The 144179-nt window shown below is 39.6% G+C and overlaps 1 protein-coding gene and 1 pseudogene across 2 annotated transcripts; both read right to left on the minus strand.

Annotated features, from left to right (window-relative positions):
• Positions 1–43782: 43782 nt before the first annotated feature.
• LOC121491785 lies at positions 43783–44349 on the minus strand (annotated as a pseudogene).
• A 14398-nt stretch (positions 44350–58747) lies between these two features.
• On the minus strand, positions 58748–100876 carry CAND1 (cullin associated and neddylation dissociated 1). Of its 2 annotated transcripts, none has more exons than XM_041755503.1 (15): positions 100568–100876; positions 89522–89665; positions 79880–80034; positions 78012–78135; positions 76178–76434; positions 75983–76088; positions 74898–75043; positions 71348–71640; positions 69904–70045; positions 68078–69571; positions 67225–67320; positions 64873–65042; positions 64627–64791; positions 63247–63354; positions 58748–62539 (listed from the first exon to the last, which is right to left on the minus strand). In XM_041755503.1, exons 1-15 carry the CDS (start codon positions 100633–100635, stop codon positions 62315–62317), a joined length of 3693 nt encoding a protein of 1230 aa, XP_041611437.1. In that variant the 5' UTR covers positions 100636–100876; the 3' UTR covers positions 58748–62314. The 2 variants fall into 2 exon arrangements, with proteins under 2 accessions (XP_041611437.1, XP_041611438.1); XM_041755504.1 differs by lacking the exon at positions 100568–100876 and adding an exon at positions 99936–100144.
• Between the last annotated feature and the right edge of the window lie 43303 nt (positions 100877–144179).

Consider the following 144179-nt stretch of genomic DNA (forward strand, 5'->3'; position numbering starts at 1 on the left):
TTGTAGTGGAAATTGAGGGAATGCAGTCAGAAAAGCCAACAGTTATGGTAGACGTAAGGAAGCCATGCCTTATGGTCTTCAACCATTTTCTTCTGAGCCTGGAAACCATCTATAGCAAGTGTGATGACAAATGACATATTGTTTGATGTCTCTCAACCAGAGTTCCTAAGCACAATTTGAAAGAGCTGGCCTGATAGTAGCACAATTTAACAGGATTTGGTTTATTGGAATTCAGGCTAATGTCTCTGCCTTCGCAAACAACAGCAAGCTGGAAAGTCTCCAGCCATGACAAGCAGGTAGCCTTACCCCACTCTGAGGGAAAGATGAGAGACATGGGTGTGCTCTGAAGCCTAATACGCCTGCTCTCCCACTGAGACTTCTCCTTGTGAGCAAATCGCAAACCTCGGGTGGGAGACTTTCTGGGCCCTGCACGGCCCTGTGTGTGGACCTGGCGTTGATATCAAGGCAAAGACAGTTCTCAAGTGGGCTTGGCCCTGAGGCCTGGACATTCTATATTTCTGTTCACCAGAGTGGACTATAAAGTCCCCAAATGCATAGTGTGCATTTTGTGTGCAGTCTAAAAGAAAAAAAAATTCTATTAGCATATGTTTTACTTCAAATCTTATTTTCTGAAACAGTGAGAAAAAAGATGTGTTCCAAAGAAGCCAACGCAGCCAATTAGCTGTCAATGGACCAAGACTCTAAAATCTGGATTCCATTTCTGGTTCTGCCAATGACCTAGAATGAGAAAACGACAACCTGCAGGCTTTAGGGCCTTTGGCTACACCCTCTTTCTACCATAAAATGGCAAATAATGTGGTGCCTACGGGAACAGACTTCCAAGTGAGACAGACCGGGCTCCCAGAGCCAGCTCTGCCACTTGGTGGCTGTGTGCCTCTACGTTCCCTAAGTTCTCCAAGTTTCAGGGCCTTGGCCTTCAAGGGAGTGTAACAAGATCGACCTACCTCATCAGGATGACCTAATCGCAAAACAACATAGTACGTCCCGTGAAATTTCTTGCCCATCATGAGCCCTCACAGATGCAACTGTTGGGAAGTTGCATCGCTCCTCGTTCTTCCGACGAGGAAACAGGATTACAGATCCCTTCAGGTGACGCAGGCCGCGGGTCTTCATCAGGCGTTCCTAATTTCACTTTATCTATAGCTTTATGTCATCAGAACCGAACTACGACCAAATTAATTGCTTATAAAGAATCTAGCCTTTTTACTTTCAAAAAAGTAAATCTTTTTACTTTCAAAAAATCTTTTTACTTTCAAAAAAGTAAATCTTTTGGGCTCATGTGTTCCACCTCCACAACTTTGTATTCCGGCCATAGCCTAACCTGTGAAACTGCCTCTCACTGCGTGAATTCAAATAACACTGCTTGGAAAAGAAAAGGGGAGAGAGAGAGAGAAGGAGAGAGAGAGAAGGAAGCTGTTAGGACAGGGCAAAGCGGACACACAGAGGGCAAACAAAGCACATTTGTCTCTGTCGTTGCCACCTGGCCCTGTTTCCAGAGCTCAGAGGCCATTTTTGTATGTTCAGTTTATTAATTGGGTTTCTGTCACCTACGAAGTCCACTGCTGTCAATCTCAAGGCAAGGTTGAGCCCCGGAGTCTCGCCGCCTACCTTAGGAGGAAGCTTCCTAAAAGCCACAACTGGGGAGGCTGTGAGGTGTCACAGCAAAGTGACAGTCCCTGCGAGGAGGGAGGAATGGCTCCTCTCAGAGGACAAACGCGTTCCCTCTGAATCAATCAAAAAATCTTTCAGATAAGTAAACTTGTCAAACAAATGGAAATATCAAAGAAGGGAGGTCACCGGACTCAGAAAGCCGGAGAGCATTTCAACGGCAAAATCATTTTTGCATTCATTAACCCTATTTCAGAATGGTCATTATTTTTTAAGAAATATTTTCAGAAAAGAAAAAGAAATATTTTCAGAAAGGCTTAACTTCTTATTTTACCTTCCTTGAAACAATCATAATAAAATTTCCTTTGCCATGGCCTCGGTGGCTACTCACATAATATTTGAGCTCATGGGAGAGAATCAAATGGCTTCTGTCCAAGTGAGATATTATTCTAGTTAATTATTAGCATTAAAATTCCAATTTAGTGCTCAACACACCAACAGACAGATGCTGCCACTGTCATGGGTCAACGCTTTTGTAAAAAACAATCTCATACTAGTCAGGTATGAAATTACATTGAAGGGTGAGTGAGCTAATGGCACCGTGTGCAGCGGGTGTGTGCTCAGGACTCTCAGCACAGAATAAAGCCCACAGAGGCTCCCCGGGGGAGTATGGACTTTGGGAAATGAAGTTCATTTACATTCTGCAAATTGTTTCTATAAATAGCATCTAAAGAACAAAATATAGTAGAGGGCACTTTGGGGGATTTCAAAGGAAACAGAGAGCCTCTGGCTTGGAGAGGGGCAGTGAGGACATAGGAATATGAATCACACGGAGAACAGCTGCACAGAGCATCTGATCCATGTGCCTATGTAAAAACACTTCCATCTCCCCTCACAAGGGTTTGGAGGGCTCCAGTCAAAAGATGGGAATTGAGATTAGAAGAATCAATCTAGAAAGTCTTTGAAGGGCAAGTAAAGCAAAGGGGAGCATTTCAGAGGCAGTGATGATGATACAAAGGCTTGAGTCAGAAACCAGCTACGAGTGTGAGGAAGGAAGGAAGGAAGGAGAGGACTACTGGTTGCAGGGGAAGCTCTGTATGGGGGTAATAACAAAAGGTGGCAACCTCTGAGAGTTGTTCTGTATTCTGACTGTGGGGATGGTTACCCAGGTGCATACACTTGTCAAAGCTCATTGAAATATAAATATGTCCAATGGGTGCAATTTTGGAAACACAAGTTATATTCCAATAAAGAATATTTTGAAAAGATAGATTATGTTTTTAATTACAGAAGTTAAATCAGCAGGGGATGAATTTCTTCAACATTAATCTCTTTGTCTTTCCTTTTTTAAAAAGTTGAATTTGACATCTGATAGAGAGTTAAACAGAGAGTATGCTTCCCCGACTTAAGGTTTGGAAAAAAAGACACTCGTCAAAATTACACTTTGGGAATTGGATGAAATTTGATTTAACTGTGTATACATTTTTATGATCAAGGGCAAACTGAATTTAGAATAGAATATTTTTCACTCTCTGCAGCTGATTAAACTATGTCTTCTTGTCCATTGTCTGGTAATATATTTAGACCTTCAATCCTCAGTTATAGATTAATATACAAATTTATATAGTCTAGGCAAGTATATTGCCTTTTCTGGTATAAACTATAGTAGGATTAAAGTTGTGGGCCTCCACTCACCAGCATCAGCACCATTAAAAGTGAGATAGGATGTCATTGCAGTAACCAAAAGAAAATCAAACTGCAAAAAAAAATTTTTTTAAGATATTAAGCTATTATTTCCTGGAGGCGATGAGGTTTAGATTAACTCTAAAATCTCATCCAGGGTAGGGAAAATGCTTTCTAGGTAAGCTGACCATACCCACTTGTTTCCTCCCTTTGAGGCGCTTGCCAAGAGGTGAGTGCCATTGGTAGGAGATCAGTGATTGAGCGTGGCCCAAATAGGCTGAAACCAACAGAGCTTTCTGTGCTCACACAAATCCTGCAGATTGAAAACTAGAGGAGACCCAAATGCAGGGCCAGGTTTACCATTGATTATTTGCTGTTCTCAGTCATTTATTGCAGAGAAGATAAAATCCGACTGGAAAGAAGGAGCCTGCAGCGATACAACTGGTCTCCTCCTGAAGATAGTGCTCGGGTTCTGAATTTGCATGGCTCAGAAAGTGGAAGAGTTAAACACCTCAGAATCTTCAAAGAGCAAGACTTTCAGGCTAAAGAAAGAGACTCCCATCAAAACTAGAGTAAGTACAGTCTATGAGCATGGATGTCTTCCATGGGAGGGTCTCCCTTTTCTTCCATTGGGCAGGTGGAGTGTGTTATCCTGTAGTAACTTTTCTGAACCCAGCCATTCCACTCCTAGGTATTAACCCAAGATAGAGGAAAGCATATGTCCATAAACTGCCCATAAGTGTTCATAGTGGTTTTATTTGTAACAGCTGAAAACTGAAGACAACCCACATGCCCATTAAGAGAAGATTGGATAAACAAATTGTGGTATATCAATACAGTGGAATATACACAGCACAATATGGATCAATCTCAACAGTACTAACAGAGGCCAAACCAGAAAAAATACGTATTATAGGATGCTATTTATATAAAATTTTAAGTGCAGACTTCTCTACAGTGACAGAAAGCAGGTCATTGGTTGCCCAGGGATAGGTATGAGAGAGGAGGAAGGGACAGGGAGGGACAGGGGGTAGGAACTACAAAAAAAAAAAAAAAAGACAACAGAAAATTTGTGGTAGTGAGGGAAATGAACTTTTAGTTCTGTATTCTCAAATGCTTTCACCGTATGTGGTGGATAGAAGGTACTCAGGGTTTGTGGCATAAAAAAGTTTATAAATAAGTGCAGGCTATCTTTTATGGACTGTGGTTGAGAAGGTTAAAGAAAATCATAGGATAGCAACTCCAAGTAAGTATGTGTGTCTGTGTGTGTGTGTGTTCAAAGACAGTAGATATTTCAGTAAGTTCCTAAATGATAGAGAAGGCAGCAGTAAAGAAGTTGAAAATAAGAAAGAAGGGATAATAGATGGAATAAAAGGATTTGGGGTTTCTGACTTAGATATACTTCCTATAAAATAATTTTAATGGGATAATTTGAATATGAATTGCCTACTAGATGATACCAAGGAATCATTATTAATTTTGATAGGTATGATAATGCATCGTGGCTCTACAAGAACATGTGTTTTAAGATATAACAACTGAAATATGTAAATGAGAAGACACAATGCCTGAGAAATACGTACAGCTGTGGCCAAATCGAGTAACTACTGAATCTGGATAACAGGTGAGAATTCACTTATTCCATTCTCTGTCATTTATACACAGTCTTATAATAATAAAAAAATACTATTAGTCATTCACATTTCAGTATGAATAGATTCCCACAGAAGGAGCAGAAAGAACAATGAAGATCAAGTTACAAGCACGGGGTTCAAGATCCCGATCTAACACCTTAGAAAAGTCACTCAACCCAAACCTCACCTTCCTCATCTGTGCCGTAGAGATAAATGGTCCCTGACCCACTTTAAGCCCCTGGGTTACTGTAATTTTCAAGTGAGATCATGTCTATAAGGACGATTTGAAATAAATGCTTTAAAGGTCTACGTCACTGCAAATAATTAATTTAGGCAGAGCCACTGCCAGCTATAGGGTGTTTTTGGAACAGAGCAGAAAGGGAAACTCCCTCCAGGTGGATAAATTGCACAAAGGCCCTCATGGGCTGCCACAGACCCATGGTGCTCACAGGGGGAGCCCTTGGCAAAGAAAAGGGCAGAGCACAGTGGGTGACAGACAGCTGGACCTCTGCCCAGGCTTGATGTTTGGGTGAAGGTACAAACCCCCACCCTTCCTCTGGGCTTCTAGGTGTAGTCTAATCCTTTCCTCCTCACTGGGTGGGAACAGCTGATGGAGAGCTGGAGTGGAGTGGAAGCAAGGAGGAGGAGGATGCCCCAAATGGAGGCGATGGGCATACTCAGGGGTTCCTGGAGGGCCTTGGCTCTTGAGAAGCAGCTGAGAGGGGACAACAAGAGGTGGAAACACAGCTCAGAGAAGGAAGAAGGACTCAGCAACATGACCCCTCCCTCTTTCCTGCCAGGTCTTGCCTTGGGCTGGCCCAGGCTCCACCTTCCCACAGGCAGAGCTTCCTGTGGAAGGTGAATAGACCATACGCACGAACAGACCTGAACCAGAAGCAAGCCAGGGTCGAGCTCCTGTCTCCCTTTCTGAATTAACTTGCTCCAAATTACCAAACCAAAGGCTATTATCTCAACATCATAAACCTTATTTCTAATTAAGATGATCGATGCCTCTTTCAGAATTACACATTCCAATTAGCCAGGGAATAAAGTTATTCCTATTGTGTACTGGCACACTGAAATTATCATGGAAAAAGTAAAAAATTACTTCAATTACATGAAAATATTACTCTCCTGTCAAGCTTTTTCTGAAATACGGGTCCTTCACATTCCGTTTAGTGGAATTACAACTTCATTAAATATATTTGCTTGTAAAAAAAATATATAGTCTTCAATATTTTAACACGTCCCTCAATGTTTTTAAGTAGCAGCATGTACGTCCATCAGCTGTGAGAGCTCATAGCGCTCATGTTATTTGCATCTAAATATTCTCCCGACATTATTACAGAAGATAATTTTACCCTAGGGAGACATGCAAGACCCAGTATCAGATGTCCTATCATATTTCCCCATCATGTAATTATTCAGTGTTTTTTTTTAAAAAGCCCTATGCATTCTATAAAAAGAAGATTCCAGAAAAAAAAAAAATGTAACTTTGCGAGATGACGGGCATTTACTAGACTTCTCGTGGTGATCATTTTGCAATATATCATGTTGTATACCTGAAACAAATATAACGTAACAAATAAATAAATTATATCTCGATTTAAGAAAAGACTGACAATGCCATATATTTGCAAGGAAGTGAAGCAACTGGAACTCTCACACACCGCTGGTGTGAAAATTGGTTTAAACACTGTGGAAAGCTTTTGATACTATATTTAATGAAAATAGATACATATCCTATGACCAAGCTAAATAAAGAAATAAATAAATAAATAAATAAATAAATAAATAAATAAAAGATGATTCCATTATGCCACAATATCGGCTGTCTTGTGGACCCACAGATGGAACAAATATTCAGAAATCTGATGTCAAAAAGCTCAGGGCTCATGGAAGACATGAGAAACTAGAGTTAAATTCCAGCTATGTCACACCCTACGTAGTGGCTTAAAATCCTCTGGGTTTAGGTTTTCACACCGGAGAACAGGCTGCCAAGGAGATCAAGCAAAATCATGTGCACAAAACTCATGTCACGTAATAGGGGCTCCCTAAATACCGAGATCGCCTTACTCGAGATCGAGCCTATGATGGTGGTTTAATACATATTCAATCTATTGAAAATGGGAGTTCCCAAGTGGTTTAACTGGTTCTACAAATCAGGGAGATTCTTTCTAGAAGTAAAGTTTGAATAGGCAACAGGCTAAGTTCTGGGCAAAATTTCCTTGCTGTTCATGCTGCCTAAGTGTAGCTTGGCAGGTCTTTCTCCAACTCCACAGAAGCTCCAGAAAGCCCGTCTTTCACTGGTGCCCATTCTAATCTCCAAGAAGCTTTAGATTGCTAGAAAGCAATGCGGGTAAATCAATTCTTATCTGGCCCTGACTGTCTAAGCCACCTAGAGACACTTGCAATTTAAAAGGATGCCCAGGACGTCCATTGAAAAGAACAAATGGGCAGAATTTTAGGCAGCACATCAAACAGAAGAAATCCTTTTGTATAGGAGAGGCATTTAAGGTGAGAACAGGCTTTGCACCCCGTACCCTTTAAATTATTAAATGAAGGGGAGCCCTTATTGGCACAAGGGGCAAGGCGGTCATTCCTAAGTATGGCTTCCTGTGTGGGGAGGTGATTCTTAACACTGGGGGGGCTTTTGCTTCTGGAAACCCTTTGGCTATCCTTTTTCCTCACCCAGCACCCAGCACTCTGACTCGAAGAAATGTCAGCCAGAAGTACCAAAATCAAAGTTTTATTCCACAGAAAAAAATTGTATTAACTTCAATAGTTCAAGACTTCAACTTTTTTTTTCTCCCCCTAAAGAAGGAATTGGTGATAAAAGAATATTTTTTTCTTGAGGTTAAAAATCATTGAGTTACAAACCACAAAAGTAGTTTGACTTCCAGAACCTGGGAATTGTTTGCATTATGATCCTAGATCATCTATCATGGAGACAAGGTGCCCAATGGTGAGATCCACAAATAATCCCAGATGTTACCAATGGCAAAATGTTGGGGTTCAGGAGCAAAAGGTCAAGCAAGGATTCTTGAGGTGTCTTCGGTGGTTTTAGGAGAGTGGTTTTATGGAAGCACGGGGGTGGGGGTGGACAGGACTTTGGGCACGAAGAGCTGCCCTGGGGTGATGAGGAGCGGCCCATTATATACTTTCATGTTGGGAGGGGGTTAGGGAGAGTGTAAGTCTCTAATGGATGTGGAAGCAAGGTTTCCAGGACCTTGAGGGGGGCTAGCTGTGGTTAGGATAAGGTCATTAACTACTGTCTAGTAAAACCTTAGTCCTGAGACCCTTCTGATGTGTATCAGGGGCCATATGCTTAGAGGATGATTGCTAACATATATCCTGGGGGGACAGAGATAAAGGAAGTTTCCAAAGGGATTTTTACAGGATCCTGGAGGTCGGGCTAATGACAAGCTAAGTTGCCTTTTGCCCCTTTTGTCCCTGGCCAAGTTTTAACATCAAGGCCACCGAGCTCCTTGAGGAGGTTCACCCCGCCTGTTTCAAGGACTCGCCAATGGGCTGTGAGTTGTAAGGACGTCACACTTTTTCTAAATTTCTTTTTCTTTTGCCTCTGTTCTCCGCATCATTACTTTCTGCTGTCTCTCTCAACGTGTCTGACCTCAAATATTTTATGAAAGATATAGATAAACAAGAAAGCCAACCAGTTTTACAGGTACTAGAACAGGATCATTGTGACTCCAACGCTGGTGGAGAGCTTCATGAGAAAAGGAAAAGCACAGATAGAGGAGGAAATGGAAAGACCTAGAGGACATCTATTAACTGATTTCAGAATGATTAACCATTTACAATTTTTCCTTGAAATAAAACCCTTGACCTGGGCTTGGACAGTGCCAGACAGTATTTTCATATCGGTGCGGTAGGAAACATCTATTACCACTTAGAAAACTATTGCTCCCTTTCATTGCTCTTGTCTCTAAGGGGTTTTTTCTTCTAATTCTTATAGCTCCGAGGAGAAACTAAAATGATCAAAAGTTTCCTCCAAAAGTACCAGATGACCTTTGCTCAGATTTGTCTTCCCTTTGATTGAAGTCGGGGGAGGATATCAGGGGAAACCAGGACCTTTTCTCAGACTCCAGCATTTCTTCACTCCCAGTGATCTCTCCCAGTGATAAGCACTCAGCCCCCTGGAGCACAGTGAGGATTTTTCCTCAAAGCTTCTTCACACCCTACCTCAATTAGGGCCTCACGGATACCCTCCGGGAGCAAGTGTTGTAGAGGAATGAGAATTGCCAACATGATCAGCATCTTCGGAAATGCTGGTGCCAGACCCCCTGGGTCCTTTGAATGGCAGCAGTGACCTCCAGATAGCTTGGTCCCCTAGAAACGTGAATAAACACAGCTGGTTCTCCTTCGCACTTGAGATAATCACACTTGAGATAAGCAGAGAGCACTGAGCCCCAGGCCTGGGCTCCCTGGGGTGGAGCAGCACCTGGGGGGGCAGGGCCACCCCAGCCTGAGTAAGTCCAGAGGCTGCTCCGAGGTCACGCCCCCTTGGCTGTCGTCCTGAAGTGTCTCCACTGGCTGCTACCACCCCCGCTGGTCTCACAGTTACGTCAGACCTGGCATTCACTCTCGTGTCTCCGCATCAACCTCTTCTAGTCTCCAAACACCTCCATTCTCCTTCCGTTGCTACATGCCAACCAGCCAGAGAAATAGTGAGTAGTAGGGTTTGCACATCTTCCCTAAAGGGAGCTGGGGAGACCCTGCTGCAAGAGGCGATGGCCTCCAGCCTTCGTGGATTGCAGGATTTGCCTCACCTTCCCCCCTTTTAAACTCTCCCAACACCTCCCCAACCAGCGTCCCTAATAAATCCCCCCCATTACCTGTTGTGGATTCTGTTTCCTGACTGGACTCTAACCAATGCAAACACACCTCAGCAGGGGCTGTTGGCATGTGCTCCAGGGTTTTGCTGGTATTTGGAGAATGCATGATCTTTTGTGGGCCTCTATGGTGTCCTCGGAGGAACTTTGTGTCCCCTCTGGCCTCATGGGGCATTGAGCTGAGGTCTGCTACTGGAGTCTGTGATCCCAACAGTTGGCCTCCAGCTGACAGGTCCTCAGTTCTGCACTTGTTTCTCTGGCCCCAAACTTCTGTGATTCTCTGGCTTCTGAGCACCTCCACGTCCCTTCATCAGGGTATACAGGGGCTCTGAGGTCCCCGGCAGGCTGTGCTTCCCCAGGGCCTCAGGCACGCTCTCTCTCTCTCTCTATCTATCTATCTTGATCTCTCTTTCTCTCTCTCCCATTTCACTTTACTGCCTTTTCTCCCTTTTTTTGGAGATGGTGTCAATTTAAATACAGAGTGTCTAGAAGCTTGCAGCCTTCCCCAGGCTGTTCCCATGGAAGTAGGTCACTACCTTAGATTTCCGTACATTCCCTCACACTTACCAGGGTACTGGGGCACCTCACCCTTCAAACCCTAAACAGTAGGAGGAGGCGAAAACACTGGTGTCTCACTCTCCTCCCTTCCTCTCAGCCTCCCTCCTGTCTGCATCTCCTCCTCAGATCAGAAACGTTCTCTTTTACTTCTTGGTCTTATTTGACAGAGACTTGCCCCAGATTACTGCCTTCTCCCCAAAGTGTTATGTACATCCACCACTTTCCAGTGAATCCTCCCAACAGGAAGGCTGAGGGGAAACGTGATTTCAAGTCGGAGAGAGAAACGAAAACTACGTTCGTTTAACATTATAACATTTTACTCCTACTACATGCTCCCTCTGGGATAATCTTTGGGCCCCTCGAGGGCACTTCCTCTTCTCTAGGTGTCTTCTCTCCGTGAGGCAGAGAGCTAGGCCCCTTCGTCGCCCTGTGCACCTGTGCTCTTCAGTAGGGCAGCCACCAGCCACACATGAGGGTAGAGAGCTTGAAATACGGGGGGATCCCTGGGTGGCTCAGCGGTTAGCACCTGCCTTCCACCCAGGGTGTGATCCCGGAGACCCGGGATCGAGTCCCATGTCGGGCTCCCTGCAGGGAGCCTGCTTATCCCTCTGCCTGTCTCTGCCTCTCTCTCTCTCTCTCTCTCTCTCTCTCTCTCTCTCTCTGTCTCTCATGAATAATTAATTAATTAATTAACTAATTAATTAAAAAAAAGAAATACAGCTTATCCAAATTAAGATGTGCCCTAAGTGTACTAAGTTGCGTAACGGATATTGAAGACTGAGTGGTAAAAGGAATGTAGTATGTTGCATTATTAATTGTTCTATTGATTACATGTTGTAATGACAGCTTGCATGTGCTGGGACTCATAGAATATATCACCGAGATGGACTTCATTGGTTTCTTTTTACCTTTTTAATGTAGCTGTTAGAAAACTTTAAATTGCTCATGTGCCCCGTCACACTCCTATTAGCCACCAGCTTCACCGAACTTAGGAGAGTTGCCACTTGTAGACTTTTGTACTCGTGGCTGGTACCCAGAGCATTTGCACCGGGGCGCCCGTACCAGCTGTTTACTGGTGTTGACAGTGTGGGTCATTGACTTGCCATCAAATGGGATCGAATATCTTCCCTAGCACTTGAGTGGATGGCCATTGGCTAGCACAGTGCAGGCATACAGCCCTGGTTGCGTGAATGAAAAGCTGAAAACTCAGATGAGACTTCCTTTTGTCTCTAAAATTGCCATGCCCCTCTGACACGCCAGCAAATCACAGAAATCTGTCACACTGGCCAAATTCCCATTCTCCGTCCTGTGATTGGGAAGCCTAAGCTACAGAGCGTTGTGTTCATGTCCAAACACAAGTGGTGAAAATGCCTCCTGCCCTATCTCTTGGGTGGGAGATTTAATTTCTGCTTTCACATGTGGCATCAGATGGGTGGCAAGACACACAAGCACCGTCCATGTGAGTTTACCTACGTCCAGATTAACTGGATGGTATCAGACAGGGACTGGGGGGTCTGAGATTAAGTTCTAGAAAGAGAACCCTCTGCGCCTGGAGACAGCAAGCCTAGAGGGAGAACTGCAGTCTGCATGCAATTTGTAAGAGGCAGGGGAGGATGTTTCCCTAGGATCACAGCAACAAATAAACAGAGGGCATCAAGCCCTTGCCAGCGGGAGGGGAGCCAACCAAACGCAGACCAGCACTTACTGAATCTGAACCAAGTACCATGCCAAATGCTTGGCTTACGGTATTTCATCCAATTCCCACAACGGACTCACCAGGGAGTATTATTATTCCCACTTTCCATGAGAAAATTGACATTTAGTGAGTTTAAATAATCTGCCCAAGGTCATACAGCCAGTGAGTGATAAGACGGGATTTAAACCCAGAGATTTGCTGTTAGGATGCTTCCCCAGCTTCCCCATCTGGCAAGCAGCTGCCCTAGATGACTTTCTTTCATGCTGTGACCACTAAAAGATGAAGAACCCACGTATTTTAGAGAGTCTTCTTTACCAATATTGGTTCACCTGTCTAGCAGCACTATGTGCATACCCAAATTTAATTAGCTTTGCATTCCCACTTCCTAACACAGGACTCAGCTCCCAGCTGGAGCTCAAAAATATTTCTAATAATATTTATTTTCTAATAAACTAAGTAAACACTTGTTGATCGCGTCTACATACTTTAAAAAAATCAATCTTTGGACCTTCTTGTCCATAAAACAGCACTTACAAAAGTATTGACCTGGAAGGAAGAATTTCTCTTTTCTCCTTTTCTTTTTTTTTTTTTTTCTTTTCTCCTTTTCAACTGTGAAGTACTGCAGTATGGTTGTATTTTTTTGTGAATTAAAAAAAGCATCCAGTGCCACCCCAGAGAATGTCCCCATCCTTAGTTGCCAAGCTGCCCGTGACAGCTGGCCTCTAGACACCCATCCTCTCTCTCCTTCTAGATTCTTATACCTAACTCTCCATCGGGTTCCCTTTAGCTCACTTATTCCAATTTTTCTTGGAGTTGTTTTTGCCAAATCAGGAGCTTTTCATTTTAATAAAATCTCCAAGGCAATCAAATAATTGGTATCTTCAAATGAGATCACTCTGAAAGGTAGCTAATTTTAGACAGCAGTGGATAATAGACCTGGGGATAATTTCTCTCTCCTAATAAGGAAATCAGAAGTCAACTGGTAGATGGACAAGCAGGATACAAAATTTCCATTCCTCAACCAAGGTCATGTGAAATTGTTTCTTGGCAAATATCGTTTCGTTTCTTGTGCTTGCCCTCACCCTAAGCGGAGAAGGGAGGACTGCCAAACACCAACTTGCAGAGCCTTTAGAGTTGCCAGTCCCCAGAGAAGGTCTGAGTTCTCATTAGTAAAGAGATATGAGATCCTATTTTGCAATGAGATAGCTCACACATGGCTCGGATCCTGAATAATTATCCACACAGAGTGTAGGCTCTAGAATGGGCGGCCTTGAGGGGCAAAAACCCTTGCATCGTGTAATTTGATATTTATGATGTTCTGTCGCCATCTCCTGGAAGGAAGGACCAAGAACACACACAAAAAAAGGACCCTAGGATCGCAGGCTTCAGTGAAGGTAATTTTCCTCCCTTCTCAACAAGACTCTGCAGCCACTCAAGGTACATACTTACATCACAGTCCCCACGAATTAACATAACGTTGGGCAACCACGAAAGCTAAAAGGCAAATGCTCAGAACTCCAGCGTCAGTTATTTGAGAACAAGAGATAACATCAAACTATGAGTGATGAGCCTTTCCAGCTGCCAGTCCCCAGAGAAGGTCTGAGTTCTCATTAGTAAAGAGATAGGAGATCCCATTTTGCAAGAGCCAGTTGCACTGCGGGAGCAGAGAGAGATACGAAAAGGATGACTTTCACACTTGGCTTTGAAAGCAGTCATCCTTATCTTCGCCTTTTAAGTCTCAGAATCTGGCAAAACTGTTTTAAGGACTTTAAAACATGATTGATGGGACCGCGCGTTTTTCCAGATTAACTCTTCCTCCCAGGCTCACTTGTATATTGGAGTTATTTACACATATGGCACGAATACAACCGAGTGGATTGAAATGTCTGACCCTCTCTATGCAAGATCCCACCAGTCTCCGTATCTCAAGGTTTCATTTACCTAACAACAAAGGCACATGGTGCAACACTTTAAAATATGGTTTTAAAAACAATTTTCTTGTGGTCGTTGTGTCTTTTCCACCAATATCCTCATGCAATGAGTGAAAAAAAAACAATCATAAAACTTTGGAATAAGAAGTCTTTTAGTCCAACCACGAGCTACATTCACACGACGAGGAGAACTCTGTGGTCGATTCCCATGAATCATCTGTTCTTTCTGAAATGGTGCCCCCATCCTGCCCCACTCGCCTGACTTTTGGGGAGTTTTACAGCTTACACAACTCACCAACATCCTGAAGTAGCTGATCTCCAGGGGCCGCTGATTTCTTTTCTGAATATAGGTTTATTCACAAAACATGGAATATAAAACACAGGTTTTGGATTTTAGAGCTGGAGGGGACCTCTCCTTTATAACTGGCAAAATTGATTTGCTGGTGATACCTGATGGCCTGTTTTGCACGATGGCAGATTTGACCAACAGCATTGAAATATGTGTTTTTTTTTTTTAATTCAACTTCCCTTGAGGGCTTACCCTGTAAAAAGCACTGTGAGGAACCTGTAAAAGATTTAATTTCTGTTCCCCAGAAATGCTGGACTGTGTTGTCTGAATTTGGCTTCCCCAAGCTACCCACAAACTGAAAGGGAGAGTGTGGCGGTCTAGTAGAAAAGTGGATCCAAGAAAGCCTCATCCTTCCCTGTGCTCTGCCTCTTTATAACATGTCTCATGCAACAGGATACTCAGTGGGTTCAGGGGTTACTTGAGAGAGCCCATCGCCGCATGGGAATTCTTTCTGAACCTGATGGCTGGGAAGAGAATTAACCTTTGCAAATGCCAAGCTTCTTGCGGCAGTAACTCTGCCCACACATCATCAATAACAACATTTCAGCGTCCCAACCTCCCACTGAATCCACATTTGGGGGTCAGAAGTTCAGTTTTCATAAATACCAAAAAAAAAAAAAAATTGAAATGCTTCATTGGCACACAACCAAAGCCTTGGAATCTTCTCAATCCATCCTGTCCTCCTTTTAATTCCTCTTCCCCTCTCAGAGTGGAACTGGGTTGCTGTGACACTCCAGCAGTTCTGGACAAACTTCCTGTCCATCTTTCAGCTAGCTTCCAGCTGAATATTGGCAGTTTGTTTTAGACGGTAAATCCATAGAGTTCAGACATGTGACCGAGATCTGCGAGGTATTGATACTACCAATTTGGCAATTATCTGTCCACGTCCTGCAGCAGCTCATCAAAATGAGCTCACCTCGCACTACCCAGTAAGCTGAGAGGCTGGCTACCTTCATAAAATTCATTTCAAGCATGTCACAGATATGTCGCAATTGCCGTTGACCCATTCCCAGATCTCACCAGTCTCACGGGTTGATTTTAAAGATTTTATTTATTTGAGAGCGAGAGCAGAGCAAGAGAAAGAGAGAGCACAAGCTGGGGGAGAGCAGATCGAGAGAGAGCGAGCGAGCATGAGCAGAGAGTGAGCACGAGTGAGCATGAGTGAGCACAGGGTGGGGGGCAGAGGGAGAAGCAGCAGAAAGATCACTGATGTTCCTCCTTCTCCCTCTTTCCGGCTAGGTGGTGTCCTAGACAGCCCCATTTTCCCATCACCACAAAGCTTTGGACCCACAGGAGTAAATCTTTCATTGCAGTGGTTATAAGTCCTCAGCTTTTCCAGGCCTCTCCGGAGAACTAGAGTCTCTCTGAAGGCCAGCAAGGAATGGGCCACCCAGACCCGTGTGACCAGTCCCTCTAATATGCAGGGACATAGCGCCATGCCGGGCAGACTGCTGACACTTGGTTGGGCCTTATACAAATCCAAATTTTTTAGTCCTAGACTCAGAACAGACATCAGAACTTCCCCTCTTCTCCCAACTCAACTCACTAAGAATCTAGGCTTCATTCTTTGTTCTTTTTTTAAAAAAGATTTTATTTATTTATGCATGAGAGACATGGGGGGTGGGGCAGAGACACAGGCAGAGGGAGAAGCAGGCTCCATGCAGGGAGCCCGATGTGGGACTGGATCCCAGGTCTCCAGGACCACACCCTGGGCTAAAGTTGGCGCTAAACCACTGAGCCACCAGGGCTGCCCATTCTTTGTTCTTCTAAAGCCAACTGTGTTATGAAGGGAGATCTGTTTCTAGGGTAGAAGTTAACTCATCAGTCCATACTTAAAATTTCCCACTGATTCTACAAAGGCACCATTTCTATATCCAGAGGAGAAGGCCATTCAGGAAGATCTCTTAACTTCTAGAGAACATGCGACCATGGGAAACCTCAGCTCCCCAAATTAACATGCGTTGGTGTCGATGTCAGAAAATGCCAGGTTTGTGAGAATAAAGACTTGATACGTAATTCCCAATATTATTTATGAGCTCCATATTCCAGATTATGAACTATCAGCTCACTCCTCCTATCAATTTTTATGATCTGCAGAGACTTGAGATATAAAAACGTGGGAATGCACATATTTCAAAAATGTCAGTTTTTCTCTCTATTCATCACTTACACTTTGTTCAAATATTCTGTTTCAGGAAAGCTTTCTTTTTAAAGTCTCCAAGTAATTATTTTACTTTCAATACTACATTTTTGCCATGTTATAATAATGAGTAATATTTTAATATTGAACCATGCATGTTTCCATTTCCTGTCATCCCCACCCAGTGGTTAGGTTAGGGTTAGGCTTCCAGCCCCACACCAGTAGCAGCTGGAATGGTCTCTGGGTGCTTCCCTTAATTGCAAAAGCCTCGGCTTTCAATGGCAAAAGCCAGCACTTTGAGAATGGCTTCTTGGTTTTGTTTTGTTTTGTTTCATTTTTGGAAAGAGAGGAGTTGATTTTCTGTCTTTTGATGATTTTGTTTTTAACTTTTAAAACACTAGGCCTTAAATATCATAAGCCAAATCTCCGTGGACCTAGAGCACAAACTTTACACAATAAATCCTACAGCATGATGGCGTGAGTTGCTACATTACTCCCGAAATCAAATAAGAGTTTGACTAGAGAGTAGAAAAGGGAGAAACAGAGGGGCCATGATAGCATAAATAAGCCAGGGCGTCCCTGAGAAAAAGCCCTGCCCTCCAGGCCATAGACTGCATCCTAGAAACAAAGGAGGCAGCAAGACTACAGAACTGCAATAGAAATCCCAAGAAAATATGAGGCGCTCCCAGAGCAGAAGCTTCCCAGACCATTGTCCAGGGGGTACAAGTGGTATGAAGAAGGGCACATTCCATCTGGCAGCAATAGACGGAGGAGATATGTAGGCTGTTGGGTTTGGGGGATGTCGCACCAAGTCCCCGTGCACCCCCCCAATACACACACTCCCAAGCTTCCACAGAAGTGTACAGAAGTGGCCAGCAGCAGTGAAGAACCTCCAGGGGATACAGAGTGAAGGGAGTGGTAGTGACAACCAGTTGCCTCAGTGGGATCCTAGTCAACTCAAGGGAAGTACTGATGGTAAGGACAGAAGCCCAAGGGACAGGCAGAGGGCCACATCTCCAGGGGGACTGGACTGACGTCCGATGCCAGGGGATGTATGAGGCCTGTCATAATCTGTTTGGGCTGTTAGAACAAAATGCCATAGCTGGGTGGCTTATAATCCACAGAAATTTATTGCTCACGGTTCTGGAAGCTATCGACACAGATTCAGTGTCTGGTGAGAGCACTCTTCCTGGTGGGTGGCTGTCTTCTCACTGCGTCCTCACATGGCAGGAGGAGTGAGAGAGCTTTCTGGGGCATCTTTTATAAGGTCACCAATTTCCCTCAGGAGGTCTCCACCCTCCTGACCTAATCACCTCCCAAAGGCCCCCAGCTCCTAATACCATCATATCGGAGCTTGATTAGGTGTCAACGTACGAATGTCGTGGAGATGCAAACATTCAAGTCTACGGCAAGCCACTTGGAATGCAGGCCACCTAAGTGAGCTTCCTCTAGGAAAAGAGTAGAGAATTCTGAAAGAGATGGAGCCTTAAAGCCGAACAGATGAAGAAAGACTGAGCTTTCCGTTACCCAGCAGAAATGGAGGCTTACAACTTACATTGATTTTAGTTTTAATAAAATAAATTTATACTTTTCCAAGTACGGTTTTTAAATATAAGTATAGTTATACTTAAGTCCTTACTCCACAAAAATGAAAACTTAATACATTAACATCATTTATTCATTCAACCAAAAATGGAATATTCTAAGCACTATGGTGAAAGCTAGAGATATAAAGATAAATAGGATGCCTTTAAAAAATGTATGATTTATCTAGTGCAGGAGACCTTATAATTACATGTGATAAGTACTATCATAAAGGCATGTGTGTTTGTTTTCTGAGGCTGCTGTAACAAATTACCACAAACTTGCTAAAGTTAAAGCAACATTCATTCGCTCACAGTTTAGGAGGCCAGAGTCTAGAACGAAAAGTGTGGTGAAAACAATATTTACTAAATGAAGAAATTCATGAAGCACTAACATGCAACTCACGAGTCTGATATAAATCTGTCCAAACCAAGCTTCTATAATCTGCCAATGAAATTAGAGTGATTTTTACATATTTTATATCACCATACATAATTAAAATAACTAAAGTACAAAACTGACGTGAGGAAGCTGATGTTGAAGAAAAGCGATATTTTAGCGTAGCTCTAGGCTTCCCCTGCTGCCTTCTATCAACTGGATTTTTGAAATGCTTGATTGTTTAAACAAATTACTTTTTAAATCAACCTAAGTACTCTACAATGGTGTGAGGCATTTTTGTAAACAAATTTTCTACGTTTTGGGTGCATTTTATGTGAAAGTATTGAAATCTTTAATCAAGGCATTCAACAAATGGAGAACCAAAAAAACTTCAGCTTGCCAAATGTTTTAGGAAATTAAGGCTATTGAAAACAAAGATAGCAAACAGAGAAGCAGTGAATTTAGTCCCTACAAAAGCAAGGAAGTGAACAAATGTAAAAATAAGCATTAAAGTGGTAGACAGGATTTAATTTTGAAATTCTATAATTGCACTTCAGAATTATAAGTCAAGTCAAGTCTTGACTTGAGGAAAAATCTTTTGATGGGGCACCTACTTTAATTGGAAAAATTGCAATCTGTTCCAGAATGGAATGGGATATAGTTGAGAAGCTTATACTGTTGCAACATTTAAATTTGATGAAGCATTGGGCTGCCTAGGTGGCTCAGTCGGTTAGGCGTCCAACTCTTGATTTTGACTCAGGTCATGATCAGAGTCATGAGATCAAGTCCAATGTCAGGCTCTGTGCTGAACTTGGGGCCTGCTTAAGATTCTCTCTCCCTCTGCCCCTCCTCTGCACACACTTGCTCTCTCTCTCTCTGACTCAAAAAAAATTTGGTGAAACACTTCAAATAATCATAAAGACAACCTCTTATAGCAATGTATGTCAAAGAACGGTGTTCTAGATTGAAAGGAAAATATCTGGGCTAAAATTTTTACTCACCTTAATACATTTAAAAAAATAGAATTGAGAAGATATTTAATTTAGCAGAACTTGCTCTGAGCTTAGTAAGTACCCCAGCGCCCAGAGAACATATTCTCATTAAAAATAGGGTCTTCAGAGAAAAGTCGATTAAAAGTGTCAAAAATTTCCAAGTTATATACCATATATCCAGTTTTGAACATCATAGCCAACTTTATGAAAATCTAGAACCATATCAAAAAAAAGAAAGAAAAGGGAGAAACACAGTATCATAGACATAGAGACTGATCAAACTAAGAAATTAAATAAAATGTAGTCATGTTTCAAAAATAATTATTATGCTTGTGTTATTTTTTAACATTTAGGTAATCTGTCTGCTTGAGTGCTTTTTAGAGAGACTTTGTAAAACCCCAATCTAATGGAATTATTTTAGATGTCCACCAATAAACCTAAAACCAATTTGTTGATCAAAAAACAAACATCTCCAAAGTCACATGATTTTAATTTTTTAAAATAATTACTTAGTCTCAAAATAGTTTGGCTAAGAACTTAGATTCTCAGCTCAGCCCAAGTGCAGATTGGATGGCAACACCCGAGGGTGGAAACAGGTCCTTTTGGGGCCTACTGGGAGGCTCTGCTTAGATCCTGACAGTTCAGAGGACCAGGTGGGATGCAAGAGGAAAGAGTAGGTGAAGCCAAGCAGGCAGACGAGGGAGGTCCCCGCACCCACTTCCCCTGGAGCAGCTCAGCCTATATCCATTTTACCTATTGGATTTCCATATAAATTCTGATTTGAAGAAATGGTTCTCTGGCTAAAAATAAGCCTGAGAACACTGCTGTGAACAACGGAGTATCAGGGATGAATTTTAAGCAAGGGAGTAACACTAGCAGGTTTGCATTTTTAAAAGTCACTCTGGCAACAAGGAGGATGGACACTTACAAAAAGTGAACAGCAGGATATGTGGGTTTAGCACATGCACAGAGGACTTTGCTGCACTAAGGTTTACGGTCATGCCCTTGGCTTTCACAACAACAACAAAAAAAATATGTTTCGAAAGCCACTAATGTGAGGATCTACCATTAAATTGTGATTGGAATTCCACAAGAAGAAATGTTCTGTTTTTTTTAGACAACCTAATTGGATTTCAATAAGAAATCAGCAAAAACTATATTACACAACGTGTTTCCTGTTTTTGATCTAGCTGCCGGGATGCTCAGAACTAAATTGAATGTTTGACTGTAGCAACTAATTTATTCTAGCCTTGCAATACAAATTTTTCCTCTACTCTCTTTGTTTTGTTTTACCTTTTTTTCTATATTACCATTTTCAATATCTTTGGGAAATATGGAATCGAAATGATAAATAACAATTGTGATTGCTATATATGTGATTGCTATGTTATACAGGGCTTACACGTGGCAATGCTCTAGACTCTTTATATATATTAATTCATTTATTCCCACCAAAACTAAATGTGAAATTCTCTCCGGCTTTGGGATTAGTAAACTATGTCTAAAACTTTGGTGATGTTAAGGGACATCTGTCTCTCTTTATCACTGGTATAAGCTTAACTAACCATTTCTGTGTTTAAAACCCATCAAAGCATTGAAATAGCCAATTTTAAAAAAAATTAACTGCTATCAAATGAAGAGAATCACTACAAGTCACCTCTCTGATCCTCAACTAACTCTCTCTTAAGTAAAAGAGGTATAAAAGGGATACATCACAGGATGAGAAAATTAATGCAAAGTCACATCGAATGTTCTAATGGGGTAAACAAATGCAGGTATTGTTCTTAAGAGGCAGATACAACGAAGAGTTCTTTGTCCCTGTCTTACACCTCTCATGGGCTCCATTGGCAAGTGGCTCCTCACAATGATTCCAGAATGCGATCACCTCCCAGGGCTTCTGCCCTGTCTCAGGGCCCCACCGTCTCTTACCAGCACCATCGCCACAGCCTGCTGATAGGTCTCCTGCATCACACTCCTTCCCCTTTCCACACAGCAGGTAGGGTGATGCTTTTCAAATACAATGCAGAGCACACCACTGCTCTGCTCAAACCTTCTGAGGGAGGCAGAAATGTCCGAGTCCAGTCCTAATCCAGAGTCCTAATCCCCAGCACCTATGACTGTGTCCCCTTTCATGGCAAAAAGGTCTTTGCAGGTGTGATTAAGTTAGGGATCCTGGGGTAGGGGTAGATGGTTCTGGATTTTCCAGATACAATCACAAGCATCCTTATAAAGAGGGAGGCCGGAGGTCAGAGTCAGAAAAGGAGATGTGACAACGGAAGGAGAGGTTGGAGTGGTGCCATTGCTGGAAGGGGCAAACAGCCAAGGAATGTGGGCGGCCTCTAGAAGGTAGAAAGGTCAAGAAAGAGATTCACCCCTTGAAGTTCCTGGAGGGAAAGCAGCCCTGCCACTGCTTTGACTTTAGCTCCATTTTACAGATTGGATTGGACCTCTGCACACAAACAGGTTGGGGTCCTGACCCATAGCACCTCACAATGTAATTTTGCTTGGAGATGGGGCCTTTACAGAGGTAATCGAATCAGAAAGAGGCCATCAGGTGGGTTCTACTCCAATATGACTGGAGGGTTTATAAAAAGGGGAAATTTGGAAGCAGACACGCATCTGAGGAGGACCCCGTATGGAGTTGAAGGCAGACATGAAGGTGACACTGCTACAAGGCGAAGAACGCCAAAGATTGCTAGCAAACGGCCAGAAGCTAGGGGAGAGGCATGGAACAGACTCTTCTTCACAGCCCCGGGTAGTCACCAACCCTACCCAGACATTGATCTCAGACTTGGAGCCTCCGGAAGTGTGAGAGATTACATTCTTCGGTGCAAGACACTCAGTTGTGGTACGTGGTCGCAGTGGCCTGAGCAAACTCACATCCTCCAGAGACCATGGGGGATGCCCAACCTCCAGAGATAACAATTCGGATCGCTCTATACCACAAGTTTATAGTATTTTGTTATAGCTGCAATAAGAAGCTAATCCATCCTCCAAAGTTTCCCCCTCAGAAATCCTAAAATCTGAAGCCATCAACATAGCTTAGCATCTTCCAACCTAACCCTTCCTCTCTGATTTAATCTCCTGCTTCTCTTCCCCTCACTCTTCTGTCCCAGACTCACTGGCTTCCTTGCCATTCTTGGAACACCCTTGCTCACTCGCCCCAGGGCCTTTGCATTTGCGGCTTCCTCTGGCTGATACACTCCTCCTTCCCTCATGCTCCCTATCACTCGAGGCCTCAGAGAGGCCTTCCTTCAACATTCTACGTAAAATAGCGTTCACTCTAGCTCCTTTCTCTGCTTTATTTTTCTTAGCTTGGGTCACCATTTGACATGTTACTCACTTGTTAGTTTGTGACCATCCCCTCCCTTTGCCTCGATTAGAACACAGGCGCCTTGAGAGCAGGAAGTGGTTAGGCTCCCTCCTGCATCCCCGCTGCCTGTAGCAGTGCCAGGCACCTAGGAGGCACTCAGTATTTTAGTGAATTCAAGTTGCTGCCATCTTCTGCCTCTAAAGCTCTCTCCACCTAAACTATTTTCAGTATTTTTGTCTTTGAGCGTACAAACAACGAAACCGTAGCTCCTGGGGTCATACAGCCAATATACTCACTCCGTGTGATCCTCATCCAAATAAGTTGGAAGATGAGCTCACCAGGGAGGCAGCAGTGCCGCTTTCCCGCAGAACTTCAAAACCTTTCAAACCAGATAGTCAAGAGCACCACGAGGCCGACTGCTCCCGACCAGAGAAACCAGTCAGATGTAATGACGGCCGTGGACTTCTAATTAATCTCAAAAGGCTGGCTAGGCAATTAAGCCTGGGTTTGGAACTAGATGTTAAAATATTAATGTACTAAAAGATTTTTAATGCAGTAATTAAAGGGGGTAGGTTTTAGTTGTTTATAAGGAATTCAAAATTAATCACAGTTTTCAAAAGCTCTCCCATTTATAACTTAAAATTTTTACCTAATAGGATGTGACTGTGGTGACAACACAGGCAGCCTCGCCATGAGAGTCATAATGTGGGAAGACAGGCTGGGGAGTGCAGCTCAAAAGCAAACTGCTGCTCAATCCCACGCTCTTGTGATTTTTTTTCCCCCATTTAACTTGGAAGTTAGATCAGACTCCAGATCTGAATACAGGGGGAAGATTTAAGCACTTTTGTTTTAGCCCTAAAAATCAGTGTTCTTTTTTTGTACCATCGTGCCCATCCGCTTAGGACTCACAAAGCCAAACATAAGCAACGGAAAGAGTGGATGTGTCCATTTCTAAACAAGCTTAAATAAAATGTCTTCCATTACTTATCAGTGCTGGACATCTATCAGTCCGATACATAGCATAGAATAGACTCATCTTATATCTTGGGAGATCCTTCTAGACTCAAGTCCCCAGATCTGTAATTGCCATCATAGGAAGGGGCATGCTCTGTCCTTCCTAAATATTCTCAAGGGAAGAGGAGGTGCTAATCTGGTCAGAATACAACGTGTTTCTTCATGTGTGAGTCTGTGGCTCCTGTTCATTCTCTAGAGCGGGGAGTCGCTGAGTCAGGCCCGGCCCTGGGACCCAGCAGTCTCGCTCTTTCCCATCCCATGCCAGCACCTGTAGGTCACTGATGAGAGTTCCTCTGAGGGGAGGCCAAGCAGAGGTGGTAAGATTCCAAACTTTGGATGTAGGCTTGAGGGAACTCAGAGGTCCCATATGAGCCTCAAACATAAGCCAAGGATGCCTCAGTGGTTGAGCGTCTGCCTTCCGCTCAGGTCGTGATCCTGGGGTCCTGGGATGGAGTCCCACATCTGGCTCCCTGCTCAGTGGGGAGTCTGCTTCTCCCTCTGTCCATGTCTCTGCCTCTCTCTCTCTGTGTGTGTGTCTCATGAATAAATAAATAAAATATTTTTTAAAAAGCCAAAAGCTTCCCCCATGCATCCTACTGGGGTCCATATTGGCCTAGTCTCCCCTCTCCCCAACAGCAAAATGACCCCTAATGTTGTTATTGGGAAACAACATTACATCTATCTCCCTCTTGCCAAATCCTATTAGAACTCTGACTTTTATTCCACTCTACATACACTTTCCCCTCTACAGTGTGAAGGGGAACACATCAACCCAGGCATGATCCCTTGGGCTCCTCCATCTGAGCATCAAAGCGTAGTAGCCATTGGCTGAGAACCACCTAGCCTTTGGCAGGGCTCCCTCCCCAGTTACTCCACTCTCCCTAATTTAAATGACAAAAATTACATTACAGCAAAACCACAAGAACCTGCAGGGCTGCTAGGGAGCAGTCAACACCGTCTATGTGAAATGCAAGAATGCTGTGTCCACTGTTTTATTTTCAGTAATGTCGACATTCTGTAGATTGCTGCAGGCAGTATCACATAGGCGTTAAATGCACAGGCTGAGGAGTTGGGCGGCCTCAATCTGCCATCACAAGGTATGTGATCTTGAGTATATTCCTTAGGACTTTGTTTCCTTAACTCTAAAAGGGGAATAGTAATACTTATTCGATGGGGTTTTTCTGAGGACTAAACAAAAAGCATTGTGTACAATACTTGCCACACAGCGAGCACTCAGTAAATGTTAGGAGAGATTGCCATTGTTACTTCATTACCAAATGAATTAGTCTCAGCAAATACAGAAATGATGAGGGCTTACTTAATAACCCTCTTTTTTTGTAATAATGCTCTTTAAATTATTACCACATTTGGAAAGGCATCTAAGAGTAAAGCGATCAAAATGTTTTACATGAAGAAATAGCATATATACTGAATAAAACAACCAACCAGCCATCACAGTGTGGCCCCATAACCCCAATGTCATGTTCTGAAGGCTCAGAGAGGAAAAAAAAATTTTTTTTTACCTCAATGTAAAAGAATATAAAGCCTGGCAAACCTGGGAGTTAATTCTATTGCTAAATAATGAATTACTAAAATTTAGTGCCTGAAACAATGCAAAGTATTACCTCATGGGGGTTCAGTGTCCAGGTTAGCTTGATACTCTCCTTGGGAGTCCATGTGCCCAACATGTCAGTCATGGCCACAATCTCATCTGACGCCTGGGTGCTCTTCCAAGTTCACTGGTTGTTGATAGAATCAACTCCTTGTGATTATAGGACTGAATCCTCATTTTTCTTACTGACTGCTGGCTGGGAGTTGCTCTCAGTTACCAGATGCTGCCTTCTTAGGGCCCTGCCACATGGCGCCCTCCAGGAACAGTTCATATGATTGTTTGCTTCTTCAAAACCAGTGGGAGAGCATCTCTGCTGTTTGGAATGTCCCTGCCCTATAAGTTCTCCCTCTATAAAGGGCTTACCTGATTAGGTCCGGTCCACCCAGCACAATCTCCCTTTCAGTTAACTCAGTCAACTGATTAGAGACCTTAATTATATCTGCAAAAATCCCTTCACATTTTTCATATAATATAGCCCCAACCATGGATAACTGTGATATCCATCACTTTTGTAGTTCCTACCCACACTCAAGGGGAAGGGATTTACATGGAGGGATGTACACCAGGGGACAGGAATCATGGGGGCTAGGTTAGAATTACATCAACCACAATCTGAAATCAAATATTAAAACCATAAAACACAACTTACAGATTTAACGATTCTCAGATTGAGTGAAAATTACATTATTTTAAAATAAAGATAGAAACTGAGAAATAATAGACTCTGGCATAAACATAGTGGGTTGAACACTTTCACTTAACTCATCTGTTTCCCAAAAATGCATTTGAATGACAGTAAAAAAAAAATAAAACAGTGTAATGCTTCCAGGACAAGGAGAATATGAGACATGAACAAAGATGTTGACACGCATACGAAAGGTATAAATGGATAGAGACATGGTAAATGGCCCTAGTCGAAGAGAAAAAGCTGAACCCAGGTGCTCACAGAGGCAGATGCCAACAAACAGAATCCAGGAAAGACCCAGGCATCAGAGGGCCCATGTGGCAGGGAGCAGGTTAAAGAATGAAGAAGTGGCTGCCAGTCTATGTGAAGAACAGTTATACCCCTACATCTCCCCCACTCACTCACCCCATAGAGCGAGACAACGTTTACAATGCCAGCAGGAGATTCTGGATTCAAGGACAGCAGAGAAGCTAAGTGAAATTTATACATTGTTTTAATTAAGATGTCTCGCCACAACCACTATTTCTTCCCCAATATTTTCAAAATTCTGAGAGAACAATATCTCATCCTAAAGTTCTTTACTCAGCCAAACCATCTACCAATTATAGGGTAGTGTATTAGGGGTCCAAGGTGTCCGTAACAAAATTCTACAGATTAGGTGGGTCAAACAAAACAAAATTATTTTCTTGCTGTTCTGGAGGCTGGAAGCCCATGACCAAGGTGTCTCCACGGCTTGTGGATGGCCCTCATATGGTTTTCCCTCCTTGTGCGTACAGGTGCCCTATCTCTCCCTGTGTGTCCAAATTTGCTCTTCTTATAGGGACGTCAGTCAAATTGAAGCCCATCCTACAAGCTTCATTTTAACTTCATTACATCTCCGCATCCCTCTTTGCGATATAGCTACATTCTGAGGTGCTTGGGGTGGGGACTTATGTATATGAATTTTGACTAACACAATTCTGCTCATGACAGATAAAATAAAGTCATTTTTATAGTAGACCAAATCTGTAAAAGGAGGAGGTGTTCAACCAAAATGAAGCCCGGGGAATAGGAGATCTAACATGGGAAAGAAACAGAAGTTTTCCTAGAATGACAGTGAGAAAAGTCCTAAGACCATGCGTGTGGAAGAGCAGCCCGGGCAGGATCCAGTGTGGGGCAAACGGATGACCTGACATGCTCGACTGTATTGAATGTACTTCTATGATTCCAACAATGAGAGCTACAAAGAGGTCTAAGCAAACAAAAGGAGCTAAGCCATTATTAAATCCAGGAAAATCCGAAGTTGTGAAGGAAACAAGTGTAATCACAGAGGAGTGGAGGGTTCAGGCATGAACGATAATTATAAATCCTAATCAAGTAAACACAGAATATTAACTCAACCCAAAGATGGGGTATAACTAACCGTTTGGGGGAAGATAATGAGAAAAAGAGCGGGGAAAGCAGGGAAAGGGGGTGGCCTACGTTTGTTACGTACACATATTCCTTAATAAGAAGTTGACAAGGAAAGGCCAAAGTTGGATAATAAGGAGATTGCAGGTTAAGCATGTTAATGAGAGATCTAGAAGTAAGTGGAAGAGAGACGGAAGCTACAACCTCTGGAAATTCAGGGATCAACACAGGTGCAGCCAAGGAGTGATATTTTTATCATCAGCTTTATGTTCTTGTTGCCTTTTTAAAACTACTTAGATGCATCACTTTGCGTGAGAATTAACCTCTGGAACAATTCTCACCCATTTCCCTGTAGGGGGAAGTCCACCTGCTAGGGAGGTCCTCCCATTTCTGTCCCTACTAACATAACTCTAGTTTAGGCCCTTATCATTCCTTTAAGACTTTATTTTGAGAGGGCAGTTTTAGGGTCACAGCAAAAGCGAGAGGAATGTACAGAGATTCCTCGTATTTCCCCTCCCCCCACACATGCGTAGCCTCCTCCATGGTCAACGTCTCCTGCCAGAGTGGTACATTTTTCACAATTGATGGACCTGCCCTGAGATGAGAAGAAGAGTAGGGATTATTATTTCCATCATAATCCCCTTAAATCTGTAGATTACGTTAGAATTCACTTCCGGTGTTGTATATTCTATGGATATGGGCAAATATACATTTGACATGACACGTATTCATCTTTATGGGATCATAAAGGGTATTTTCACTGCCCTGAAAATCCTCTGTGCTTTGCCTATTCATAACCCCTTTCCCCCTTCAAACCCTGGTGAACACTGATCTTTTTCCTGTCCAAATAATTTTGCCTCTTCCAGAATATCATATCGTTGGAATCGTACAATATTCAGAATTTTCAGATTGACTTCTTTCGCTTAGTAATATGCATTTAAGCTTTCTCTGTATCTTTCCGAGCCTTGATAACCCCCCCTTTTTATTTTTATTTTTTTATAAATTTATTTTTTATTGGTGTTCAATTTGCCAACATACAGAATAACACCCAGTAGCACTGAATAATATTCCGTTGTCTGAATGTACCACAGTTTATTTTCCCATTCACCTACTGATATTCATCTTGGTTGCTCCAAGGTTTTGGTAACAATAAATAAAGCTTCTATATATAAAGATCCAGGTGCAGGTTTTTATACATATATAAGTTTTTCAACTCCTTTAGGTACAAACCAAAGAGCACGACTGCTAGACCATATGGGAAGGTGTGCTTAGCTTTATAAGAAACCACCAAACTGCCTTCCCAAGTGGCAGTACCATGTTGCCTTCCACCAGCCATAAATGAGCGTTCCAGTTGCCCTGCATCCTCATGAGCATTTGCCAGCATGTGCTGGATTTTGGTCATTCTAACAGATGTCCAATGGTAGATCGCTGTTATTTCAATTAGCATTTTCTTAACGACATTTGAGGTGGGGCATCCACTCATATGCTTATTTGCCTTCTGTTTATCTTCTCTGGTGAGATGACTCTTAAGGTCTTTGGCCAACTTATAGAATCAAGTTGCTTAATTTCTCAGAGTACAGCGTTCTCGGTTGTTGGGTTTTTCTTTTTTCTCTCAAGTCACAAAATATTTCATTCCACTCTCTTCTTGTTTGCATGGTTTCTGAGCAGAAGTCAGATATCATTTTTATCTTTGCTCCTCTACAGTTAAGGTGCCTTTCTTTCTCCCTCTGGTTTTCTTCAGAATTTCTTTTCTTTATCCTCGATTTACTTTAACTCAAAAATGATATACCCAAGTGTCATTTGTTTTTGTTTCTGTCCCAGCATTTAGCCTCCTTGGTGTTCTCTGACCTTCCTGGAGCTACAGTTTCATGTCTGACATTAACTTGGGGGAAATTGCCAGTCTTCACCCTGCTGGAAGTTCAAATATTTCATCTGTTCCTTCCTCTCTCTCTTTCCCAGTGGTATTCCCATCCTGCGTATGTTACATAGTTTGTAGTTGTGCCACAGTCCTTGGATATTCTGTTCTATTCCTTTCCATCTTTGTTCTCTTTGCGTTTCAGTTATAAAGGTTTTTATTGAGATAGCTTCAAGCAGTTTCCTCCCTCAGCTGTGTCCAATCCAATCAGCCCATCAGAGGCGTTCTTCATTTCCTTTTATGTTTTTGATCTCTAGTATTTCTTTTTGGTTCTTTCTTGGGATTTCCATCTCTCTGCTTACGTTGCCCATCTGTTCTTGCATCCCATCTACTTTATCCATTAGAGCTCCTGGCATACTGATCATGCTTGTTTTAAATTCCCCGTCGGAGAAAGACAAATATCATACTTTGCTTATATATAGAATCTAAACAACAGCAAAAGCAAACAGAAAATAAATGAGCAAACAGAAAATAGAAACAGACTCACAAATGCGAGAACTTGTGGTTGCCAGAGGAGGGGGGTAGGAAATGGATGAAATAGGTGAAGGGCATTCAGAGGTACAAACTTTAAGTTATGAAATAGGTCGGGGAAATAAAAAGTTTAAGTAGGGAATATGGCCCATAATATTGTAATAATTTTATACAGAGACTGTACATATCATGGTGAACATTAAGTAATGTATGAAATTGTTCGACTGCTACGTTGTAATTAGTATCACATTATTATAACCTTAGTTAAATTTGTTTTTAATCCTCTGATAATTCCAACATCCTTGACATGTCTGGTTCTGATGCCTGTTCCATCTCTTCAAACCGTGTTTTCTGCCTTTTGATTTGCTTTGTAATTTTTCTTGATATCTGGACATGACAGACTGGGTAAATTGAACTGCTATATATAGGTTTTTAGTAATGTGGTTGTGGGGTGGGTTGGGATGGGGAGAAAAGCATCTTGTAGTTCCATGATTAGGTCTCAGTCTTTTAGGGAACCTTAGGGACTGTGAACTTCACAGGTATTTCTCCGTTCCACCCCCTTTCGGGTGGGACAGAACTGCTAGATTGGGCTGGCCATCTTCCTTCTCCCACGAGGAAGGCTGGAGCCAGCTGGAACTGGGTATTTCCATTCTCCCTGGTTAGGCAATGACAATAACCCCAGTAGGTTAGGGTCTGCTTAATTAGTTTCCCCTGATGGCAGGCCTTATTAAGAAGAGCAGAGTGCGCCTGAATATTTCAACGTGGTTCCTTTTGCTTTCACCCTGCTAGAAGCACAAGATTTTTCTCTGATATTTACTGTGAGAACTTGGTCAAACTCCTTGATGTAGGGAGTATGCCCCCCAGCCCCCATGACTGGGTCCACCAGGAGTTCCTAACTCTCAGAGTTGTCTGCACCACACCTCCAGCGATTTGCAGTTATGGTTCAAGTTGTCCTACTGTCCAAGGTGGTTTCCACTTGTCTCTGTTCAGGTAAGCTGAGACTCCTTGCATTTGCCCAATTGTCTCTCCTGGGGGTTGGGGGGGTGGGCGGCGGCAGCTGTTCGTCCTGTGTCCTCATCTTCCTTATAGATTCCAGAAGAGTTCATTCTTTGGTCTGTTTAGCTCTTTACTTCAGGCCTTTGTCAATTTTCATCTGGTCTATTAACGTTGCTCCTGTCTTCCCTTTCTCCCATGTTCTCGTTTTCCTTTCCATCTTTCCACATCCTGCAGTTTAGCTTTCTTTTTTATTCCTCTGTGCCTCTGCATATGCTATTTTCATGTGCCATTACTTCCATTATTCACCTAGCAAAATCTTATTGCATGAGTTAAGATTCTAGTGGTTACAGGTGGAAGAAAAGAGAACTCAAGCGGGAGGAAGTATAGAGAGGGAATTGGTTGGCTTATGGCACTGGATTTGCAGGGTTGGCTTGTTTCAGGAATAACTGGATTGAGGGCTCAAAAGTTGTCATTGGGACTCTTTTTCTCCATCCCTCTGCCTATCCCTGCTTTTTGACAGGTGTTGATGTAATTAATTCTCAGTGATACTGCACTGGCAAGTGGCTGTGATAATTCTGGTCTCCTATTCTTGAGGCTCAAGTCCAGCTAGAATGAGAATATCTCTTTCCAGGCATCTAAGCAGCTCTGATTGACTCAAGCCGTGTAGCCACCCCCGACCCAATTGCTAAGCCCCAGCCAACAGAAAGCATTTATTGGCTAAGATCCGGTTGCCCTATTTGTTGCCATGAGCCTATCCCATTACTCCACCAGACCCCAAGGACTAAGCATGGCAGAGGGATGGGCTCCTGCTAAAAGCCAGAGGCTGTTACCCGAGGTAAGGTGAATGTCTGCTAGATGACTAAAACACAATTATCCACTATTTTATTATTTTATGATTTATTTATTTGAGAGAGAGAGAGAGCGTGCACACATGAACAGCCTGAAGGGGCAGAGGGAGGGACACCTGGGTGACTCAGTGGTTGGAAGGGGCAGAGGGAGAGAGTCTCAGCTGACTCCATGCTAAGTGTGGAGCCCAACATAGGGCTCAATCTCACAACCCTGAGATCACAGCCTGAGCTGAAACTGGGTCGATCACTTAACCAACTGAGCCACCCAGGCACCCCCACAATTTTATTATTTTAAGACTCAGCTGAAGCATCCCCACTGGACTGAGGCCCCTCTCTGAGGTCAGAGATTATACTCCTTTCATCCTTGAACCTTAATGCCTTAAATATGTTAATGAAGAACGTGCCTACAGGAAAAGAGTGGGGGCGGCAACTAACCACCAGGGGAAGTTGGGGACAGTTTCAAAGGGAACGTAGCACTGAGACAAGTCTGGTGGATGAGTCTGAGTGCCCCAGGAGTGGGGGAAGAGCAAGGAGGACACCCAAAAAAGAGTAATAGCTTATGCAAATGCATGGACCAGCAGGGAGTGCTTCAAGCTAAATCATCTAGACAGGAGGAGTGGGAGATAAAGTGGCAGGAGATGGGACAGGACAGGGAGACTGGGGAAAGCTTCTAAAAGCCAAGAAAACAATGAAAACCGCAAGATTTATATTTATCTCTAAGCAATGGGGAATTACTGCAAGATTTTACCTGAGGGATGAAAACCATCAAGTATTTTCCTCAAGAAAAACAATATTGATTTCTTTCTTCTTCCAATCTATCCTCCCCACTGCTGTGAGAGTCAAAAAACCAATTAGAAGACTCGTATCAAATCAGGCCAGAGAATATGAGGGAAATTAAAAACAGGATTTTGGGGGAGCTAGAATTGAGATCCGGTAGTGATCCCATCCGCGTGAGAGAATGGAGAGGAGCGTCAGGTTGTCTGACCGAGTGGGGGGCAAGGCTATGGGCCAAGATAGAGAATACAGGAAAAAGAAAGGCAGCCTGAGACCGGCCTCCCCTTCCTTCTCTTTGCTTTGCTCTCCCATGCTGTTTCACTTGCTTTGCAATCCAAGAAAAGCTTTGGCCCATGCTGCGGGCCTCACAGTTGGCCAAGGCCTTCCCCAACGTGATGACTATCTTGCCAAGACTCTAAGGACAAAGGCAGGGTGAGGTTTCTCAAAACCTGTAAAAGAGGGGTTCTAGTGTAAGTTCCTCCGTGTAGATTATAATTTTTCCCAGGAGGAGCATGACGGGGAAGAGAGAGTTTGAGAAATCTGAGCACAGGCCAAGTCCTTGCACGGGAGAAAGTACTGCAGGGAGGCAGCAAGGAGGAGGTCTAATCCTCCACTGGCTGCCAGTTACTGCCTTTTGCTGGTGTTGGGTTTCCAGACTCTCTGACAGGTCAGTCTAGGTACTAAACTGATGGGAAGAATTTTAAAGCCCTTTTGGTAGAAACATTAGCTTCCTTTCTGGAGTCCATGAAGACCAATTCCCTGTACGTCCGAGGGCATCCTACTCCTGGTCCACTACTCTGGGTGTTCTCCTGACAGCAGGATCTGCCTCCTTAACCACGTTACAGCTAACAGCCTCCTGCTGTTCCGGAGACATCCATGATGATAATACCCCGAGTTAATGGGAGGGGGAAATGGACACTTTCGGCCGCAGGCACGGGTGTGAGTGTGTAGAGCCTTGCTGGCCGTTTGGACACTATGTATGAAGCAGCCTGCATATGTGCCTATGCTTTTCTGCAGCAATCCCACCTTCGGAGAGTGTGCACACGTGCAAAAATTTACTACATGTACATCCAGGGTGTTCTTTAATCATAAAGATTAGAAATACCCTAAGTATCTAACAATAAGGACGTTTAGGTTTTTTTCAAAATAAGACTTCACTCAGCTTATGAATTTCAGTAAAGATACTAAAGAGAAAATACGGATGTATATGTATCGATGTGACAAGACATTCTTGATGTTTTACAAACTAAAACACATTGGGGCACCTGGGGGGCTGAGTGGCTGAGCATCTGCCTTCGGCTCAGGGCGTGATCCTGGGGTCTTGGGATCGAGTCCCACATCAGGATCCCCGCAGGGACCTGCTTCTCCCTCTGCCTGTGTCTCTGCCTCTCTCTCTTCATGAATAAATCAATCTTTTATTTTTTAAAAAAAGGAAAAAAACTAAAACACATTACATAACAGAGGTTCGAATCTAGTGCTATTTTTTGAAAGAAAAAGTGAACTAGAATACTGCTTGGGAGTATTGATTATTGTTCACCCCCAGCCCTATGATTATGTCCCACTCAAACTTCGACAGGCAGGGCCCCCAATACACTAGGAGGAATTTTAGAAATAGATTAAGACAGAAGCTAAAAAATATAAGAACTTCTCATCTCCCAAGTTTAAGAGTGATAAGTTTATGCGAAAGTGAAGATTTGAAAATGGATATGAGGTGGCCAAACCAGTTTTGTCTGGTCCCTTCGAATGGAGAGGAGGGAGAGAGGACCCAAGTAAGCTGGAAAAGCAGACTCCATGTGCACTGCCCCTCCTCCAGGGGCTGAATCTTGCAGGTGGACTCCCTCCACCATCTGGAGATCCAGCAGGAGGGTGACCTGTGCTCATCTCCCATCAGAATCTTGGCTCCTCAGTGTCCAGGTTGAGATGAGTGCCGCCCCAGAGAAGCAAGAGGACAGTGGTAGGAGATTAGTCACTGGGGCGGGGTGGGGACAGCATTCCCCATCCAAGCTCCCCTCATTACAGAAGTGTCCCGGGAGGCCCCCAAGGACTGAAGGGAGAGTATCATTGTTGGCCGCGGAGAGATGAAGGAAGATGTCAGTGGGTCTGCATGTGATCTGGCTGCCAGGAGGAAGGGTTACTAAACACAAAGGTGTGGGGTGAGGGGTCCCCACTAGGATCCAGGGAGCACATGGTTGCAGCTACTCAGGTTTCTCATGGAGGGTGGAAAAAACAACAGAGAAGGTGCACCTGCTTCTTACAAACCAAAAAAAGGTCCAACATGACACAGCTCACTTGTACCCCGACTCCCCCTCAGGCAGGAACTCATGCACAGCCACGCCTAGATGAAGACAGGTGTGCAAAGGTGGCAGGTAGCAAGGGGCTGGCTGGGCAGCAGCTTCCCATGTCAGGTCCACAACGTGGCAAGAGCCACAAACGTCTGGTTTCTCTTACAGCTTTAACCCTGGTGCTTTGGAAAAACATTCAGTATTTACAAAATATAAAATGTTCTAGAAGCAGTGAAAGGGGTTTAGCAGGTAAGATATGGAAAACTCACGTATACATTTAAAAAAGCAATAATAGTAAATGAGCACCAGCTTTTGTGTAGGGAAGCAATATAATCTTTATTCTTTTTCACTGAGGCAAAGACAAATATTAGAAATTGAAAGATGGATTGTGGAATTGAAGATTTGGACGTGGCTTGTGAGTTGTAGTCTCTAGGTACCAAGTTTAGCAGCATTTGATCTATGGTTGGAATTACTGGACTGTTTTCGGTAGTATCCGCTTACAAAAACCTAAGATGGTTTCATAACCATCTGATCTAGTAATTTTACTCCTGGAAGTTTATTCTAACAGCAACTTCAAAACATGCACCTTTTAACCATAACTAGATAGATTATTTTTTATATTTATACAATAAGAAGTTGAAACAATGTAATTAGCCAAAAATAAAAGGATTGATAAATCCTTTTATAAATGAATCCTTTTATAAATTTATAGGATTTATATAAATTTTTAGGATTTAAATAAATTTATATAAATTTGTAATCCTTTTAAAATTTTATAAATATTTATCAATTTATAAAAGGATTTATAAATTGGTACATACACTCCATGACTGCTATAGTCATGGATGGTACATACACTCCATGAACTACTAAAACTAAATTAGAAATAAGTTTTAATGAATCAGAAAATGATTACTAAGTAATAAGTATACACAGTGTAGGTTAAAAGCCTATGTACTGCTGGTTGACAACTATATAAGAAAAATCCATGCATAGAAAATTCTGGAAAGAAATTCACCACACTACTGTAATTTAAGGGATTAAATTCTAATTATCTTCTTGTTTGTAGTTTTAAAATTTTGACGACATTATATATTTAGAATAAGACGTTAACCATTAAAAGATGCTTCTGGAGCACCTGGGTGGCTCAGTCGGTTAAGCGTCCCATCTCTTGATCCCAGCTCAAATCTTAATCTCAGGGTCTTGAGCTTGAGCCCCATGTTGGACTCCATGCTGAGTGTGGAGTCTACTTTAAAAAATAAATAAAAGATACTTTTCAGCATTGTGATAATGAAGATGTTTTGTTATAATAGGATATTTATCTTCATAGCAGTTATCAACTGGAAATGAGTTTTTGTGGCAACTTATAATCAATAGTTGATGATACTTTCCAAATTCCATTTATATTTCTTAATGAAACAGCCTAGGATAGCACCTTCTACAAAGTTTCATTTCAGTTAGATATTTTTATCTCTGTTTATCTTACGGATGATGGAATTTTAAATTTCTTTTCCTGAAAGTATTTCAAAGCCCTCTAGTAAGTATATACAATTGTTTCCTTGAAGGAAAAACTTAACTTCAATAAGCAAAGACTATGTAGAGATCTATAAAATAAGTCTATAAGCATTCTGGAAAAGATTTCAATTTCCTAGTTTTGAAAATGCCAATATCATAATTGTCATGTTCTAAAATAACTTAATCTAGAAAGTACTTTGACTTTTAAGTATCACCTATTAAATATTTTCCCATTATCATTGCAGTGTAAAAGTCCAAGAACTTAATATCACGATGGATGGTGTGAACTATTTTTTGTATTTATTTCTAGAGAAAACTCCCTTCTATCCCCATTAATCATGTCAGTTCCTTCATCATTAACTAGAAGTGTTTCGTTATTCGTACTTATATTCCCACACCTAAGACTATTATAGCAGTCACCAAAATAAAATGCTGGCAAGCTCATTTTTATGATTATTTCTACTGCAGGGTTCAGAAATTTTATAGCCAATACTCAGTGAACATCAAATACTCGTAATTCTTTTCTATCAAGGCATCAAGTCTACAAAGGCCAAAGTATCAGGAGAAAACCCAGAGAAAAAATCATTTCCACCACCACCCCCTCACCACCGAAGATGTGTAATAACACTCAACTAAGTCTAAAAAAATTAAATTTCATCAAAAAATACAGATCAGTAGTCTTTTCTCCATATTTTGACCATTTAGGGTAGAAAAATTACATAAAGAACAAATCAGAGAAAGAAGGGTTGTGGTAGAGGACGAGGGGCCAGCTGGGCCAGGCATGGTGGCCTGTGGAATGCTTTGGCTAAAAGGAAAGCACAAAAGAAGACAAAGGCAGACACAGACAGAGGTAGTCTCCCAAAAAGAGCCAAAATGACAAGACAAGCCACTTGGGCACACTGTCAAAGGACGCATTTCTCAGATGATGATGATGATGAGCATTGTGTCATGTGCCTGCTGGCCAACTGTTGTCCTCTTTAGAAAATGTCTATTCAGATATTTTGCCCATTTTTTAATTGGATTGGTTTTGGTTTTCTTTTTTTTTTTTTTTCTTTTTTTTTTCTTTCTTTTTTTTTTTTTTTGCTGTTCAGTTGTGTGAGTTCTTTATATAATTCGCATACTAACCCCTGACCAGATACAGGATTTGAAAATATTTTTTCTAGTTCAATAAATGGCCTTTTCATTTTGTTGATGCATTCTTTTGCTATGAAGAAATGTTTGTTTATTTATTTTTAAGATTTTCATTTATTTATTCATGAGAGACCCAGACAGAGAGAGAGGCAGAGACACAGGCAGAGAGAGAAGCAGGCTCCCCGCAAGGAGCCCGACGTGGGACTCAGTCCCAGATCCCAGGATCGCATCCTGGGCCCAAGGCAGATGCTCAACCGCTGAGGCACCCAGGCATCCCTGCAGGAATGTTTAATTTGATGTAGTCCCACTTGCTTATTTTTACTTGGGGTGTCAGATTTAAAATATCATTGCCAAAATGGATCTCAAAGGAGCTTATTGCCTGTTTTCTTCCAGAAGTTTCTTTAACTGAAGTATAGCTGACGTAAAATGTTCTATTAGTTTCAGAGGTATAGCATAGCAACCCAACAAATATGTACATTATGAAATGTTCACAATTAGTTGCTGTCATCAAATAAATTATTTCAAATACAAATTTATTTCAATATTATGGACTATAGGGGATCCCTGGATGGCTCGGTGGTTTAGCGCCTGTCTTCGGCCCAGGGCCTGATCCTGGAGACCCGGGATCGAGTCCCACATCGGGCTCCCTGCATGGAGCCTGCTTCTCCCTCTGCCTGTGTCTCTGTCTCTCTCTCTCTCTGCGTGTGTGTGTGTGTGTGTGTGTGTGTGTGTGTCTCATGAATAATAAATAAAATCTTTTAAAAAATATTACAGACTATATTCCATATGCTGTAGTTTTATTTATTTTATAGCTGTAAGTTTGTACCTTTTAATCCCCTTGGCTGTTTCACCTTTCCTACCACTGCCCTGTGTTCTGGGAACCATCGTTTGCCCCCTATACTTATGAGTCTGTTTTTCTTATGTGGTTATTCATTTGTTTTGCTTTTTATTTTATTTTTTTAAAGATTCGGTTATTTTTAAAGAGCCCGTGCACAAGCAGGGAGAAGGGCAGTAGGATGAGGACAATCTCAGCAGACTCCTGCTGACCACAGAGCCCAATGCAGGGCTTGATCTCACGACCCTAAGAGATCATGATCTGTGCCAAAATCAAGAGCCAGACTCTTAACTGACTCAGCCACCCAGGCACCTCTCTTTTGTTTTTTAGATTCAAGATCTACCTGAAATCATAGGGCATTTGTCTTGCTGTCCAACTGATTTCACTTAGCATAACAGCCTCTAGGGCCATCCATGTTGTCACAAATGGCAAGATTTCATACTTTTTTGTAGCTGAGAAATAGTCCATTTGATATAAAATATATATAAATACATATATCACATCTTCTTCATTTATTAATCTACTGATAGATACTTAAGCTGCTACCCTATCTTGACCTTTGTAAATAATGCTACAATAAACATAAGAGTGCATATCTTTTTGAAATAGTGTTTTAATTTTCTTCAGAAAATTCCCAGAAGTGGAATTACTGGATCCTATAGTATTTCTATTTTTAATTTGTTTGAGTCACCTCCAGAGTGCTTTCACAACGGCTACACCAATTTGCATTGCCACCAACGGTGCATACGGATTCCTTTTTTCTCCACATCTTTGCCAACTCTTAGTTCTTGCGTTTTTTCATGCAGCTATTCTGATTAGTGGGAGGTGATATCTCGTTGTGGTTTTGACTTGGATTTGCATTTCCCTGATGATAATGTCGTCTTTGGAAAAATGTCCATTCAGTTCCTCCCCCATATTTGTTTTCAGTTGAACTATTCGGGTGTTTGGTGGTGAGTTGCGTGCAATTCTTTATGTGTTTGACATATTAATCCCTTTTTTGGATGTACTGTTTGCAAATATCTTCTCTGACTCAGCAGGTTGTCTTTGCCTTTGGGGGAATGGTTGCCTTGACCGTGCAAAAGCTTTTCTGTTTGATGTCGTTCCAGCTGTTTATCTTGGCTTTTGTTGCCCTTACCTGGGCAGATGTGTCCATAAAAATGTTGCAAGGGCTGATGTCCAAGAGATTACTGCCTCTGTTTTTGTTTACAGGTTTTAAGGTTTCAGATGTTACGTGTAGGTCCTTAACCCATTTTGAATTTAGTTTTATATGTGGTGTAAGAAAGCCACCCCGTCCCATTGTTTTGCGTATGGCTGTCCAGTTTAGCCATCACCATGTGTTGAAGATACTGTCTTTTCCCTGTTGTGTATTCTTGCCATATATGTCCTAGATCATTTGACCAGATAAGCAAGGGTTTATCTGGGCTCTCTGTTCTGTTCCACTGAACTATGATGTATTTTTGTGCCGGTGCCATACTGTTTTGATCACTGTAGATTTGTCATATAGTTTGAGTTCCAGGATTGTAATTCCTCAAGCTTTATCATTCTTTTTCAGAGTAGCTTTGGCTATTTAGAGTCTTTTGAGAGTCCATATATGTTTCAGGGTTCTTTGTCTTCTTTCTCTGAAAAATGCCATTAACATTTGGTTAGGGATTGCTTTGAATCTGGGAATTACTTTGGGTAGTGTGGATGTTTTAACAATATTAATCCATGAGCATGGAATATCTTTTATTTGTGTCATCTTCAACTTCTTTTATTAATGTCCTATTTTTCAGAATATAAATTTTTCACTTCCTTGGTTAAATTTATTCCTAGGTATTTTATATGTTTGGTGTGATTTTCACTGGGATTATTGTCTCAATTTCTCTTTGTCAATAGTGTATAAAAACAAAACAGATTTCTGTATATTGATTTTTATATCCTGTGACTTTACTGGATTTATTAGGGGTTTTATTGGTGGAGTCTTAAGGATTTTCTATATGTATTATAATGTCATATGCAAATAAGACCATTTTTCTTCTTCCTTGCCCATTTGGATGTCTTTTATTTATTTTCCTTTTCTGATCGCTGTGGCTAGGACTTCCAGTACTATGTTGAATAAAAGTGACAAGAGTAGGAATCCATGTCTTGTTCCTGATCTTAAGAAAAGCTTTCAGCTTCTCATCATTAACTATCCTGTTTGTTGTGGTTTGGTTTACATGGCCTTTATTATGTTGAGGTATTTTCCCTCTATACCCACTTCTGAGAACTTTTATCATAAATGGATGTTGAATTTTGTCAAATGCTTTTTCTGTATCTATTGAGACTATCACGATAATTTTTATCCTCCAATTGTTAATGGGTACTGCCTTCATTGATTTGTGGATAATAAATCAGCCTTGCATCCCTGGAATAAATCCCACTTGATTGAAATGAATTATTTTTAATGTATTTTTAAATTCAGTTTGCTAATATTTTGTCAAGAACTTTTGCATCTCTTTCCATCTGTTCATCAGGGATATGGTCTGTACTTTTCTATTTTTTTTATTTTTTCTTGTTTTTTGTAGTGTCTTTATCTGGTTTTTAGAGTCAAACTAATACTGGCCTCATAATAAATTTAAAAGCATATTTTTTGGAATAGTTTGGGAAGCATAGATATTAACTTTTCTTTAACTGTTTGGTAAAATTTATCTGTGAAGCCATCTGGTTCTGGATTTTGTTTGTTGGGAATTTTTCGATTACCAGTTCAATTTCATTACCAGTAATTGGTCAATTCAGATTTTCTCTTTCTTCTTAACTCAATCCTGGAAGATTGTATTTGTAGAGTTTATCCATTTCTGCAAAGTTCGTTACTTTGTTGGCATATAATTTTTCATGGTAGTCTCTTGTAATCCTTTGTATTTCTAGGGTGTCTATTGTAATTTCTCCTTCATTCTGCTTTTCAGTTCTCTTTCTTGATGAGTCTAACTAATCAATTTTATCTTTTATTGATTTTTATCTTTTCAAAATCTGGCACTTAGTTTTATTGATGTTTTCTATAGCTCTTTTAGTTTCTACTTCATTTATTTCCTTTCTGATCTTTATTATCTGCTTCATTCTACTAACCTTGGTCTTTGTTTTTTCTGGTTTAAGTGTAAGGTAGTAGTATTCATTTCAGATTGTTCTTGTTTCTCAAGGGAGGCCTGTATCACTCTACACTTCCCTCTTAGCATGGCTTTTGTTACATCCCAAAGATTTGGAACCGTTGTGTTTTCATTTTTCATTTGTCTCTGGATATTATTTTATTTCTTCTCTTATTTCTCCATTGAGCCACTGGTTGTTTAGTACGTTGTTTAGCCTTTACATGTTTGTGGGTTTTTTTCCAATTTCTTTTCTTGAAATTGATTTCTAGAGTCCTAGCATTATGGTCAGAAAAGATGCTAGATATGATTTCAATCTTCTTAAATTCATTGAGACGATTTGTGGACTAACATGATCTATTCTGAAAAATGTTCCATATGCACTTGAATGTGTATATGGCTCTTTTTTTGGATAGAATGATCTGTATGTATCTGTGAAGTCCATTTGTCTAATATCTTGCAAAACCACTGTTTTGTATTAATTTTCTGTCTGCATGATCTATCCATTAATATAAGGGGTTAAGTCCCTCCTAGTATTTTATTATTATCAATCTCTTCCTATAGGTCTGTTGATATTTGCTTTATATATTTCAGAGCCCCAAGTGTATAGATATTTAAAATTTTTATGTATTCATTCATTAGATTGACCCTCTATTCATTATAGAATGGCCTTCCTTGTCTCTCATTATGGTCTTTGTCTTAAAGTCTATTTTGTCTAAGTGGCTACTTCAACTGTTTGCTTGCTTTCACATTGTTTTTTTTTTCCTTTTTTTTTAATTAATTTATTTATTTATGATAGTCACAGAGAGAGAGAGAGAGAGAGAGGCAGAGACAAAGGCAGAGGGAGAAGCAGACTCCATGCACCGGGAGCCTGATGTGGGACTCCATCCCGGGTCTCCAGGATCGTGCCCTGGGCCAAAGGCAGGCGCTAAACCGCTGCGCCACCCAGGGATCCCCCACATTGTTTATTTTTTTTCCATCCCTTCACTTTCAGTATGTATGTGTCTTTAGGCGTTCTCTTGGAGGAAGCATATAGATGAATCTTGGTTTTCTATCCATTCAGTTACCCTATGTTTTTTGATTGGAGCATTTAGTCTATTTGTATTTGAAGTTATTATTTTTTGAAGTAATTATTGAGCGGTATGGGCTTAATGTCATTTTGTTAATTTCTGGCTGCATTTATAGTTTTTCTCCGCTCTTTTCTCCTCTTGCTTTCATCCTTTGGGATCTGACGAATTTTTTTAGTGTTCTTGGAATCCTTTCTCTTAACTTTTTGTGTATCTATTCCAAGTTTTTGGTTTGTGGTTATCATGAGGTTCATCTAGAACATCATTGTTTGATAGAAGTCTATATTAAGTGTATGTGGCTTAAGTTAGAAAGCATTCTAGAAGCATTACATTTTTACTCCCCACTCCATGTTTTACACATAGGATATCTTATTTTACATCTTATTTGTGTATTCCTTAACTAATTTTTGTAGCTCTAATTGATTTTACTACTTTTGTTATTTAACCTTCTTGATAGCTTTAAAAGTGATTGATCTACTGCGTTTACTGTATGTTTGCTTCCACCAGTGAAGCTTTTTCCTTTCATAATTTGTCTTATACTCATGGAATGTTCTCTTCACTGAATAAAGTTCCTTTAACTTTTCTTGTAAGGCCAGTTTAATGTCGATGAACTTCTTTAACTTTTGTTGGTCAGGGAAACTCTTTATCTGTCCTTCAATTCTGACTAATAACCTTGCTGTGTAACATTTTTTTAAAAAAATATTTTATTTATTCATGAAAGACACACAGAGAGAGGCAGAGACACAGGCAGAGGAAGAAGCAGGCTCCTCGAGGGGAGCCTGATGTGGGACTCAACCCCAGGACCTAGGGATCATGCCCTGAGCCGAAGGCAGATGCTCACCCACTGAGCCCCCGAGGCATTCTGCTGTGTAACATATTTTTGGTTGTAGGTTTTTCCTTTCAGCCTTTAGAATATATCCTGCCACTTACCTCTGGTCTGCAAAGTGTTTGATTTTTTTTTTCACTTTAATGCTTATAAATATGAGACTCTACATCTGTTACAACAGTGCATTAGTGATATAACTTGTAAAATGCTTTTCCATTCCTTTGGATTTTGCATTTGATGGTTTCTCATCTGTCCTTGCAGGTAGATTGAGCAAGTTCTGGTTTTGTGTTTGTTTTTCTAAAAACATTCACTAGATATGATTCAGAATAGCTTAAGGCTCCCTTTTAAGCATAACAGTTAAATTAAAAAATTGCCAGGAAGTCCACGAAACAGGATTTGCTTAAAGACTAACCCACAGAGTTAGCTGGAGACTAACGGTGCTGAGATGTGCTGGGCCGGGCCATCGTAGTGTTTAGCTACGTGTCAAGAGCATTAAGAAGTCCAGGTTGGAGGTGCCAGGCCTGAGGCACCAGCTGTGGAACCTCTGTGATGTGGCTGCAGTAGGGTAATCACCACTGAAGGGACACTTAACTGGAGGTGGGCATTCCTAGGGCCCAATATGTGGGCACAGCGGCTGGGTGGCATGCAACAGGAGCTGAGGAGTAGTTGGTCAGCAGGGTACCTACTGACATGGCCGTAGTGGTTATAGCCACCATGCCCATGCTGATGCCATTGCCTCTAGCTGGAGGGATGGGAGCAGGGTACATCATCACTGGCATGTCGTTGGGCTGCCCCACTGTGGTGTGGTGATGACATGAGGGTCAACTGTGCACAGGAGCTGTGTATCCTATGTGCCTGTTGCACATAGGAGCTCTGCTGGGCATAGGCACTTACATACAGGGCACACAGTGGCCAGCAAGGGCTCCAGGAGTGGGAGTACGGTGGCGCTACCCTGCTGGTGGAGGGACTGGATGCTTTGCAGGGTGTGCCAGGAGTTTAACCTGTTTGAAAGTTAGGATTTGCTCCAAAATACATGTTGGGGGAGCAAGCAGGAGTGGTGGCTGCATAGAAAGGGAGAAATCAGCTGGATAAGCAATTCCTTTGGCATTTGCATAGGGAGCCCCAGAAGAACTAGGGCTATAAATCCGACTCATGTTTTCAAGAACAGGCCATGTTGGAGGTGGCCTGGGCCTCCATGATCAGCATGCACCAGCCCAGAGTGGATCCATGAAGGGGCAAATGCCCCGTGGGCTTGCTCCAATGGGGGGCCGAGCTGCAAGTCCCCCATGTCTGCCACCACTTCCCCAGATGGTGCTTCCAGTTGCTCCATTCTGCCCAGCCCACCTCTCCTACTGGCCTGCAAACTTTCTGCTGAAAAATCATCTGATGGCCTTGCAGTGTTTCCCTTGTATGTAACAGTTGGCTTTTCTTTTGCTTGCTGCTTTTACGATTCTCTTTATCTTTAATTTTTGCCATTTTAATTATTATGAGTATAATAATTATTATTGTGTGTGGACATCACTGGGTTCATCTTGGTTGGGGCTCTCTGTATATGCTGAAACTGGATGTCTAGTTCCTTCTTGGTTAAGGAAGTTGTCAGATTATATGGTTTCAAATAAGTTGTGTTTTTTTTTTTTTTATCCTTTTGCCTCTCTTCCGTAGGAACTATTATAATGTAGTTGCTTCATGTTGCCACAAAGAAACCTTAACCTTTCCCAAACTTTCTTTAAAAATTCACTTTATTTTTGCAGTTCAGGTTGGTTTCTTTCCACTATCCTGCTTTCCATAGTTGATCCATCCTTCTGCATTCCTTTTTTTTTTTTTCAAGATTTTATTTATTTAAGAAAGAGAGCATGAGAGAATACAGGCCGGGGAGGGGGGGGCGGACGGGGGAGGCAGAGGCAGAGGAGAGAGAGCAGCAGACTCCCTGCTGAGCAGAGAGCCCAACATGGGGCTGGATTCCAGGACCCTGGGATCATGACCTGAGCTAAAGTTAGGCACTTACCCGACTGAGCCACCCAGGCACCCCATGCTGCATTCTTTAATCTGCTGTCGATTCCCTCCAGTTTGTTTTTCTTTTCAGTTATTGTATTCTTCAGCTATGACTGGTTCACTTTTATATTTTTGATCTTTTGTCGAAGTTCTCACTAAGTTCACCCACTCTTCTTCATTTCAGTGGGTATCTTTAAGACCACTGTTTCGAACTCTTCACCAGGTTGATTGCTTACCTACATTTAGTTTAGCTCTTTTACTGAGGATGTGTCATGTTCCTTTATTTGACTCATATTCTTTTGTCTCCTCATTTTGTCTGAATCTTGTTTGCTACTGTATATTGGGTAGGACAGCTATGTCTCCTGAACCTAAAAGTAGTGGGCTTATATAAAAGATATCCTGTGGTGCTTAGGAGCATAATCCCCCCGGGTCACCAGAACCAAGAATCCCAAAGGTGCCTCCTGTGTGGGCTACATGGGCCCTCTCGTTGTGGCCAGGCCGCAACTCCTCTGGGAGCACTGATGAACAAGGCTTGCCCCAGAGCAGCCAAGTGAGAAACCCAGCTATAGCTACAGCAGGCCCGCTGGCAGACATGGCCAGCTCTTCTTCTATCCCCAGGGTAGGAGTTGACCTAACTGGGTGCCGGGCTCTGCAAGGACTGCCTGCCAAGTCTGGCAGGGCAGAAGTCACTCTGGGAGAACACTGGTCCCAACAGATGTTTCCAGCTAGTGTGGTAGAGCAGGAGCCACAGTGGAGGACCACCTGGCCCTGTGAGTGACTTGGGTCCATAGGGAAATACCTGGTGGGGCAAGCAGTGCCAGCGGTGTAGATAGTGCCAGAACTTGCTCTAGTAAGCATCTGTCTGGCTAGGCAACCGGGAAGGAAGGAAAATGGTACCCACAAGAACATCCAGTCCTAGATACCATCTTGAAAATTCCTGCCCCTCTAGCATACATCCTAAATTGATCAGTAAGTCGCCTTCTGTATACTCCAGCTGCTTTTCAAACTGCTGCATCAGTTTGTCCTTGGGTGGAGGTGAGATCAACATCCTCCTACTCTACCATCATTTCCTCTATCAATATTTCTAGGATTTTCCTGGTTCCAAGACTTACATTAACCTGTCTACTCCATTTAAACTTTGTATATGGTGTAAGAAAGCAGCGCATTTCCATTCTCTTGTAAGTAGCTGTCTAGTTTGGCCATCAACATGGTCTTTTCCCCATTGTGCATTCTTGCCTCCTGTCAGATTAATGGGCCCTGTAAGTGTGGGTTTATCTGGGTTCTCTGCTCTGTCCTACTGAACCACAGTCTAGTTTTGCATCAGTGCCATACTGTTTGATCACCTTAGAAGTATAATATAGTTTGAGTTCCAGAATTGTGGTTCCTTCCTTGTCAACAACACTGCACCTGTCCAAGTCTTCCTTCCACCTCCAGAAAAATTTTAGGGTTCTTTGTTCTCCTTCAGTGAAAAACACCGTTGGAATTCGGATAGGGATTGTATGGAACCTCTGTATGACTTTGGGCAGCGTGGACATTTTAAAACACACTAACTCTTCCAATCCACAAGCAAGGGGTATCTTTCCAGGGGTTTACGTTGTCATCACTTCCCTGCGTTAACATGCTATGGTTTTCCATAAACAAGGCTTTCACTGCCTGGGACACATTCATTCCAAAATATTGTATTCTTCCCAATGCACTTGTAAATGGGATTATTTTCCTTATTTCTCCAATGGTTCACGGTCAGCATATGGAAATGCAACAGAATTTTTGTGTATTGAGTTTGTATCCCGTAACTGGCCTGAACCTGTTTCCTAGTTCTGTGTTTTGGCAAAATCTGGAGGGTACCCTGTGTGTGGAGTGGAGCATCTCCAGAACCAAGTTTCTTTAATGAAATTAAATCATAACACCTGTGAACAAGGACAGGCTCCTTCTCCCTTTCTGATTCAGATACATTTTCCTTCTTTTCCTCACCTAAATGCTGTGGCTGGGACTTCCACCATTATGTCAATAAAAGTGGCAAGAACGTGGGCATCCAAGTCCTGCTCCTTCTCTTACAGGAAAAACATTGTACTTTGTGCTTTTGAGTATGACATCCTTGCTGGCATCGCCATGTCTGGCCTTGGCCATGTTCGTACGTACATTCCCTCTCCACCCAGCTGGTTGAGAGAGTTGGCTACACCCAGATGTGGCAGCCCGCTGCCAAGTGCTTTGTCTGAATCTGCTGAGGGGAGCATATGACTTTTGCGATGCATCACATTTGCTGACTTATGGCTATTCAACCGACCCGGCATCAGAGGAAGAAATCCCCATGGATTGTGGCGCACAACTGTTGTGATGTATTGTTGAGTTTGCTTTGCCAATATTTTGTTGGCAATTGTTACAGCTCTGTTCACTGAGGAAGCTGGGGTCTATTTTCCTCTGTAGGGGTGCCCTGGTGTTGCTATCATGGTGATGCTGGCCTCATAAAGTGGTTTGAAAGTGTCCTCACCCCTTGTCTGTGTGGGGACAAGTGTGAGAAGGATTGGCATTTGCTTTCTTTGAGCAAAGTGTGTAGAATTGACCAGCCAAGCTGTCCAATCCTGGATTTTTACTGGGTGGAAGCTGATACTGGTACTTGGTCCATTCTAATATTCTATTTCTTGAGGATGTGGTCTTGGGAGGCTATCAGTTTCCAGGAACTTATCCATTTTCATGGTGTCCCCCCATTTTCTAAAATAATTACTTGTAGGAGTCTCGTGATCCTTCACATTTCTGTGGTATCAGTTGGAACATCTCCCCTTTCATTTCTGATTTTGAGGCCCCTCTCTTTTTTTTCCTGGTGGGTCTGGCTAAAGGATGTGTCCCTTTCATTTGTTTTCAAAGAACCAGCTCTCAATTTCATTGATCTTTCCTATTGCCTTGTTAAACTCCATTTCTTTTATTTCCATGGGGATCTTTGTTATTTCCTTCCTTCACTTGACTTTGGGATTCATTTCTGTTCTTCTCTTTCTAGCCCCTTGAGGTGCTATAAACTTTCCTTGTCTGTTTGAGATTTTCTTGATTTCCTGAGGTAAGCCCATGTTGCTACAAGTTTCCCTCCCAGAAGTGCTTCATCTGTGCCCCATCCATCTCAGTACGATGCCAATCCATACTGAAACTTGTCACAAGGTTTTGTTTTGCTTTGTTTAGTTTTTCTTCTCAAATTTCTTCCTTGACCCATTGGTGGCTCAGGAGCATGCAATTTAATCTCCATGTAGTTGCAAATATCCCAGTTTCCTTCTTGTACTTGATGTCAAATGTCCTGAGATTGTGGTTGGAAAACATGCTTGATATGATCTCAGTCTTCTTAAAAGTATGGAGGATTGTGTGGTGAGCCAACATAAGATCCATCTACAAGGATATTCATCGTGCTTCTGAGCAAATGTGTGCCCTGCTGCTCTGGGATGAGGTGTCGTACATATATCCACAAAGTCCATCCAGCCTACTGTGTCATTTAAGGCTGATGTGTTTTCCTATTGATTTTCTGATGGATGACCTATCCCTTGATGTAAGTGAGATACTAGTGTCCCCTGCTGCCGTTCTATACTCTGTTTCTCCCTTTGGCCCTTTTTATATTGGCGTCACATATGCAGGTGCCCCTTTATTGGGTGCACAAATATTTACAAACATCATCATGTCTTCTTGGTAGGTTGACCCCTTTCCTATATATAATGTGCTTCATTGTCTCTTGTTACAGCCTCCCCGTTCAGGTCTATTTTGTCTGATAGAAGTATCGCTCCCTCAGGTTTCTTTTGGTTTCCATTTGCATGGAATATATTTCTGCCTCCATTAACATTCAGTCTGCGTGTCCTTATATCTGAAGAGGGTCTCTTTTGGGCCACAGGCAGATGGGTCTGGTTTTGCCAGTCATCCAGCTACTCTGTGTTTTTTCATTGGAGCATTCAGTCCACTTACATTTCAAGTAATTATCAAGAGGTATGTGCTTATCACCTATTTTGTTATTATTTTCTGGCTGTTTTCATAATGCCTCTGTTCCTTTCTTTCTCCCTTGCTCTGTCCCTTTGTGGTTTGAGGACTTTCTTCAGTGTGCTGATACCCTTCAGTGGACCCTTACACAAGTTTGAACTGTGTGGGTACTACTTGGATTTTTGTTTTTGGTGAATACGCTATTGTAACGGTTTTTTTCTCCTCCAGATTTTCCTTTTTTTATTGAAGTACAATTAATGTGTGCTATTATGTTAGTTTCAGCGATGATCGAACAGTCCTACATCTTTTGCTGTGCTCAAGATAAGTGTATTCTTAAGTCTTTTCATCTCTTTCACCTGTTCCCGCCACCACTCCTGCTACCTCCATCTGCCAACCATCAGTCTATTCTTTGTATTTAAGAGTCTGTGTTTTGTGTGTCTGTCTCTTTTTTCTTTGTGTGTCCTTCTATTTCATCTTAAATGTAACGTTTGAGTGAAATGTGTTTGTTCTCTGGGTGACTTATTTCACTTAGCCTTCCTTATACCCTCTAGGTCTATCCATGTTGTTGTAAATGACAAGATTTCATTCCCTTTTGTGGCTGTGTACTATGCCATTGTGCATAGATACCATGTCTTCTCTATCCATTTATCTATGATTGGACACTTGGATTGCTTCCATATCTGGGCTATTGTAAATAATGCTACAAGAAACATATGGGTACATCTATCTCATGGTGTTAGCGTTTTCATCTCCTCTAGGTCAATATCTCATAGTTCAATTACTGAAGCCTACGGTAATTCCATTTTTAAGTTTCTGAGGAACCCCCATAGCATTTTCCGCAGTGGCTCCACCAGTTGGCATTGCCACCAACAGTGCATGAGGGTTCCTTTTTTTTCCACATCCTTTTCCAATGCTTGTTATTACCCGTGCTTTTTACATTTAGCCATCCTGACACGTATAAAGTAACAAGTCATTGTGGTTTTGATTGACAGTTCCCTGGTGATTAGTGACATTGAGCATCTTCTCATGTGTCTGCTGGCCATCTGAATGTCTTCTTTGGAAAAATGCCTATTCAGGTCCCCTGCCCATTTTTGTCTTCACTTGAGCTATTTGGGTGTTTGGTGCTGAACTGTATGCTTTCTTTATGTATTTTGAATTTTAAACTCCCTGGCTTTTAGAATCAGGTGACAAGTGGCATATTCTGGTCATAGCCATAAAAACCAGGGCATTCGTTTTTGTGCAAGTCTCTCTCAGGATATATTGGCTGTGTTGATAGTAGTAGAAGTGGATCATGAAGATGACACCTCCTGAGATAAAGGGGGAAAAAAAACCTGACTCTTAATATTTCCCTTTCTTTCCATAGAGCATCTCAACAGCTCTCTGCTCCTACTGATCATGCTTTAAGATTAGCCGATGAATCTCTTTCAAATAATGTCTGGGGACCCTTCAAATGGCTCCTTTTGTGCTGAGCTTTTTAATGTGTTAGTCCTTTAAAAGGCATTTCTCTGCTGTCTCCTTTGGGTCTCATCAAGGTGTATGCTGTTGGTTTTTAAAGCCAGGTATTTGAGAGTCCTCTCTCATGTGCAGGTGATAAAAGTTTGAGTGCCTCACGTGGGGTACAAATCCTTCACTCTTCAGGGAGATGTTCCAACTTTGTGATTTTCCTCCCAGTTGTGGGTTAATGCACCAGGGATGGGGTTTATGGTGAGACCACGTCTCAGCCCTCTAATACCCACCTTGATGTGATCCCCTTTTCCTGTTTGCTAATGTGAATGAGCTGCTCAGTTAGCTTTCAGGTCTTTTTCAGAGCAATTTTTTTTTTTTTTTTTTTTTTTTTTTTTTTTTGTATGTAGGTATAGAGTCAATGCGTCTATGGGAGGAGGTGGGTTTAGAATCTTCTTCCTTTGCCATCTTGGACCACCTTCTTCTATTTTCTAATTAATAGCATTCATTATCTTTTCTTGCTTAGTTTCATTTTTTTAAACCTCTAACACAATACTATATATGATGCTGATAGTCTAGTACCTTGCTCTAGATCAAATTGTTTTAATGTTTCACCATTTAAGATACTATTTGTTATCATTTCTGATAACTACTCCATAGTTTCACTGTTTTAATTTTCTAGTATAATAATTTATGCTTATATAGCTTCAAATACTGGGCCATCCTAGCAGTCTCAAAATTTGCTGTAAAATGTTCTTCTCATACATCCCTCTATCCCCCTTTGGAAAAGCCCAAAATTTGCTGTAAAATGTTCTTTGGAAAAGAAAAGCCCAACTATTTAGCCCATCCCCCTTTGGAAAAGCCCAACTATTTTGGAAAAGCCCAACATCCCCCTTTGGAAAAGCCCAACTATTTGCTAAATAGTTATATAGAATATATAGAATATAAAGAAAATCTATAAGTGGACTATTCAGCTCCTACAGCCATTTATTTATGAATAAATGTATTTTTTCAGAATATATTTGAATGCTAAATATGTACCATACTCTATGGCGTGGGTGTGTGTGTGGGGGTGGTGTACGTGTGTGTGTTAACTTTCTTAGCAATCTTTTGAGGCTGATAGACATAACTCTGTTTTACTGATGAAGAAACAGACCTAAGGATATTAATAATAATTTGGCCAAAGTCCCAAAACCAAGTGGTAATAGAATCAGATCTGAACCCAAGTTTACAGCCTGAGCCTTTAACAACTGTTATGTTTCTCATTAATGCATTAGAAAAGAACAAGAAATAGCAGAAGCTTCAAGACAGCAGACAAATGTCATATACTATTTATTCAGTTTCAAAATTCTACTGAAATGACAGCAAACATTTGTAAAATAAAAGTCTAAACAATATAGAGAGCAAAAAGGAACATCCAAGTATTTTTGAAATTCTGACAAATTTCTAGAAGACAGAAAACAAGGAGCATCAGAATAAAGGAAGTCACCAACGAGACAAAACAGGCATCCTTTTAGGCCAGCCAAGCCCTCCAGAGAGGACTCCAAGTTGTGAGACGTTAGGTAGAGAGTGAGCCTGGGTTGCTGGCAGTCTTCGGTTTTACATAAAGGCCTATATGTGAACAGTTGTTCCAGTCAGCTCCTCTCTTTACTGTCTCCCACCCAGCAGTCATGGGCAATGGCATGAGGAGTAACAGTACCTGCACAATGTTAATAGGTGCTCCTTAAAGAAATTGGACTACAATACATGTGTGAAAATGGGACAGGCTCCAAACATGTGAGTTGGCCCCTAGATTATCCCCTTTGTCACTTGACAGCAAGGAAAACATCTAGAGTCCTTGGCTCGGCCTACAAGATAGCATCCAGTCATAGAAAGGGAAGAAAAAAAATATTCCAGTCAAAGGCATATTTTGAACTTGAGCAAAGGTAAGGAACAATGTGTTAGGCTCAAGCAAATATGACTTGCCAGAGGATAAAGGTTAGTCCTGGGTGTGACAGATGTTAAAGCTAGAGGGGCAGACAGAAGCCAGATCTGGAGCTTGTACCTGCCCTGTAGGCAAAAGGGAACTGAAGGATGTACTACAAGGATGTGAGATGGTCAAGACCACTGTCTTGGCAATTGTGTAGAAGGGGGAGTTGGGAACGAAGGCTCCGTGGGTATCTTAAAACAGTAGTTCCTGGAGTGTGGCCTGGGGAGGCAGCATCAGGACTTGGGAGCTTATGAGAAATGCACGATTGGGCCCCACACCCACCTACTGGCCCTGAACCTCTGGAGGGTAGGGCCCAGCGCTGTTTTAATAAGCGCTCCCCCGGTGGTTACGATGCATCCCCATTTGAAATCACTCTTCTAAGGAGCTAATACCTCTTCTCTCAAGATATTTCATCTTCTCCATGAACCTTTTCTGCCCCACCCCTGTGGAGTGAATCATATCCTCCATTGTCATCCCCTCTGTCTCCGATACCTACTTCTACAGTAGAATGTTCCGGTGCTTCCTTGTCAGTTTTGTCGTGCCAACCAACACATGTCTTCATGTCAGGTAGTGTCTCTCACCTGCCGTTACAGGTCAGCAGGACCTGGCAAAGCTCTTAATGAACTAGTTTGCTGAATGGAGGAACATCAAAGTACTTATTAGGAGGCATTTGTTGTAGTCCAATCAATAGATGAGGAAATGAGGTCTTGAGTCAAGTGTAGTTGGGATGGGCCTGAGAAATATTTAGGAAATAAAATGGGAAGGATGCTAACAAGAGCTAACAATTATATGACGCTTACTGTGTACCAGGCAGTTTTAAGTGCTTTACATCTATTTCTGTTTAATCCTCACAATAATCCTAGGAGGTCGCTACTATTTTTTCTCCATGTTATAAATGGGGAAACCGAGACTAAGTAATTTACCCAAGTCAGACTAATATTCAGTTGACATTCAAACCCAGATGATGTTTGGCAGCAGAATCCTTGTTCTTTACATTATTCTGCTTCCAGACGTGTGCTAAGGTTTTGAGTCATTGGGTAAATGGAGTGGCTTCAGCAAGGACACAAAGACAGGAAAAACCAGGGGAAGATGCTGAGTTCAGCTTCAGATGCTCTGTTGAGATACCTTTACAGGGTGTCTAGCAATAGTTTGATGGAATAGTCTGAAGTATAGGGGCATGGAATGGCCTGGATATATGGATTTTTTTTAAAGATTTTATTTGAAAGAGAGAGAGCGAGCCAGCCAAAAGAGGGGAATAGTGGGCGAGGGAGAAGCAGATTCCCCTGCTGACCTGGGGCCAGGATCATGACCTGAGCCGAAGGCAGATGCTTAACCGACTGAGCCACCCAGGCGTCCCTAGTATATGGATTTTAAAATCAACATGCAAACAATGAAAAAAGGATGAGATGACCTAGGAGGTATTTATTATAGGTATCCCCACTTTTCAAAAGTTCATGTTACACCACTATGCGTTTATGAAGGACTTACTACATCAGTACCTGTTTTCGCTAACCAAAAGAAACCCAGAGAGGACTTTTGCTTTCGTGGGGGGGTGGGGGGGGAGATGAAAATAGCCCTCAGCAGCTGTTTCACAGCAAGCAGTTCTAGAGGCAGTGCACACTCCACGCAAGTAGCACCACCAACTCCTTACCTGGCGACCACACTCAGCATCTCTGCATCAGGCTGCTGTAGCTTTTTTATTATTATTCATGAGAGAGACAGAGAGAAAGAGAGGCAGAGACACAGGCAGAGGGAGAAGCAGGCTCCCCATGGGGAGCCTGATGCGGGACTCAACCCCAGGACCCCGGGGTCACGCCGTGAGCTCAAGGCAGATGCTCAACCGCTGAGCCACCGGCACCCCAGGCTGTCATAGCTTTGAACTATGTCTATGGGCATCTGTGTTTTATCTCCATTTACTTTGTATAACTGTTAGCAAGATGTGTACTAAGGTGCCAGAAAAGCCTAAAAGGTTATTTTTGGGTCTAGGAACACTCACAAAGGTTTCCATACAGTTCATGGGAGCTGCATCTTCATTTTACCCCATTTTGACTTATGAAAGGTTTCATAGGAAGCTCTACTTCCTATGAAGTTCCTACTTCCTATAGCAGGGGAAACCTGTGTTTATGAGCCCAGTGGACTGAAAGCCCTAATGAACGATATTGAGGGAATCTAAGATGCAGTGGCCTCATAGGTACAAGGAAGTCCCAGGAGACAGTAGAGTCCTAGAACCCAAGGCAATAGGTAGGCTCGTGAAGGGAGTGAACAGGATTAGCATCAATGAATTCAACGAAGAAAAGTACTGAAAGCCATTTTGGCATCTTAAGTCACTAAAATTGGCTTGCTGTGATCACCAACGGAGGGAGGAAAGCCAGATTAGAACACGTTAAGTGAAAAGACAGCAAGAAATTGGGAAAGCAAACCTCCTCTACAAATACAGGACATCTTGTGGAAGATGCAATATAAAAAACTGTTTTATATGAGACTTCAGTGTACTTTTGGGCCAAGCAGATGGACCCACTCGAAGTGGTGTTGAGAATAAAGTGGAAAAAATGAAGAACCAATTTTATGAACCAAAACCCAGGAGAGGCTGGAGAGCGCTGGGTTCTGGGAGAGTTTGGTCTTGAACTAAAGGGCAACAACTCAATCTGAGAGAAGGATATGAGTGAAGATGGGAATGGATGTGAGGGGTTTAGGTGGAGGGGATGACCTTAATTTTACTGATAAACTGAGATTAATGGTAGGCCATTGGGTATGGAGAAGAAAACTAAGTGTAAAACTTAAAGGAAGCTTTAGGGAATGGAAGAGTAAGCATCCCTAAATGCAGTAAAGAGGACAAGTAATCTGAGGAATAAACCATTTCTAAACCCAACCAGGGGGTCAGTACCAGAAGGAAAACAGAAGGCTAGGATGGGCTGAGAAAAAATGGTGGATAATAGACTGCAGGACTCTGAGGTCAAAGGTGAGCACAGAATTTGCTGGATAGGAAGTTATTGTCAGAGTAGGTTATCAGAGGTGAAGTTCGAGTAGCTCTGAATGGAAATACCTAAGCTGTAGCCCTCAGAGTGGGCAGCTGGAATAGTAAAGATGAAGTTGATAAAAGCAGGAACCATAGGGTTGGAATATCGAATAAGCATATCTATGTACATATGTGAGAAAACGCCAACATTGCTGGCACTTTTAGTGTAGTTTTGCTTGGAAAAATACACTGGAAATGGCAGTGGTGTGGGCCGGGGCAGGTGGGGGCACCTTGAGGTAGGTGATCCATTGCTCTTGGGCCTGGGTGCCAGCGTTAAAAGTGGGTAACAAAATGTGTTACTCTGGAAAGGCTGAGGGAGTTCTGGAGGATAAAGATAAGTTCGGAAAGCTCCAGAGAGACGGAGTGGCCGTGTGATTGACAACTTGTAATAGGGGTAGGAGCATCGGATTTTGAGTTGGTTTTGGCGGGGCGTGCAAGGTGACACAATTCCTCTACCTCCCTTGTCTCTTAAAAAAATCACAACTCAGCTTGAGCTTACTGTGGTCACAGATGCCTTGGGAGTGAGTGCTCAGCTGTAGGCACGACCACGCCTCCTCGCCCACCTAAATGTGATCACAAGTGACGGCAGCTCACGGACAGCACTCGGAACGGCACCCCGGTGGGTGAGCCTGGGGCCCAGGAGCGGGGAAGCCAAGCCCCCGTGCTACCTAGAACAGGCACCCGAAACCCTCTGTTGTGGACGCTGCTCGTATTGCAGTATGATTACATGTACTTCCAATATCCAATCGATGGCTGTCCTGCCAATTTTATTTCAAAATCCTTTCTCTCCAAACTATACTCTTGTTCCCATAACATTTCCCTCCCCTGCATTATCACCCCAGGAATCTCCTAATTCATCAACAAATGGTTTACTTGCCTTTTAATCCGTTCTCTGAACTGTAGCAAATTATTTTTTTCAAAACTACAAACCTGATTACAGGACTGCCAAGCCCTTAAGTCTGTGGGTTTAATTTCAGTGATGATGGCCAGCCCAACTGTTTACGAGGCCCCGGACCACCTGCCCTCGCTGGCCTCTCAGTGCTCCCGTACCGCCAACCACAGCCACTCAGCCCTCAGCAGGCCCTGGGCCCTTGTCCCCGGGCTCTCACCAGCTCTGTTCCCACGGGAGAGCACAGCCGCCTCGGCTCAGGCTCACTCTGAACCCCCGACCAAGAACCTGGCACAAATCCTCCAGCAGAACCCTGTTATTTCCCCTACGACGATGCAGTTTCATAGTAATTATCCAGCGTGTTTTCCCCACTATCAAGCACACGGTACTAAGGGGTAGGAGAGGGAAATGTAATTAGCTTTGCCTTTGATCCATTAGAGAAATGGAAGCCTGGCAAACTAGTTCACATGGATCTTGGCTGTAAAACACACGAGCAGGGGAGACAGCAGCACACGAACAGCGACACACGGCCGTCTGGGACACCCGACTGTACCTCAGGGGGCAAGTGCTGCTGGAACAAACTTCTAAGTCTTTTAAATTTTAAGGACTGATTTTCAAGGTTATTCTGGACTTAAACTGGGGGCCAATCAACCTCATTAGTATTTCAATAGACCATGTAAAAGGAAAAGAAACCTTTTTGTGCCTAGGCCAGTTCTCCCACGTGGTACTGAAATGGTTCCAAAGCATCACAGGCTACTCCCTCAATGGTCCTGCTTTGAGGAACAGGCAGTTTTGTGGTGGTTTTCCTGCCACATGCCCACCACTATCAGTCTTTAAATCCTATGTGTGGGTATCAAGATTCATATGGAAGCATTTAGTTGTCTCCACATATCAGCTAGTCCTAGAAAAATAGCAAAAACCGGCTGTTATTGGCTTAATTCCAATAGCTGCTTTCAAAGTTCAAATATCTAGTGTCTTGGAATTATATGAAATAGCACTACGTGGCAGGTCTTCGCGTACTATAGCTAAACAGGAAATTACCTGTGCGGGGAAATAAGTCATTAGTTCAATTAAGTAAATTAATAGACAATTCTCTTGAAGAGAATCTGAGCAATTAAAAATAATCCACATCCTCTTCTTTTAAGAATTCAAGAAAAATGTACTAACTGCCCATGGCTACTGTGCCTGAACTTTTCTATACAATGTATTAATCCCAAAGCAAACTCTTCATACTCCCCAGTACAGCAGCAACCCCTTTATACTCTTATTTCTCCTAAGTGTGCAGAGAGCGTTTTATAGCCAGGGAAAAACGGTATGTTAAGGGATCTAAGACCATCCCTTTGCATCAGAAGAGGTTATATAGAAACCTATTTCCACTAAATCATGAGAGTTGTACTTAATGATAAGGAAGAAAATAGGTTCATTAAAAGTAGTACTTAAGATGATGAACGGACACAAGAATGTCTGAAGCTTTACACCTAATAGTTCTCAGTTGGTTATGGCTGCTAGAAATAATCTCTGGAACAGTGGCTCTTAACTGGGGATAACTTTGCATACCCTCCCCCCACCGCCACTGGGGACCTTTGGCAAAATCTGGAGACAACTGGGGGTGGTGATGGTATTACTGGTATCTAAGTGGGCAGAGGAGGAGTATCTTAATGCACAGGGCAGCCCTTCTGACTGCTGTGCATATAGTCCAAAATATCAATTGTGCCAAGGGTAAGAAATCCTGATCTAAAAAGAACATGTATTTTTTCCCCATTTTTTTATATCTAGAATAAGGAGCCAGGAGTTTATTTCCAGCCCTTTCAGGAAAGGCTTAGTTCACAGATGGTAATGATTCCAAACAAAATGCACATTTGTGAGTCTTCTAAAAATATGACACTAGGATTATAGTAAGCTACCATCATAGTAGGTAGTTGCCCTTACCTAAGAAAGCAGCTGAGTTTATGCTAAAAGTGAAATGTCTGTGAAATAAGTAAAACAGTTTTTCAGAGTAACAGGGTTGATACAGGCTATTAAAACAAGGTTACCCAGTTCTGGAGCACAATTTAGATTTATGGGTGTGTTTGAGAGAGAGAGAGCATTTCAAAGTAAAATCACTCATTGTGCATCAATCATTAGTGTGTATTTAGCCATTATCCATAACTAGTTCCAATATTCCCTAATCTGGGGAATTTTCAGTTCAAATATAAGCTTTTTCTCTTCCAAGACCTAAGTAAAACAATTTGCCAAAATCATCACTGATACTCATTTAAGATCAGAATTAAAAGGTTTGAAGAGGTCAGGGTATTAAGATTCATTCTACTAAAAATTTTATTCTGAAACCTGATACACACAGACATCACAGGGTTTAACAAAGTAAAATTACCTGCAATATTTCCTCCAGTAGTTTTAATTGAAGTTGGTTTCTATGATGTCCAATGAAAAATCCTGATTTGAATTTAGAACTTTCTAAAAGCAAAACCATGTTGCTGATAAATCTCGCCCTAACTTGTAGTGTATGTGTTCACAAAATCTTATTTTTCTAATAACGGGAAAAGCAGTAATTTCACTGTATCTTTCTTAAGAAAATGGCCTTATTTGGTAAGCTTTTGGGAGCCTGCCACCAAATACCTCTACTGTGTTCCATTTTTACAACCAACTAAAGGTATCAAAGGAGTTTTATAATTAAGCGGAAAAGTAAGTTAAAACCAGAATATCCTTTTCCAAACAGTAATATGAAATGTTACTGTAGTGCTCATTTTCCATTCTACAGAGGATTAAGTAAGATTAAAAAAAAAGATATGAAATCTGGGGTGGCAGTGATTTGAAAAACAGATTCAATTTAAGACAGAGCTAGAATCCAAAATTTGCTGAAAATTTTATGCTCTTTAATATCAAAACATCTACTAAGCATAATATATGTAGAGAATGGCAGTTAATTTTAACAATTTAAATTTTTGGTAAAAAATGTGGGCAGAAAATGTTACCTCAGCTTTTTGTGAAGTATTACCACATACTCTGTCATGTGACTAAACAAAGCTTACATGGCTCATTAACTAAATGTTTCAATGACTAGGGACTTTGACTATTTCATTATTTATGAACTTCAATCATGCCTATATATTCATTTACTGTCCGTTAGCTATATATAAAATACCAAAACATCCCTTATAACTGGTTAAATTAGATATGTCCCTATGTTATTTACCATTTATCCAACAGAAGTATTTAAAAAAAAATAAGACTGGTTAATTATGATTACATAATTAACATCTTTTGGTAAATTTTTTGGTAAATATTCAAACATTTGAAGTCCTCATACCCCTATCTCTTAAGCATTCTAATTCCCAATGGTTAGGAAGCTTTAGCCATCACTAATAGGAAGACATGACCACCTTTTTAAAAAATGATCGTTCAGTGCTATCGATTTTATATGTAAATTTTTAGGTTAGGCCTCGCTATACCAAATTTCCTTTTCGCTTTAGTTCCATTAAATAACCTCAAAATGCAACTCCTCATATTGAACTTTTTTTTTAAAAAGTAGGTTGATGTGTCAAGAAAATAAGCTAACAACTATTTTTCTATTAACTTGTAGCTCTCCTGAGAAGTCTACATAAGCAGAACTTCCTAATACATGAAAGACTGTTAAGAGTAGTATGAGTGGCAGACCAGGACTAGACTTCACACCCTGCAACCTCCATTCTAGTATTGATATCACCACTAAAAGTACAGAATTAATCAGTATGACTCAGCATTTAAATTCTGAGTATTCTTCTGTTACCTAATTTTGTTATGTAAATATATATATTCACATATACATAGATTTTAAAAACCACTAAAACCAGATATACTACTAGAAAAAATGTAATCTATTTTATATTAAAAGATAAAATTTCAGCTATGTTAGAAAAATTAGCAGTCTTCCAAGACTTAAAAAAAAAAAATAAAAAAAAAAACATGCATCTTGGAAGTTTTAAAAAAAAAAAAAAGAAAGAAAAGAAATCCAATACATGAAAAGTGTTTGGATTTAACTTTAGACAATTAACTAAGACATTCACACAACATATGCATGTCAGTCTCCTATATGGTCCTAGAGCCTGCAGTATTGTAATTTATTGTGAAACCATGTAACCAAATACTTAAATATATCCACAACATCTATACCACGGTAATGCATAGTACATAATATACTGACATCTCAAATTTCTATTACAGTTTTATGCAAATTATGGTATAAGATTATCACCTGCCACATTTTTGAAATGGCACCAACTTCATGTAACGTTCTATATTAACGTACTAAAATCCTTACTGGTAATGTGATGTCTTACGCATTATCTGAACATTTGAAATCAAGCTGTTAATCTAATAACCACAGTATGTTATCAATTAAAATCACTGCATAGTCGGATGTTAAAGCAGGAAGTTATACAGCGGGAAAAGTATTTCTAATTCACAGTTTCAAAAATAAAGGGTGCAGTTTTCAAATATCTGATTGCTTGAATTGGTCAATTTAACAACTGCCTCCTTCAATACATGTAAACTATGTTTGCACAGCATTAGGAGATGTCTTTTATTTCAGAAGTTCTTACTGTTACAGGAGCACCACAAATTTGAAGGAATTGGCTACAGTGTGAAATGAGCTCACTGAAGGATATGTTAAATAAAATTTTAACTACAATATAAGATACTGCAAAGCTTTGTTTCCCCCCCAGCACAGACCCCCTTAATCAGGAAAAGTAGTCAACACTTACCAAATACATATGTAAATTAGCTCTACAAGGGAGGGGTGGGGAATCTAACTCAACTAAAAGAAATTACTATATTAACAAACCTGTGATGTGATCGTCAGCTTCAGAATTTTCCTAAAAATAAAATTCAAAAGCATACACAGTATTTGTATCCTTTGATAAGGAATGCAGGGATCCAAAGGGAATGAAAGAAACATCTGGTTTTAAAAATTTCTAAGTGGAAACACACACACACAAATGGGTAACTGAGAAAAACTGAGTACTTAAATATTCAAATTTTAAATGTGTAAGAAAATTTATAATAGAAAAAGTGGCAAATTGTTATTGTGACTTGATTTGCTGAAAACATCTGCAAATTCACACTGGCATTAAGAAAACCAAAGTTTCAAAAATTTACTCCCCTCTCTCTCTCTCTCTCTCCCCAGATAGGTTTTCTGTGCAAAAATAAATATCTGAAAATTGCACTAATACAATAATACTTATTTTAACTTTTGTTATTATGAATAATCTGCACATGCTGCTTTACAGACAATACATATTTGTAAACTTGCTCATGCAAAATTAGTGTGCGCAACAGGGATATCTTAATCCCCATACCTAAAAAATGATACCTTATTATTTTTAAACTGCCAAACCCTTTGAAATGTAACAAATCTTACACAGATAACCTTGTCTGCCAGCTAAAAATCAATTTATGTTGCTGAAACAAAAAGTTATACAAGAAAAACATGGTTTTCATCTTGCAGAATTTTTGATTTTTAAAAGAAAATTTATAAAAGAAAGAAATTCATGGTCACAAAATTTTAACATTTTAATCCTAAACATTACAGGGCAAATAGATACTGGACCCTATCTCCATAAATCCTAACTTTTAGTTTCCATTTTTTTTAAATGTTGCCCTAACCACTAAGACATTAGTGGTTTTACAACCTCTGGAGATTGTGGAAATACATGTTTCTGAAGGAAATGCTACAAAAACAACAATGGAAGAAAGCCAAACTGTCTCCATGAAGGAAAAAAAATATGGAACATTTTGAAGCCTTAAACACTTCTTTCCATGTCTTATGATTAACCTGTCAATTCAGTGCATCATATGGTCAATGTAATGGTCCCCATGTTGAACAAACATCTAACTAGTGTCCATTGATTCCAAGTTAGTAGATGATGAATCTTTCTGGATACTTTCAAAGATGGCCGCCAGCTCAGGGTTAGAACTGATCTGGGACTGGAATTCGCTCATCAGCGGACTCTTCTCTGCTTCTGGAATGGTTAGCAATGCTGCTACTGCTCTCATGGCAGATCGCTTTAGTTCATCTTGCTTTTCAAACTCCTGCTTTACTGAGTTTGCCTTCACCTGTAACATAGAGTAAATTTATACTGTGTTATAAAGACAGCTCTTGAACAAAATTTTAAGCATGTAGAAATTTCTGGTAAATAAAGCAAAGCTATTTTATAAGCCTCAAAGGTACATTCTACTCTAAACAGCTATTTTTAAATTTTTAGCAGTAGCTGTCTTCCTTTAAGGGAACATTTTATACAAAGCCCTTTATAAAACAGAAAATCCAGAGCCTGACTGAAGCAAAGAACGAGATCCAGAGCCTTATGCTTATCAAGTAAGAAACTACTCCTTAATTTAGACCATTAAGTAAGACATTATTCTTCAAGAACATCATGTACTGACCTCTCTGCCTTAAATTTGTGTAACTTTTTATGTGAAAAGTCGTTTTACCTTCTGAATCTAAAAATAATTCTGACTTCATTTTCAAGGTCTGTTTTAAATACCATGCTCATTGGAAGCTATGATTCCTCCCACCCCCACGACAATTCACCGTTTCCTCTTTTGTGCTTCTATCACATTTTATCCTGTATCAATACTTCAAAATAGGTATCATAGTGTTGTAACATTAAATAAAAGCTTTTAAGAATAGCATTTAACAAAACACTTAAACCAACTGCTACATAGGGTGCTAGCATGGTTAAATTCAGAAAACTACAGTAGAGAATCAACAAGGATCTTGAATATACCAAGCCTGGCCTTAGGTGATGTCTATTAGTAATTACCTTAGTTGTACATGTGGCACGTAACGGCTCAACAAGTCGGTCCAACCTCTGCAGTACTGCACTTGGACAAAGGGTGGAGAGTCTCACCAACATTAAAAATGTTAGCATCTATTAGACATTAAAACAAAAATTTAGACTTGCATTATTTTCTAAAGACAAAATTCTGATAAAGTTTTTAAGAGGAAAGGATTAGCAAGTACCATAAAGTTTCATTTTAGTGTAATCTGCCACTTGGAATCACATAAATTTGTTTCAAACCTTATCCTAACAGATCTCAAACATCAAAAAGACAGGCTATTCAGATTAACTCAATAACCACAGTCTTTTTTCTCTTTAGACTATAAGCTGTAGAATGAAGCAAGAGGATTCTATTACTTTTTGGGGGGCTTTGTTCATTGACTAATGAGAGGGTCAGTTTACTGCCAGATATGGAAACACAGAAGTCAGGATTCTGACAGTATGCTAAATGACTGTTCAGCTGCCACTTTTGCCTTGACTAAAGGCCCTAAGAGAAAAGTAGAATAGAGATATAATGCAATCCTTTTTAAAATCACCCTTTTATATATATAGTTCCTATTTAAAACGGACATGAGCAAATAAAGAGCAGTTATAAGTTCATGCTCTAAATCTAAGAAGCAAGCAAAAAAAAAAGCAAAAAAAAAAAAAAAATCTAAGAAGCAGTGGGATTTCTCTCTATTTGCTTCTACACTTTGTACATGTGAAGAGTCCTTTTGTGTTATCCTTTAACATAACTTTTGATATTAAGCCTATTAATATCCTACTGGAAAATAAAAATCCTTCATTTAGATGAATACAACGGTTATCATACAGAACAGCTCTAACAACTGTCAAGATAAACCTCCCTGGGAAGACTAGTATTCAATATTAAGACAGGCCAAAGGGGCATCTGGGTGGCTCAGTGGTTGAGCCTTTGGCTTGGGTCATGATCCCAGGGTCCTGGGATTGAGTGCCACATCAGGCTCTGGGCATGGAGCCTGCTTCTTCCTCTGCCTCTCTGTCTCTCTCATGAATAAAAAAATGTTTAAAAAAAAAAAAAAAAAAAAGACCCAAACTATCACACATTATACTCTAAACAGCAAAATTTGTCTGGAAATAATACACTAAAGCAAACTGGCACAGAGAATTTCTTAGAATTTTCCATCTACAACGTAGACTTGACTTCCTCTTCCAATGAAGCTTCTGGATTTTTTCCTGATGCTATACTGTATCACTATTACTTTTGCATATTCTAGTTTATAACACACTTACTAGAATCATGGCAAGCAAACCAATTTTCCTTAAGAGTAAATCACAAGGGTGAAAGTCACTACAGCAAAGTCTTCTTCTAAAACAATCTATCAACAGGCACAGACATCTTACCTTAATATCGTAATGGTCCTTCAACCCATCTTCAACATGATTTAGGAACTCAAAGATATCTAGCCTATCAAGGCAACTATCTAAGAGTGTGTACATACACTCAAAAGCTGCCTTTCTGATATCCAGTCCGTCATCAACTGTATGCTTAAATGGACCCATTTCTACCTGTTGAAACAAAAAGAGAATGTGTGGGTATACTTCAAAATAAAAGACAAGCTTTGACAAACAGTAAAGTAACAAACTTACCTCTCTTATCAGCTCCTTTCTAACTTTTGTTTCATTATAAAGATGTGGCAGGACAGAATCTAGAAGATCCCGTATTAATGATGGTTTATTATGTGCCGCTGAATTGAATGTGACCAAGGCTACTCTTCTTACATTCAAATCTGGGTCTTCCAATGTTTTCAGGAAATCACCTGAAAATTATAAGAGAAGCAACATGTAGTCAGGGTAGGCTTAAAATAAAACACATATTTTTTTCTAAATGGGTAAGTTTATTGTTGACATTATTGTTATTTCAATGCAGGGCATGGAAGAACATGAATGAAATGATAGGTGAACCATAGAGCTTTTTTGGGCAACAGGTAAACTATCAATTAAATACACTTACATTCAGACAGGATAACCAACTCTTGGCAACACTCTATCATGCAGAGTGTATGGAATGAGAACCCAAAAAAGTTCCCTATTAACTATCTATATTCTGTAGGTTGCACAGAGAAGTGATGTGATGAAGCCAGCAGCAACATAAATGATTCAAGAGTTCAAAATTAGTAATCTCACTAAAAAGCAACAAAAATAGAACTTAAAAAAGAGTTCAAAATAAGGTAAATAGGATGAGGACAGATCCATTGCTTCATAAACTGAATACTATTTATCTGATGATGAAGAGAAATGTGCCTTCAAAATATTTTTATTTCTATCTTTAATGAAGAATATATGAATTGGTAATAAGAGGGTTAAGAATACAAAAGGAGGAAACTGAAACCTCACATAGGACAAAAAGCAGAAATAAGTCTGATGGCGATCCAAATCCCTACATTTATTTGCCAACTTTTGGCAAGTTACGATAGGCAAGAGCCTCAGTTTCTGAGTTTATAAAATGAGAACTATCAACTTTTTAGGGCTACATGAGTAGAATAAATTGCATGTGTACTGCTGAATAGTGTCTGGGACATCCCTGGTATTCACACATGGAGTTACTGTTCATCACTGTGTCATCACAACCCTGCAGTCAGCAATCTTTTGGGACACATAGAGAAAAAGAGAGGGGTTAACACTTGAATGTATCACAAGAGCAATCTGAAAAAAATGGGAAGGAAGTAATACCTCAGATACCGTATGCTGGTAATTTAAGGCTAACCACCCAGAAAACTTCTAATTACAACAAGTGTTCAGGATGTACCCTGGTTCAAAAAGGATTTAAACATACCACGCTAAACCTCCTTACCCCTCAGCTTAGAATTACTAAAACAGTAAATCAAAATAATTAAAGTATCTCCTTTCATAAATGCATCTAAAATATTGCTGTTATTATGGACAAATGATGACAGGGACTAGGATCACTAATCCTCAACGCTGGTTTTGTTGTTACAATTTTTCAAAAGCTTCTGAGGTGTCCTAATGTTCATATAGTCACAAATAATACTAAACTAGATCATAATTCAATGAGAATGACCATCAGGTTGTGGGGTTGAGCCCTGTGTCAGACCCCACATTCAGCGCGGAGTCTGCTTGGGATTCCCCCACCCTCTGCCCCTCCCACTTGCTCACTCACTTTCTCTCAAAATAATCCTTAAAAAAATAATATATTAAAGCAAAAAACAGGAGGAGAACAAAAGACAAGAATCTTCGAATTCAGACCTTCTTTAAATTATTTCTAGGTCCCAACAATAGCATCCATTTATCCCTGTATCCCTCTTATTCTGAATTGATAATCCATTTCTGTAATTCTTTTAAATTGTTTTTTATTTTCCTTTCTGGCCTACTGCAGAATGGTACAAGCCCACAAAGCTTTTTTGCCATATCCCTCTATCTCTTTGCTGTTATCTGTTTGCACTGTCTTCAAGAAAACACCACACTAAGTTCTGAAGGTTTTTAGTGTTACCAACTCTAGGAAAACTGATGATCAAAACAACACAAGGAAGTTGTAAAATCATTAAAAATAATTCTTGTCCTCACAGAATCATAGATAGCCCTAGTCTCTTTTGGCTGTCTCTCTCTCATTTCTACTCAACTCTGTTTTTTATTCTTACACTGTTTCCACCTTACCTAAGGAGGTTTCCACAGATCACCTTGGCAGCCCGAGGGTTTACAATTAATAACAGAAAACTGGGGCTCTAACAGATCAAGCAAGATTTATTTGTATCTGGTCACAGACCAAATATGTAGTTGACTCTGAAGACATCCTAGTGAATTTATTTGCAAAATAAACAGATAATAACTTCAAACTAAAGAATGATATAAGTATACAAAGATCACACATTATCAATTATCTTTTTAATGAAACAATTACCAGACCCTTAAAAACATTTTCTTTTAGTTCCTTGGTAATATTTTTAGTTATTAATCAGTATGTTTATCTTTGTTTCCACTTACCTATGCAGTTCTTTAACAGTGGATCAATAGGTTGTGGGTGATCAGAAATAGTAAATTTCACAGCTGTAACCACTGAGCTTCGGGCATATGATGAACCTAATTTAAAAAAATTTTTTAAGTCTATTGGTATGCAAAGTCACTAAAGTCCATGGACATCTTTACTATTTTCAAGCCACTTCAACTGACACTAGTATCTTCAATTCCTTCAAATTCTCTTTGGTCAAGAGGGATGGTACTTACTGCTCTCAGGGGAGACAACATTTACTCATAAGACATAATTCCCAGATTTCAAAAGAAATAATGTCTTCTGAGAAGAAGACCTGGGAGAGCACCAGTGGGAGATCTGATCTAGCCCTCACAAAAGGAAAATGTTTAAACTTATAAAGAGCTTAAAAGCTCTTCAACTGTTTTCTTAAAAAAGCAGTTTCTAAAGAAAAGAAAGCAATGGCTCTCATTCGCTAGTCTAAAAGGAGTTGCCACTGGTAAATTGGAAAACAAAAGTCTTTTAGGAGCCTACATTTGAACTAATTAAGTTCACTAATTTTAATATTATAATTAGTACTACGCCGTCCTTAATATGTATTAACTCAAGAGACATTTGCCTTTTCCACATTTTAAGACAAAAGAGTAACATTCAAATATAATGAACAGAAGGAACTACAACTGATTAACCATGATCTTACTACTCCATCTTTTAAACAACAAAATGTCACTTGAATCTGGTTCCATATTGCAACATAAGGCATAGGTTCTACATGTACAATACAAAAGGTTTTAACTTCTGCATTAGGCACCTTTCAAGGTTAACAATTGCTAGTAAATTTTTTTAAGTTAAGAAAGTCTAGATACCCACCTGATATCAAATACCCCTTAAGCCGTGGAAGGAGAGTTTCTGGATCAATTAGAGTGAGTTTCCCTAGACATTCAGCAACAACATTTCTGGTTCCTTCTTCTGCACACTCACAGTGCTTTAGCAATAAGGCCCAGATGTTTTCAACATATGGTTTAAGGCCCACTACTGATGCAGAGCTAATAATTTCCTTCAAAGAATGAAGCAGAAGATACTGCCTTTTGGGTTGACTGGTTATTTCTTGTAAGACAAATGGTAGATACTCAGGAAGATTGCCCACACTAATGCTGCCTAAAGCATAGGAGGCCGCTGATTTAACTTCTTCACTAGGAGATGAGAAGGCTTCTAATATTACAGATTTTAGTTCCAGCTGCCCACTTAAGTCAATATGATGCCCAACTTCTCCGAGAGAAAGCAGAGCTAAGAGACGAATGGAATCTGTAGACCTTGAGTTCTTGACATCTTGAATAAACTGACCTACTACAGCTGGTCCTTCTTTAGGGCATGCTCGAGTAAGGGCAGCTACACATTTGGCAATAGAATAGTAAGACTGCTTGTGAGTAAGAGCTGTGCTCTGAGAATAAACGGGACCAGTCAGCATGCGCAACAAATCCATGTATCCTAGATTATTTGTTCCAGTGACAACCAGAGCTTGGAAAAAGTCTAGCATGGCGCTAAGAGCTCCCCCCTGTAATAAAGGTGATCTCACAAGTCCAATAAGTTCATTGAGAATGGATCCACTTATCTTTGAAAGGGAGGAGGGATACACTTTTGCCAGTGTGGTAAGAAAACTGATAGCCATCTGTGAAACATGCATATCACTTTCACTGATAAGAGGTGGGAGCTCGTCTAGAACTGCATCAATCATGGCAGCTGTCAAGCTGTCACTATAGTTTTTAATTAGAATATCTAGGGCAGAAAGGGTACCCAGTTTCAAAGCTCTCTGGTTTTTCCTGAGAAATGAAGCAAGGATAGGAACCCCTTCTCCCAGGACAGGCCTCAAATCTATCTTCAAAGGCGACCCAGCAATCAGTGTCAATGCCTTCACTGTAGTTAACCGAGTAATTTCATTCTTTAGTCTCTCCAAGAAAATCTGAAGTGTATTGGGCAAATCAGAACCCAAATTGTCTCCAAGGTTGCAAATAATTTGTCCCATACAGGAAATAGCCCTTTCCTTGACCTCCTGATCAATGTCAGCTGCTTTTAACCTCTTAATGGTACAGGTAAATAGATCTTTGATATAAGGAGTTGCATCAAACGAGGAAGGCTGATCTAAAGGACGAATTACTTTGACAAGCTGTTGGGTAACAAGAAGTGCTTCAGATGTAATCTTGTAAAATGGGTCTCCAACACAAGCCACCACTGGAGGAACCAAAGCCTGAACGTGAGGATGGAAGACTTGAGGAGAGTGGTTACAAAGGATTACATACAGACACGACAAAGCATCAATCTTCAAATTTGATGAGCTTGATTTGTCATTCAGTGAGAAAATGATTCCTAAAAAAGTCAATGAGAAAAGTCCAATAATTTTTAGGTAGTTCTAGGAAAGAAAAAATTAAAAACTAATCCCTAAAATATTACTAAAGTTTCCGCTTCATTAAACTACCTCTAAAATAATAGAAACTCCACAATCTATAACTGTCAGTGCCAAAAATTTTAAGACTAGACTTTTTACTTGAAAATCTCTAACTTTAGGTGTTTAAAACGGTTTTTTACGTGCAAATTAAGTTGTACAAGTGACCTTTTTGAAGGAAATGATTGTTTAAAGCTTATCAAAGAATTAATAAAGTCTGTTATAAATCCCTAAAGTGATTAACTATTTTTCATACCTGGTACAAGTACAGGAATGTGTTGCGTTAGCGCCCCAGGTAGTACATTTACCAGTTCAGTTAACATGTTAAAACAACACTGTCGGGTCTTCACACTTTTTTCTTTCATCTGTTTGTGCAGAGCTTTAACAATGTTGGGAACCTGTAATTATCACACACTTATTAGCTGGTTCAGCTACTGGTATTTCCTCGGTACACTTAACATAAATTATCAGGGATGGGGAGAGAGGGAAGAATTTAACATGACCGTTTGATACAAATTTTGTTGTACCTATTACAACATGTGGTCTCTTGGAACTCTATCTGCTTTATACTGATAATAGAGAAAAGCTATCATTAGCTTTCTACAGAGCAAGAAGTTTTCCTTGACTAATATTTAATTATGAAATATACAAGACTAAATAGAAATCAAACCAAATAATAGCACAGATATGCATTAAAAGAAAAGTGACAAATTATGGAGAAGAAACCATTAAATTATTTATACTAATCTTATTACGGTATGTGTCTGTATGTATCCTCACATCCATATCAGATAGTGATCTGAGAGCTAGAAACAAAACCACCTAATTCATCACTTCATCAGAATTGCCCATGTTTTGCAGAACAACACACCCCTTGAATTGCCCATGTTTTTACCCGACTTCTCTACCCTTTTCTCATTTCCTTCTACAATTAATTTTCAATGTTCACCTTTAAGTTCACCATGACTTTTCTGTTGTTAATTTGTACTATTTGAAAGCAAGACAAATATGTACATCTCCCCTGGGTTAGTTGTTCATTCCTCCCCAACATCTGTTTTTGTAATTTATAAAAATGAACAAATATGTACGCCATGGGGCTGCTGTAGGGATTATATTTAAGATAGGAAATTGCCTAGCAGGCACTAAATATTCAACACATAGGAGCTACAGAGCTCTAATCGTTAGAATCTTAGAAAAGATGTACTAAAGCAAAAAATATCTATGCCAGTTGTTATTAATAAAATACAGAAGTACTTACTGCGTAATAGGCACCACACTAAATGTTTACATAGATCATCTCATTTCTCACTACCATGGGTAGGCTGTTCTAATAAACCATTATTACAAATGAGAAAAGTGAGGTTTAATAAAATGACTAACTTGTCCAGGATCACACCAGCTAAATTAGGAGTGAAGCAACGTATGAACACAAATAGTGTGACTCCGCAGCTCTAAGATTTGTTAACACCAAAGATAATTTTACTGAATCTTAAAATTATTATCTAGTAAAATCAAAATACTTCAAAACAGAATAAACTATTTACAAGTAACATAGTATGAATGTACATAAACTACTACGTAAACATATCCTAGAAGTTTGCTCTTCCGAGGATGTTCTGGGACTTCAATTTCCATATAAAAAAACAATTTTAAAATTCTGTAGTTACAGGCATGACTTTCAACCATACTTTTAAACTGACCTGACTCTGAAGCATGGTTAAGGGTGTTTCTCCCTGCTCCATGGCATCGGGGTCACATAGCCAACTTTGTACAGGACGAGTTTGCTTCAAAAGAGAAAGGTATGCATGAAAAACATCTGCCTTTACATTCTCTTCACGCTCTTTAAATCTGGATATCAGTGCAGGGGAGACAGTCTTGTAGAATTCTGGAAGCATTTCATGCCTTGTGCTAACTACAGCGTCCAAGCACTTGGCAGCTGCACGTCTCACTTTCCAACTCATGTCATCGTCGTCACTGTATTCATCATCACTCCCTAAAGAGAAGTTTTAATGTTAACAGGCTATTAATCATGGGAAAAGTTTATTAATAGAGAAAGTGAACAGATACTCAAACTCAGTTTTAAGATTTTTCACTAACATACAGCAATAGAGAAGCTTTAAAAGAACAAGGACTTAAGACTATACAAATTTACACATAAATTAACCTCTAAAGAAAAGAATCACAACTGTTTTAAACGTGTTAACCAAAAATAAATAAATAAATAAATAAATAAATAAATAAATAAATAAATAAATAAATAAACTTGTTAACCATCTTCTCACTTATGTGGGTAATGAGCAGCTTATTAGTCTTTATGATTAATTAATTTATAAAGAAGTTTCATGTATATTTGTAAAATTTTAAGTGTCCCAGCCTTTTAAACAATTATGACTAGAATTTCAAAGAACTAATACCACAGGAAAATCAAACAATCAAGGAGTTAATAAGATAAATCAAGAAATAATAAGACTGTGACTACAAATGAGGTGTTAAAAAAAAAGCACAGTTATCAATCCCAGGACATGCTGGGGAGAAAATCCTGACATGAGCTTTCCTTATGGCTAAAAGGCTTCTCACTAAATTTGTTGATGGGCTATTAGAAAAAACTAGGTGTATTTTTAACCTTTCAAGATACTCTCTTAAGGTAGTATAAAGAAACTATACTTCCTCAATCACAAGTAAATTCTTTTAACAACAAAGCACCATGTAAAAAGAGAGCCCATCTTCTCCAAATTCCTGTGAATCCTTAGAACAATGTTCCAACACTACTGACTCCATCTTATTTACGTTAACTTTCATTGTGTGTGAAACCTCTGAAAATTATTTCCTTCTACCGCCATAAAGCTGAATCAGCTGGTTAACAAAGTCAGGAGGATAGCAAAAATATTAGCAGTTCTCAGGATGGTCTAAAATTATCTAACAATAATTTTGGTGTTCTTAGGTAAGATTATAGCCCTGAAATGTGGATTCCTCACTGGAGGAAAAAGATGTCTCTTCGCTGGCTTATATTCTACTTAGCTTAGTGACAGCTAAATGTAGCTATTTATGCCTTAGAAAAATCCTAGGATTATGTAATAAAATTTTCCATTCTCCAGAAGGTTTACTTAATTTCATCCTAGCATTACAGGAAAACCCAACCAGATACTTACTAAACCCAACACATTTGACTTATACAAGGTACTATATCAAAATGGACTATTTAAAAGCAAATAGTTGGGATCCCTGGGTGGCTCAGCAGTTTAGTGCCCGCCTTTGGCCCAGGGCACGATCCTGGAGTCCCGAGATCGAGTCCCATGTCGGGCTTCTGCCTCCCTCTCTCTCTCTCTCTCTCTCTCTCTCTCTCTCTCTCTCTCTTGTAAATAAATAAATAAAAGCAAATAGTTTTTCCCATGGCAACCCAACTATGGGAATTATTTTGCAAAAATATACTTAAGTGAAAAAAAGGACTATTTAAACATTAAACACCCTAATCACTGAAATTATATATTACTTTTATGTTATAGTAACATTATGGTGGAAAGGTAGTTATTAGGTATAATCAATGCAAATTGATAAAACAGCTGAAGGACTTGGTTATTTACTTAATATAAGTACTTGGCACACTAAAAACCAACAATCAAAAATGGGAATATACACTGCTCCTGCTTTTTTCAAAGGATATTATATTATAACCCCTTCATTAATATAGCGTATTTATTGAATGTCTTCTGTGTGTCAAACACTATCCTAGGCACTGAGATAAAGCAGTCAATAGAAGCTGAAGGTCTCTGTCTTCAAGAAACTTACATCATCTTAGTGGGTGGAAAATAACTACCTGTGTCAAAAGGGATTAGGCATAATAAAGAAAATAAAAACACCAGGAAGGAAGAATGTAAGGAAGGGAAAAGCCCTGAGATGTGAGAATGAAGAGGGGGTGTGAGAGAAAGTTTTTGGCCTGAGAAACAAAGACAAAGGTACCATTTGTGGATAGAAAAGGCTAAAGAAACAGGTTAGGCAAGAGATGGGGGAAAGGGAGTGAGAAGAAATTTTAGACACCTGAACAGTAAATCAATTAAGCAGATAAATATATAAACTAAGTCCACAGGAAAGATCTAGGATAAAGAAAAAAATTGGGTTTTCAGCATACTGGTATTAAACCCAGGAGACCAGATGAGATTAGCAAGAATATTAGAGTATCACAAAGAAGTCCAAGGCCCTGGAATACTCCAAAGTTTAGTGGTCACGATTATGAAGAGCAATCGGCATAGACTTGAGAAGGAGTAATCACAAAAATAGGACTAATACCAGGAGAGTGTGCTGTCCTGGAAATTAAAGAAAATGCTGCTGATCTGGGTAATAGGCAAACATCTGAGGTCACTGGTGATCCTGTCCATCACTGGAAGAATGGATTCATGAGAGAAGGAGAAAAAGAATTGGAAAGCATTCTTTTGAGTTCTGTTTTAGGAGAAACTGGGCATTAGCTGCCAGAGTGTAATACTGGGTGGGTTAAGAGGGATTTTTTGTAGTTGTTTTCTTTTTAAAATATAAATGAAATTAGACTTTGGGAGAACATAAATTAAAGAATCAAAATTTTTAGAAGTATGAAAAATATCAGGAAATCCACCAACCCACATACCTTGTAACTTACTATTTAATTACCTCCACTATGATTCATTTAATATTAGCAGAAACAACTAAACCTGAACAATCTCTATGTCCTTGAAAGTGCTATTCCTTCAGCATAAATACTACAAATTGTGACACAATGACATCAATTTTAGGAGCCTCAGAAATGTTTAGGTGATTCATGAAAGTTAAATGGAGCCTCCAACAATATTTAGGATTTTTCAGGAAAGTATATATAAAACCAACCAAATTATTGAGTATGTATATCTACCACACAGTTTTAAAATAACATTCATTTCCCTCCTTACAAAAATCCTTTGGAAAAAAAACCTGAATAAAGAACAAAATTCTCTTGGCTACCAATTATAAATGTAGTAGCAACATTTTTTTCTGTATATTAAAAAAATAAATAAAACTGGGACTCTAAGTTTTGTTACCCACTTTTTCACTAGTAGTACTAGTAACTACTTTAATAAATACTATTCTGAAAATGTGTAACAGTTCAATACATACATGCCCCATAATTTATTTAATCAATTTACTATTGTTGAATATTGGGGTCATTTCCCCTTTCACTATTATAAATAAATGAGGTAAGATCTTTCATGTAAATTTAATAAATTCCTTCTGTTTGATTTTAAATACCTTGGTCGTCATCATCTCCACCATCTGCATCCATGGCATTCTCATCTTCATCTTCATCATCATAATTATAATTTGGATCATAAGTAAGATATTTAAGACAAATATTTATAATGGTAGAAACATGAGGATATACTTCCTTAGGACATCTAAAGAAAAACAATAAAAGCTGCCTTGAATAACTATACTTTTCTCCTTGATTGGACACATTTTATTGCCAGATTTTTTCTTCCCTTTAACATAGCACAGGAAAAGTGGTTCCCAGCCTTCCAAACCCAATGGCTTTTCAGCAAGTAGGACTGTTTGTGAAAACGCCAGTGCACATTCTTCTAGGTTTGGTCTTCTAGCTATATGCTTAGAGACAGAATATAGAAATTCCCCACAATAAAGGAGTAACTTCTGTTTCTCACTTAGAAGAACAGAAATGTATCCCACAATTTCTAATTTTAAAAATTTGGTATGACCATAAAGATACTTCTCAAAACTGAGCAGGGCAAAAGATCACTGTAGATAACAACCAGTGAAGTCTTAAGACACTGTGCAGTACCAAATGGTCAATTCTAGCCAAAGACAAAAAAAAATCTGCTCCTCAGCCAGTACGGCCTTCTAGTACATAAATGAAGATTTTATTATCAGAACCAAGGTTTCCAAATTGAGATTTACTGCCCTAGCAAAATGGATATGACAAACTTCAAAAACTGTTGAAAAGATAGAAAATTCACTACAAATTTTTGGTCAAGTAATTAATTACTGCTCTTTGAGATAGTAACTACATTATTAAATTAAACCAAGACAACCATAAGTGCCTTTCCAAAGTCTTTCAAGTCCTAACAATGAAAAGGCAACATTTCAAAATAAGCATAAGGACCTGTATTTTGAAATATAAGATGACATCCACTTTAGATACTGTATTGATTATCAGTTACTAGTTAATAAGACTTTAATCTAATCAAACACATCTGAAACCAAAACTCAAATCCTGGCTATCGGCAAGGGAACTCATTTTCTTCATCCACCTATTCCAGATCTTAACTCTATTCTTAAGGAAAGTTTTTATTTGAATATACATAAAGATCCTAAAAACTTACCTTCTCACAAATGACTCAAAGGCTTGAATGCAGTACTCTCTTAATTCATCGTCATCTACATTACAAAATTTTACCACCAAAGGAATGATCTTCTCAAGGTATTCACCTAAGAAAAGCATATTGGTTCTTTAAAACATTCTTTTTTTTTTTTTTCTTTAATTAAAGAGAATCTTAAAGTATTTAAACATATCTTACCTATTCTATGACCAGCTTGCCTACTAATTGCGGCAATACACTGTATGTAGGTTCTTGTTGTTGACATGGAATCATTTTTGGACAATTCTGACAAGAGATGTTCAATAAGATCTACAAACACTATATTTCCACAGCTCATAACCAGATGGCCAAGAGCAATAATGGTTCTTTTCCTCACTGCAAGTCTAGGGCTGGTCAACTGGGGGAGCAGACAGGTCAGAATTGAAGGATGGAAATTAACAAGAAGTCCTCCTTGCCTTAAAATAAAATAAAAAAAGAAAGAAAACAATATATAAATTCAAGATGTGTCAGTACTACTGAAATGTCCGGCCTCTGACCTTGGTGTATTCAAAGAGTAAAAATTTAGATGACACCAATCCAAATTCATAATTAAAGTGAAACTAAATTCTTTCTTTACCAACCCAACCGAGAAACTGAATTAAGTAAATACAGTTTAGAAATCTCTATCTACTTAATCCATCCCAAAATTCACTTCTGGAATCTAGAATTTATCTATAAGACATCCAGCCAACAAGCTTGAGAATACATCAAAAAAACCCAATGGTGTTGTCACTTTTCCCTTTCCCAGATCTCTGAATTGTTTTCGCTAATACCTTTTTCTCTGTCTAGTTTTCTGGGAGTTCTCCACACTCAAAATCTCAGAATCTCCTGACTACCCCCTTCTCCCTATGGTCTTTCCTCAATATATCTAGGTACTAAGCTGCATTGATCCTGTTGGTTCAACCTTCTCTTCCAAATCATTTCACATGTGCATCAGGGAGTCAATACCAGTTAAACATCTTATGTGCCAGGACCCTACAACTGATCAAGTAACAAAGAGGACAAAAACTCTAACTCATATTTCCTACCTATGAAACTAAGTATAAATTCCCCAACCTATGAAAATTATTTCCTACTACTTTTCTATTCCTTCTATATATTCTAGAAAATGAGAATACGATGTTTACCAACTCCAAGACTATTTATGCTGAGAATTCTAAGCCGAGGCACATATAGCTATGCCCTACTCATTCTTCAAAACTAAATTCAAATGCCACTCTTTTCATAACAAATTCTCTTAGAATCTTCCATTTTAAACCCCAAAACACACCAACAGTCTCAATGTTTAGTTCCATTTTTGTTCTTATGTCCTATGGTAAAGTATAAACTCTTGTATGTGCCAGGATGACAGCTCTTACTATATGGTACTATAAATATGTACCATATGAAGGCACTTGATTATTTTCAAGTTGCAGTGTATCAAGCACAAATCATACACAAACAATGATTTTGAGAATTAGCGATAAACTGAAACTGACAGGTCTTTTAAGAGACTTCCTCCCTAGGAATTTATTAGATCTTTCTATTTTCCCAAGTCTGACTTCCAGAAGAAAACAAACAAGGAACAAATGTATAAAGCCAGGTTCCCTCCTCCAAACATGCAGTATAATTATGGTTGCTGAAATTCACACCATTATTTTAACAGGAAAAGTTGCTACTCCTACCAGCACATCTCTTATTTAATAGGTCACTGTAATCAAAATACAAGAGTAAAACAAAACATTAAAACTGTGCTGAAATATTCAAATCACAAATCTTATTACTTTTCAAAACTACAAAAAAATACCTGCTATGCAGTATTTTTCATGCTATGCAATATTACATGATAAATATAATTAACTTATTTCTCCCCTTACCCCTACCCATATGCTTCTAAAACAGTCACAATTTAAACATGAACAATTTTAGGTCAAATTATATTTATCAAAAGATGCTTTTAATAAAGGCACATAGTTTTTATATTACAAATAATACAAATCATAGACATGTTTACCTGCTCAACATATCAGCCATAATATCCAAGGCTTCTAGCTGAACAGAGACATCTTCCTGCTTCGCTATTGCACTGGTAAGACGTCCAGTAATCTTTTTACATACATTAGCAGCTAATGCAGAGCCTGCATAAATAATAAACCAAGAATAATTGCAAGGCAAGTATACTGACTTGATCTCATATTCATGGTGATTACCAGAAAGTCAACAACTCTAAACTTGATTACAATCAAGACTGACTCAAGAGGTCCATCAGAAAAATTGGTAATTCAAAAGAGGTTATTTTCAATAAAATAATTTATTAGACATAAACAACAATAAGAGATAATTGTAGGAGTACACCACACAGGTGGAACAATACCAAGTGAAGAGACTCTACTAGACAACTATTTCCATATACTGACGTGACTGCCAACTATCAAGCCAGTACGTATATAGTGTGTGCACCTCTCAACTAGAAAGCAAAAATGATTTTTCTTCTTGAATACTCTTTACTAGTAACCTAGACTTTTCTAAAATTTCAGTGAATTAAAAGCCAAATATATTCTGAGCTCCTACACAATCTCTTAGAAAAAAGAAAAAAAAAAAAAAAACAGCTATAATCTGTAAGATCCTTCCTATCCCAATCTAAAGATTCCAAAACTTCATTATGAAGTAAAATGCTGTTCCAGAGAACTCATGAATCAAGGTTATTACTATTTTGAGGCAGATTTGTGTTGTTACCGGCAAGTGGCAGAAAAAAAAGAGCAAGAAGCTAATCTAAATGGTTAATAGAATTCTTGTTAGAACCAGACCAGAAATCAGCTAAAAACAAATGTGTTTCAATGAAAGAAATGAGTAAAGTATCAATGTAACTAATACAATTCTAAGAAATACTTTACTGAAATAACAAGAGTAAAATAATATTGGTAAGACACAGTGGAAAAAGCACCAGCTTTGGATTGAAAGATAATGGAGGATTTGAATCTTCACCCAAACAGATAATCACCACCTTGAGTGCATCAACCTAATCTCTCTGTATATCAGTTCCCTCAATAGTAAACTAGGAATATTAAGACCTCCCACATGGCTGATCTTTAGACTAACTGAAATAACAAACACACATCATCTAGCATGATAGCAGAGCAAAAGGTTAATAAGTATTTGTTAAGTAAATGAGTAAAAACTACATACTTAAGCTACACTATTACCAGTCTACAGATTTCCATGAAATAGGGAGGTAACATTTTCACTCCATCTGTAAATGAGACCCATCACTAACTTCACTCTGCTGGTTTTAGCCAATAGCTTAGTAGTCAAGATCAATTCTAAATTAACTCTAAATATTTGTAGCAGATACCAAATCTAATTAATTGACAAATTCATTAAATGTACTTTTATAAAATTACCAAAGTAGCTACAGAGTCAGCCTTAATTATAGATACCAGTAAACAACTATTTCACAGCTGTCTTAACAGTGTTAAGTTTTACACATCAAAAAGTCTGATGTAAAGCACAATTAATAGAGCACTGAAAATAGAGAGCTTATCAGAAATAACTCAAAATTTTAGTTTTCTTTTCCCTCAGTACATAGGCTGGCATCAACTCTATTCTGTAGTCATGGTACATACAACAATAAAAAAATCTTGCTATTCTGAGATACCTAAATTCAATCAAAATAATATTCATTTAAAACTGAAAACTGAATTTACTTTTAAGCAAAAATAAGACTCCAGACTTTTTTTCCCCCCTCCTAATTGATCAAAGGGATGCTTACAAAGATCCTCTGAATAGACATTGCTCTCCCTACCTGGGCAGGAGGAAAAACAAATGGAGGAAAAATAGCTCCATGTAAAAAGGAACTAGGAAGAAAAAAGTGCTCTTGCTTACCACTGGAAGCTGGAGGAAGTTCTCCAATTACTGTTTTAAGGCCAATACTTGAAATATCTCGAAGCTGTTCCTTATCAGAAAGCATGTTAGTGCAGAGAGTATCTACAATGGTCTCTACTTGGTATTCTTTCACCTTACTCACTAAGGGGCCAAGACTGTAATATAAAATAGACAAAAAAAAAAATTTTAATTTACATTAAATACAAAAACAGAAAAATTACAAAAGCATTAATTATTTCTACCTAGCAACTGTCAACACAAAGTAAAAACACTATGTAATACAGAGAGTATATGAATAGGAGTTTAAAACAAATTTAGATTGGTAAGCTCCTTGTAGTTGGCTTCCAATGTTTCCCCATTGATTTTCACCATGGTATCATGAAACTTTAAGATGCTTTTACCTCTCCCAACCCTTCATGTATACAAAACATGTTGCAGTATTTTTTTTTTTAAAGGCTAATTAGGAGTCTGCTCCTAACAAGGATCCTACAGTTTACCTCAGATAGCAATTCCATCCAATATATCACTTTGTCAACTCTGACCCTTCCTTCCTCTTACCATCTATCATCAACTCCACCTTGTGAACCAAAAGAATTTACATTCCTTTTATTTTATTGTTTAAATTTTAAAGCCATCAAATAATTGGTTGTAAAAAGCAAGTTAATACTACTGTGTGTTCCCAGAACCTTATTATGTTCCTTTTATACTAGTGTTTTATACATTATAGGTTTGCATGTAGGACCACTGATTGAGGATGTAGAAAAGTTCTTCCTTTGTGTACTTCCTATAGAATTTAGCACACAGATGTTTTTTGCATGAATTTTCATTTTAGAGCCATTGTGTTCAAGCTTATAACTGATTAAGAAAAGGCCCCTATTCCCAAATATTTGCCAATGGTTGATGAGGTAAAGCATTCACTGAGCTACTTTTGAAATGAATTGAATGAATTCACTATTCTGCACAATTTCTTTTTATGAACTTTATTTTCAAGATTTATTTATTTATTCATGAGAGACACAGTGAAGAGAGGCAGAGACATAGAAAGCCAGAGAAGCAGGCTCCTCACAGAAGCCCCATGTGGGACTCCCCCGACCCCGGGATCAAGCCAAGCCTACGGCAGATGCTCAACCGCTGAGCTACCCAGGTGTCCTTTTTTAACAACTTTTAAATTCAATGTTAGTATCTACAGGAAAGGAGACTGCATCTAAGGGACAGAGTTTTAGGTACTGGGCTTTGATGGTGTATTACAAGAAAAGAAGAGCATTTCAAATGGAAAAAATCAGAGACCAGAATGAGTGGAATGCATATTGAAAAATGAGGAATGGAAAACAAAAAAAGCAAAAATGAACTATTAGGACTTCATCAAGATAAAAAGCTTTTGCACAACAAAGGAAACAGTCAACGAAACCAAAAGACAACCTATAGGATGGGAGAAGATATTTGCAAATGTATTATCAGATAAAGGGCTAGTATCCAAAATCTATAAAGAATTTACCACATTCAACACCCCAAAACCAAATAATCCAGTTAAAAAATGGTCAGAAGACATGAACAGACATTTCTCCAAGAAGACATACCAACAGACAAGAAAAAATTGTTCCACATCACTCGGCATCAGAGAAATACAAATCAAAACCACAATGAGATACCACCTCACACCTGTCAGAATGGCTAAAATTAACGAGTCAGGAAACAACAGATGTTGGCAAGGATGCAGAGAAAGGGGAACCCTGGTACGCTGTTGGTGGGAATGCAAGCTGGTGCAGCCACTCTGGAGAACAGAATGGGCGTTCCTCAAGATGTTAAAAATAGAGCTACCCTATGACCCAGCAATTGCACTACTAGGTATTTACCCAAAGGACACAAATGTTGCGATCCAGAGAGGTACCTGCAACCCAATGTTTATAGCAGCAATGTCCACAACAACCGAACTATGGAAAGAGCCTGTAAGTCCATTAACAGACAAATGAATAAAGAAGACATGATACACACACAATGGAATATTACTCAGACATCAAGAAGGATGAAGTCTTGCCAGTTACATCAGACATGGATAGAAATGGAAGGTATGTATTATTCGGAGTAAAGTTAAGTCATATCAGAGAAAAACGATTGTCATATGGTTTCATTCATATGTGGAATTTAAGAAACAAAACAGAAAATTACAGGGGAAGGGAGGGAAAAATAAGACGAAATCAGAGAGAGAGACAAACCATAACAGTCAAAAATTGAGTCCAAAATGATGGCAGTGACAGAGAGACATGGCCTATGTGTAAAGACCTGACACGAAACAATGAAAATATTTGGAGTGAAAATAAAAGGGATTCCAAAAAATGAATTTAAGGAGTTCTAGCTTCTGGCAACAGCAAAATAGCTTTGTTGGACTAACCCTACTGTAGATAAGGACTTTTAACTCTATAAAACTGTATTTTAGAAAACAACAATTTGAATGCCAGATAATGATGTAACTAAAAAGAGAGAAAGAAAAGTCTACCTAGAATTCCAAATCCGGTAAGTTATCCCTTAAAAATGAGAATAAAGACAATTTATGATAAAAGCTGAAAATATATCACTAGCAAACCTATATTACAAGAACTGCCAAAGAAAAGTTGAATTTTGGCTAAAGAAAAATTAAACCAGATGGTTACTTGCATTTACAAAGATCACTAGAAATATAAATGTGTGTACACATAAAAGGGTATATTTAAAAGATTACATGGGTTGCCTGGCTGACTCAATGATAGAGAATACGACTCTTGAATTCAAGGCTGTGAGTTTGAGTCCTATTCTGGGTCTAGAGATTACTAATAAATAAATAAACAAAAAAAAAAAAAAAAACAAGACTACATAATTTTTTCCAAAGTATAAATAATACTGTATTACACACACACATACACACAGATATATGGGGGGGAGTAGCACAAAGACAGAAAGAAAGTAAACGGAAAAATGTTGCAAGGTTTCATCATTTATATGAAGTGATACAATATTAACTTTTAATAGACTGCCATAAATTTAAGATGCCATTTACAATCCCTAGCCTAGAGTGACAATTCAAAACACACCAGTAAAATACACACACACACACCAGGAGATAGATCTAAAAAGTCAAGAGAAGAAATAAAAATTAAATACAAAACAGATTCCCAACCTTTTGGTTTCAGGAACTAAACTTTTAACACTTTAAAAAATCAACTAAGACCCCAAAAACTTTTCTTTATGTAGGTTGTATCTGTCAATACTTACCATATTAAAAATTAAAAGTAACACATGTTAATATAAGTATTTTTAAAAAATTAACTATATTCTCAAAAAAAGTGAGAAAAATAGCACTGATTTACATGTTTATACTTAAAAAAAGCCTAGATTCTCATATCTGATTTTGAATTTGGTCTGTTAACGATTACATGTCATGTGGCCTCTGGAAAATTATACTGTACACATATAAAAAAAATGAGAGTCAAAGGGAAAATAATTATTCACATGATAATTTTGATATTTTCGGTCATGAGATGTTCCAGGGTTCCCCAAATCAAACTTTGAGAACTGCTGCTATAAAATAATTGATTAACCCAAAAGAAGGCAGGGGAAAAAAAAAAAAAAAACACAGAAAAGCGAAAGAAAAAGAACATAAGAATGACATACCTAAATCCAACCGTATCAAATATTTATAATAAATGTCAATGGACTATGTAAGCACTCCTATTAAAGGGCAACAATTATGAAACTGAATCAAACAAAGCAAGCATTAACTATCTGTTGTCTACAAGACACATCATTTAAAAATAAAAACAGATTAAACTGAAAAAGATAAAAAGGTACACTATGCAAACAGTAATCTCAAAAAAGTTGAGGTGCCTTTTCCACATTAACATACAAGAAAATATATTTCAAGATAAGATGTATTTATTCATTTACTTTTTAATTTTTTAAAGACTTTATTTATTCATGATAGACAGAGAGAGGCAGAGGGAGAGAAGCAGGCTCCATGCAGGGAGCCTGACACGGGACTCGATCCCAGGTCTCCAGGATCACACCCTGGGCCAAAGGCAGTGCCAAACCACTAGGCCACTGGGGCTGCCCGATTAGATGTATTTAAAGAGAAACATTTTATACCTCCCAAAAGATCAAACATTAGGAAGACATAAATGTGTATGCACTTGGTCATACAGTTTTAAAATATACGGAGCAAAAACTGACATTATCAAGAGTAAAACATAATTTGACAATCATAGTTGGAAATCTTAAACTTTCGTCTCTTTGGTATTTAATACCAAAAACAAACAAAAAAAATACAAAAGAATATAAATCTGAACTTCAACTACCTTGACCTGACATTTCTAAAACATTATGCCCATCTACCACAGAATATACTTTCTTCCAAATATATACAGGACATTCATTCACTAAGACATACTATATGTTGAACACAAATCCAAGTAGACCAAATAAACATCCTGAAATCTTAAAGAATATGTTCTCTGACCAAAATGGAATTAAATTACATAGCAATAAAAATAAACATCTCGATAACCTCCAAATATTTGAGAATTGCTTATAATAATCCATGGATCAAAAGAAAATCATAATAGAATTTAAAATATTTCAAACTAGGGGCACCTGACTGGCTTAGTTGGTGAACAGGAAGAAAGTGAGTAGAATAATAAAAGAGAAGAAATCAATAAGGCAACAGACAAAAGAAAAATAAGTCAGTTTTTTATAAGTTGGTAAATCCAAATGAACTAAGGGGAAAAAAGAAAACACAAATTACCAAAATCAGTACTGAAAGAGAGAGATAATCACTGATGACCTCTATTTAGGAGAAAATCCCAAAGAGTCAATAAAAACTACTGTGACTATAAAGTAGTATGAGATGCTATGGTTCACTATTAAAAGACAGTATTGTTAAGATGTTGACTCTCAAAAAAAAAAAAAACAAAAAAAAAAAAAAAAAAAAAAAAAAAAAAAAAAGATGTTGACTCTCTTCAAATCTCTATAGCTTCAACACAATCCCAATCAAAATCTGAGCAACCTTATTTTTTTAAAAGAAATTGAAATTGACAAACGGATTCTAAAATTTACAATGAAAATAGAAAAAAAAACTTAACAAATCAAAATTCTCTTGGGAAAGGAAGAATGAAGCTAGAGAACTTATACTACCTTACATCAGACTTCTATAGATCTATACAGGGGGTTTTCAAGAAAGGGCAATTTTTACCCTCCAAAAGACAGCTGGCAATGTCTGGAGACATTTCTGGTTGCCACTCCTGGGAAAAGAAGGAATGCTACTAAGGAATGCTACTAGTAGCATTCCTTAGTATTAGTAGCTAAAGGCCAAGATCCTGCCAGACAAATCCTACTGTACACAGAATACAGAGGATAGCTCCTTACAACAAAGAATTATCTGCCCAAAAAGTCAATAGTGGCCAAGGTTGACTAATACACTACACTAATACAACAGTTTTGCACTGGCGTAAGAATACACAAAAACATCAATGGACCACAAGACAGTTGTGAAACCTACACACTCAGTCAACTGATCTTTGATAATAATGCAATTCAATAGGGAATAGAAGATGTTTTCAATAAACAGTGCTTCAACAACTGGATGGATGTACATATGAAAAAACTGAACTCAAATCCTACTTTATAAAAATTAGTTCAAGAAAGATCATAGGACTAAAAGTAAAGCTGAAACTATAATAAGGCTTTTAGAAAAAAGCACAGGAGAAAAATGTTGCAACATAAGGCAAAGGTTTATGACATGGAAACCAATTATCATAAAAGAAAAGTTGGAATTAATATAGAAGTTAAATCAATCAAACAAAATTTTAAATTCAATTTAAAAACTTAAGCTCATCAAATTGAGAGAAAATATTTCTATCTTTTTTTTTTTTTTTTTAAATTTTTATTTATTTATGATAGGAACACAGTGAGAGAGAGAGAGAGGCAGAGACACAGGCAGAGGGAGAAGCAGGATCCATGCACCGGGAGCCTGACGTGGGATTCGATCCCGGATCTCCAGGATCGCGCCCTGGGCCAAAGGCAGGCGCCAAACCGCTGCGCCACCCAGGGATCCCGAGAGAAAATATTTCTAAAATGTATATATCAAAGAGCCTACCTAGAATATATGAAGAATTCTTACAATTTGATAATAAAAAGACCACCTCAGTTTCAAAACTTGGGAAAAAGTCCAGGAAAAAAAAAGTCCAACAAACACACAAAACAGCACCAGAGATTATTAGTCATCAGGAAAATGTAAATTAAAACTTTACCTATACACTTACTGGAATGGCTAAAAGTAAAGAGTGACAAAACCAAGTGTTGGTGAGAATGTGGAGACCACTAGTACTTCCATATAAAATGATACAAAGACTATGGGGAACAATATGGCAGTTCCTTCAAAAAAAAATCTAAATGGAGAAAAGCAATTTCATTCTTAGGTCTTTATCCATAAGAAAGACCTATATGTTAAAAAAGGAGTCATAAAAGAATGTTCACTGTAACTCTATTCATAATGGCCGAGCCCTAGAAAGAAAACAAATATATAAACAGACTGGTATCAATGGCTACTAATCAGTAATAAAAAATCAAGAAATAATAACACACCTAACATGATGTATCTCACAGATGTCATGAGTAAAAAGAGCTAGACACAAAAGAGCACATACTGTATAACTCCATTTATATGAAGTTCTAAAACAGGCAAAACTAATTTAAAGTGCACAAAACAATGTAACCTTAAGTAGGGATGGTGTATGTGAGGTAATGATACAATTTTATCTTTTTCAAATGGTTATCCAGTCTTATAAAAAAAAAAGGCCAACTTTCTATCATGTATTTTCTATTTTACTCCATTTGTCCATTAATGTCTCACTACTTCACTGCTTTAATTAGAGAAACATAATAGTCTCTTTTTATATCTCGTTGGGCTAAGCAACAACTCTCCATCTTCAGCAACTATCATACTTTCTCAGGGTTTTCTAAAGCAAACACCTGCCCCCCTCTCCCTCCGACCAAAAATACTTTTAAATCAACTTATTAGCTTGTGGAAATAATGGATTTTTACAATTAAGTTAGCACTAAATTAGCTTGGAGAGAATCAACAACTTTGTTGAGTTATCCTATCCAAGGACATGGGATGTGTTTCCATTTGTTCCAAGTATATTTTTGTTAGAGGTCAAGGATATTTTAAAGTTTCCTAAAGTTTTGAAAAAGATAAAATTGTAACCTTACCTATACCCTCATTCAAGGTCACTATTGTAGCATTTCTTGTTACATTTAATTCCTAGGCATTTTGTCTTTCTGTTGCTGTAATAAATGGACATTTGGTTCCATGAGATCTTCCAATCGGTTTATTTGTTTATATGAAAACTACAGATTTTTGTTCATTACCCTTCACACCCTGTTACTTCACTGAATTCTTACTGCCCACATTAAATTTTTCTTGACTTGCTTATTCTCATGTACCTTTCCTAATTCTTACATATCAAATTTTATTCCCCCTTGTCCTATAGTGGCTAATATCTTCAAAAAGAATGTGGCAGAGATAGAAACGTATCTTTGCCTTGTTCCTAACTTTAGTGTGATGGGAGCTGGTAATTTATCCATTTCTGGGTTGAGGTACGTATATATGCATGTACATCTAACATTAAAAGTGGTCTTGGCGGGCAGCCTGGGTGGCTCAGCGGTTTAGCGCTGCCTTTGGCCCAGGGCATGATCCTGGAGACCTGGGATTGAGTCCCAGGGCTCCCTGCATGGAGCCTGCTTCTCCCTCTGTGTCCCTGCCTCTCTCTCTACCCGTGTCTTTCATAAATAAATAAATAAATAAACAAACAAACGAATGAATGAATGAATGAATAAAATATTAAAAATAAAAAAAAAAAAGGTCTTGGCAACTCCCTGTTATTAAATGCTTCCCTTGAAATAGGTAGTGAATTCTCCTTAGTGAGATAAAGCATCCCTGACCTGTTCTTCACTCCAGTGACATATTAAGTATGATGCTGGTCTTTGGAAGGTGTTTCATTCTCTAAATACACTAAGCAGCCTAAATAAATGTTGTGTTTTGGGTGGTTGTTTTTTTTTTTTTTTAATCAAGCTCAGTGCCTGAACAACTGTGTTTTCTTCCTCTTATTTATTAACATAAAACGAAATCAGAACTTGTTACCAATAACTGGTTTAGAGTAATACTAGAACTCCCCGTACTGGAATTATCTGTTCTTTGAGGTTTCAAAGACATGTGCAAAAGATTTCCAGGCCTGAGCTTCTTTTGAGTGATGACTTCTCTGACAACTTTCTCAATTTCTTGGTAAGGTTACTTAGCAATTTATCTATCTATTGTGACTTTCCCTCCTCCAAGAATCAGGTCTTGAGTTATCTCCTACTATTATTATGTTTATATCTTCCCTTTTTTCTTGAATATATTCCATTTCTTCCCCCAACCTGTTAATTTTAAGTATAAAAGGTATTCAAAAGATCAAAAGCTCCGGTTTCTAATGAGTAAAGATCCATATGCAAGTGAGTAAGACTTATGTACTTCTCAATTTGGGACAAACACTACTTTTTATTACTATTTTTAAGAGCTGGTAAATGTTCATATATTTTGAAGAGAATTTAATTTTACTAAGGCAAAAAAAATTAAAAGATGAAAAATAACTAACAAAATTATACTAATTTCTATTATTCTGCAACTTATCCTTTTAAGAGCCATTTTATCTTAAACTAGCAAATGTCCCAAGTTACAGAAAATTGTACTCCATGTCTAGAAATTCTATGCTGACCAGTGATTTCTCATTGGTCTGTTTTCACAGCAGGTTTGTAAAAGCTAACCTCAAAACAAACTTAAAATCTTTATAATAAAATGAAATAAAGGAGTCATAATGAGACAAAACTTTATTTAAATTGATGCCTAATTATTATAGGATATACAAAATGACATAAATCCCAGTTTGTTATATGAAACTAAAGGTTATATTTTCTAATAACTTACTATGTAGATTGTTAAGGTTTTCTAGTATTTGATATGCATAAATGAAATAATTTGTTAACAGAATTTACTGAGAACTCAAATTCTGTACCCTATTACTAAGTCAAATTGTCAATTTCATGTCTGGTAAAAAGACACTCTTACTGTACTGTACACAAAGATAATTGGAATTCTCACAATTTTTAGGAAAAACTCTGAAACTGCTGTATCATCAGTCTTAATTTCTGTTAACCATGGTTTTAACTGCTGCTATTCTTTATAAAGTCTTATTATTTTTTACTTCCTTTGATCATTGGTTCTTAAAATTTTCAAAAAGAGATGAATAGAGGCTGGTAAGCCCTTAACTCAGCTAAAAAAAAAAAAAAATCAGGTCAAACAAGTGAGAGAACCACTCTTTCTGGGGACTCCTATACTTACTTCATGCGAATTAAAATACGATAAATGGCTACACCTAGTTAAAATATAAACTTTAAGAAGTAGATAATACGCACCACATACAAACATTATTCACCACTCACCTGCAAATTCTAAAGAAAACTCCAGAAAGACAGTACAAGACTAAGATAATTTACCAACTATTACACTGAGTTTTTTTTTAATGGGGCTGATAGGGGTGGGTAGCAAGTAAAAAAAAAAAAAAAAAAACACACACTTACCATTTGACAGCTAAATTCTGTACCTCTCCATTTTTATCTTCCAGTAACTTCAAAATCATTTTCACTACTTTCCTTTCACTATCGTCGTCCAACTTGATGGAATCTTTCTGCAGTTCTGTCATCAAATCATTTGTAGCCATAAACCTATCAAAAAATTAAATTTGTTGATAATTTAAGTTTTTAAAGCATTAATAAAAAAGACACTGTCTTTCAAATCTAATGCTATCATCCTTATCTAAGTAAGTCCTACTTTTAAAAAAGAAACCATCACTTCGAATTATCTCCCCCAGGTCAGTCCTGTTTTAAGTTACTGACAGGATCTACAGTGGGTGCTCTTTCACTCTAATTAACTATATCATTGCTTTTAGGAGAAGACAAGCGCCTCTTTACTTTTTCTTTGCATGTCGTTTGAATTTTACTTAGGAAACCTTTAGCTACGAATATTAACAATATCTTCCGGGCAGCCCCGGGGTGGTGCAGCGGTTTAGTGCCGCCTGCAGCCTGGGGTGTGATCCTGGAGACCCAGAATGGCGTCCCACATCGGGCTCCCTGCATGGAGCCTGCTTCTCCCTCTGTCTGTGTCTCTGCCTCTCTGCCTGCCTCTCTCTGTCTCCGAATAAATAAAAAAATAAAAAAAATAAAAAAATAAAAAACAGTATCTTCCTATACAATATTGTGTGTTGGGAATGAGGGGTGGGGGTCACATTAAAAAATTACTGGGAAATTTCCAAAATACAAATTCTCACCTCCACTCCAACTCCCATCATAAGGTATCCAGTCTATTTTCAAAATGGTGAAGAGGTGATTCTAGAACATTGTTCCATCTGACACCCAGCCCCCCCCCCCCCGCCCCTTAAGAACCACTGCCAAAGACAAGTTTAATACTGAAAAGCCTAACAAAAAATGTAGAGCGACCAACTGTTTAAACTCAGCTTTAAATAAAAGGGTTGAACAGAAGACAAAAATAAGGTAAAGAGTCTCAGATTTTTTTCTCATATACCTCACCAGGCAATTCATTCTTTTAAAAATAAATCCTCAGAGTAATAGATAATTCACCTGAAATAAAGCCCCCATAATTCGTTTAAAGGCCAAATGAATTTTTCCAATGATTCTGGTTCTTCTCTACTTATTGAAATAACCTAACTGCAATAACTACTTACTTAATGCCTTTTTGTTGTATTTGAACCAAATCAAGTTTGAGTAAAAAGTGTACTACTTTATACTACATATAGGAATGTCAAAATCTGTTTAATTAAAAAACACTATTGAAGCTGAAATGATATATAGCCATGCAGATAGTCTGGCAATACAGGTGATAAACTATGTGATAAAGATCGGCAAAATAACTTATTAATTTAGGAATTCATTATTTTAAGGAGTCAGTATGTTCATTTAATGCTAATTTAACAAAGTTTTATTTATTTTTTTTGACAAAGTTTTAAGCTACAATGCAAAAACAATTCTTCCCAAGTTTCGTGAAATAGCTTATAAAGTCTGTGTTCAAATTAGGATTATACTAGATAAAGTACTTTTTAAAAATAAACATAGTTCTAATCAGTGGCCCCTTCCCAATTTATATGATGACTAAAGAAATTAAAACCACACAATATCCTAGAAAATAAAAAACAAAAAATTGAATAAGAGGCAACTAATGCAGGAATTCTTTATGAAAAGCATTAAAATATCTTAGCTATTTTACTTACTTTAAGATCATGAAATAAAACCACAGTAGTTGGGACCTCTAAAGATCCCTGAAATGTTCATCATCTGGTTGGAAAGAAACAGACCATCTTCAATTTAGGTAAAAAAGCAAATAACCCTAACGCAAAAAGTTGCTTTATGGTTCTGAAGGGAATCTATTGGTACACACATTCTTTCCTTGATTTACCACGTATTTACTCATTGCCTACTACACTACAAAGGCTGCACTATGAACAAAGGATAGACAACAATAAAAGAAGTCTGAATTTCAAAAATTTATGATTAACGCAAAACCACAAGATACCACCTCACAACAGATTGGCTAGTCTCAAAACTACAAGAAATGATAAGCACTGGCAAGGATGTGGAGAAAAGGGAACCCTCGTTTCCGGTAGTAGGACGTGAAACAGTGCAGCCACTATGGAAAATGGTTTTGGAGGTTCCTCAAAAAAGTAAAAATACAAATAGCATATAATCCAGTAATAAGCCCACTATTTCAAAAAGATATATGCTCCCCTATGTTCATTGCAGCATTATTTACAATAGCCAAGATATGGAAGCAAATGGATTAAAGAACAAGGGAATATTTTATAGAATAGCCAAAAAATAAAAAATAAAAAGAATGAAATCTTGCCATTCTCAACAACATGCATGGACCTAGAGGGTATGGAAGGGGATTAAGAGGCACAAACTTCCAGTTACAAAATAAATGGCAGAGATGAAAAAGTAAAGCATAGGGAATATAGTCAATAACATTGTAATAATTTTGTATTGTGACTGACTATACTTAGCATGATAAGGACTATATAATATATAGAATTAGAATTGTCAAATCACTTTGTTGTATACATACAACTAATACAACATTGTATGTCAACATTCAATACAAGTTTTTAATTTTAAGAAAACTATGACTAGATTTTTTTTTGGAGTTTTAAACATTTTTAATAAAGTTGAAATGAGCACCAGTATAAATAGCAATAGGTAGTATTTTTAAAAATCAGAAAAATAAACTGAGATAGTATGAAGTTATGTTACTTTTAAATGGTGACCTCCAAATTATAAAGTCCTAACAATTTCTTCCTTCTGTTAATTTGGTATAAAAATTTGTACTACAAATCATCCTATAAGAAAGTTGTTTAACCAGCTAAAAAGCTGTCCATGGCAAATTTAAAAGCCAATTTGTAAAATGTCTCTTAAGCATGTAAAGTTTTAGGCATGGTGCTAAGACCTAACATGATAAAACAGACTTAAGTCCCTCCCTAACCTTTTCATCTAATATGGCAGCCAGGTAAAGGGACAAATCTTAATCTTACAGATTTTTAAAAATACTCAAGGACATCTGACACTGATCACAGCAAAGAACAATTAGTTTAGATCTCACTGATTAACAAGGGTGTTAATGGGGAAAATGAGGCATGGGGAAAGCTGGTTTGGAATTTTATTTTTTTTTTTAATTTTTTATTTATTTATGATAGTCACAGAGAGACAGAGAGAGAGGCAGAGACATAGGCAGAGGGAGAAACAGGCTCCATGCACTGGGAGCCTGATGTGGGATTCGATCCCGGGTCTCCAGGATCGCGCCCTGGGCCAAAGGCAAGCGCCAAGCCACTGCGCCACCCAGGGATCCCTGGTTTGGAATTTTAAATTTTTATTTTTGTCTGTGTTGGGGTGGGGGTGGTGGCAGCAGCAGCAATGCTGAGGGCCAGAGGTATGACATTTTCAAGTGAAGGGCTAAGAAGGAGTTAAGTGTGGCTGGGACATAGGCAGATAGAAACTTAACAGGAAGAAGATGAAAATGTAGGCTGATGTTAAGATAATAAGATCTTATATACTCACTGACTATACAGTGAGAACCTATTATGTATCAGGTACTGTGCTTGATCCTGTGTAAACAAGAGACGGCAAAAGCAAACAGAGCTCCTGCTCTGTTGGAGCTTACAAGACAATCAAATAGTCACACTAGTTTTAAAAACTACATATATGGGTCAATTATATATGTAATTATGAACAGAAATAAATCCTAGATGGGATGGAAAGGAATATGGAACAAAGAAAATTCAATGGTATAACAAAGTATCCTGATGTAGATTGCACTAGGGGTTGTGCATCAGGAAGGACTAAACTCTTAAACTGAAGCACGGGCAGGAATTTTTCTTAGGTGGTAGGGGGAGGCAAGAGATTAAGGGGATTTGGGGGTCTTTTTTTTTGGATTTTAGTCTTTAAGAGCAATGGGAAGCTACTCAAAAGCATCTGGGGCAGAGATGGAGAGTATACAGAAATGATCAAATGTGCATTCAGAAACATTACTCCAGCTATACTGCGGTCAGAGTTAAGAGGGAACCAATCTTCATCTAGCCAAACTGACTACAGAACAGTTAGGAGTTACTGTAGCAGTCTAAGTGAGAAATGATGGTAGCTAGAATTAGGGTTATGACCATCAACCAACCGAGAAAGAAAAATGGACAATTCTCATGATTAGCAGAGTAAATGCCTTGTTTCACCTCACATATTGTAAAAAGTATCCTCTTCTCTATCTAGTGCCACATCTTTTGCAAGTTTGTGCTTTTTGTTGATAGTTCTGTTCAAAATGATCCCCAAGCATAGCTAAGTGCTGTCCAGTGTTCCTAAGTACAAGAGAGCTGTGACGTGAAAAACATACATGTAATAGATAAGCTTTTCTTAGGGATAAAATGATGGTGCTGTTGGCTGTGAGCACAATGTGAATCAACATATTAAGTAAGGTTGCCTTTAAATAGAAATAAACATAAAACGAGGTTATGAACTGATCATCTATGAAAATGCTGTGACTAAAAGGCTCACGGGAACCTACCATCATATTTCCTCCAGAAGTTAATGGCTTGGTATCATTAATTCAATGTTCATGGTAACTTTATAACCTACTGAGAATAATGAGAACCAACTATATGAGATTTAAAAGGTTAAAATAAGTCTTTGAGGTGGATTAGATATGGGGACGGTAAGGGAGGAGTTAGAAAATGGACAAAGAAGTAAGAGGAAAACCACAGGACTTGGGTATTACAGTCAGATATGTATCCCTTCCAGAGTTTGTTATTTAGTGCCATTGTCTGGTCAGATCGTTTGACCACTGATCTTACAACAGGAGAAAGGATTCATAAACCTGGCTCAACTACAGACTACACTGAATGGCCATTCATCTGAGCCTAATCAACAAAAATCTCAACAATAATGAAGATGTGAACATCATAAATCAAAGATGTCCTACAGCCCAATTTCATCTGTCCTCGGCCAAAAGGGAGGATTGAGAAAGAAAAAAAGAAAACAGTAAAAGTCCAGGAATCTAAGATTCATACCCATATCTGAAGATTATTCCATATCTAAGATTCATACCCATATTTGATGCTTACAACAAGAGAATATCATTTTCCTGGACATAAACCACCCCAGAGAACATCCATTTCAGACAAGTTCACTTAACACAAAATACCAAACATCTTCCTAACTCACTGACTGCTATTTCTTCACCAATTATAGCCTTTGCTCTGCTTTAGTCTTCCCTCCTTGTAGATGTCAAATGATGGAACTGCCCCACCTTCCAACAATCCAGTGTGAAACTCTACTTCCTTACTCTTCCCAAAATTACCCAAATGAATAGGTCCTGATACCCTTTAACTGAGACTTCCCAAAGTGTGTGTTCTTCCTCACTATAATGGTAATAAACCCAACCTGTGTCAAGGATGCCTAAGAGAATTTCATGAAGAAAAAAGTGAAAAACAGTAGTTTTATACCAAAAAATGAGCATAGAAAATACCCACTGAATTAGTGGTACATAGAGCTTCTAAGAAACTTGGAGGGGAGTAACTTCAGTGATCTTAGAAGGGCAATAGCTAAGAAGTTTAGAGTTTATCTTGTAATCAATAGGAATTAGTGGGGAAGACAATAATCAGCTATGATAGAAAATTATAATGGAAAAGTTACCAATAGACTGGATTAAAAAGAGGCCTGAGACAGTAAGACTAATTTGAGAAATACTCAGAAAATTAAATGAAAGAAAAAGGTAGAAGGGTGACATGAGGGTTTTCCAACTGGAACATCTGGTACATGGTAACATAAAAAGGCAAAGTAAGAATACAAAAGGCTTAAGGTGAGAGAGAGCAAAGTTAAAATGTTAACTTTCGGGCTTCTACGGCAGTCCCAGGTGGATATAACCTACAGGCAGTGCCATCTCATGTACTCAATAAATATTTTAGGGGTATCATCATTAAGAACTGTGCCAGGCTCTGCAAACAGTTATGAATAAGACAGTCTGTAGACTAGAACTTACACACCTGGCTGATTCTACTGGACTTAAAGTTCCTTGCAGGGAGAACTTATTCATCTTTAGTAAATCCAATGCAGAGATACACAGAAACAATGGTAGAAATGGATACCTTATACAATGAGCAGTCTCACAACCCTTCCCCTCATACACAAGCACAATTTTACCCTTGTTATTAACAGAAATCTAAATGATATGGGCCAACTGCGCCATCCAGTGAACCAATTATTTTTCAAAGAACTCATACACACACCACCATCTCATTTTCTCATTTATTCCCTTACGTTATGAATTTAGGAAGGTCTTAATACTGTCCATGTAAATAAAACTAATTTTTTAGTCCTCTTTCTTCTTCCTGGTTTCCTCAATGAGATCTATTTTTCCAGTGGTGAGCCTTAATCACTGCTGATAATCAGTGTTAGAAGTATACCTTTATCAACAAAAATCATGTAGTGAAATCCAGTAACTTACTGCCGTCAATCTGCAAAGTACTTAAAGTGTCCAGAAAACACCTTCTTAAGCTCTAAAAATCTGTTTCTTCTGATTAAACTTACTTGTCCTTAAGCACAAATAGTGCAGAGAACCTCACTAGTATTTACGGTCACATTATTGTTTCAGCTATGTTACAGGATTTCTAAGGTTCCTTCCAGCTCTGAAAGTGTAGAATTCCCAGGCCTGAGATTTTTATTAGCATCTTAAAGTTTCCAAGAAAAAATACCTAATATCCAAAATACACACACACACACTAAATTTGGTGGCATAAACCATTATCAAACTAGGAAATTCTGCAATGCAGTAAATTATTTTAAGATTGTACCAAATGGTATTTTAAAAAATTGATTGATTTCTGAATGAAAATGGTTTTTTGAAATTTCCCCAAATCCTTACATGCTTAAGAGAACTTTGTAATTAAAATCCAACTAAAACTAGTACCTGAGAACCCACAAGGCTCAGTTGGAGGACGTAGTTCAGTAAAACGAGGTCCCTACCCTCAAGCGGTTCCCCTCAACCATACTCCCAGCTGCAGTGAAGGTCACCAACTTGTATAGTGTGCCTTCAGGCTTATACTCATCTTCCCTACCTACAATTTCAAGACCTAGCTCAGATGACTCCACAAACATGAACCTCCTTGCTTTCATATTCTCTGCCACTTAAGCCTCACAACTACACATTGCCGTGGGTTCTTCATCTTCATAGAAGTGTCTTAACCATTGAACAAGCATGTAAATATTACTCAGAGCAAGCATTATATCTTAAACATTTTGTAGTCCCTCTCAAGGAATTACTTAAAGTGTTTTCCAGTACAAAATATACCATAAGCCTAATTGAGAGAGAACTAAAATTTAAGTTCTTAATGTCCCCTAGTCAAAACCCTGGAGAAGTAACATAACACGGTAGTTAAGATTAAGAGTTCATGGTGGATTGGGGGGCGAGGAGGTTGTCTGGAAATCCCAGATCTAATGTCTAACTCACTTTGGCCAAGTACTTAACATCACATCTCAGTTTCTTGGACTGGAAGAGAGATTGTTAGCATCCACATTACTAGAGTTATAAGGATAAACAGGATCAAATATATATAAAGCCGACAGAAAGCATTAATGTAAACTACTACTATGTAGAGAAAGGAAAATGTGGTAAATTTTCTTTAGCTCTTGATTCCTTGCAATACTCTACTTCAGTTGGTGGTAAAGCTTATGAAAATAAAAGCAAAACTTCAGTTACCTCAACCCACTGAATTTTCAATATTAACGAACAGTATTCACATGGTTCATGCACTTAAAAGTTTTCATTCTGCTATCTACAGAATTACCTACCTACTGACAATAAACCTTAATATACCATCTTCAAAGAGTACAGAACTCTAAAACATGAAAGAAAAAGGGTAACGGATGTACCCTCTCACCAATAAATTGAACCCATGAATCAAATCCTACAAAATGATTCTTTAAAAATGCTGACATCTGATGATTTTGAAGCCTGTACCTATTTCCTTATTTTCTTTACATGAACAGACTATGTCATTATCCGGAGACCTAAAATTTCAGGCCTATAAGAGACCTTTTGTAAGTACCCACATACAAGTCTCTCCAAGTAAAAATTTATTCCAAATTAAGTAACCTGCCCAAGACCTCACAGCTAGTTCACAATAAAGAATCCTACTAGACTAGAACCCATATATTGTGACCAGTAGGTCCTATGCTCTTTGGAATCTACCATGAGAAGAATAATGTTTTTTTTCCTGTTAGACACATTATTGTTTTCTTCTTCCCTTGGAACAAGAAGAGTGATTTGCACTAGATATTCTATAATACTAACTCTGACCTCAAGATTTTTCTGGTAGGTATTTTAAAACATGTAGCAACAACCTGTGATATTTACACCAAAATAAATTTCAAATGAGAAAGTACACGGCATAATTTTTTAAAAAAAGACACATACATTCAAATAAATGCCTATACTGATATTATACAGAAAAAGGCTCAAAATACTTGACTTCAAATGCACGCTATTTGAGTTAAACTCTTAAATATCTGTAATTTAGTATATACACACAGTACTTTAGTTCCAAAGGCTTGCCTGTTAACTGGATGGCTTCAGCGTATTACAAGTCTTTAAAACAAAGTTAATGAAAATATCTTAATGCCAAATTGTTGGAAGTCACTGTTTCTACACTTATTTTTTACACTTTTCTTCTTCTTCAACTATTAGAAATATATCAATACTACACTTCTAGAATAATCATCCTCCAAGCAATGTTTTTTTGATTTACTCTAGCTGAGACTGGGAGATAATTCTTATCAAGTTCAACACTGACTACAGCTTAATATCAAAGCATTATTTCTTTCAAATAGTTTATTTTAAAAAGTAAACACAAAAGCATGCATATATTAACTTTACAAGAAATTTAAGTAGCTGGAGTCAAAAATCACATATACAATATTAACACTACTTTCAACATGTTACCCATACACAAGTCTGCCTAGTTGAACAAAATCATGCTATTATAAGAAAGTGTTGTCTTTAATCTGAAGTTTGAATACAATCAGCATGACTTTTTCAGTACTTTCACAGATTGAGCCAAAATGACAGAAAAGGGGGTAAGAAATCACACCACACACTTTAAAGCTGAAAACATGTATGTACATATATATCCCACTCAAATGCGTATTTAAATTTCAGTGTCTTGCACTGGGAGCAAGCGAAACTTCATAGGGAAGTAAACAGCATTCTAATCCCTAAGAAACACACACACACACACACACACACACACAACAAAAGCAAAACTTTTATTTCCTCCAATAATCTAGATTTTGATCTACACAAATCTAAAATACCAAAAACAAAAAAATAAAACAAAACAAAAAACAAATCATGTCTCTTCCAGAAAGTCCCAACGCTAAAATCTTTGGTATTGACAAATTGGATTCTCAAAGTTTCAAAATGCTATACTTAACAACTCCCTAGGTAGCAAAACTTTAAAAATCATTCTGGCTTTGAAGTCACAGAACCAAAACTGTATTTCCCTGGCCACGTGACTACACCAGGACATCAACTTAATCTAGGGACACGATCACTACAGTTTTTCCCGCTTCTCCTTTCACAGATGGGAACATCTCTTCCTGGTAGATGAGGTCTGGACAGGTTTCCAGGAGGTAAAGGGTTACCGTTCACACATACACAAAACAAAATAAGGTAGCTCCCAGTCACAATTTTAATCAACGGTATCTGTACTTTCCTTAAAAATGCTCACAAAACACAAGCACCAAAGAAATAGTTTTGTTGTTGTTGTTGTTTTAGATCGGGAGCGTATTTACTCTGCGATGGGACAGGAGGTGGGAAGGAAGGAATGTAACCACCACACTAGTGCAAAAGGGCGGTGGGGGCGGAACCAGGACAAGCCGTGGAAACCACCATTCTCCGACGTGCGTGTTCCCAAGGTGTTCCCGGAACGCACAGCACAGAGACCCGGGGCACGAGCTCCGCCAAAGCCTCCTAATCCACCACCTTCATTTTTTTAAGAACGTCCATCAGCAAAGATGCATTTGCTCGCTTTACTTTTCAGGGTTAAGGTTCCCGAATTCACCCTGCTGGCAGTAATTTTGCATATAAGACAATGAGACTGAAACCCCGAGAGCCCGCTTAGTTTTCACCTGACAAGGTTAAAAAAAAAAAAAAAAAGACACGAGATGCTGGCGGGAAAGCCCTGCGAGTCCGGTTTCCTCACCCTGGCTGCGCCCCCCGCTCCCACTCCCTCCTCCCTCCCTCGCACCTCCACGAGAACCGGCCAAGCAAAAAGTTCAGAAGGACCCAATCTGCAGAAAGCTAAAGCTAAAGGGAGCAAAAAAAAAGAAAAGAAAAAAAAAAAAAAAACGAGAGAGAAAAAAAAAAGCAAATCATTGGAGCTGAATGCACCTAGGCCCACTCCCGTCTGCGGGCAGAGGCGGCAGCGGGGTCCGGGGCGGGCGGCAGGCTGAGCCCCGGCGGGCAGGGCGGCCTAGGGCCTGCGGCGGGCTGCCCCGGGGATCCGGCCTCCCCTCCTCCGGGCCTCCCCTCCTCGGGTCTCCAGGTCTCCGAGCCGCCCCGCCTCCAGGGCCTCCCCTCCCCCGGGCCCCCGGGCCTCCGGGCCTCCGGGCCTCCAGGTCTCTGGGCCTCGCCTCCTCCTGGTCTCCGGGTCTCCCGGCATCCCCTCCCCCCGGCCTCCGGGTCTCCGGGCCTCCAGGCCTCCCCTCCTCCCCGCCGCCCGGCCTGCCCAGCCTCCGGGCCTCCGGGCCTCCCCGCGCCCCCCCCGCCGCCCGTCCCTACACCCGGGGGCGAGCCAGCCCCGTGCCGGGGCTGGGGGCGGGGAGGCCCGGGGACGCAGGAGCGGCCTGGCGGGCGCGGCGGGCAACGGCCCGGGGCGGCGAGCGGGGGAGGGGGAGGGGGAGGGGGCGGAGGGCGGGAGACGGCGGCCTGCGGGGCGCGGGGCGCGGGGCGGGGGCCGAGGGGTGGGGCCCGGGGCGGCGGCCGCGGGGGCCCCAGGCCGCACCGCCGGGCCGCGGCCTCACCTGAAGTCCTTGTCGCTGGATGTCATTTTCTCCAGCAGATTGGAGATGTGGTAGGAGGCGCTCGCCATGTTGGCGGCCTGGGTCCCGCCCGCTGGCGCTGCCGGTGCCGCCGCGGAGGCCGGGCTCGTCGTGTCGCTCGCGGCGGCTCCCGCTCGCAGGGGCGCGGCGCCTGTCCCTGGGCCTAACGACGGCGGCGGGGCGCGCTCATGGGCCGCGGGGAGCCGACGCCTCCGCTCGGCCGGCCTCGCTCCCGCGCTCTCCGCGCTCGCTCCCCCGGGCAGGCGGCCAGAGCCCGCCCACCTCGCTCCGGGGCGGGGGCGGGGGCGGCGGACGCGGGCGCGGCGGACAGCGGGGTCAGGGTTCACGGAGGTCTCCCCGCGCACGCTGCGGCGGCGCCCGTCGAAACGCGACCCCGTTGGCTGACGGCCCCGTCCGTCTCCGCGTGACCCGCCCCCCAGGAGGCATGACAACGACCCAAAGCGGCTGTTCTCGCGAGACTTGACAGCGGCGGTTACGCGATGCGGGGGGGTGGGCGTCCCGCGAGGGGGGGGGGAACGTGCTGTAATCTGAGTAGCTTGACTTTTTTATTTTTGTATCCGTAGGACTGTAACGATTTCTAATTAGCATAAAGCGAGGGAGTAATGCTACTGAAGGCACCAACATAAGAATCATTACAAGCGGCTTCCATTCGAACCGGACGCGTGGCCTACTTTGCCTCCACCGCCGTGAAAATAATGCTGCCACGTGAAAACCACAAATCCCAGAATTCCGTCGGGGTGGGTCGGGATGGGATTGGCTGAAGGAACTTGTAGCTTCCCCATTGGCTCCCGGGAGAGGAGTGGATGCTGGGATTTGTAGTCTAAAGAGTCGGTAGCGGCGGGTTAAAGCTTCAGCGGCCCGCGCGGTTGGTTTCCGCCGCGTATTCGGGATTTTCCTTTTTAGAGGCCCGTTTGGCTGTTGCGGGATGTCTGCAGCGCTAGGTTGCCGCGGTCTGGGCAGGCGCAGTACGGCTCAGGGAGCGTTCTTGGCAGATGTGCAGCAGAGAGGCTTGCGAGCGCCGCTCGTTGGGGGCGGGGGTGCAGGCAGCTGGGGCTCCGCTGGGCACGCTCCTCCCCGCGCGCATCCCTGAGCTCGCCGAGGGCGGGCGGTGGTAGGCAGGCCTGCTCGGTGCATTCGGAGCCGCCAAAGGCCCACCCTCTGTAGCCAGCTCTCGTGGCCTTGAGGCTCCTGCAGCTGTATTGCATTGTTCCCAGAGACGCACACACACAGCGGTGGGAAGTCCAGTCATTGGTTGCAGGCTTTATCTGCTTTCATTGGAATTGGAGCTGGCTAAAGGAAGACAGAGACAGCTCAGTCAAGCGAGAAGGAAGATTCTGTCTCAGTCCGTTACTGCTCCTGTTCAATAAACAAAACACCTAAATAGCTTCCTTTCTTACAAATATCAAATATGACCTTTCTCTGCTGTTCTTTCCTATAGTTCCCACATGTTAATATTGAGTGTCTTCTAAAAGCCAGGCACCGTTGTAATCAATTACAGTTAAAACAGATGAAATGTGACCTGGCCTCATGACTCCTAATTCTTTTTTTTTTTTTTTGCCCAGTGCATCCTTTTACTTTAATACTGTTTCTCCCCAGTAGAACCATACCGCTTTCCCTGACTTCATGATGTAATTCATATTGTGTGTTGATTTTGGAGGTCAGAAGTTTGAAATTGTCAGCCGTAGGTTCCCAGAGCGCTTTAGCCACAATGAATGCCCTTCTGCTCTGAGCAACGTCTCCACGATATTTAATGTAAACTATGCACATGCATGTCACACACAAGCAAGCTGGTCATTTATCTTGAGTGGACCCCAAGGCCTAAAATCTAAGTCATCTGGTTGATAACCCCCTCCCTTTTTTTTTTTTTTTTTTTAGCCTGAATCCAGTCAGACGCCAGGGCTTGTTTTTTCCATTTGTGTGTAAATCCTTTCATTTATCAGTTTCCAACTGAACTATAATATGTGTAGTCAGACAGCTTGAATATAAATCCTGTGTACTGCCACTTATTAGCTGTCTTAGGCAATTCACCTCAAGGTCTCTGGGCCTGGGTTTCTTTATGGATCACACTAGGATCATCAGAATACAATGTTACCCTATCTGACTGTTTGAAGAGTCAAATGAGCTATTGTCTGAGTCTGCTACAGTTGCTATAACTGAATACCATGGATTGGGTGGCTCAAACAACAAGAATTTGATTTCTCCTAGCTCTGGAGGCTGGAAATTCGAGACCCATGCAATAGCAAGGTTAGCTTATGCTGAGGCCTTAGCTTGCAGATGGTGGCCTTCTGCTTGTGTCTTCCTGTCGTCCCTCCTGTGTACGCCCACACCCCTAGTATCTTTCTCTTCTTCTAAGGACACAAGTCCTATTGAATTAGGGCCCCATCCTTGTAACCTTGTAACTTTATTTCACCTCATATATCTCTTTAGAGGCCCTATCTTCAAATATTGTAATATTGGAGCTTAGGACTTCAACATCTGAGCACTGGGGGAGACACAGTTCAGTCTGTAACAGATATCCCTTATAGAGTGTTCAGCATATTACCTGAAACATAGTAGGTTTTATAAATAATAACATTTCTGGCAGTTACAAAGGTCACTGGAAAGCATCTAATAAAAGTCAGCTGCTAATAGTAATATATTCTTTTGGTCTTTTCCTTGTCTCTATCCCAAACCATTCTGTGTAGCCAGTTGAGGGTTTCTTAAAACATTGTTTTCATAGTGCTACTCAGCAACTTAAAAAGTTCAGTGGAGGGCAGCCCCGGTGGCTCAGCGGTTTGGTGCCACCTTCAGCCCAGGGTGTAATCCTGGAGACCCAGGAACGAGTCCGACATCGGGCTCCTTGCATGGAGCCTGCTTCTGCCTCTGCCTGTGTCTCTGCCTCTGCCTCTCTCTCTCTCTGGTCTCTCATGAATAAATAAATAAAATATTTAAAAAAACAAAAAAAACGTTCAATGGAGGAAGAAAAAAGGTAAAAAAAAAAAAAAAAAGTTCAGTGGTTCTCTACTACTGAATGAGATCCAAATGTTTTGGCAATCCGTGGCCCCCTTCATCTGTCCCTAACCCTTTTTTTCTGACCTTTCTCCCACTATTCTAACATAAGAATTTCTTCCATTGATTTTTTTTTTGAGTCCCTCAAAGGCCCAACTCCAAGATTTCGTATAATCATCATTATAATAATAAGCCCTTACTTCTAGGTCAGGTGCTACATTCATTTAATCCACATTTTAAGTCTGAGAGGCACAGAGAGCTTCAGTAACTTGCTAAAGGTTCCGTCAGGATGAAAACCCAGGCAATGTGCTTTCAGAGCCTACACTTCAAATCTCTGTACTAAAATGCTTGTCCCACCTGCAATGCTATTCACCTCCCCTGTCTCTTTCTAGGATCTTGAACCAACAATCATGTTCATATTCTTCCAACTAGAGTGTAAATTCCTTAAGAGCATATGCTAACTTTAAACCACTTCTGCTTCTTTCAAGTACTTAGCCCATGCCAAGTTTGTAATAGCAAAAGTACTTAATTTTATTTTGTATTCTTGACCTCTTAGAGATATGATCTGTGTATCACTGAATATAGCTTGTTACTAAACAGTGGGGAAATGCATTCCTTTAAGGATCTATAAATGATGAGGCGCTGGGTGGCTCAGTCAGTTAAGCTAAGCGGCTGCCTTCAGCTCAGGTCACGACCCCAGGGTCCTGGAATCCAGCCCTGTGTCTAGCTCCCAGCTCAGCGGGGGAACCTGCTTCTCCCTCTCCTCCCCATTCATGCTCTCTTTCACCATGTCTCTCAAATAAATAAATAAATAAAATCTTTTTAAAAAATAAGGATCTGTAAATGCTAAATTAATTTTAAGTGCAAAAGGAAATAAGCCTACATACGGCTGTTCTCCAAGAGTTTTCTTTCTTAGTCAATGGTCATAATGAAAAACAGACAAGAAAAGAAGAAAAATGGAGTCTTTCAGCTCTTGGAAGTTTCTTCAAATATCAATCAGTAGCTTAGCTTAATTCACAAACATTTATTGAGTGACTGCACTATTCCAGGAAGTGTATAGTTACTGAAGATGCAAAGATGAGCAAGACACTTTTCCTTAATTTGGGGAGACATTCACATTGACCAAATCTTAAATTTCATGTATTTTTTTTTGTATTTTGCCTAAAGTATAGATCCTAAAATTGTCTTTAAAATGTAAATATGGTAATACTGAGGTGAATTAAGTATTAAAAGTTAAATATCAATACAGAGAAGGCAACAGAAACATATAATTGATTAAAGAATATGAAGTTGTTTAAGTAGTGGCAGGTTACTTTGTTGTTTTTCTTTTTTTAAGATTTATTTATTTGAGAGAGAGAGAGAGAGAGAGAGAGAGAGAGAGCACAGCAGGGAGGGGCAGAGGGAGAGGATGAAAGACTCTTAACCAGACTTCAACTCAGCACAGAGCCCAACACACAGAGCTCAATCACAGGGCTCAAACTCACAACACTGAGATTACTACCCCAAACTGAAACCAAGAGTCAGATGCTCAACCTGCTGCAGCACCCAGGTGCCTCTGTTGTTATGTTTTTCAAACACACTGTTGTCAGTTCTTTTACATGACTCTTAATGACATATTGGGCAGATCCCTTTAAAGTCATAAAAGTCCAATCTGGTTTAGTCCAATGTCCATCCTGACACCACCTTCTGCTTCTATACCCCATATAGTTAAAGAGAATGGCAAAAGAGAGGATAAGGAGAAAGAGGTAAATTGCTTATAGTTCTACCTCTCTTGACTGTTGATGCCATCTGGTAGACACCCAAATACTGACGCTCTTGTGAGGGTCAAGGTTGTAACTTTTTAAGGTGTCTTTCAGAGGCCTACCTTCTGCACACCTCCAGGACCCAGCATGCCTGAGCATTCCCTAACCCTCCAGGTAGCAAATGGCACTCATACATGGGGTCCCACAAGAAGGCTCACACCTAACTTACTTTAGAGGGAGAGATGCTTACTTCACCTGCTAGAAGCTCATGCATCCTTGCCACCCACATGAAGGGAGTGCAGGCTGCTGCGTGCAATGCCTCTCTCTGTATTGCCATTTCTCTTCGTTTCTCTTCTCTCCTGGAGGGGGCACAAATAAGTAGATGGCCAACCCAGGAATGAATTTTTTTTCTATTGTTTCGTTTCTTCATCACTGCTTTCAAACACACTCTATCAAATATTTTCCCTCACCCTTAATAACATCTTGGGCAGACCTCAAAACTCTCCAGAACCTTTCTCTTCCTGTAGGGATTTTCATTTTTTCTGGGTGGTAGGGATCTTTTATTTGTTTGTCTGGTTTTGATTGTTACTTTGTTGGAATGGGAAGGGGAGGAAAGACCCAGCACCCAGCATTTTGAGCCATCTGCTAATTTCCACATTTCTCTCTGATCCATGTGAGGACACCGAAAGAAGGCAGCCATCTGCAAGCCAGGACGAGAGTTCTCACCAGTACCCAATCATGCTGGCACCCACCCTACTCCAGGACTTGCAGCCTTCAGAATTGTGGGAATAACTGTTGTTTTAAGCCACCCCAGTCTATGGCGTTTTGTTATGGCAGCCCAAGATAACTAACACAAGTATATACAGGTACTTGACACATTTGAGCATAGTTTTTTTAAAGTCCTACCTATTACCATCTCAAGAAATGAGAGTACCATAAAACATTGGAAATCATTGCTCCATTGCTGATTTTTTTTTCCTGAATTGAATGCTGAATGAGTTATGAAGAGCGAGAGTCTTGGCAAAAAATAAGTTTATTTGACATTCATTTTAAAACGGCCAAGTAAACATGGATTGTGTTTAATTCATAGATTTGCTGTAAACTGAGTTAAAGGAAATAAAGAAAATCAAGCTATATTTATTCAACCAGTTACTAGCTTCTGAAATATAATTCTTTGTCAAATGTCAAAGCTGATATGTTAATAGTGGAAGAAAAGGGCAGTGGTGATTTGTGTTTCAGCACAGACAGATTTGCACACAAATAAACACAAAATGGGCCTGTTACAGATCATTTGTTAATAATGAATTCATCTTAGATGCAAAAACAAGTAAATGCTGTATAAGATTGATTTTAAGAAGATTTATTTCCAATTGTTTGGAAACAACTCAGCAGCTCCAGTTTTTCCTATGATCTACTCTCTTCTAAACAACTGCTAGAAGCTCTTGGTTAATTTTAAGTGGCACTCTAAATCAAACTTAATTGTTATTCTATGAAGGGATTATTCTTTTAGAGTTAGAAATACATTTGTAGCATATTAGAGAAAATTGCAAAGATTATTTATATCATGAAGGTTCTTCCTTTGGTACATCTACCATTTCATTCTTAACTTTTGATGTTTATGGTAATATTAACCATTGTGTGGCATTTTACTATCATAACATCTTCTAATATAAAATTTTAAGAGGACTGTCCAGGATTTTAAGACAACTAAAAATATAATTATATAAATGTAAAGCTGGTTATCAGTTTTTACAGAAGAATGCAGAAGAAAATGCTAAAATTAAGCAAATGCTGAATTTTGCTTTAAATATAGATGTCCTGCTGATGGGGTCTTATCCCATTGCTTAAAAAAAGGTATTCTGCTCACCACCAGGTGCAAGTTTTCTTTTGAGAAAAGGTGTAAAAGAGTAATTAAAGGGGACTCATGGGCCCACAGGTTCAGAGATAGAAAAAGTACAGTAAAATGAAGCTGGAAAAAATAATAATTTTAATAAAAATAAATTGGATGAAATAGTCCTGGGATTTTTTTCAGTAGTGGATATTTACACAATGAAATGAGTCCATCATTATTATTTATATTAATAGGTGAAGTGGTACAAATATCACTTTCTAGAAAAACAACTGCTGATTATATTATACCTGTTTTTATTGTATTTATATAGTTTTGGAAAATACAAGCTTTTCTGTATGATCTAAGTAAAAAAACTCAAGTTCTCTTTACATTTCATGGAAAATGCTATAAAAAATTCATATCCTTTCCTAACAAGTGTGAGAGTTTTGTTATAATGGATATAGTTATAAACACTTAAGATGCGTCACAATCTAGACTTAGTTAAAAGGAAAATATTTATTGATTGAGCCAAACGATTACTTTTAATATGTATAACAAAGGCTTAAAATGGGAGAAAATACTTGCAGGAGATATCTTTGACAAAGGACTTGTATTCAGAGCTCATATAGCTCAATAAGAAGACAGAAATTCCTATTTAAAAAATGGACAAAGATTTGACCAGACTCTTCACAGAAGAAACTACAGGATGACAAATAAACACATGAAAATGTGCTCAATATCATTAACATCAAAGAAGGACGAATTAAAGCTACAAAGAGACACTACTACATAGTTTTTGGAATATTAAAATCAAAGAGGTTGATGATACGAAGTGTTGGTAAGGTTAGAGCACAACAGGAACACTCATACACTGCTATTGGAAATCAATTTGACAGTCTCTCAAAAAGTTAAACATACATCTCCCATATATCCAGCCATTCCATTCCTAGGTACCTACTCAAAAGAGAAAGAACATAAATGTTCATATCCGATTTATTCCTAGTAGTGCCAAACAGGAAACAACCCAAACGTCTGCCAACAGGTCAACAGATAAACAACAGATAAACAACTTGTAACATCTCTATACAATGAAATCCTTCTTAGCATGAACCATTGGTAAACACACCAGTGGAATGAACCATCGGTAAACACAGTAGCGTGGATGAACCTCAGAAGCACCATTGTGAGTGAAAGAAGAGAAAAAAAGTACAGAATCTGAGTCTACTTATATATGATTTTAGAAACTGCAAACTAATCTGTAAAGACACAAAGCAGGTAGGTCACTGGTTGCCAAGGGATGAGGGTGGCGGACACAGATAAGGCTCCAGGACAGTTTTGGAATTGATAGAAATATTTGTTATTTTAATTGTAGTAATGACTTCACAAGTGTATACATACGTCAAAATTCATTAACATGTACACTTTAAATGTGTGCTATGGGATGTCCATTATACTTCAATAAAGATGCCAAAATAATGATAACAATAGAAGCCAAGCTACCTAAAAATAGACCACTTTTTAAAAATACAAGCATCAGAATAACTTCAGTTTCTCTCATGGATTTTTTTCCCCCAAAGAAAGCCTTTGACCTAAGACATAAGAAGAATAACCCAGTACGATCACCACTGGAGAGCAAGAGATATTTGCTACAAAGGGTATATATAAAAAAAGAGTACAGGGGCAGCCTGGGTGGCTCAGCGATTTGGCACCTGCCTTCGGCCCCGGGGTGTGATCCTGGGGTCCCAGGATCCAGTCTCGCGTCGGGCTCCTTGCAGGGAGCCTGCTCCTCCCTCTGCCTGAGTCTCTGCCTCTCTCTCTGTGTCTCTCATGAATAAATAAATAAAATCTTTTTTTTTAAAAGTACATATTGACCATATACATATATACAGCCTTGATAAGAATTTTCAGAAAGTAGTGATACTGTATTTATGACACTTAATAATGTTGATATGCTAATGCCTCATTTGAAATAACAGCATATATATTTATAAATTATTAACTATTTAAATATAAATCCAATCATTTTGCCTGTGCTCTCGTCCCATATGGCCAACTTTTCTGGCACATCTCTGCTGAGATAACTGTACAGCCACCTTAAACCCAATTTGCCGTATCCTATAGCCGGGTGATTCAGAGTACAAGCTCTAACTCACAGAGGCCTGAGTTCAAACTCTGGCTATAACCACTTTTTCTGTGATCTTGGGCAACTTCTCTAAAATGAGAATACTACCAGTACCTAGGGTCATATGAGGCTTAAATGAGATGAATATAAAATGCCTGTTACACGAAAAAAAAAAATAAAATAAAATGCCTGTTACAGGTACTTTATAAATATTACCTATTATTATTTAAAAACAAAATTAGTTTTCTCCAAAATTTTAACCCTTTTCCCTATCACCATATATTTTTTAAGATTAATTAATTTATTTGAGAGGGAGGGAGAGAGAGAGAGAGATCATGAGGGGACAGGGGCAGAGGGAGAAGGAGAAGTTGACTCCTTGCTAAGCAGGAGCCAGATGCTGGGCTTTGATCTCAGGACCCTAGGATCATGATGTGAGCCCAAGGCAGGTGCTCAACCTACTGAGCCTCCCTGGCACTCCAGATCTTTCCTTTCTAATGAGCTCCCAATACAATTGGTCTCTCCAGGCCTTCTTCAGTTCATTACAATTGGTCTCTCCAGGCCTTCTTCAGTTCATTACTGTCTAGGCGTTCAGTAACCCTCGCCACACTAGATAGATATTAGCTGGATGATTTAGGCAAGTCACTTAGCCTCAGTGAGCTTCTGTGTTCTCCACTACAAACTGGGGGGTAGTAATATCGACCTCACAGGGTTAATGTAGGGACCAGACTATATAATCAACTAAGAATCCTTTGTACTGTGCCGGATACAAGAGTAAATGCCTGCCAAAGGGAGGTACTTTTACCATTTTCTAATTCTCTGTTCAATATTTACAACTTAAGATCATTTTGCTTTCTCAACTGCCACATTTCACTGTTGCTTCACTGATCTTACAGTCCACAAAGCCTCTAAACACTTCTGTAAATACACACACACTGGGCTTTGGCTATTCCACATACCTTCTGCCTCTACTTGCATAGAATCACTATTCTTGTCTGACTTGACTTAGAATCAACTGGAATGCTCCTTAAAAATACTGATGCTTCAGGCCATTCTCAGACCAATCCAATAAAAATCACCTCACGTAATTCTAACATGCAACTGGCATTGAGAACCACAACTTCGTTTTGCTGATTTGGGTTTGGTTTTGCTGTTCACGTTTTGCATTGTTTGGCATGAGATCTGATTGTAGAATTTTGCTTCAGTTTCTGAAGATACTTTTGGGCCTCGATTTTACCATAAAACATGCTAACTACCTCTTGCTGCTATCGAGTTCCTGCAAATTTTAAGCATCGTATCAGTCAGATCCTTAACCAAATCGTTTGTAAAAATCAGAGAATAAGACATTTACATACTCCTGGAGAATTTGCCATAACTTGGCATCAATTCATCAACAGCACTTAGGGAATATCATTGATCAAGTGCTCCAATTATGAACCTGCACCGGTAATACTTCTTGATCTGCAAACATCGTCCCTTCTAAATCATTTACTTCAAAGGATACTGTAAGCGAGCCAAAGGACTCTCTAAAATCAAGATGTATATTGTGATCCTGTGTAAAAATGATATGAGGTTTATCTGGGCCTGACTTTTCTCGTTAAGCCTGTTCTCTTCCTGAGCACAGGTTTCCTTTCTCAGTTCATAAACACTCAATAATTCATCCTAGAGTCTCACTGGAAGTCATAGCAAGCTCTCAACCTGATAGCTTGCAGCATCTTTTTTTTTTTCTTTTTAATTTGAGGCTTTAAAAAAAATAATAATTTGAGGCTTTATTTTTCTAACTCTATATTTTAAGCACCTTTCAGTTCCCCCCAAATTCCTGAAGATTATCAACAGTCATTTAGTAATCATCTACAGCTTTTTGATAGATTGAGATGACTTTTATCTTTTTAGTATCTTGAAATATTGTTCACCCAGGCTGGAGAAAAACCAGACCAGATGGATATTTCTTGGCTATTTTACTCTGTTTGATCTCCCTTTCTTCTCATTACTATTTATTTTGTTCTTTCCAAGTGATGATAAATCACAAGAAAAAAAATGAAAACATACTTAAGGAGTCAGTAAAGAGAGTTACATAACTCAATTTAATTTTTTCTGTTCAGTAGCATTGTTCCAGTCACCTGAAGTGGTAGCCCTATACCCCATTCTTGCTTCCCTAACTCACAAATAAAAGTTGTTGTTGTTGTTGTTTTTTACTATTAAGAATTGTTCACAAGTCTCAGAATCTTGTGAATGTTTAGCCTCACTGAAATCATTCCCATATATTCCCTACGACTTCTCCAAATTATTTCTCAAAGTGGATCAGAGGCGGAAAACTTTTCTGTAAAGAAGCACAGAGTAAATATTTTCGGCCTTCTTTTTTCTCTATTTCTTCTCTATTTAGGGACACCTACTTGGGGGGTCTACGTATATTTCACATGTTATAAAATATTGTTTCTTTTGATTTGTTTAAAACCATTTAAAAATGTAAAATCTATTTTTAGCTTATGAGCTTTCTAATAGGTAGTTGGATGGAATTCACATGTAGGCTGGATTTTTGTCAACTCCTGCCAGACAGGGATCCAAATGTACAATAAACACTACAATCAACAGGGGAAAAGATGATAATGAAAATAATCACATAAATTAATTCACCTAGTTCTTAAGCCCACATTTCCATTGGGAACTGCTTGGGTTGAATTGTGTCTCCTCAGAAGATTCATTCTAATGCTCATCTCTGGTATTTATGAAATACAATGACTAGATTGGGCTGGCAGGGTTTTGCAGCACGTAGCACAGCACCTTGTACAAAACAAGGAACCACAAATATTTGGTAATTTGAAACAAGAAATGCAGGACAGATACTCTGAATATATGCACCCAAATGATATATATCCATGGGACACATGGATGGCTCAGTCAGTTGAGTCTCTGACTCTCAATCTTGGCTCAGATCTTGATCGCAGGGTTTTGGGTTGAAGCTCTACATTGGGCTCCATACTGGGCATGGAGCCTACATAAAAAATATATATGCATATAATCTAATAAGTCCTTTCATTGGCACTTAACATTCATATTGTTCTCTAATATATTTTTGTTATCTTTTTAAGGAAAAGAATGTGGAAATGGAATATAGAATGTGGAAAGGAATATAGAAAGAAAATCAGTGGACTACAATAATGTACTGTTCTAAAGAAAAATACTAGAAAACAAGAGAATAGAAGTGGGAAAATACTTGAAAGAAAATAAATTCATCGCTTGACGGGCACCCAGGTGGCTCAGTTGATTAAGCATCCTTTTCTTGGTTTCAGCTCAGATCATGATTTCATGGGTCATGTGATGGAGCCCTGCATCAGACTCCACCCTTCAAAGGCAGTCTGCTGGAAGATTCTCTGCCTCTGCCCCTTCCTGCAATCGCATGCATGCACATGTGCTCTATCTCAAATAAATAAATGAATCTTAAAAAAAAAAATCATTGCTGAGAGAGTAGACTCATTCTGTGATGTACTTCAAAAATTTTTGATCTTCTTTGACTTTTCCCAATTCACAGTAGACAGTTAATGATGCACATTAAAAACATAGAAGAATTCTACAGAGGAAGTTCACCGCCAAATAGTAGTTTTGCATACCCTTCTCAAGAAACAGCAAGGATTACTGGCAGCACTAGAAGCTGAGAGAATGGCATACAATAGATCCTTCCTCAGAGCCTTCAGAGGGAATATGGTACCACTGACAGCTCGATTTTGAACTTCCAGCCAGAACTGTGGGAGAATAAGTTATTATCTTGAGCCACCCAGTTAGTTTTACTTTGTAACAGCAGCCCTAGGAAACTAAAACAGAGACAGATAAAAATTCACCTTGTGAATGATGGTCTCTCAGCCTCAAGGTTTATAAAGATCTCTTCTGGTATCTGGTTATTTGCTCAGGGATTGTCTCTCTCCTATCCTCTCCTGCTTCCCAAGATGGCATCTGGCCATCAAAGAAACATTTATATGTCATGGCTGCATTAGGGAAGGAGGGGGCTGGTCTTCTATGACCTATGGTTCATGGCAATTGAGATTTCTTAACCCAACTAAGGTTTCTTAACCCAGTGTCTCTGGACCCTGATGTCCAATTTCACTGCATTCTCTATGGTACAGCTTGGTCTTCTCATTTCTGGGTGTCTTTTCTAGCACTCACTGAGGTATAGTTGGTCCTATCTGGTGTTTTGGGCCATATACTGGCACCCATTGCTGATGAACCTGACCTTTCCCTTGGCTCTTATTCCAAAGTCCTCGATCCATGGCCTGACCCCAACTGAGACCTGTTTTGGTATCATGGTCTCTTCTCTATACTCCCCCCTTGTAGGCTCAGGATGTCTCAGTTACTTTCTCTATGCTGGACTGTGCTAGACCCTGGGAGGCTGCCTTCAGGCCCACTGAGCTGGGCCCCTCCCTCAGCCTTCTACTTTACCTCTAGCCTGATGTGCGCAGTACAACATGAACCATGGTTTTCCCAGAGAGACATTAAAAGCGTTTTCAGCCTGCACCTGAGGCAGTCAGTTACAGACTTTGGACCTGGAATTCTCCTAAACATATCTGGGTGTTTCTACTGATGTGCTTTCCTCTGAAGTTCACCTCTCAGCTGGGGATGGAGAAAGCCACCACTCTCCTGGTTCCACCTCTCAGCAGCAGGCCGACCACATCCTTCACAAGGTGCCAGGAACTTTTCCGCATCACATTCTTATTGTTTCTTCTGTATATTCAAGTTATGGTCAGTCCTTTAAGCTTTGGCTCTGGACTAAAATCTAAACTTTGATGATGGTAAGAAAATGTTTTTTCTCTCTTGAAAGCTGTTTTCAAGACTGTTGTTTCCCTGTATATTTTTTAACAGGCAGATTTGGAACTCAAGGTCGATCAATGACTTGTTCTTTCAAAACTCTACTAGTCTCCTTTTCCCAGAGACTATTTGCCCAGGGGCAGGCCAACTCCACCTGGAAGAAGGACTATGGAAGGTAAAGATAAATCGTTTAAAAAGGAAAATATATCAGGTGATATTTCAAAACAATTCTACATCAGATTCATTTGTGACTTTATTGTCAGAACTGCATTTTTTTTGAGAGCTTCTCTAACCAGTTAAGCTTTGTGTTTGTGTTTTTAGGGTGAAAGAATTGCTTTGTTTTTGTTTTTGCTTGTCTTAGATGACCTTGAATTGACTTTACATGATGAATACAGCTATTTGAGGTTCCAGTGAATTAGCCTTACTCTTTGAACAAGTTCTCAAGAGCGGCCCTGGAAGGCATTCAGAAACCCTCCAGAGGCATTCTCAAAAAAGCCCTTTTCTATCAAGCTGAAATCCCAAGGCCAGACTCATCTTCCATGACATAACTTTTTTCTATCTCTGGAGGGAATCTCTGCCTTCCCAGGCAACTGTTTGTATCCTTCAATACCCTCCACCAGCACTCCTGCAGGTTGCAACAAAGGAATCTTCATTGTTTCTCCTGGGGAGCCTCAGTCAAAGAGGACTTCTGATGGCCTATTCCGACTTCCCAGAATTCTTGAGAAGGGTATACAAATACTACTCTGTGGCAGTGAATTTCCTCTAGAATTCTTCTATATTCTTTTTCTCAGAGATTTTATTCATTTATTTGAGAGAGAGAAAACAGGGGAAGAGGGAATAGCAGAGGGAGAGGAAGAAGCAGACTCCCCACTGAGCAGGGAGCCCAATATGGTGCTCCATCCCAGGACCCTGAGATCATGACCTGAGCTGAAGGCAGACATTTAACCAACTGAGTCATCCAGGTGCCCAAATTCTTCTATATTTTTAATGCGCATCATTAACTGTCTACTGTGAATTGGGAAAAGTCAAAGAAGAACAAAAATTTTCCATGTTCATCACAGAATGAGCCCATTCTCTCAAGCAATGATTTTCTTTTCTTTTCAGTATTTTCCTACTTAAATTGTAATCTCTTGTTTTCTAGCATTTTTCTTTAAAACAGTTCATTATTGTAGCCCATTTTCTTCCCATATCCCTTTCCATATTCTTTTCCTTCAAGAGATAACCAAAACACAAAGAACAATATGTACTTTAAGTGCCAATGAAAGGACATATTAAATTATATGTATATGATTCGAATGCATATATTCAGGGTAGCTGTTTTGCATCTATTGATTCGTTACCAAACATTTGCGATTCCCCATTTTGTATAAGGTGCTATGATACATGCTGCAGTACCATTCCAGCCCTTTGGGAATCCCAAACTGGTTATTATAATTCATAAGATATGGTTTGGCAGAGGGGTCATGGACTTGGGAGTCAGACAGATTTGAGCTCTGCTGAGATCTGCCAATTACAAAACCATGATCTTGGGCAAAAAAAGTTATTATTATTATCCAAGCTGATGATAAAAAGTACCACAATGTTCCACATGTGACCTGAAGGGAGGTGACTAGTTCTGAGTATGGTAAGGATGGATTTCAAAATACTTGATAAATAAATGAAATTCAAAGGGAATTTTGAAACATGGGTAGGACTGCAGAGGGTGGAACCGGGGCAGGGACAGGAGAAAAAGAATATTCCTCGACTTATAAATAAAGCACCCAAAGCTTAAAAGTAGTTGTGTCTTATTATTTGACTCAACCATTAAATTAATATAAATGTCATTTCATGACTATATGTAAATGTGCCATTTTGTTGTTCATATTTTATGAAATATCCAAGTGAATATGTTGTGAAAATGTTATGATCTGATAAAACCCAAAGAACAAGCATTTTTGACTCACTATTATGTATAATTAACTAAAAATGATTTTTGAAGTAAATTATTAAGAAATTCTATTCATTAGCCCTGCTTTTATCCAGTAAGTTCTTTTTACCAACTTTGTATTAAAATCTTGCACGGTTCCAAATCTATTTTCCTGGCTTCTCTCAAACTGGGTCTAACTCTGTTTTAAGCAGAGTGCTTCACTATATGACAAATAGCTAAGATACTAGGGAAATTCTTTTTCACTGTTGCATACAATCTCTCTAGAAATGCTGTTCCTAATTCAGTGCAGTATTTTTTATTTTTTCAAATGTTCCCTTAATCTCGTTCCTAAAAATTAAATACATTAAGATAATTGCTAATCAGGGGACATGTGGATTCAAAAGAAAGGACAGGCCAGCCTGTACTTGTCTAGCCCAGACCAGCAGGGCAGTAAGTGGGAGGAGGGAGGGTGTGAACACTCCAGGGATTGCTCAAAACCACCCACTGAGATACAGCTCGAAAATATGAGAACTTATGTCTACACACCTATTTTTAAAATTCTACTGGTATAGGGACACCTGGGTGGCTCAGCGGTTGGGCGTCTGTCTTGGGCTTGGGTCCTGATCCCATGATCTGGGATCGAGTCCCACATCAGGCTCCCACTGTGGAGCCTGCTTCTCCCTCTGCCTGTGTCTCTGCCTCTCTCTCTCCATGTCTCTCATGAATAAATAAATAGAATATTAAAAAAAATTCTACCAGTATAAGTTTCATCTGTGCATGCTTTGTTAATATAATAATATTTGTATACAATTTGTAAATAAAAACATTTACCTATGTTGGGGGGATGTGCTCAGTTATTTTTAAGTATTAGGGATATATGCAACTGAAAACACTGATGCACTGCACAAGAATTAGTGGCCTTTGGATCTTGGGTTCTGGAGACTATGCCAGGGTTGGTCACACAGCAGAAATAACCCGAAACTGCAATGGCATTTAGTGTTATCTTCTGTCAGAGTATATGGGTTTATGAGCTAGATGTGGACTTTCATACTTGCTGCACCGCAGTTGGTGTTTTTTTTTTTTTCTCATACAAAGACAACAGAAACAAAAGGGCTCCATATCCCTTGGCCCCAGTGTTAGTAAACATCATTGTCCTATTTCAATTGATCAGCTTGAGATTGGCAATAGCAAATAACTAATAGTGACTTCATAATTACTGCAGTGCTATCATTTATTGAATAATTTTGGACCTCACAGAAAATATAATGGGTAATGGTGACAGGCTTCTTTTACCTGCTTTGGCTCCAGAAGAGGAGGACTTCAATCTCAAACACAGAAATTATTTGTTAACTTTTCTCAAGGGAAGCCCACCCCCCTCACCCCCTTACTTCCCTACTGCAAGAAAAAAAAAAAAGGCTGTTAATGAGAGAAACTCTCAATTAGGGGAATGAGGGATGTTCTAATCAATCTTTCATTCTCTAAATAAATTTTTGATTAATATAAAAATGATTTTTAATCAACACTCACGTTAAAAACAACTTCAGAATGTGATAGTACACTCCATTACAGTAAAAACTGACTAAATCTGTCTCTCTTTTTTCTGATAAAGCTTTTTGTAAGGACCAAGGATTGCCATTCCTTACAGCAGCTTTCAACCTCTAGAATTAGAGCAGAAGAATAAATGTGTAAACAGACCTCAAAAAACGTTAGACATTTAGGGATTATTTTCACAAAATACTTATGTTGATGTTTTGATCTTATCATCTACTTGTTTAATCTGGAAATGTCACTGTCAGACTATTTTTGGTTAAATTGAGGACTCTGGTCAATTATGGGGGGGGGGGGGAGGGTGACCAGAGCTTTAAAAAAATAAACCCCAAGAGAATCAATCATTTAGCCAAATGAAACATTTGACACTCTTTCTGATGCTGTTTTCTTTTCTTTCCTTTTTTAAAAGATTTTATTTTTAAGTGATTTCTATACCCAGCGTGGGGCTCGAACTCTCAAACCCCTAGATCAAGAGTCATGCCCTCCACAGACTAAGCTAGCCACGTGCCCCTCTGATCCTGCTTTCTCACTTTTTCTATGAAATTTTAGCACTGAGGACTTTGTGACTATTTTACCAGAAAGGGTAGGAATTTTCTGGTATAAAAAAAAAAATAGAGATCTCATAACCACAAACATTTGGAAATCCTAGGTCTAAAGGAAACAAATTTTCTTCTTGGTTTTCAATTTCTACTGACACAGGCTATCAAGTTTGTTTTTACATAATGAGCCTACTGCCTGAGTACACACAATCTCAGAGATTAGAGGTTATCATCCACTCCATAAGAGGTGAGACACACTGTAATTATTTATGTTGGGCCCTCACAATTATTGGGCCCAACAATTATTTATGTTGTTATTTATGTAGTGGTGAGCCATGACACTTGCTTCCAGTCTTTTCATAATGAATCATTTGTGCCTTAAAAGGTGAACTCCAAGAATGGAATTTCCATACAGGTTATGGTACCTTTGAGTGTTGTCTAGCACTAGTCTCTCCCAAAATTATTTCTGGAAGAGTAAGGCAAACTTCAGCCTGAAAAAAAAAATCACTCTATAGTATTTTTATTTTCAGGAGGGGGCACTAATACAACAAACTGTTAGAATACAAGTTGTTTAATAAAATTTTTGAGTGATATTATAAAATATTGCACATACTCTGTTTATAAACAACAGCTATTGTGTACAAGATAAGCAACTGCATAACTACATATGAGTGTTTTATGATTTTTAGTTATAAATATCTTGTCTTTAAGTTACTTGAGGTTGCTCACTAGGTCTTTATTTATGTACTTACTTAGTAGCAAGAACACCTGAAGGCGGGGAAGTAAAATGCTGTCAAACTGCAGCGGATGGCAATGATAAGGCTCTGGAGTTGGACAGAAATGCATGGGTTAGAAAACAGAATCCAGAGTTTAATCAGCCTTATTTTATGCAAGAATAACGACCTCTAATCCAAGGTGTGTTGTGAAGACCAAATGGAAACATGCAGGTGCAAGGCTTCACCCAGTGTCTGGAGGGGCTATTCATAGGGATGCTGTGCTAAATTGTAGTAGGTCTTAAAACAACTGTATATTCCTCCTGGAGTGTGAGAGAAAGATCCTGAGACATTAGCAATAGGGTTTGTGTCTTAGAACAAGGCAGTTCATCTCCCTCCAAACGTTTCTTGTCTTCATCAGCAGCATCCAGCCTATCATTCAGAAATGGAGCAAACTATTCTTAGAAGTTAAAACACTTCATTAATGTCATTCCCATGGAAACTTCTGCAGAAAAGCAGCCATGCTGATCAAAGGTAATTGATTATGTGAGCATCAGATGCAAAATTCAGCTCTCCCTGCTTTTCAACCTATGTCTGCCCCTTTATGCCCATTTGGGATCCAGCCAGGCCGTTGCTTACTCTGGTACCACTCAAGAAATTAGGAATATGGCTAGTCCGTTTATGTTCACAAGCAGAAAATCTTTATTTCTCCTTATCTCTGCCAAATAATCGCACAAATCTTCGTAACATGCACACGTGCTTTTGCACTTGTCAAAATTTGGGTCAATAGACAAGCCATTCTCACCCCAAGTGTAACGGTTGAGTGTAGTTTTGTCTTTATTTTCAGCAATCACAATAAAAGAAAATTGTAATATTTCAAATGGATAGCTTAGGGCATGGTTATTTATATACCAGAATTTATCATTAGTTCCTTGAAGAAAACAAAGGGCTAGCAGAGAAGCATGAAGAGAAAATGCTAGGGGCTCTTGTCCAGTGAAGCAATGAAAAAAAATCACCAATTTACCAAACTTTTATTTATATGCAGTCCATCAGGGAAGATACACCTCTGGATACTCTTGGGTCTATTTGTTTAATAGTATTAACCTTTTAAAAATGCCCAAATAATTCAATATATAAATAAGATCATCATGCCAAAAAAGAGAAATCGAATTCTGAGTTGAGGTACCTTTATAATCTCTATCATGTATGAAATGAAACTAACCCCTGAACCATTAGGGACAAGATAAGCAGAAATCACTGAATTCAGCAGAGTTGTTGTTAATAAGGAGAAAGAAATATTTAAAAGACACAATGAAGTTTCTGCTTCTTCATTAGGCTCTTCAATAGACCTCTGCAACCTGAGTGGTTCTAGAGTCTGGTGGTAGTTAGGACCGGTTAGAGAATTAGTCTTCAGTGTGCGTTGGCACAGATCTCATACTCATCTGTGTTTTCCTTTGTTGCCTTTGGACAAAATTATAATAATAACTTAGAATAGCTTGTTCCTCGCTTGAGCTTAATGACATCACAGAATTTTCTAGCTCATGCTGGTCAGCTAGCTATACATTGGCTCCTGGGCCTCTATGAAGTTCCTGATTCAGACAAATAAGGTACTGTGACAGGTGCTATGACACACCATTGACCCCAATATTTCTTTTTTTCAATCTGAATTATCACAAAAGTGAACACATCACTGCAGGCCTTTCACATAAATCTTTGAGAGTATAGAAGAGAAATGTCATAAAAGCAGGGATTTTCAGACATATTTTCACCATGATGCACATGAAGAAAAACATTTTATATCATAACTCAATACATTTAAGTTTATAGATACATATACACACATATGCATATGTGATATTTTGATCTATAATAAATATATATGTGGTCTTCATCCCTCTCCGGCACAGAGTCTCATAAACTCTGGGAATTTCCTAGGTGGTGAGAGTGATAAAAGTACCTTTTGTTATTTTGATGAGGTGACTAGGGATGGGGTCTGGTTGCCAGTGGAACCAACCACAGGATGAGAGGGTTGGCACTTTCAGCCTCACTACCCCACTCCCCCTATCCTTGCCCCCCACACCTCAACCTCTAGGAAGAGGAGAAGGACTAGAGATTGAATCAATACCAGGAGCCAATGAGTTACTCATTCATGCCTGTACAATAAGGCCTTCGTAAAAACTCCAAAGAGGTTCTGGTCCAAGATGGAGACGAAGGAAGACCTTGAATTCACACCCTCCAAAAACACACCAAAGTACACCTATAGATTGAAGGATTCCTCCTGAAGGAGAATTGAGGGCCAACCGAACAGTTTCTGCAATGCAAAAGACTGAAGGAATGGCAAAAGAGAATAGTGAGAGAGCCAGGAACATGGTAACAAAGGGAATGGCCACCCCTTCACCTCCCTAGCCCCCCCAGCCTTGACACCTCCCCCCAGCCACCCATCCCCCCACTCTCCATTGCACCCTGCAGCAGGCAGGGATAGTCCTGAGGAGCGAGGAACAGATGCCTTGGTCTTTGGGCACAGAAACAAAGCCATGGTTTCAAAATGCAACTGGCAGAGAAAAGGGACAGCACCAGAGGTTCGCCAAATGGCAGCTCCAAGAATGTTCTCTGTGTCTCAGGGACTGAGAAGGACATGATTTACATTCCCACTTCACCTTAGAAGCCTCCACTGGTGGGGCAGGGCCAGGACCCCATCACCAGGCAAACTTCAGCCTGAAAAAAAATCACTCTGGTCTATGCAGAGAGCCAGCTGCTTCCCCAAGTGCTGGGTCCGCAAGCCCACACCAGCCCTGGTGGCCCTGGGGCTTGGATTTTAAACCACACACATTTTGTTTTGTTTTGTTATTGTTTGTTCATTCCTTTTCTTTCTTTCTCTTTTTTCCCTTGTTTTCTTTGTTTATTCTCTCTCTCTCTCTTTTCTTTAAAAAGCCCTGGTTTAAAAGAGCAACTAGCCTATAAAAGAGCCAGCCCTAAAAACTTGCCAAAAGGTTGTATTGGGTGGTGGTGGTGGGGTTACTAGAAAGTTCTCTGGAGGGGGGGAGGGGCTGACTACAGAGTCTAGGTTCTGTCTACCTTGAAAGGACAGACCAGGGTACCATCTGGGCCCTGTAACTGGCCTGCTGCCTCATGAACCCGACTCCTAGCCCACAACAGCCCAAACCTACCAAGGGGCCACAGGCAGTGCTTGCCAGGACTCCCCTAGTCAGGGCTCACCACAGCCCCGGGCTCTGTGCCACGGTGACCCAGGCCCAAAGCACCCCCAGAACACTCCAGGCCTACACGGCGTTAGCTTCGGACAGCTTGCGAAAGCACCCCTGGGGCAGATCATTCTGGAACCTCCCGGCTGGCATCTGCTTCGGATCCAGCCATCCTGCCAGGGTACCCACTGTGTGGAGAGCCCTGGAACACTCCTGCCCAGACGGGCTCCAGACACCTGGTCAGGGCACACTCTGTGCTGCACACCTTGTGACAGCTTGGCTTGCACCCAATTCAGCTTTAGCTCCTTGCCAGGTTACCCTCAGTTTGGAGAGCCCCGGGACAACCGAGCTTGCAACCACCAGCTTCGGCTGTTAGGGGCGCATTTTGCAGGAAGGACCAAGGACCACACTGGCCCTTGCTCCTCTGCCTGGGTGCTCCCTCACAGTGCCCAGGACCTCCCAACCTGTTCCCCACCCTGGCTCCAGCCTCCTCTTCAGGTTACTGTCTGTGCAGAGTGTCCTGGGACACCCTGGTTTACACATACTTCACCTTCAGCTGTCCTGCCAAGTTGCCCTCTGTGTGTGGAGCCCGAGGTCCCCCTGGATTGCCCCAGTTTAGTTTTGGCTATCCTGCCGGGGCAACCTCTGCACAGAGAACACAGGGACCTCCTGGCCCACACACCACCTCAGCTCTAGGTTTCCCACCAAGACACCCTGGCACAGAGCATCCCAGGACACCCTGGCTTACACCCATTTTAGCATCAGCTGTCCAGGTAGGTAGGGTGGTGCCCTCAGCTATAGAACCTCGGGACTCGGGATCCCTGGGTGGCGCAGCGGTTTGGCGCCTGCCTTTGGCCCAGGGCGCGATCCTGGAGACCCGGGATCGAATCCCACATCAGGCTCCCGGTGCATGGAGCCTGCTTCTCCCTCTACCTATGTCTCTGCCTCTCTCTCTCTCTCTCTGTATGACTCTCATAAATAAATAATAAAAAAAAAAAAAAAAAAAAAAAGAACCTCGGGACTCGTGGCCTGCATTCCCTTCACCTTTAGCTGACCCAAGAGGGTGCTTACTACGTGGAAAACCTCAAGACCCCCAGCCCAAGCCAGCTACAGCTCTAGCCAGCCAGATAATCCAATTTAAAAAATGCGCAGAGGGCAGCCTGGGTGGCTCAGCGGTTTAGCACCGCCTTCAGCCCAGGATGTGACCCTGGAGTCCCGGGATCGAGTCCCACATCAGGCTCCTTACAGGGAGCCTCCTTCTCCCTCTGCCTGTGTCTCTGACTCTCTTTCTCTCTGTATGTCTTTCATGAATAAATAAATAAAATCTTTAAAAAAAATGGGCAGAGAAACTGAATTTTTTTCCAAACAAGACATACAAATAGCCAACAGACACATGAAAAGATGCTCAATATCACTCACCATCAGGGAAATGCAAATCAAAATCACAATGAGCTATCACCTTATACCTGTCAGAATGGCTAAAAGCAAATAGATAAGAAATAATAAGTGCTGGTAGGGATGTGGAAAGAAAGGAGCTCTCATACACTCTTGGTGGGAATATAAATTGGTATAGCCACTATGGAAAACAGTATGGAGTTATCTCAAAAAATTAAAAATAGAAATATCATTTAAATTATCATTTAATTTGACTATTAGGTATTTATATCCCCACCCAAAAAACCGCCACTAACTTGAAAAGATATATGCTTATTGAGGATTATTTAGCAGAGATATATAGCAGATACATAGCAGAGATATGGAAACAACCTAAGTATTCATTGACAGATGAATGGATAAGGAAATGTGCTATGGTATATATTACACACACACACACACACACGCACACACACACACACACAGAGGAATATGATGCAGCCATAAAAATGGATGAGATTGTGTGATTTGAGACAACATGGGTGAGAATGAATGCCAGGAAGATGTTGATGTATACTATGGACATATGATAATTATGAGTTTAATCATAATTTAATGAGTTGAAATCATTTGTTTTAGTTTAAACTAGTTATCATATTCAGTTCATTCTAGTCCTTTTTTGGTTCATTCGTAGGCTAGGCTTGCAGCTTGTAGGGACTTAGAGGGTATTATGCGACATGAAATTAGACTGAGAAAGACAAATATCATATGATATCACTCATATGTAGAATCCAAAAAAAAAAAAAAAAACCCCAACAACAAATAAATTAAAAAAAAAAAAAAAAGCAGAATCAGACCAATAAATATAGAGAACAAACTGATGGCTGCCAGAGCGAAGATGCATGACGGTTGGGCAAAATGGGTAAGGAGAAGTGGAAGACATAGCTTCCAGTCATGGGAATAAAAGGCACAGCATAGGGAATACAGTCAATGAGATTGCAGGGCCATATTCTTTTCCCTTTCTTTAAAAATTATTTATTTATTTATTCATGAGAGACACACAGAGAGAGAGAGGCAGAGACACAGGCAGAGGGAGAAGCAGGCCCCATGCAGGGAGCCCGAAGTGGGACTCGAACCCTGGTCTCCAGGATCACGCCTTGGTCCGAAGGTGGCGCTAAACTGCTGAGCCACCCGGGCTGCCCTGCAGGGCAATTTATGGGGACAGATGGGAGCTACAGTTGTGGTGAACACAGCGTAATGTATAAACTTGTTGAATCACCATGTTGTATACCTCTTTTTTTTTTTTTTTTTTTTTTTTTTTTAGAGAGAGAGAGAGACAGGGCACATACAAACAGGGGGCAGGGGCAGAGGGAGAAGAAGAATCTTAAGCAGGCTCCATACCCAGTGCAGAGCCCAATGTCCAATGTGGGACTCGATCTTACAACCCTGGGATCATGACCTGAGCTGAGAGCATGACCTGAGCTGAAATCAAGAGTCAGATGCTTAACCAAGTGAGCCACCTGGGCACCCCTGTTGTAAACTTGAAATTAATAATCGTGCGTCAACTATACTCAGATAAAACAAAACAGAATAAAATCCTAGAGGACAGGGTTTAGAGAGCTTCTGAGTTGGTGAACATGTGGACATTCAGAGAGAGCAGTGCCCTGGAGAAGGCATGGGACCTTCTTGTCCTTTTCTCATACCTTACCCTATGCACCTGTTCCACCTGGCTGCTTGAGTTCTATCTTTTTATAATTAACCAGCTCTCTAGTAGTTCTAATGTTTCTTTGAGTTCTGTGAACTACTCTAGCAAATTAATTGTACCCAAGGAAGAGTTCTTGGGATCCTCTGATCTATAGCCAGGTGGTCAGAGAAGTTCAGGTAACAACCTGGACTTGCAATTGACATCCTGAGTTGGAGGAAGTTGTTGGAATCTTCAAACTACAGCTGATTGGTGGGAAACACAGGACATAACCTGGGCTTATAACTGGCATCTGAAGGAATTGGGGGACAGTCTTAAAGGACTGACTCCTTACCTGTGGGATCTGATGCTATCTCCGGGTAGATAGTATCAAAATCAGGTTAAGCTATAGGATCCCTAGCTGGTGTTCAGAGAATTGCTTGGTGGTACGTGGGGAAATCTCCTCCCTACTTCTGGGAACTGAGTCTAGGAACTCAAAAAGAGCATGAATTCTTACACACGCACACACATACACACACACACATAGATCATGTGAAACTAAAGCTTCATGAAACAGTACTTACTCTTAACATAGGTACGTATTTTAAAATTTTCTAACCTATTTCATTTTTTTCCTAAATGGTTGGGATCCACCAAAAGATTGTGACCTGCAATTTGCAAAACGCCCTTCTCAGGACAGCCCCTAGAACTTGCTTCTTCTACTGAGAATCTGCTGGGTTTGTCAGCATTAGAGCACAGGGTGAAAATCTTCCCTCCTGCTAGACATTTGTACTATTTCTGTATGTCAGAAACCAGTAGGAAACCAAGTTTTATCTCCCAAGTGGCAAATAAGTCCAGAGATGCAGGCCTACAGTCCATTTAAGTATAATCAATCTTTACACCAATACTTCTTGACTACATTCTGATGAATCTGTCAAACATACTGTGAGCACAGGGGGGAAAAGGGGGGGAAATACAAAGTATTTTAAAATAAAAATTTAACATTATCTCTGCTGCTTGTAGAATGACACCTGCAAATATTTTTGCCTAGGGCAAAGGGAAAGAATGCTGACTCCTTGTCGGATGTCAATTTAACACAGCAGTAAAAGGTGTGTATTCTCAAAAAAAAAAAAAAAAAAAAAGGTGTATACTCTCACTTTGTCCTACTATGGGCCAGATCTGTAGTCAAGGCTTTTTCCCTCCCTTACTTTCTAAATGCCATTAATCTTGCAATCTATTTGTAGTCCGTGGTTGGAAATAGGTTTTTCATATAGCTGTGTGTGCAGCTGGTCACCAGAATCAGGGAGAGCTTCTGTCTTCTGCAGCACAAGTGAGAGGAGGCAGGTGTGGCAGTTGGATGGAGCTTGGGTTTAGAAAACTGGGGTTTCTGGGTTCCACTCCTTGGTGGATTACACTGCTTTAAAAAGAAGCATTCACTTTCTCTGAGCCCCAGGATCATAAACACGTAGGGTGCTTATCATATGCCAGGTATGGTGCTAGATTTTGACAAGGATGGCTAAAATAAGGTACATACCCCTAAAACAGAGATGAAAATACTGTAATATTATTCTCATAGTTATTATCAGAATTAGAATAGAGAACAAACAGGAAACAGCTATTTTAGGATTATTCATTTCTTTTCTTTTTTTTTTTTTTTTTTAATTTTTTATTTATTTATGATAGTCACAGAGAGAGAGAGAGGCAGAGACACAGGCAGAGGGAGAAGCAGGCTCCATGCACTGGGAGCCTGATGTGGGATTCGATCCCGGGTCTCCAGGATCGTGCCCTGGGCCAAAGGCAGGCGCTAAACCACTGCGCCACCCAGGGATCCCTATTCATTTCTTTTCAAATTGGAATCATCTTATGGAATATTACCCATATTTAGAAAAGTGCAAAAACATATATATATTCGGCTCACTGAATTATTAAAAAGCAAACATTCTTATAGCTATCACCCAGACATAGAAATTGAATACTGCTAACAATCCAGAAATCTCTACTTCTTGTTCCCCCAATCACAACTCCTCACTCTTGCTAAAAGTGACCATTTGCTTGACTTTTACAGTTATCACTATCTTGCTTTTCTTTATATACACATACTTAAAACACACACACACACACACACGTATGCATCCTAAATATTACAGTTTGACTTAGCCTGATTTTGAATATGCAATATGGTCTAGCTGGCTTTTTTAGTTATCACATTATTTTTAACACTCACCCACACTGTAAATGTGAATTGTAGATTTGTTACATTGCCGTTTAATATTCAATAAATATGCCACATTTTCCTTTCTAACCCACTCTATTGTTGATAGATGTTTGGTTTGTTTCCACTAGTTGGCTATCACACAAAATCTGTGATGAAAATTCTTGTGCATGTCTTTTGGCACATCTAATTTTGTGTTTCTATATTGTATATACTTATGAGAAGAGCTGCTGGGTCGTAGAACATATGTGTCTTCATTCCTGCTAGGTAACATGTAACCGTTCTCAAAAATGCTTTCTCCAACTTACGATCTAATCCTCAATGGGTAGGAGTTGCTCTTGCACCACTTTCTCACCAACTCTTGATACTATTGGATTTTTAATTGTAGCTAGGATATGCAGATTTCATTTTAGTTTAAATCTCACATTCGTGATTGCTGATAAGATCAATTTGTTCTATCAGCCATTTGAATTTCCTCATATAAATTGCTATTTGCATTTCCTCTTGCATATATTGCCTGTTTAAGATTTTGCCCCCCCCCCTTTTTTTTTAAAAGTGAGTTGTTTCATGATGCTCTGGATATAACCTCTTGGTTAGATATGCAATATAAATGCTATGCAAATGAATTCTCCCACTTTGTACCTTGTCTTTTTCCTCTCTTACTGATGTCTTTTGATGAACACAGGCTTATAATTTTAACTAATCCACTGTATCAATCTTTTTCTTTAAGTGCTTTTTTTGGTCCTAACAATGTTTTTTGATAAGATCTTTCTCCTCCCCATACTCCAGTGCTACTTCTGTGATAAATCAAGTGTCCATATACATGTAGGTCTGTTTGTGAATTCTCTTTATGATCCCATTGATCTATGTATCTATCATTGCAACGATCCCACGGATATATGTATATTTATTAATCTTTTCTATTTAATCAGTTACTGAAAAATTATGTTATAATTTCTCAATATGATTGTGGATTTGTCCACTTCATCTTTGGACCTTGTATCAATTTTTTTAATATTTGGAGGCTGAGTTATTAGATGCATACATTTTAGAATTTGTTACAAAGTTTCTTGTGAATTAAATAACTTATAAGGAAGTGTTCTTTATTTCTAGTAATTGAAATAAAAAGTTTTTTCATATCTTTTACGTCTTTATTTCTTAAATGTGTTACTTATAAATAGCACCCGGTTGTAATTGTCTGAAAATCTGTCTTTTGATTGGATCATCTTGTTTACTTACATTTAATGCAATTAAGGATTATTTCACATCTTTATTAATCTATTGCCCACCCTTCATTGCCATGTTTGTGATATTGAAACATTTCTCTCTTGACATGATGTGATGGCTGATATGATGTTACACTTCATCAGCTGAAGCCACTGGAGACAGAACAAAGGAGAATGCAGAGGTCAAAAGAATGTAGTCATTCTCCCATAGACAGCTTCCTCTGGCACTTAAAGGAAACTTCCCAGGGAGTTCCATTACTGGGACACCTCGCTGGACTCTGTCATATTTTAACCACTTCCTTTCCATGCTGTTTCTAGTGTTGAACTTTTGACATTGCTTTATAATTTATCCGGATGTCAGACGGTTTCCACTACTAGGATATAACCTAAGAATAGGGTCTATGTTTTTGTTATCTCTACTCCATAGTGCTCAAGCACGGTTCTAGGCAACAACAACAATAGCTGACTTATATTCTAGACATTGTCTCATGTGTTTGAATGTGGTGGATGTTTGGTCAATGTTTGTTGATGAAATAGCAAATTATTATTACCATTTTTCAGGAGAAGTAGCTGAGGATCACTAAAGGAAAATAACTTGCTGGAAGGTCACATAACTAATAAGTGGCATGGTCAAAATTTAAACATAGAATATATTTCTTTCCTCTATTCTATGCTTATTAAGATACAAGGACGCTTCATGCCCAGGGTGGCTTTTGGTATTTTGTTGCTTAGAGTAGAAACCTCTTGAACTTGAACTCAATAGTAGAAAATAGGGACAGGTCTTATAGACTGACTGTGCGCTAAGCACTTTGCATACACTCACTGATAAGACAGGTATTATTATCATCATGTTACAGGGAAAGTCACCGAAGCCCATAGAGGTTAAGCGTAACTTCTAGGGTGGGTCTTACAGCTTCTAAATGGCAGAGACAGAATCCAAACCCAGTTGGTCAAGCTCTTGGATCTATACCCTTGACCATTAATAAATATACTGACCATTCAGGTACCTAAAAAAGGTAAGAAAACCAATGTAATAAATATTTGTGTGCCTATGACTCAACATAAGAAAATGCTACCCCTTACACTGGTCACATTCTCTTGTATCTGGTGGCTTTCATTTGTTTGCATATCTTTAGGTTTTTTATATACATGTGAAAATACTGTATAATATATAACATTAGTTCTCATGTAAGTATACTTATATAAATGACATTTCTCAGCAGATATTTAAGCATCTACTCTGTGCCAATCACTCTTAGGTACAGAGAATCTAGTAGTGACAGAACAAAATTCCTGCTCTCATGAAATTTAATTTTGGAGTCAGAAGACAGGCAATAAAGCATAAACTAAGCAATATATAATATATCTGTTGTAATCAGTAAAACAAAATAATGCATAGTAAGGGATAAAGAGTGATGAGACTGTGGAACAAGATAAAATCTTCTCTTATCAAGAGAGATTGGAGCAGATATCTGAAATAAATGAGAGTGATGTCTTACATTAAAAAAAAAAAAAATCTTGCCACTGTGGAGAAAAGATGGAAGTGAGCCAAGAGTGGAAACAGGGAGACCTGTTGCAAAAATTCAAGTGAGAGCTAACGATGGATTTGATGGTTGAGGAGGGCACACACTATCAGAGTTTGCTTGTGTTTTGAAGGTAGCATTCATAAGAGAAACGGTAATTTTTAAAATCTGCCCTTTTGTTTTTAGAATCAAGACTATATTAGCCTCATACAATGATCTGAGCAGTTTTTGTTGCATCTTTAGGGAAATTCATGTGAAATAGGAGCTGACTATTCCATGAAGTATTGGTAAAACTCATTGTAAATCCATTCAGCCTGGGATAATTTGGAGGTGAAATGCGGTGAGGTAGAGGTCTTTGACTACCATTTCAACTTCTTTAATTCTCAATGTTTTCTTCAAATTCTACATTTAATTTTAGCATATTTTTCTTTGAATTTTTATATTTCATCTAAGTTTTCAAATTTTGTTAGCACACCATTCTTTGTATCATTGCATTTGCATTTTTATCCCTTTTCTCACTCAGTATGCTCTTTTTTTCTTTTTTCTATATTAGTCTTACCATGAATCTATTTTTTTAAAAAAAGAACTCTCCTGCTCCCTCTCCCCCTCCCCACTGCTTGACGTTTGTTTGCTCTAAAAAAAAAAAAAAGGAAAAGAAAAGAAAAATTAGAGAGAAGGAAGGGGCATAGCAAGAGAGGGAATCTTAAGCAGGCCCCATGCCCACGATCTCACAATTCTGAGATCATGACCTGAGCTGAAGTCAAGTGTCCCACACTTAACCGACTGAGCCACCTCAGTCTTGAACAGTTCTTATTAAACTTTTTTTCCCCAAGATTTCATTCATTAATGAGAGAAAGCCCACAGGGGGAGGCACAGAGGAAGAGGGACAAGTGGACTCCATGCTCAGTACAGAGTCCAATGCAGGGCTCTATCTCAGGACTCTGATGACCTGAGTTTAAACCAAGAGTCCGATGCATAACCCATGGAGCCACCTACGTGCCTCTCTTAGTCAACTTTTTGAAGAACAAGCTTTGCTGTTTTAAAAAATCTTCATTGATTTTTATTATCATTGTCATTTTTGTCTATTTCAGAGTTTCATGCTGTGAGAAGGTAAGTTGTATTTCCTTTTTGTTTTTCTAGGTGTTCTCTAATGCTTCCCTTGACTTTATGTACCACCACCACCCCCGCCTTATATTGAATGCTTAGCTAATATATTCTCATGGTTCAAAAGCCCAAAAGTACAGAACATTTTACAGTGGAAACCAACCTTCTATACTTGTGCCCATTTGCTCAATAATTACCTTGGTACCCATAGTTTCTTAGTTTGATATGTGTCATTCAAGAGTTTATGCACAGATCAGTGGATATAAATATGGTCTCATTTTTCTACTTTTTAAATAAAGGTTGCTTATTATAAATTCTCATCTGTACCTTTTTTTTCACCCACTATATAGATTTTCCATAACAGTACATAAAATATTTTCTAATTATTTTTTAGAGCTGCATAATATTATTTGTATTTCATTCAATCATTCCCTTATTTGGGGATATACTTTTGGGTTGTGTCTCATTGTTTTTGTTATAAATGATGCTTGTAACAGACATCACTTGTATTTTTTCAGCCTTACCAGGGTCATTTTTCAATATTTTGTTTCCTCTTTTTACTCCTGTGAACCTAACACAAGCTACAGCTCATTCCAACCAGACAGTGCCTTGTCCCTTGTCCAAGATGTGTCTTTCACCTCCCATTCCAAGGAGCTCAGTTACTACAGAGGCACGAGATGCCCTAGGACATACTCAGCTCTCATGCATTTAAAGCAGAATTGCAGGAAAATAAATCTTAAAGAGAACTGCAGAGAATGAATCTTAGAAGAAAAGGAGATGGGAGCCATCAGAAAAATGATTCACTCTTTCTTCCAGGGACTGCTCTGAACTGAAACACAGTAGTTCCCAGGCTCAGAGTAGGCTGCAAGATCAAACAATGAGTTTTCCTTGAAAACAGGTAGATAGTCTGCTCAGTAATAGACCTTGTGCTAGTTCTCTCTACTTCCTTGCCTCTTTCCCCTTCTCCTTCACTTGCATTCTCTGGTAAAGTAGCAATACATAAGGGTTTGCCTCAGGTTCTGCACTTGGGAACTAAAACCTCTAAAACCAGGGTTACCCTTGAAAGCGGCCCTCTCAAAATAAGATTTTGGAGTTGTGTTTCTCCTCAGTTTGATGCCAGTAAGAACCTTATTGCTGGTGGTAAGTGGAAGTGGCAATAACTCGTTTGCAATAGTGTCAGAATCACTAAGGCTTTCATCCAGGGTTAATTGGGATGAGATATGGGGGAAACTGAGGCTCTGGCATGTACTGTGGCTAGAGCACATCTTGTGTCTCAATGGATATGGCAACGATTACAGACATAAAGATTATGGAGGAGGTTGGATCCTGTTGATGTCATTGAGCAACTCAGGTAAGGCCACACACAGCCAATTGCCAGTGTCAGAGTCCGAGGGGCCCCTTGCTGGTTATTACACTATCGTTTCTCAGCTCCAACCCCACTTGTCTATCCTTTGCTTTGTGACATTTTCCGTGTTTCTGGTTTAGCAGTGGGCTCCCTGTTAGGTTTTTCCAAAAGGGAACACTAGAGGGAGACCGAAAGCCTGGAGGAGAAGAAACAACCAGCTCCTTCTTCTCGATTTGTGTTCTTTGCCTGTCAACATCGCCTCCTCAGAGATACCAGCTTCCAGACCCCTCCTCAGAAGCCTGAGTTCCCTTAAAAGGGAGGTTTTCCAAGCTTCTGGGTACATCTAACCTTTTTCCTTTGATCCTCTGCCCTTGGAATGGTAGCTTCCTTCTATGCTATTGCTTCCGTGTTACTCAATATTTTCCTTTTGCCTTTTTGGTCTTGCAAGATCTATTTAATCAGCTCCTTATGATACGATGTCCCTGTTATAGAACTGGACTGGGTCAAATAAATTGAAAGGAGTTCCCTTTCAGACATCAGGAATGTAATGTGCTGTCCTGCACATCTGGAAGTGGTTCTAATAGTTTATGTGGTTGGTTGACAGAACTTGGGTTCAGTGATGATCTGCATTCATTGAGATGGAGATGTAGGACTTTCCCTCATGTAAGGCAGATGTAGGAATGTAAAGGTTTAGAGGATATGGATATTAGAATGGATTTATCATAAGTGATCTGTACTCTAACCTGACCTACATTACATCATCTTAGATGCCTCACAGGACACTTCCTTCACTGGGGTACTAATCAACATGTGGGTGAGGGGAGCACCAACTGTGGTCTTTGTCATCTATAGGCCAGGCAGGATGTTGAGAGATGTTGTCATTGCATTCTCACCCTTCAGTGAGAATGCTGGGATCCTGGCATAGTAAAGCCAAGTGGCCGCGCTTACCTACTAGAGAGTGAAGACATTTCTGATGAAGAGCATCCCAGATAAAGGGATGTTTGGCCACCTGCTACAGAAACGAAATAGATAGACATACCACTAAAATGTCACTTGATCTGCATAACACAGGGGAAAAATAATCCAGGCCTCGTGACCAGAAAGCTGACTTGAGTCACCACACTGGAGAGTGAAAGCCTCTCATCTAGGCTTGCAGACCCAAGCCAGTTCACAAACTTTGACTGAAAAGAAGGGTGAGTCTGGGACACCTGGCTGGCTCAGTCAGTAGAACATACCACTCTTGCTCTTGGTGTCATGAGTTTGAACCCCATGTTGGGCATAGAGATTACTTAAAAGAAACAAAAAAGGTGGATCCCTAAGAAAGTACTCTGTAATTTGGCTACAGGTATATACTGTAAATCTTCCTCAAAGCTTCCCTCAGTGAGACACCTCAGTCATTTACTGTCATGAGAGGAATGTACTAAATGAGAGGAAACACTCAGATCTTGGCTGACATAACTTCCTGAGTAGTTTATAAGAAAATGCTCAACTTCTGTAGTCACAAGGTAGACTGTGTTGAAAATCAGGCCCTGCATCTGACTTTAAGGGTGGTAATGGAGCAAAGGAGACTGACTGCAATCTTGACAGGTTTCTTATGTGAAAGACAGGACCTTGATGGAAAAAGAATAGGGCCCTGAGATTCGGAATTAGGGCATTAGATAGGTGAGCCTAAGAGTCTATAATGCCTAAATACTTTTCAGTCCTCTGGAATGACAAAAGCAGACCGTTTTACTTACCAGGGAGGGAGGCCTCCTTCTACCTAGAAACCATGCAATGAATTCAGCCATAGCAGATATCAACAAAGTGGTGCCAATTACTAGCACACATACCCCACCTCATTACTCCAGGCTGAAAACTAGGGTCAGATTTTAGCACAGGTTGAATGTGGAACTAGACTGCTCATATCAACAGAATTGAATACCGTGAGTCATATATACAGTCATGATCTAGGGAAACACGTGAGGGCACTGGCCTGGGTAGGAATGTGGCATATAAGGCTAGAGAGGGGGTATTTATTGACATAGGGACACTCATCCATCACTTGGGATTCAATGTCTTGGCAAAGGCATCTGGACCCAGTCCTCCCAATCTGCTGGGATGGTTCTCTGAAGTTTGGATACAACGATAGCCTATGTAAATGAAGTGGAGATTCCAAAATTTCCTTGCATGAGACTGGGAAAGTGTTCAGGGGCTTAAAGATATAGGAATGGATTTACTACATAATACCTGAGGACCCACCATTGAACAGTTCATGAGTGGTACCGAAGGATGACCCCTTTTTAAAGGCAACAAAATGTACTTGTGAAAGCGTCACCAATATTTTTGAGAAGTTTAACGGTTGCTGTCTTGTAGAGGCTGGAATTGATGATGTGAGATGCTGCACTCAAGTTGAGATCCTTGGAATTCAAGAAGAGGAAGGGATTAAGAAATGGCAGAAGCCAGGTGGCAGCACTGAATCATCAGAGGCAAAATGGATCTAATTACCATGAGGAGTAAGGTCAACATATGTCACACTTTGCTCTGGATAGTTTTTGCCAGTTGTATAATTATTAATAGTGCCAGCTTTCACTCTTGAAAGTGCCCTGGTTTTGACAATAAATCTTTGGTTAACCTAGCAATGGACAGAAAGAGTGGAATGACAATCAGAACACCTTGATCCATAGGAATCTAGGGTGATAGCTATTAGATCATAATATTTTTAGTGTCAAAAAAGGATAGTGGACCATGGTGTTACCTGATTTGTAGACCACAACAAAATGATTTTTTTTTTAAATGAGAGCTGGTGAGTAGTAGGCTGATGTCAACTACAGGAAATTGCAATTTCTCATTCACTTTTCAGCTAAGCCAGGTCACAGACCCAGAGCCAACTGATTGAAGCAGAGAATGTGCACCCTTGATGAAGTACCCTGCAGTGTCATCACAAGTGACATATTTATATATTTATATTTTTGCAATCCTTCCCCAAAGAGGCTTGTGATTTTTTTTTCCAGGATAACTGCCCACTGGAGAAAGGAGACTATTCAGACATTTTGAGGGCCAGCAATAAAGGAAAATTTATGCAGTCCGGTTGATAAATGGAATCCTGGCCCACGTCTACCATATAGAGGATCCAGTGAGTCTATAGATTCATATTGTGGTAATTTTCCTGGTACTGAATATGTAATTGGAATAAATATTCTTGGCACAAACAGAAATTTTACATTTGACTATAGATTGTGAAATAAGGTCCACAGTGCTATTAAAAACCAAGGGAAAGTCCCTGAAACTGCCAACAACACTGGGAAAAGAGAGTAAATCAGAAGTAATACCATCCAAAAGAATTGCATAGTTTGGTGGCGTGATAAAAGACTGAAAGGATGTAGGGGCAGTGCTCCCCATAAACTCACAGCTTGATTCTTGCTGCTGTAAAAAACATGGATTATGGGGGATATTATTGGAACACCAAGAATATAGACACTAGGCGATTGGTAAGCCCCAGTTGTGGCTGCCGGGCCAAATATGGTAGTTTTAATGAAGCAGATCAACACAACACTGGCATTTAGCATCTGACTATTGACATGGTAATTGAATATGTTTTGCTTCATCTCAATTAGTAGAAAGGATAAAAAGGATAGCAAGGACATATAGCGAGGACAGACTTATTGTCTTGACCCCCATCTATGTTAACTATCTTGTTCTCCTAATGCGTCTACATATTATTAGTCATTTTGATATTTTATGGAACATCATTGGTTTGCTATATTGATGACCTCATGCTAGTGAGTCTTACAAGAAAGAAGTGGCAAGTATCCTGGATGACGTCCCAGTACTAGAGAGTGGAAGGAACGCCCCGTGGAGATCCAGGAGCTTGCCATGTGGGTAGAGTTTTCTGGAGTCAATGCACAATACTGGGACATCCTCCTCTAAGATGAATATATCGTTGCACCTCACACTTATTGCCTCGGGCAAGCAGCGCTGGGTGTGGTGGAGCTCTGGATTTTGGCATAAGTCGGTACCTCAAAACAGAATACAGCTTTGACCCATTTGTTGGATGACTTGGAAGGTTTCCATTTTCTAAGAGACCTAGAGCAAGAGAGGGCTTTGCAATAGGCCCAGGATAAAACGCAAGCTTCCTTGCCACTCAGGTCACATAAAGGAGCCAGTAAGTTTTCAGTATACAAGTTTTCAGTATACAAGTTTTTCACGCCTTCTTATGGATTTATTCCTAAGTATTTAATATTTTTGATGACATTTGAAACAGCGTTTTTATTTCAATTTTTGATTGTACACTGCTGGTATATAGAAATACAATTTATTTTCACATTTTACATTATATTCAGCAGGCTTGCTAAACTTACTCATTAGCTGAGTGGATGCCATATATTAAAATGTTACCTTGTTACCTGCGTATTTTTGTATTCCTAAAATATTTTTGAGATTTGTTCTGGGATCTAATGAATTTAGATACAAAAATACAAACAATCTGATCTTTCTATGATTTGGTTCACAGGCTCACAATAGTGCTCAATGGAATTATTCTCATCTACTGAGGCAACTTTCTGAGATTAGTCATTGCCTGTGAATTATGGTTTTGTCTAGTCTGACTAGTGGGAACAGGTGCTATTACCAGCCCTTAGGGAGTACCAAGCACTATTCTCTAATGCTTTCATGTGGGCTTTGTCAATGTTAGGTGATTTCTTCACATTGAAGAACTGATGAGTCCTCTGCTGATTATTTGAGAAGGATTCTGCGGATGTCAGAATTCTCTGTGAAATGCTCTCATCTCTAGAACTCTGGTCTGTGAACTAGCTATCTTGATCTACTCAGATTCTCAGACTTATCTTCTCAACCCAGAGTGTCCACTAGGATTTGCCTGGTTCCCCTCTTGGTGCCATGGCCTGGAGGCCTGCGGTGATAAATTGGGTCAATCACTGGCCTCGCGTCATTTTTATTCACTCAGGGTTGCTGTTTTTCACTGCTTAGTATCCTTGAACACCATTGATTCATTTATCTTATTTTTGTTTTTTTTAGGGGGTTGTTTTGTTTGGGAGAGCAAATCTAATTCCTATTATTCTATCCTGGATGGAAGTGGAAGTCTCAGAGATGAATTTTAAGAATACATTTATTCTATTTTATCTGAAATTTGTAAGTGTTTTGCAGCTTAAGGATTTTCATATTCTCTAAAGGTGGCATCCAACTAGTTGCCTTTCTCAACATCCAAAATCTTATTCCTTTTCAGCAGTAAAACATAGATTAAGGACACCCTAGCTAAAAGACACCGTTCTCATTCTTCCTTATATCTGGGTGTGCACACTTGAGTAAGTGCTACTCATAAAGTTATTAACATTAATATTTTGGACTTCTGGGATTCTCTTTGTTTCTTTCTCCTATCCTGCTGATTAGAATGCAACAGAATGACTAGAGCTCTGATAGCCATCTTGGTCCATGAAGAAAATTGGCTCATCAATCTGCCTCTGTCCTGAGTTCAGAACCAGAAAGTAATATATTTGAGAGAGATCCCATTACTTATCTTCTTGAAAACTGTACTACAAAATTTTGACATATATCATGGCCATAGTTTCTCTCTCTCTGGTCGGCTCTGGGAAACTCATATGTTACAGTGAATAGATTCGGTTGACCAGACATCCATGCCCAGTTGAACCACTTACTTGTAACCAAGCATACCAGGTAGAGAAACGTGTCTCCCATTTACAAACCCTTCAATTCTTTTATTTATTCAACTTCTCAATGTCACCTCTACATTTTCATTTTGAATGTAGTTCTCTAAGTTTCTGAGGGGAAAAAAAGATCTGTTAGGTGAAAATGTTACTTATGTCAATTTTCTTCTTCTCTGCTATTTGTATCCCTAGCAGCAATTGCTTACTATATGCTAGAAAAAAAGTACAGGGATAAGATAATCCCTTCCTGTCCCGTGGGATCCATATAAGGCTATAATTTTGTGGCATTGGCAGAGACTTCCTGAGAATTTCTCAGCCCTGGGGATATGTGTAATTCTTGGCCCTAGTAAACAAACTCATTCATAACTCATATATATACAATTTAATATGACTACAAAGGTGTGTTTGCTTGGTTATGAATTTATGTGTACAAATAACAAATACATAACACAATTTAACAAAGGAAAATGCACTTTGAATCTTATATTCTCACTTTTTTGGTAAGTGGAGAAAAGTATTTAAGAGGGAAATATTTAAAAAACTGCAATGTAGATTGCAAAATGAATTGTCACTGAAGTATTGCTAATCAATGTATATTATTAATTCATTAATTTATAAAACACACATTCATCAAGAGCACTTGCTTTCTTTCTCCAAGCTTTTTATATGGCTTTGTATGGCACTTAGTTGTCAGCCTGAAGCCCAACTGCTTAGAAAATTCTTCCCTTGTCATCCTATCTAAAGTAGCCTCCCCTGGTTACTCTTATTCCTTTACCTGGTTTATTTCCATTATAAGATTCATCACAGTCTGCAATGATCTTCCCAACAACAGTTGAGGTTTATAGGGTCAGGGATTTCTTTTCTTTTTCTTTTCTTTTTCTCTCCTCCTTCTCCCTCTCCCCCTCCCCTTCCCCTCTTCTTTCTTCCTTCTTCCTTTTTTCATCTTGTTCATCTCTGTGATCTAGAGTCTAGCAGAGTCCAGTACCTAGGATAGTAACAGTAAAATGTAGTTGGCTAAGTCATATGAATGAAACAGTGAGCTCTTACTATATTCTAGGCATCACCTAGCTAAGTACCTAAGTACCCTCAACTTACTCAAAGTCCTATAGGTAATACAGGTCTGTAAATAGTAAATATTAACAATATAGTACGTTTTACAGGGGTGCGTGAAGGTGCTTTGCAAGCACATAGACAGATCTTCTGACTCAGAGTTTCTCAACCTCTGCCCCAGTGACATTTGGGGCCAGATAATTATTTGTTATGGACAGTAAGAGGTTGGGAAGTCGGGACCAGAGGAAGGGTGATCCTGTGCATTGTAGGATATTTAGCAGCAACCAAGGCGTCTACATACCAGTTGCCTATAGAACTCTTCCTCTGAGTTGTGACAACTATGAATGTCTCCAGCCATTGCCAAATGTCCCTTAGAAGCAATACTGCCCTAGGTTTATAAACACTGATCTAACTCAATCTATATAGTAAGAGTATGACGTTTAAATTTGTTTTCCTGTGCATCTGTGCATAATAGAAAACTTGAAAGGTATAGAAGCAAAGAAAAAATTCATAATCGTATATCTTAGGATAACCATTATTTTAGCATATTGACATATTTCTTCTTTTTAAATCATTTTTTTAAATTGCTCCACTGCCAATGTGGGGCTTGAACTCAGGACCCTGAGATCAAGAGTTACATGCTCCACTGACTGAGCAAGCCAGGTGCTCCTTGACATATTTCTTTCAACTAACTTAACTCTCTGTTTTTCTTTTCTTTTCTTTTTAAAAAAAAAATTTTTTTTTTGAGAGAGAGAGAAAGCAGGCGTGCATGCACATGAGTTGGGCAAGGGGCAAAGGGAGAGAATCTTCAAGCAGAACTCCCTGCTGAGCAGGAAGTTGGATGTGGGGCTCCATCTCATGACCCATGAGATCATGACCTGAGCCGAAACCAAGAGTTGAACACCTAATCGTCTGAGTCACTCAGGCACCCCAGTATTTTTCCCTTTCCATAGATGAGCTCACAAATACTAATATTGTATAACAGAATTTTGGCGTAGTATTATTCTTCTGTAATGAATTTTTTTCATGTAAATTATTTCAATTACAACTATATAGTACTTATTTTATATACAAATATATTTAATAATATATAACATAACTATATAATATTCTATATATTATAATTGATGCAACTGTTCCCATATTAGGTGTTTTTAATTCTTTCAGAATTATTTTTTTTAAGATTTTATTTATTCATGAGAGACAGAGAGAAAGAGAGAAAGAGAGAGAGAGAGAGAGAGAGGGAGGGAGGCAGAGACACAGGTAGAGGGAGAAGCAGGCTCCATGCAGGGAGTCCAATGTGGGACTCGATCCCGGACTCTAGGATCATGCCTTGGGTGGAAGGCAGGCACTAAACCGCTAAATTCTTTCAGAATTTATACCAACTTACTCTACCATCTGTGGTATATAAAATTGGAGATTTTATGTAACTTTATTAAATTATAATCTTTAAAATGTTTGTTAATTTAATGAACAAAAAGTTCCTCATTTTTGCACACATTTGCATTTTTGTTAATTTATTTGCTTTACATGTTAATATCCTGTCTGTTTATTCTTGTGTTTTCCTTAGCTGTTTTGAGAAATACTTTGTCTTAAATTCTTTATATGTCATTTGTTAAATTTTTGATCGTATACTCCAGGTTTTTTTTTCCAGGTTTTAAAAAATATGGATTTAACATTTATTTTGGTTTATGGTATTCCTGAAAAAAAAGGTCAATTTTAAGATACATTGAAATTTCAACTTTTTAATGACTTTTTCCATTGATTTCAAGTTTAAAAGTCCTCTGTACCCAGAGGATCAGGTAAATATTTTTCTATACTTTCTACTGCTTTAAAAAATTATATTTTACTCTGCCCCTCCTGGAATTTATTTTGGTATGTGGGATGAGATCAGGCTAAACTTGATATTCTTCCAAATAGCCAGCCAATTGTTCATGACATTTTCATTGAATCATCTTTTCCTCCCCTAATTTCTGTTGACTCTTTTAATAATGGTATAAGTTTGTTCATCTACTTGTAAAAGCTCTTACAAACTAGAAACAATACTCTGAGACAAGAATGAAACTATATAGTATATGTTTTACTTTTTAAATTAACATTGTGGTATAATTTACATACAAAATGCAACCATTTAAAAATGTATAAAGAATTTTGACAAATATAGACATTCATGTATGCACCACCACAATCAAGATATATACAACATTAGTATCATCCTAAAAGACCCTTGTGCCCCTTCCTGGTCAATCCCGAGCCTGCACTCCCGTCGTAGGCAATTTCTGACCTGCAGAATCTGTAAGTTAGATTTACCTTTTCTAGAATTTCATATATAGGGAACAATATATTATATATATTTTTGTACCTAAATTCATCTAAGAGATGTACTGAGAATATCAGTAATTAATTCCTTTTAATTGTTGAAAAATACTATATGTATAAATACACAAACTCTTTTATCCATTCACCAATTAATAGCATTTCTATGGTTTTCAACTTGGGACTACTGTGAATAGTTGTTAAGAACACTCACGAACACATTTTTGAGTGTGTGTGTATGAACATATGTATTTATTTTGGAGGGAAACTGTAAGAGCAAAATTGCTGGGTCATATGGTCAGTGTATGTTCAACTTTACAAGTGTATGTTTGACTTTACAAACTTTAACGTTTACAATTTTACAAGAAACTACAAAGTGTTTTTCCAAATGGTTGTACTATTTTCCACCGTGAATATATATATATGAGTGTTCTAATTATTATAAATCACTGTGAACACTTAATATCATCAGTGTTTTAAATTATAGTCATCACAGAGGGGGCGCGGCACGATGGCGGAGGAGTAGGGTCCCCAAGTCACCTGTCCCCACCAACTCACCTATGTAACTTTCCAATCATCCTGCAAACCTATGAATTCAACCTGAGATTTAAAGAGAGAATAGCTGGAACGCTACAGAGAGAAGAGTTTGTGCTTCTAACAAGGTAAGAAGATGGAAAAAATAAATAAATAAAAAAGAATCCAGTGGGGGAGGGGCCCCGCGAGGAGCCTCCAGGACAGGAAAGTCCAGCCTTGGAGAAGTGGGAACTTTAAAAATCCACCCTGGATTCTTTTATGATGGCGCTCAGCAGGGGACTCGGCGGGAACCGCATGAAGGACAGTGGGGCCCCCATGATCCTGGGGTCACTAACAGAGGAAGTGCATCCCAGGGGAGAGTGCACCCACCCCGCAGTAAAGGGCTGGAGCGCGCCGGGGGGGTTCCCAGGAGCAGCTCAGGGAGTGGCTGCAGGCCGAGGGGGCTATCCAGCCCGGAGCACGGTTCCAGGGGTGCAGGCCCTGACCCGACCCCAGGGCACTGGGGGACACAGCCCAGGATCCTGTCTCCCCTTCGGACAGGCAGAGGCGGGGAGGCCACAGGACAGCGAGGACGCTCCTGCCACCAGGCGCCCCTGAGCTGTGCAGATCAGCGCCCCCAGCCCCTGGAGCATCAGGCCCATGAGGACTGGGAGCTGCAGTGGTTACTGGGGGAGCTGACTCCAGGGCTGGAGAGCTGGCTGCTGCCAGTCTTGTTGTTCCTCCTGGTGTCACCCTGTGCCTGGGACAGAGCTGGCCGCCAGGGAATAGGGGCCTCACAGGGTAAACAGCTCCCACAAAGCCGTGCACCTGGCAGGGGGCGGGGCAGCTCCTGCAGGTGCACACACCTGAGAATCAGCACAGCAGCCCTTCCACCAGAAGACCAGCTGGAAGGACAGGGGAAGAGCAAGTTCTTTTTTAAAATTTTTTAAAAGACTTATTTATTTATTTATTTTTATGATAGACACAGAGAGAGAGACAGAGACAGAGACACAGGAGGAGGGAGAAGCAGGCTCCACGCCGGGAGCCCGACATGGGACTCGATCCCGGGACTCCAGGATCGCGCCCTGGGCCAAAGGCAGGCACCAAACCACTGAGCCACCCAGGGATCCCCGAAGACCAAGTTCTTAATCAAGTAGCGCTGGAAAGTTCCAGGGAAGTCAAAGGATTTACAGTAATATAGAACCAGAGGATATCCCTCGTTGTTTTTCTTATTGTTTGTTGTTTTTCTTTTTTCTTCCTTTTTCCAGTACAACTCGCTTTTAGCCACTCTGCACTGAGCAAAATGACTAGAAAGAAGAACTCACCACAAAAGAAAGAATCAGAATCAGTACTCTCTGCCACAGAGCTACAGAATTTGAATTACAATTCAATGTCAGAAAGCCAATTCAGAAGCACAATTATAAAGCTACTGGTGGCTCTGGAGAAAAGCATCAAGGAATCAATTTATGACTGCAGAATTTAGATCTAATCAAGCTGAAATTAAAAATCAATTAAATGAGATGCAATCTAAAGTGGAGGTCCTAACAACGAGGGTTAATGAGGTAGAAGAACGAGTGAGTGACATAGAAGACAAGTTGATGGCAAGGAAGGAAGTTGAGGAAAAAAGAAAAACAAAAGACCATGAGGAAATGTTGAGGGAAATAAATGACAGCCTCAGAAGGAAAAATCTACGTTTAATTGGGGTTCCAGAGGGCGCCAAAAGGGACAGAGGACCAGAAAGTATATTTGAAGAAATCATAGCTGAGAACTTCCCTAACTTGGGGAGGGAAACAGGCATTCAGATCCAGGAAATAGAGAGATCCCCCCTTAAAATAAATAAAAACCGTTCAACACCTCGACATTTAATAGTAAAACTTGCAAATTCCAAAGATAAAGGGAAAATCCTTAAAGAAGCAAGAGACAAGAGATCCCAAACTTATATGGGGAGAAATATTAGATTAACAGCAGACCTCTCCACAGAGACTTGGCAGGCCAGAAAGGGCTGGCAGGATATATTCAGGGTCCTAAATGAGAAGAACATGCAGCCAAGAATACTCTATCCAGCAAGGCTCTCATTCAGATTAGGAGGAGAGATAAAGAGCTTCCAAGATAGGCAGAAACTGAAAGAATATGTGACCACCAAACCAGCTCTGCAAGAAATATTAAGGGGGACTCTGTAAAAGAAAGAG

Source organism: Vulpes lagopus, chromosome 5 (assembly GCF_018345385.1).
Source record: "Vulpes lagopus strain Blue_001 chromosome 5, ASM1834538v1, whole genome shotgun sequence".
NCBI lineage: Eukaryota > Metazoa > Chordata > Mammalia > Carnivora > Canidae > Vulpes > Vulpes lagopus.

Excerpts from the sequence above, each read along its gene's own strand:
- CAND1 (XM_041755503.1), bottom strand. The coding sequence starts at position 100,635 with ATGGCGAGCGCCTCCTACCACATCTCCAATCTGCTGGAGAAAATGACA. Across the intron at positions 70,046-71,347 it reads TAACCATGCTTCAGAGTCAG|GTTCCCAACATTGTTAAAGC; the intron begins GTCAGTTTAAAA and ends TGATAATTACAG. Across the intron at positions 62,540-63,246 it reads GTGCCACATGTACAACTAAG|GTGAAGGCAAACTCAGTAAA; the intron begins GTAATTACTAAT and ends TCTATGTTACAG.